The 122,551-nt window shown below is 39.2% G+C and overlaps 3 protein-coding genes and 2 long non-coding RNA genes across 8 annotated transcripts; 2 read left to right on the top strand and 3 right to left on the bottom strand.

Moving 5' to 3' along the window:
• Window positions 1-22,065: 22,065 nt before the first annotated feature.
• On the top strand, window positions 22,066-25,316 carry LOC114566163 (uncharacterized). Of its 3 annotated transcripts, XR_003694023.1 has the most exons (6): window positions 22,066-22,261; window positions 23,526-23,765; window positions 23,852-24,123; window positions 24,389-24,614; window positions 24,713-24,936; window positions 25,035-25,316. It is a non-coding gene; the product is annotated as an uncharacterized LOC114566163 (long non-coding RNA). The 3 variants fall into 3 exon arrangements; XR_003694022.1 differs by having other exon boundaries at window positions 23,526-23,738; window positions 23,852-24,614; XR_003694021.1 differs by having other exon boundaries at window positions 23,852-24,614.
• A 4,588-nt stretch (window positions 25,317-29,904) lies between these two features.
• LOC114566147 (complement C3) lies at window positions 29,905-76,495 on the bottom strand. The gene is made up of 43 exons (XM_028594458.1): window positions 76,419-76,495; window positions 74,060-74,255; window positions 73,735-73,897; window positions 73,455-73,549; window positions 72,963-73,051; window positions 70,233-70,315; window positions 70,030-70,117; window positions 69,743-69,845; window positions 69,420-69,540; window positions 68,779-68,894; window positions 68,236-68,376; window positions 64,033-64,132; window positions 63,841-63,935; window positions 63,536-63,727; window positions 63,297-63,452; window positions 62,860-62,989; window positions 58,558-58,626; window positions 58,023-58,220; window positions 57,798-57,915; window positions 57,606-57,694; window positions 57,313-57,452; window positions 45,582-45,794; window positions 45,382-45,445; window positions 45,187-45,276; window positions 44,778-44,984; window positions 44,374-44,449; window positions 44,097-44,256; window positions 43,863-43,958; window positions 42,426-42,576; window positions 41,816-41,901; window positions 41,443-41,520; window positions 41,182-41,337; window positions 41,002-41,064; window positions 40,119-40,200; window positions 39,986-40,034; window positions 39,786-39,876; window positions 39,597-39,686; window positions 39,408-39,510; window positions 39,181-39,270; window positions 38,474-38,566; window positions 38,237-38,320; window positions 32,116-32,260; window positions 29,905-30,278 (listed from the first exon to the last, which is right to left on the bottom strand). The coding sequence occupies exons 1-43, from the start codon at window positions 76,493-76,495 to the stop codon at window positions 30,137-30,139; spliced, it is 4,968 nt and encodes a 1,655-aa protein (XP_028450259.1). The 3' UTR covers window positions 29,905-30,136.
• A 4,948-nt stretch (window positions 76,496-81,443) lies between these two features.
• Window positions 81,444-83,886, top strand: LOC114572433 (uncharacterized). Its single transcript, XR_003694770.1, has 3 exons — window positions 81,444-81,596; window positions 83,458-83,546; window positions 83,877-83,886. It is a non-coding gene; the product is annotated as an uncharacterized LOC114572433 (long non-coding RNA).
• A 1,384-nt stretch (window positions 83,887-85,270) lies between these two features.
• dennd1c (DENN domain containing 1C) lies at window positions 85,271-97,423 on the bottom strand. Of its 2 annotated transcripts, XM_028566855.1 has the most exons (23): window positions 97,244-97,423; window positions 96,241-96,305; window positions 94,932-94,975; window positions 94,170-94,219; window positions 93,966-94,085; window positions 93,786-93,855; window positions 93,603-93,683; window positions 92,710-92,775; window positions 91,903-91,956; window positions 90,353-90,463; window positions 89,699-89,799; window positions 89,556-89,601; window positions 89,360-89,461; window positions 88,668-88,793; window positions 88,295-88,396; window positions 88,045-88,135; window positions 87,881-87,921; window positions 87,740-87,790; window positions 87,599-87,646; window positions 87,327-87,434; window positions 87,023-87,105; window positions 86,700-86,910; window positions 85,271-86,557 (listed from the first exon to the last, which is right to left on the bottom strand). In XM_028566855.1, exons 1-23 carry the CDS (start codon window positions 97,258-97,260, stop codon window positions 85,544-85,546), a joined length of 2,802 nt encoding a protein of 933 aa, XP_028422656.1. In that variant the 5' UTR covers window positions 97,261-97,423; the 3' UTR covers window positions 85,271-85,543. The 2 variants fall into 2 exon arrangements, with proteins under 2 accessions (XP_028422656.1, XP_028422657.1); XM_028566856.1 differs by lacking the exon at window positions 92,710-92,775.
• A 770-nt stretch (window positions 97,424-98,193) lies between these two features.
• Window positions 98,194-101,609, bottom strand: LOC114564553 (tubulin beta-4B chain). The gene is made up of 5 exons (XM_028591959.1): window positions 101,375-101,609; window positions 100,379-100,487; window positions 100,155-100,265; window positions 99,533-99,777; window positions 98,194-99,446 (listed from the first exon to the last, which is right to left on the bottom strand). The coding sequence occupies exons 1-5, from the start codon at window positions 101,429-101,431 to the stop codon at window positions 98,634-98,636; spliced, it is 1,335 nt and encodes a 444-aa protein (XP_028447760.1). The 5' UTR covers window positions 101,432-101,609; the 3' UTR covers window positions 98,194-98,633.
• Window positions 101,610-122,551: the final 20,942 nt, after the last annotated feature.

Below are 122,551 nucleotides of genomic sequence, written 5' to 3'. Positions count from 1 at the left end.
GTTCCCGGTTTGTTTACTGTTAGAAGATGGCTATGTCTCATGTTATGTTGCTTTTTTGTACACGCTGTGACTCTACAAATCACAACATGTAAATAGGAACATGTTGGCGTTATTTTTACACTTTTGTCACAATTCGGAGCAGTAGGCTAGTTGGAACCAGTTACCTGTAGGATCTGTGCTAGGCTAAGCTAATGCTGGAGCCGTCAGACAGCGTTACAGCACGCACGGAGATGAGAATGGTATGTATGGACTTGTCTTACTCTGGGGGATACGGTGAATAAGCTAAATTCCCAATAAGTCGGCGTGTTCCTTTAAATATAAAAGACATGGAGTAAGTAAAAAACACTGGATTTAAAAAATTTGACTAAAAAGAAGAGTTTCTACAAAATGTCATGCCATAAGCAGTAACACAGCAAAAATTATCACAAAATGAAAAAAAAAAACTTGAGAAAAATGTACAAAAATGGCCGAGGAGGGCATGAGGGTTAAGTACACATTAGTGAAATATGTTGTTTGTTTACTTAAAAACATGTAACTCAAAACTTAAACATTTTTAGGCAATTGATTGCCTCACTTACATTAAGTTTAACTAACTGAATATATCTAAAAGTCATGAACGTCTGCTTTTGAACAGTTAAATGTTAAAATGAAATAAAAAAATAAATAAACATTTATAAATTAAACTAAAATAATAAGTAAATAAGTAAATTGTATATTAAATAAATTTGAGAGATTTTTAAGAAGAAACACTCAAAATTCTCTGATTCTATATCCTTCTAAATGTGTTCCTGGTCACTTAAAAGGAACACACCGACTTTTTGGGACTTATTCCCTGTATTTTATCCCCCAGAGTTAGATAAATCCCTACATACCCTTCTCATCTCCGTGCGTGTCTGACGCACCCACCGCTAGCCTAGCTTAGCATATGTTGTGATTTGTATAGGCACAGCGTGTACAAATAACAAGGTCACATAAGACACAGCCATTTTCTAACCGTATACATACTGGGGACTATATTCTCAGAAAGGGCGAAGCACTGCTACTTCTGTCTTTTAAGCCTCATTGCAAACGTGGTCTAAGAGAGACTTACATCAAGTAAAGTTAGTTTGATTTGTATATTCCAATATCTGTGCCTCAAAGACCTTTACAATTTGTACAGCAATAGAACATCTTATATCCTTACATCCCTGATGGACAAACATGTTAGGAAGAGCAACATAGGAGGGATATCATCCAGGACGGACATTCAATAGGCTAGATATTATGAACGGAATAGACCAAGATGAGGTCATAGAGTTCAGTATAAAGTAGTGAATAGACAGAGGGAGGCTTTCGCTGGAAAGAGGCATTTTTTTCACTTGTTTTCTATAGACAGTAACCGTTTTTGGGGGCTGCTAATGCACCCTGCGTGCCTCGCGTTTTGGCACAAGCTCTTAACACCTGCCATCATCCAGGCAAGGCTGCTGGGCCAGCTGGTGGTAACTAACATTACTCCAGGTGATTTCTCCTTTTTCTGAAGGTCTAATGCATATCTCTGTTTTTCCTGTCAGAAGTCTATCAGAGATCAGCCTCTCACCCTCAATAACAGCCAGAGCAAGTGTCCCTTGTTTTAAAAGGTGTAAATACGTAAAATTACCTTATACCATATTGTGTCATCCTTCGACGAACTGTTCTCTCGCACACTCCGAACAACTGCGCAATTTCTCCAGCAGTGTGCCCCAAAAGGAGGTGAGCTTCAATTATATCAGGTGGTAAAAAACGATGGCCGTCCAGTTGTTGCTTCCTCTGTCTCAGAGAGAATGTGAAGTTGGCGGAGGATTTCTTGAAGACTCTCTAGTACTGCTACACTCTTAGAAATGAAGCATGGGTGTAGTTTAATTTAAATACTGGTTTTATGGTAAAATTACTAAAAGTATTATGTTTATACAGTAAAAATAAGCAAGTTTCATTGCATTAAATTAATAGTATAATATTTCAAGTCTACAAAATGTCACAGATTCAAACCAATGTAACCAGATCATTTTAAACCTACTAGCGGTTGAAGATTGTCCCAAAGCGCTTTCCGTACTTGCAATCTCACACATGCGCAGTAGACGAGACGACGCATGGACAGCATTTTCCACCTTCGTATACCACATGTCCTTGGGCAACTTTTGTAAATGTTTTGAATCCGTTATCATCCATAAATTATTTGGTAAGTAGAACGTTTTTTTTTAGTAATATATTTTACAATTGTATATTTGTGACAACAGATAATGTTTTTTTCGCGCTTAGCCGTATACTTTGTTGATAATTTAAAACGATTTCTTGCTAGCTTAATTCACCCAGAATTACTAGCCTCTATCCTTGTCATAGGAGCTAGCTAAGTGTTAGAAGTGGTAATTCAATTATCGAAATATTGAGCCTTCTGTCTAGTTAGTTTAGTTTTGTTTTAATTTAGCTTTAAACATTGTGCTTTATTTTTTTATTGAAATATTTAACATTAGCCTAACATAACACATGGCATAGCCATGTTCTTTTTTTAATGTTTTTTTTTAGCTCCAGTTAAACTAGTATTGTTTTTTTAAGCTCCATTATAGTATTAAATTAGTGCTGCTGTCTGTTACTGTAACCATGTTAAATACTGTGTGTGTGTGAATGCTACAATGCAGAACTTGTGCAGAACTCTGCCATGTTCTCTGTGGCTGCTTACAGTGCAGCCCATACAACTACATACAAATAATCAGATAGCATTTACTGAATATGTGAGGTTTTTAGGGTAGCAATTTAAAACCTAAAATACTGTATATTTTCTTATACTCATTTCTAGGGTTGGGTACCGAAACTCGGTGCCAATAGGGAACCAGGTACAGGTAAAATGCTGACAGCTAACGTTAAACAGTGTAAAGTGTGACTGTATTTCACTGTGGAGGACTTCAACAGCGGGATGTAACAGTCTGCACTGCAGCGCAGCAGCTGCCGTTGTCGCAATTCATAGATATACAGTATGTTTATATGGTCGGAATTAAACAACACAGACGGTGCGTTCACTCGCAGCTGCTGTTGTCGGAATTAAACAACACAGACGGTGCATTCACTTAAAACAGGTAGCCTTGTGGTGCATTCACAGTAATTGTAAAATACGCTTTTCCCCTCTGGGGTTCAACAGCAATTTACTGGTGAAATAAGTTATTGTTATAGTTATTACATTATTATTAAATCTCTAATTTTGACCATGGCCTTAGCAATAAACAAGTCACTGACTGTTGTTTACTACCCTTATTTTTTTCTTTTTTTTTTTTACTTTATTGAAAAGTACCGGTTTAGGCACCGGCACCGTTTTTTAAAAGTATCGATTTAGGCACCGGAATCAAAAAAAAAAAAAAAACGATACCCAACCCTACTCATTTCACTTTACATTAAATGTTTTTTGTCAAGGCAAGCTATACATTGTGTAGATTGCAGATGTATTCAGCAATTGTCCCATCATGAGATGAGCCAGTGGCTCAAACATAATTGCTATAGGTTTGGAAGGGACTCTGTATCATTAACACTTTCATGTCTCTTTTTTTTTTTTTTTTTTAGGCACTGAATGTGGAGGTGCAAACAGTGTTCTGAAAGTGAATCTACAAGATACCAATTACTAAAACACTATAAATTGAACCATGGCCATTATGGTCAGGGACACTCCAGATATCCATGCACATACTATGAATGCCCATGCTCATTCAAAACATGGAATGCACTTAAAACTCATTTGAGTCGATGTCATGTTGATGCTTTACATTTAAGGACTACAGAACAAGTAATATTGACATGCCTTTTGTGTCCAGGAAGTGAAATAGCATCTAGTAGAGAGTATTTTTCTCATGTAAACCACCATCTGAGGAGTTATGAAACAGTAACTTGTATGTTTGAAAATTGTTATTTTCAAACCAATATATATGCTACTTTCAAATCCCATAAGAATAGGAAGCATGCACATTGTACTATAAAAGACTTTAAAGTTGGACTATTGAAAGGATGTAATAAAGATGGTGAGCATCAACTATCTGAAAAGCATTCAACTGCTGAAATTGCTTCTGATTTAGATTGTGACAATTTGACTGAAGCTGAGGCAGAAAATGATAACTTGCAAGACACAATAATTAAAAATTGGCATCAGTCCTTCTGAAATTAGAGACTTTGTCACATGTACCAAGCTCTGCAATTGATGAGTTACTGGAAGAGTTGCATTTCATTTTTACCTCTGCTGCAGTGCCTGTATCACACAGTACAGCGTTTGACATTTTCAATAAGCATAACCTTCAGGTTAATCAGTTAATAATTAATGAAGTCATCTTAGCCATTTCTACCAATAATCCTTTGGTAATAGCTATAGCTAAGGGTGGTCCATTAGCCTCAGCCTTCAAACGTAAACAGTACTACAAGGAAAACTTTAAGGTTGTGGAACCTGTTGAGTATGTACTAGAGGCAAGGTCCAACAAAACCTTTCAGTACGTTCCCTTACTGAATTCTCTACAGCAGCTACTTGATCGTAAAGATATAGTTGATAAGCTTCTTGATAATCATGCAGTTTCTTCTGCAAATGCACACCAGTATGCGTCTTTTCGGGACGGTGAATACCACAATAACAACCCTTTCTTTTCAGGTGAGGATTTAAGGATTTGCTTATGTTTGTACATCGATGACTTTGAGGTCTGCAATCCGCTGGGAACTTCACAAAAAAACACAAACTGTGTGCAGTCTACTGGATTTTAGGTAACTTGCCTCCTGGTAGCAGCTCAGTGCTGTCCTCAATCTACTTAGCATTGTTGTGCAAAAGTGATCATGTTAAAGGTTATGGCTACAAAAAAGTATTTGAACCTCTATTGCATGATATAGAGACTTTGGAGCAGCAAGGGCTGTTTATTCCACAACTTGGGTCATTTATCAAGGGCACAGTACAATGCGTTGTTGCAGATAATCTGGGGGCTCATGGGCTAGCTGGATTTGTAGAGAGTTTTTCGGGAAAATATTTCTGTCGGTTTTGTACAGCTCAGAATTGTGACATTCAGGAGAAAGAAGTGAAATCAGGGGTATTTGAGCTTAGAACCAAGGAAGTTCATCAGCTTCACGTAAAGACGGCTCAAGAAAAAGGGGAAAACTGCTTTGGTGTAAAAACTTCTTGTGTTTTAACTGACAGTCTGTCTCACTTTAATGTGACAAGTGGTTACCCCCCAGATATTGTCCACGATCTGTTTGAGGGCATAGTTCCTGTAGAACTAGCACAGTGCATTAAAGTGCTTTTATCTAAGAAGTTGTTCACTCTTGAACACCTTAATAATCTTATCCATTCTTTTCCATACAAAGAGGGGGACAAAACAAACCGCCCTCATTTGCTACCTAAAACTTTACAAAAGAAACGCACAGTGGGTGGCAATGCCCACGAAAACTGGTGTCTTCTTCGATTACTTCCTTTTATCATTGGTAAACTTGTTCCCAGTGATGAACCTGCACTATCCAGAAATGATTAAATGTTTTGGTCCCCTCGTGTCATTATGGACTATGCGGTTCGAGGCCAAACACAGTTTTTTTAACCAAGTTGTTAGGCATACAAACAACTTCAGGAACATAACTTTGTCATTAGCTACAAAGCATCAGTTAATGGTCTCCTATAATATGCTTTGTCCTGACAATGAAAAGCCTTCCTTGGAGGTTGCGCAAGTTTCAAAAGTCCCCATTGATGTCCTTAATGAGGATGTATTGAACACAATTACCCAGATATACCCTGACATCACTGATGTAAACCTTGCCAAAAGTGTCACTGTTAATGGCATAAACTACAAAAAAGGTATGATACTTGTGCATGGATCATGTGGGGGTCTTCCAGAATTCTCTGAAATAATTCAGCTATGCATTATAAAAGATGATTTGATTTTCATTGTTAAAAAACTTAGCTCATGGTACAGAGAGCACTATCGAGCTTATGAGTTACATCCAACAAGAGAGCTTGCAGCTGTTGGTTTGAAGGAGCTTGCTGACCAGTATCCTTTGGCTGACTACAAAGTTGGATCCCTACGAATGGTGACTTTAAAAAGATTTGTACATGTGACAGGTAATGTTTTTTTAAATTTACGTGGAGGCTTTACTTTTCTAATTTATTTGTTAATCAGATAATGTTTTGTAGCAAAAGTGTGCTTAAATTCATAATACAAACTAACTACTAATTACATTTTATTATTACATAGGGCTATCATAAAAAATGTTAATCAGGGGGAAAAGGAGGCATGTAGGCCTTTTCAGACACAAAGTGAATTATTCTTAAAGAAACTTTCCTTTTTGTTTTGCAGAATGAATACAAGATGTCTGCAACTCTGAGAGTCATATTTGGCGTAGACAACGCATCGAAATTAATTCTGCCCAATGGAATACCCGATTCCATAGAGGACCTTAAAGGAGAGATTGGAAGACACTTCAGCCTGTCTGGAAATTTCAGGCTTCAGTATAGAGACATTGATTTCGACAATGAGTTTGTGAACTTAACGGAAACTTCAGAAATCAAAGACAAGAGCACAGTTAAAGTTATTTACTTGCCAGATGAGACAGTCACACTCACACTCACTACTGTTCCGCAAGGGGAAGATGATTTTTTGCTGTCCTCAGCATCAGACACAGACATACTTTCCTCCGCTGAATCTACTTCTTCAGGTACTTCCCTTAGATCACAGCCATGGCCCACAAACTTTGAAATACCTCAGTTCAGTTATGAGGTACAGATTCAGTTAGAAAAGGCAAAACAAGCCTTCTACAGCAGTGGTAACTAACAAACTTAGGTCCGATATACTAGATGGTTTGGCATCAGAAATCATCAAATACAAAGTTTATCCTTCTAGTACAGAGCTTGATGATGTGGCTCAGGCTCTGACAACAAAGTATCCCTTTTTAAAGGAGAAAGGATCTGTCACTGGCTTTTATGGATGGAAAATTAGTTTGAAGTACAAAATGGCAAACTACCGCACCAGACTAAGGAGCATTGGCTGCCCCGAGTTGAGCATCAACGCTGTAAAAGAAAAGCGAGGTGCCATGAGTCATGGACCTAACCAGGTAAAGAAGCCACGGAAAGCAGAAGTCAACTATTGTCCTGATTACCCTGCAGGCGAAACTAAAGAGAGCCTTGAGGAAGAAAGGAAAGCACTTCTATTGGAGGTGAAAAAGAAGAACAACCAACAGCTAATCAAAAGTAAAATGGAAAGAACCTTTGCCTATAGAAGACAGGAAGTCGTTAAAGATGTGCCCTTCATCGCAGAGTTCAAAAACAGATGGCCAGCCCTGTTTTCTGAGAGCCAGGTAAAGTATTATTCCTCTGTATTTAATTTAAATATGTGGAATTAATGTCTAAATACTGTATTTGGGTATAAAACAAATGAGCACATATTTAATTGACAAAGGTTTGGAGGCAGTGTGGTAAGAATCCATGCATGTAGTTGTTCTACTCTATATTACAATGCAAATTACACATAGATCCATATAAAATGGTTAGATACATTGAACCACCAACTAAAAACATTTACCAAAAGCAAACTCATGTTCCCTCTTACACCAGGGGTGTCAAACAGAAAGTTACAGAGAGGGCCAAAATTAAGAACTGGCACTGAGGGCCAAACAGTCTCATAGTGCTGTCTTAATATTATTATTATTATGGGCATGCCATCTCCACTATCGAGGCAAACTGGATATAATTGTACCACGGGCCGGATGTAGCCCACAAAGTTTGAGTTTGACATGCCTGCTCTACACCATATGTGATCATTTTAAATATATTTGTTTTAACTTAAGAGACTCATAGTGAATTTGTGTTTTAATATGTTTCAGGTGAATGCAGAATTCACCCTCATCACCACAGTCCCCCTGTTCTCAACCTTTATGTCCCAACTGGATCATTACTCCAGCCAGCTAATGAGGGTATTCAAAAAGAAGGGGGGAACAGCAAGACGTGATATCGACGTAATCATTGCAGAAATGGACAAGGTATGTGTTTTGGGTGTATTTTGCGCTCTGACCCCTGGGGGTTTAAACGTATTCTAAACATAATTATGCTTTTTTTGTATTATGGTCTTTAACCTCTCTATGGAAAGATAAATTATTGGCATATACCATGATCCACAAATACTACACTATTTACAAATATGATTTGCTATCCACAAATACAAAATTCTATAATTTGTACAAAGATGTATTTCTGTAAAAGGTCATAATAGATTTGTCAATGTTCAAAATCAGTTGTTGGCTTCCCACAGAATCCCAGTGTTGAAGTACGACGGACATGCATCCTAAAGGCGTTGTGCATCTACTTAAATGAAAAGCCTGACAGCCTTATTAAGGAGTACTGGGTAAGTTGCTTTCTTCGTCAATCATAGACAAATTGATACAGAAAATATGTATTTTTTTTTATATTTTAATTTCACAAACCTGTGAATTGAAATGTGTTGTGTAGGCTAAGAACATGCATGTTATGCTATATTGATTTTTGCCAATGTTGACAATATATCAAATTTGAATATCATCGTTAATAGGATTAATCAACCAAAAACATAATTGGCAACAATTTCTACATTAGTATATAACGTATATATAATGTAAAGTTAAGCCAAAGAAATAAAAATCTGCCTTATTTAAACAAACGGGCAAAATAATAAGCAAATACTTCTTGGGAATGAGTATTGTGTTCTGTAATTGTAAACTTAACATCTTTTGGGTTTGTTACTAGTGTCATAGATGCATAATTAATAATGGGTGTCTTTCTTTGTCATAGGCCAGTGAGGATATTGGTATTGATGCCATGACGGAAATGGAGAGACTGGTTTTGGGTATCTACGTTGTTCGACATGATGGAGCAGATGCTACAGATCCACCTGAGGATGTTGGCGTCGTCATTGAAGGCTGCACAGTGCTGCGAGATCTGAGAGAGGTTGCAAATGGATGTGCAGTCCTCCTTGGCTTGATCTACTGTTTAAACTTGAGCTATCCCAAGGAGGTGCGATACACTTTCGAATTTCTTCAGAAAGTGTTAATGGAATTGGATGGGAACAAGCTCTCCACTAAAGTGCAGGTCCTCAAAAACAAACTGCATGAGTAAAATCACGTGCACCAGACAAGACTGGACCTGGTGTTGGACTTTTGTTAACGGTTACTTGATTTTTGGACTGCTGCTAGACAAAATAAAGCTGCGATCAATGATGGTTTCAATGGATCGCTGTTTCATGTAGTAATATGACCTACAGCAGACAAGACTGTAGTTGGTCATCAGATTGCTTGGGGAAGCTCAGTTCTTTGGATTTTGGACTGCTGCTAGAAAAAAACATCTAGCAATCTAAAGACAGAATGTTGGTTGTGGTAATTGGCATTTAAACTGCACTTGTTTTCTGATTTCTAATTGGATCAAAACATATATTAAATAGGACGTACACTGGTTTGTTATTATAATGTCGCCATCTCAAACAATTTTAAGGTGAAGATTGTTTTTGGTTACATAAACAGGCATTTATTAGATTGCTGATTTTCTTTTTCTCCTGTTGATGCAAACTATAAACCTTTTTATTTTTCATGACAATGTTCTTGATAAATCAGCATGTATGTAAAGTCTGAACTTAGTATGTTCTAACGGTGAAGTGAGAATTTTCTGCAGCATAAATCCTCTTGCTTGTAATCTTCACTTAATTTAACCTCCCTCCATATAACATTAAGGATTTGACTCATTTTTTATTTCGGCAGGCAAGACCTACAAGTTGAGATTCATTTTTGGGACTATAAAGCTATAATGGGATTAAACATTATCGGATGGTGAAAGAGATTCACAGACAAGTTTTATATTTTAGAATTTGTTTTATATTGGTATATTCTTTGCATTGTTTTTTTTTTTTTTTTTTTTGGAATTCATCCATTTGGTGGGAATTTCAACATGTGAAGTGCTTAAGTTTACTGAGGCCTCAAGGTAAAAAATGTATTTGTTTGAAAACTAAAATGGAATGGTTAAATATATTAGGCTACTGCATATACATGATTATTTAGGCTCATTGTGTTTCTGACAGTTTAAAAAAGGGTAAATTACTGTATATCTCATTGTCCCAATGCCAATGATGTATTTTGTGATGAAAATTTGAGACAGAAAATCTGGCACAGTGGACATGCAGTGCGACAATCATTTTTCCATTTAGTTTGTCAGTCAGAGTTGTCAAATTGTTGTTTTTTTCTTGAAAAGTTTATAGTTAAAGCAGTTTATTAAGCTAAAACACAAGGATTTGCCTCTAATTTTATTTCGGCAGGCAACACCTGTTGGAAGTTCTTGACATTGTCAAAGTTCAGATTCCCTTTTGGGACTATAAAGCTATAATGGGATTGAACATTATCAGATGGTGAAAGAGATTCACAGACAAGTTTTATATTTTTGAATTTTTATTTATATACTATTATTTACTACTACGGTATTTGCATTTTATACTTGGATTTATGTTTGTCTTCAATTTTATTTGTACACTTTGTATTTGTATGTAAGTGTTGCTTACATATTTTCATGATAGTCCCAGATATAGTAATGTACCTTGAAGGTCAATATAACTTTTTGACAAATTATATTTCAAAACCAAAGTTGAATAAAGTCAATTAAAGTGACTTAAGTAGTTTTTATTTGACCTACAGACTTAAACAGAGCAACTAAGTTCTAGTCATTAAGTACAATCAACACACATGGATAACATTAGCAAAGCTTATTTCTGTTTAATAAATTGAACTTAATCAGGTCATGTTAATTCAAGCTATAGTCATTAAATTCAAGACAATACTTTACATTTATTCAAAATAAGTGTGTGATGTACCATTTAATTAACACAGTTATGAACGATTTACTTAAAACATTACGTTACAATTAATTGTATATTACCTTTTCCATTTAAGCAACTAAGTTTTGTGGGACCGGTTGACATAACTTTATTAATTAAATACAACATTTAATTTCTAAGAGTGTACCTCAACTTCATCTTATCAGCACCAGACATCCATATCAGCACTGATCTGAACTAAATCCTCCATTACTCTGCACAAACGAAACTGGAGATACGCATTGTTCTCACAATCCTGCGCTAATATCTTAAATCATTAGCAATTGCTTGAACAAAAGTCTCCATCCAGGCTACATAAAACTGAAAACAGCTTCTATTAACTCAAGCAGCATCACCGAGTAGGCTTCCTTGTACCAGTGAAATCAAAGCAGTAGTAGTAGATTTGATCACATCGCTCTAACCAATCCTTCTTCAGACTGATGTTGGCACCCCCCACACAATTAGCATACAGGCGCAGGGAAAAATAAATGTTGAAATGTGGAAATACAGAAATAAATCAATGTAGAAATGTGGAAATACAGAAATAAATCAATGTAGAAATGTGGAAATACAGAAATAAATAAATGTAGAAATGTGGAAATACATAAATAAATAAATGTAGAAATAAAAAAATATAAAAGAAGTAAAAGTGAATACTCAATTCTATTAAGTTGTACTTAAGTTATGTTTTTAAGTTAAGGAAGAACATGTTACACCAACTTGACAAAATTAAGTTAGTAGAAATGTTTCTAAAACTTTGAGTATACACTACTTAATCTATTTAATTACTTTGAACGTTCAAGAGTTTATTTGTCATGATACAAAGTTTATTATTTTAATTATATACACTCTGTATGAGTGTTATCAAAATGAAGCTGAATACTTAAATAGATTAGCATTTGTTGGCTCTTTTATTCAAGACAATGCCTCAACCTGTATTATTGTTGTAGGAGACATGAATGCTGACATTTCTGATGCAAACTGCTAATCACCTAATGCATTTTTGCACTGACACTGGTATAATACTATCAAGCAATGTGCTTTTGCCTAATAAAAGTTATACTTACATCAGTGAGGCATGGCATACTATCTTGTGGTTAGATCACTGCATGTACAACTGATGCACATGCTTCTTGATGGAGAAGCTTTTGAGATTCATTATGTTTTTGCCATTGCTGATCATAAACCGGTTTCTCTGTCTCTAAATGTTAAGAAGCAGCCAAATTTAACTACTGTGGCTAATAGCATTAACACATGAAGATTAAACTGAACTAAATTAACCATGGAAGATTTCCAGAAGTATCATACACTGAGAAAAATGTATAGTGAAATTTACTTAGAAAAAGCTAGGCAACAATTTCCACACAGAATTTCTTAGTAAATTTGACACAGTAAATTCTCAAGTAAACAATACTTACAATGTAAGAACGGTTTCTATCAAAGGCACTCAAGTAAACTTAACTAGCAAGTAGTAAAATGTACTAAGCAATCATGAATACAATTTAGTGAAAAACTAGTAAAACTTACTAAGAAATAGTGTGTAACATTTAGTGAAAAACTAGTAAAACTTACTAAGGAATAGTGTGTAACATTTAGTGAAAAACTAGTAAAACTTACTAAGGAATAGTGTGTAACATTTAGTGAAAAACTAGTAAAACTTACTAAGGAATAGTGTGTAACATTTAGTGAAAAACTAGTAAAACTTACTAAGGAATAGTGTGTAAAATTTAGTGAAAAACTAGTAAAACTTACTAAGGAATAGTGTGTAAAATTTAGTGAAAAACTAGTAAAACTTACTAAGGAATAGTGTGTAAAATTTAGTGAAAAACTAGTAAAACTTGCTAAGGAATAGTGTGTAAAATTTAGTGAAAAACTAGTAAAACTTACTAAGGAATAGTGTGTAAAATTTAGTGAAAAACTAGTAAAACTTACTAAGGAATAGTAATTAAAATGTCACATATACAGAAAATTGCAAGTAAATTTTGCTTAAGTGCTTTAGATAGAAACTATTCTTAAATTGTAAATACAATTTACTGACAATATACGTGTGGAAATTGTTGCCTAGCTTTTTCTAAGTAAATATTACTCCACATTTGACCCCCTTTGCATCTAATAGCAAAACTAATGTAACAATTATTAGGTTTTCAGTTTTTTATACTTTAGGGATATTTATATAAAATCAACTTAAAAGGTCCTAAGATAAGGCTACAAAACATGAAACAGATACTTTTAAATAACAGCACCTTTATTGTGTTTACTACACTGGTGCAAAGATTAAAGCAACAACTTACAATCACTCCAACACAGTACACTGAGATAAAACATCTAAAATTGGCAGTTAAAAAACATTAAACGCTTGATGAAAATGTGTACAGATCAACTGCAGAGCATCTTTTATAACATGTCCAATCAAATTAGCAAAGTATCACTTCAAAGTGCAATAGTTTAGCAAGAGACATAAGTGCACTTATAACTTCCTAATTGTATTGTATGCTTGCACACGCTAAATACAATTAATTATTTCAACATCAGTATGATAATATGGATATACATTTCCTCTCATGCAGGCGTAGAACGGAAGTGCTACTGAAGGGCTGCTGGGAAACATTGTACTGCCCGAAGATGCCATAATATGTTGTGATATTAATTGTAAGAATTCACAACATAGTAAAGATTGATGCGTTTTATATGAATCGATTGTGGAATCACTTAACATTGCCAATAGGCATTTCTATAAACCTCAGCATATGGCATACAGCCTCAAGCTTGGTTGGAATGAGCATATAGCAGAACTTCATGTCAAAGCCGGAACACAGCGGAACATGTTCCGGTGTTCTGTCGATCTATGCTACCTAGGTTTTAAAACTGCTTCTTACAGTGCAGACACTTTGCTGCTTGCTCCTGCCTCTGCTTTCATATTTCTGCTGATAATCTTGCTTTCCCTCTGAGAGAAACTATGAGCAACGGCTCTTGGATACTTATAAATCACTGGACTATACATTTTTTGTAGACATAGTAGGCTATTGCCATATTCCAACACTTCTCTTCTTGAGCGTGGCCTACAAATAGCTCAAGCCTATTCCTAAAGTGACTGTAGCTAAAGCTAATTAGCAGCAAGATGCCTCTCTTCTCCATGGAAGACTACTAAAAACTCCTTCAGAAGATTGCAGTTCTGGAAACCAAAATTTACCAGTTAGAAGTAAACGTGGAAGTGAACGGATCATGTGGAAATGACACCACTTTACCACTGACCCGAAAACAATGGACAAAAGCATGCTAATGTGGTGAGTGGGACTTTTTGGCGCTCAACGCCCAGACCCAAGGAAAACACCAGCAACACCACACGGGGAATTTCACCCCGAGAATAGGATTTGACTAGCTCAATAGTTAAACCACCAATACAGAAAGCACACAGGTTCGATTTATGCACGAAGCCAGAGACGTAGTTCCATTAAAAACAATGATTTTATTAATAAAATTACTAAAACATCAAATATAAAATACTATTTAAAATACCAGACACTAAATATGGGAAATAAGTGCTGAGGCCTTACCGGTGGAGGGACAGGGTCAAGGGGTGTGGGGTCTCAGGGAAGGATTACCCCAATCACATGTGAGCACACACACACACACACACTCATACACACAGTGGTGAAAAACTCAAAATAAACCAAGGGGGAAAACAGCACACAGGAGGGAGACACCACCACCGGGGACACCGACACCACCACTTTCGGCACTCAGCACCTATAGGAGAAGAACATTCAGTTATTGGGGGGGGGGGAAATGAATCAATAAATCAAAAATAAATGAAAAACAACTTCAATCTCAGGCGAATCTAGGCAGCAAAGGTGTCTTAATAGCTGTCTAGAGCCTAACAAATAACCAAAATTAACTAATAAACCATAAAGGTTTCAACAAAAATGAAAGTCTTTATCAAAACTTAAACAACAGAAATAGAAATTAACCGAAAATCACTTAATACTAGCTTCCGAGAGCCAAACAAAAGATTAACAGATAAATCATAAAGTTTCAACAGAAATGAAAATCTTTTATCAGAACTTAAACAAAGGAAATATAAATAAATTAACCAAAATTCACTTAATCATAATTAACAAATAAACCCATAAACATAAACCCCAATCTCCATACACATATTAGTAAGCACGGGCAAGCCAAAGAAAGGCAAAGCTATCATCCGTGTCACGATCACTCAAATACAGCCCTGTCGGACACTTTGGGCAACAGATCCTGGTGCTGAAAGGCTGGGCCCCAAACTCTGACTGTGGGTGACTCTGCTGTAAAAGATATAAAAAGCAGTAAAAACATCAAAATATTCTTTTTTCCCAAATACATGGTGTCTGACTTGGCCCAAAGAATCCCAGATATCGTAGCAACACACCCAACTGTGAAGAACATTATACTGCATATAGGGTAAAATGATGTTGTAAAGCAAGAGTCTGAAGTGCTAAATCGTGACTTTATGGATCTGCTGAACACAGTCAGCTCCATAAACGCAAAGGCGTTTATCAGTGGCCCTATACCGCCAGTCAGAAGAGGAGCTGACAGATTCGGCAGACTGTTGGCACTGAACAGATGGCTTTCAACTGCATGTACCGACCATTCTCTGCAGTTCATTGACAATTTTAACATTTTCTGGGACTGCAGACATCTTTTCAAAGTAGATGGACTTTTCCTTAACAAGTCAGGTGTTAGGGTGAGGTGTGGACCCAAGAGCGAACACAGACTAGATGGTTGGGGGTTAACAACAGTTCTTTAATGTAAGTTCAGCCGAACAGACATATTGTAAATCCACGTAGGAGGATGGTGACCCAAATGGAGTGGAGAAGTGGAGATAGGCACAGCAGGCTCGAAAACAAATAGGGCTGGTGGCGTGGCTGGAAGCAAAGAGTAGGTTGACCTTCAGCGTCGCTAGACGGACCGAAACGAACTGGCGCTGGCTGCCTGGATCACAGGAGTACTAGTGCTGGAGCTTGATTAGTGGATTGCCTGCAGCTGCGCTGGAGTGCCAGGTGCCCTGATGGATTGACCACGCCTACACACACTCACTCCACACACACAACCAAAAAAGGACAGCAGCCTGAGTCACGGCCGTGACTCAAGCTGCTGTCTTCCTTTTTTCACCCTAACACCTGACTTGTTAAGGAAAAGTCCATCTACTTTGAAAAGATGTCTGCAGTCCCAGAAAATGTTAAAATTGTCAATGAACTGCAGAGAATGGTCGGTACATGCAGTTGAAAGCCATCTGTTCAGTGCCAACAGTCTGCCAAATCTGTCAGCTCCTCTTCTGACTGGCGGTATAGGGCCACTGATAAACGCCTTTGCGTTTATGGAGCTGACTGTGTTCAGCAGATCCATAAAGTCACGATTTAGCACTTCAGACTCTTGCTTTACAACATCATTTTACCCTATATGCAGTATAATGTTCTTCACAGTTGGGTGTGTTGCTACGATATCTGGGATTCTTTGGGCCAAGTCAGACACCATATATTTGGGAAAACAGAATATTTTGATGTTTTTACTGCTTTTTATATCTTTTACAGCAGAGTCACCCACAGTCAGAGTTTGGGGCCCAGCCTTTCAGCACCAGGATCTGTTGCCCAAAGTGTCCGACAGGGCTGTATTTGAGTGATCGTGACACGGATGATAGCTTTGCCTTTCTTTGGCTTGCCCGTGCTTACTAATATGTGTATGGAGATTGGGGTTTATGTTTATGGGTTTATTTGTTAATTATGATTAAGTGAATTTTGGTTAATTTATTTATATTTCCTTTGTTTAAGTTCTGATAAAAGATTTTCATTTCTGTTGAAAATAGTTGGGCCAAGAAATGTTGACCTAATGATAGAGACTTAATTTTATTGGTTTGTTTTCATTTTACATTTTAGAGCTCTCACAAAATTGGTCAATGAGAGGCAGAACTATTGGGATGTCTTCTTGGATGCTACATTGTTTTCACTAAGATCAAAAGTCCAAACCACAACGAAACTCTCCCCTTTTCTTTTGATGTATGGGAGGGAGGCAGTTTTCCCCTCTGAGGTTCCTGTGGAAATGCCAGTTAGTTTGTTTCCAATATTTTCAGACTTTGTGACCCAGTTTTAAAATAAAGTGAGGCATGAATGCTAAAATAACAAATCAAGAATAGGCCAACTTTACATTTAATTCCGTTTCACTGCATCTTGTCACATCACTGCGTATGTGACGAATAACAATCTTAAATCTTGAAGCCTCCACAGGATCCCTTATTGAATAAGGAGAGTGTACTAGAAAGAGGTTGTAGTTACTGAGTTCTGACCTGCTGGTCATTTGTTTGGCCTACCCACGTTTGTTGTTTGCATGAAGTGGGTTTGGACTGTTCAAGATGTTCACGTTGACCTATTGGTCATTGGTTTTCAATTACACTACATTACCAAAAGGATGTGGATACCCCTTCTAAGTAATGGATTTGGCAGGGCATCTTCATTGCATTGAAGGGAAATCTTAATGCTACATCATGCAATGACATTCTAGAGAATTGTGTGCCTCCAGTTTTGTTGAAGGATATAGGTGTCCATGGTTTTAAAAGTAAATGTTAAAACAAGTATATATGATATGAGACAGGGGTTTTCAAAGTGTGAGGCGGGCCTCCCTTGGGGGGCTCCAAACCGTTTCAGGGGAGGCTCAGTGAATGGAACTGAAACAATATTACATTACTTATTGTATTAGTTATCAAAAGGAGATCACATAGAATAGCCTACATGTGTGAGAGTTCAGAGATACAGTAGTTTTTGGGAACTCTTTTTTCCCCCCATCAGAGTTAGGACAGACCTTTTTTAAAACTATTTGGTGTAGTCAGAAGTTATGTCAAACAGCAATATTAGGCTATTTTGGCTCAAATGTTGAGTGTCTATGGGGGGGGGGGTCTGAGGGGAGGCCACAGTCTCAGAATTTGAAAACCCCTGATATAAGGCCTTCGGGTGTCCATATACTTTTGACCATGTAGCAGTTATACTAATGAGATTATAATAAAAAAAAATGTCTGTTTTAACATTCATGTTTTGTTTTCAGTTAAAATGCTGTGGGCTGCAGAAGATCATGGCCAGGTGGAAGCAGTTGTCGGACCATATAAACTTTATGATTCGTCTATCCGTACTCTGCATGGGACTGAGTGGCTGGCTGATGAAGTAAGAGACTAAGCTACACTGTTGAAAATGTATTAAAAGAGAAAATGTATTATTGTTAAATTTACTATTGTTTAATAACTTTTTGCAATACAGGTTATTGATGCGTACTTGCACATCCTGATTGAAAAACAGCAGGCAAGTGGAAATCATATTTATATAGCTTTTCTTGGATGTTTCTTGCACTATAATTTGGCTTTATACTTTTTTTTTTTTTTTTTTTTTTTTTTTTTTACCAGAAACCTGTTCACCATCTTAGTGCTGTTGTTGCAACTGTGTTGTTTTTTTCGAGACAATTCCAGAGACTCAAAAAGGTAATTTATTTGTCACATATTATCTATCAGTATTGATTATCACAAAAAATAATAAACAATAACTTGGTATTAAACCCATTCCTCAGATGAAGTTTCCAGTGGAAGACATGTGAATGTGCCCTGTAAATGTTGGAGCTCACTGGATTTTGGTGGCTCGGTTACCTTTCTGTCTCTCATTTTACAGTGCAATATTATTTACAAGACATCTCTTTTGTATATTTCATGTATACAGATTTTTCAGTTGACCTCTGAAGCATCAGTGCTCATAGTAACTTTGGATAAAATGATCTGTTAAATATAAATGTTGTAATGTGATGAGAAAATAACATGAATGCATTTAAACATTTTTAGATTGTTCGCATCTCAGAAACGGTACTTGTAGTGATTGAGCCACTGGCAAACGAAGGTGCCTGTGAGCGTAAACTACTACGAAACTGGAGGTAAACGTGCTTGTGATACAGTTTCAACATCAAAATCATTCAGAGTGGTCAGGTTTTATGGAGACCGTTGCAATTTTACAGAACAAAGTTTGAAGCTTTTTTTATGTTAAGATAATTTGCATGACGCTTTGTCACTTTGTGTGTTCTTTTTGTTTTTTTTAACTACAATTAGGAATTTCTTGAGGATGACAGAGTGTGGCGACCAGGGAGCAAAATGGACAGTACAAACAATGAAGCACAACGAGCAGCAAGATCCCAGCAGCTGGGGCATTTTGGTGTTGATGGTAAACATTTTTGTACCAATGTTATAGGAATTTATAAGTAACTGAAATTACTATTGCCAGCTAAAATGCGATTTTTGTAGTTTGCAGAAGAGTATCTGAAGAGAGGAGACATCAGTACTGTCCAGTCATCTCCACAAGCTGTTCAGAAGGCACGATTTGAAGTGGCTTGTGCATTGCTTCAGTGTAAAGGTCAGTGGCATCAAAATATTTTCTTAGTCAAAATTCATTAATAATTTCAAATAAGGTTGTTTTTTGGGCTGGACCGCAAGTTTATCACTGTTTTAATCTGATTGCATAGGCACAATTTTTGTAACTATTGCCAATTTTTCATAAATTCTACACACTAATATTTGTCAGCAAGTTGGTGAGGGATGTCATCTCACCGCTGACTTTACGCAGTGATTTGTTTTCAGTTAAATTCAAGGTTGTGATGACACTTTGTTTATTTGCCACAGGACAAACGCAGCAATGCTGATGATTTTGGCCCGTTATAACCATCAATAAGGCGAATGGTCATGGAAACAATTATGGCACTTATGCTACAGCTCCACACATTGTCACACATTTCATCGACTTCCCAATAACATCCCCCGTAATCCAACAGAAGCAAACACAGTTCATGCAAATAGCCGGCTTCACAGGAGCAGTAGGTGCAATTGATGGTGCTCATAAAGATAAACTTTTTAATCTTTCATTTATTAATGTGTAGGCCTATATCATAATGTATTCTCTTGAAAATTATTTATTGTTAAATGTTTTGAATATAAACTCCTCTTTGGAGTTTCTCCATTCAATGTGAATTTATCTGAGAATAATCTATTATGAGGAAATCTATTCAGTGATTGGTCCTTGGCTACATCGTCATCCAAAATTCTGTTTGCGGCACAGCAAAGTGTCGTAAATCAGCACTAAGACTGACGCTTAAGATTTAGTCCTACACTTCACTCAAAGTAGGACTGAGATGTTTGATAACTAACTTTTAAGCTCAGTTTTGAGCCAAGAATTATTTTACTCTTAAGTCATTTGTAATGTAACCAGGATTTATTTTTTTTCATAGAATAAGTGGAGTTGCTTTAGTTTAAAACCATATGATACACCTTTGTTCCTAGGGAATGTAGAGGAATACTGTGTGGTGTGCTCCTTCATCCAAACTGATGCAGATGAAAGCATGATTGAAATGGTAAAGTATAAATAAAATGCGCTTTGTATTATTAATTGACTCACAAATGTGTGTGCATATTACCATTTATTATCCAATTGTAGCGATTTATGTTCCTAATGCTGTTTTAATTGTGTTATTTATTTATTTTTTTGTCGGTGCAGTGTGATTCATGCAACAGGTGGGCTCATTTTCAATGTTCCCAATATGACCCCAAAAGTTGCTCTGCATATTTGTGCAAAAAATGCAACAGAAATTAACTGGACTGTGCATTTCAGCATCCTGATCTATATAAATACTGATTTTAATATACATGAAATATTACAATAAAGAAATACACCAGCTGATAAGCAGTATGGTGGTGGCCATAATGTTTAAATTTATAGAAATAACACATTGTACTGTATTTGTGGTAATAATAAATGTTTTAATAGAATATCAAAATATACTCCTTATCTCCTGACAGTACACATGGAGTGAGTAGTGGTGCAATATATAATGATTCTGTTGGGGGAGCATTATTTGATAGGGTATATTTGTCTATCAGAATACGCTACCACTGAAATATTCAATAAAGATATAATGGAGTATCAAATATTCTCAAATAAACATAAGATGTCAATACTGTTAGCTATGCCATGGGGTTCAGCCTGCCTGCACAATTGAAAATGGGAACACATAAGGAAGCACATTTCGATAGGGCAGCGTGACTCAATAGACTCTACTATCGATTTGCGCTACAGTAGCATTTTTCGGCAAGGCAGCATAGATCGCCAGAACACCGGCACCTCTGACGTTGGATTCGGAACCTTTTTTATTGGATCCGGCACCTCCTGTGTCACTATGAAAAATGTATCGCCTAAAATGAAAAAAATAAATTACTGTTTGTGTAGTGTTCAATGTTGTTATCCGTTTTGTTATTCTTTATTCCCCATTGAAGTTCCACAAAAATCTTGTATTTGCATTTTCGATACGTTTTGAGGTGCATTTTCAGGGACAGAGGGGGGAGAGGATACGCTTGTGCTGGTTGAGATTGCTGTTAGCCTCGTTTCACTCAGGGGAAAAATGTCAAAAAGACAACAAAGTTTGCTTAACTTGTTCAAATACCCTGGCCAGTCAGATCCCAAACAAGCAAAAATTGTTTCCGCCGATCAAGAATGTTGAGACATTAGCATTTCGTACCCATGCAGTAACATGTTCTGAAATTAAAATAAACATTTCCCTGATGTACACACAGCATTGTTTAGGTTTTTTTAGTCAGAAAAGCTACGTAGGCAGTGGAATTTATTTTTTTGTTCCTTACCTCCAACCCCCGTTTTGAGTCGCCGGATCCACAAATTAAGCACTGGCTTGGTGCACATTTAAATCCTGGATAGAATCCGGTAGCGATAGACAGGGCCCTTTATTTGAAAAGAAGAAACGGGCAAATGATAATTTTAAAATTTTAAATATGCACTTAGATTTATAGAAACCCAGTAAACAATTACCGTCTTTCAACGTTGAAATATGGTTGAAAATAAGTCGGTCCGCCTTGGACTGTTTAACAACGTGATTTCAACTAAGTAGTTTCGGCCGGACTGTTTGACTACATGTTTTCAACTCATCATCTAAGACAGAATAAGCCATACATACATTATACTAAAATAACGGCGTGGTTGGTTTACTGCAGTGGTAAAAGTACTCTTAACTTAGTGAGTAATAAGAATAGAAATACTTGGTCAATTTTATAATAATAGCCTGATGATTTAGCTAGCTAGGTTCGTTTATAAAATATAAATCCAACACGATATGCGTTGCAAATAGATACCAGCAAAGGACTGTGGCGGGCGGAGACAGAAACTCATTGAAGAGTGCGCTCTATCTGGCACCCCGCCCGCTGGATCTTCACACAGAGAAAAAGGAGCGCACCTCATCAACTGGCGTAACCCAGTCACCCCAATGAGTCACCCCCACATCGTCTCCCGGTGAGTTGGCTATTGGCATCGGACCATCGGCTATATTATTATTTTCTCCTCTAAACAACACTTTGGTTCCTGGGGCAGAGAGGCGAGGTAAGCAGTTTCATTTTACCTGTAGTTTGTTGCTGAAATGTGCTTGTTTAAACAGTGCTTCTAGAATAAACTTTCTAACGTTACATTAGCTAACATTAGCTAGCTAGCTTAAAAAGGGTAACTAACTTAAGTTATTTCAAAGGAGTCGTTAATTGAGACATTTCAAGGCTGTATCGTTGTTATCTTCTATGTCTGTGTGCACATTCAAATTTACGTTATCTAATAAGTTAATCGGTTTTCTTTATATCTGAGTCATCGTATGCTACATTGGCTAGCTAGCTACGACAAATATTAGCATGCTAAAATGTAGCTAATGTTGATGTAGCTTCGTTTAAGGAGAGGTTTATGAATAAAATGTTACTAACGATAGCTAATCCACCAACCGTTAGTAATGGACATGCCAATGGTAAATTATTTTTGGATATTTTAATTTAGCTAGAAGTTTAAAAATGGGCGGCAAAAGCTTTTTTCACCGGCAACTCTGTCACCGTCCTCAGCGGTACGTTAACGTCTGTATTAAAAGACTAACACCGCCATCTTGCTTGCTGAAAAGTGAACATACAGGAAAAGGAGGAAAATTTGTATTCAGCTATCATGTAGCCTATTTTGAATGCTCACGTTTCCATATAGCATGTGTTTTTAATTGTTTGTGTAACGTTACTAAAAGTTATGTATTAAATACTTTATGTAGTTATTATGTCCTTTTAAATAAAAAATGCAAAATGTAAGGCTGACCTAGACAGGCGGACACATCGCTGGTTCCCGCCTGGGACTGTGGTGTACACTGATTTTATACACAACTCCCTCGACGTTATCTCTGTCATTTTATTTTAAACAATGAATATACAGAACAAATTTATAGAGTAGATTACACACATTTTTACAGATGGAATTTTGGACAGCCAAGAAGCGTGCCATTTTTAGGTATAACCTTTTACATAAATCAGGCTTTTGAATGATATATGAACTAATCCCTATGTTAAAACCTTCAGAATATAGAGAGGAAGGAAACTGGAAATTTTGGTGTAACTTAATGTAAGTTCCATACAGTACAGGTGAATAGGGTAATACATTTTAACATGACACTTCTTCCCTTTTACTGACATTAAGATAATCATTTTCTCCACTTCTTCCTGTATTATAATATTTCTGAAATTGTTCTGTTTAAATGCAAACAAGGCTTTTTCTAATGCTAACTTTTGGGCTAATAAACAAAGTAGGGTAAAATAAACATCTAAATGTGCATCTGTATTTTTTGTAATAGTCTGAAAGAAGACATGCTATGGAAGAAAAATAGCCCTCAGCTGCACACCCCTCAGCCTCAGCAGCATCAGCCTCATCCTCAACACACAGGAGCAGCTAGACCCTATTGGGGAGCAGCCTCCGTTCATGCTGCTGGACCAGCAGGAAATGGAGCAGGAGCCAGGAACAAGCCTGAAAAACCTCTTCCGGGGCAGTGGACGTAGCCCTGGAATAAGTAACCTAAAATTCCCTCTTTCAATTGGTAAGAAAGAAAAGTAGGACATATGAAGTGGTTATGACACACACCTGATGTGAACAGTGACTAACTCAAAGCCTATGTTTCTGCAGATACACAGCCCACCTCCAGTCTGTAGGCAAGACCATCACAACGGCAAATTTCTACCTGAGGAACATACAGCAGTTCTTCAAATATTTTTTCGGGAAACCCCGTCGGCCCAGTCTCGCCTGACTGCGATGGATGCGGTGAGCGTGCTGCGCACCGTCAAGTGCTTCACAGACATAACCTGGAACGTTGTCCTGCACCAGCTGGCAGTGAAAAGCCACAAGATGGCCATTATAATATCCTGCCGGGGCCAAACTGATGATCCCAGAGTTGCTGGGTAAGTGTGCATCCCTCTTTCCAAAATAGTCCATCTCCAACGGAAGCCTGCCGTGCAAAGTGATGTGTGTTTATCTTCCCCTCAGTGTTCCCCTCACCATTTTAACGGCTACTTTGCGGGCTTCACAGTCTCTATTTACAGTCATCGCCCGGGGGTACTCGGTAACCTCCGGGTTTGCGAGGTTGAGGAGGCCGCAGTGAGTCTTGTGAGTCTGTTGTTTTTGTAAATTTTTCCTCTGAATGAGTGTGTCCGTTTTCTGTGACAGGGAACACAAGTCATTTGGGGCGGCCCAAATGTTCTTGGAGATTGACGAGTTTCGCTGGCTGGAGAGGTGGCTGTAGCTGCGGGCGGCCAGTAAGCCACCAAACCAGCTGTATTTTGGGAAGGGCCCTTGTTAAAACTTCTTGCACAACCTGCAGGTAGCGTGTGCGGAAATGGGCCTTAAAAGGTGCCCCAACTTCACCGACCTGAGGACCACTGTGTCTGCTCATGTGAGTTCTCCTCAGTCACTTATCTGCTCAGGCTGGATTTCATTAAAATCTGCTGGCTTAACTAACGGTAGCAATCTTTTCTCTTCTACTTTTTTAAGGCCGTTTTAAGGCCAAGAACAACCGGCCTGCCGATTAGCGGAAGATGGTGGCCACCTTTATGTGCTACAACACGGCCACAGCTGACTGCTTCTACGCCCTCAGCCTGAACGTGGCCCAGTCAAAGATGATGAGGGAGCATTTTCACTAGACCCTCACCCCCTACCAGGAGTCAGGGACCTCGGGACTGGAGGGGGAGAGGGAGTTTATGGCGAGGCTGCAAAATGTAAGTAAAACTCTAAGATATGTACTTTGAAGACTCAGTCCATTTTATGTCTGTTACACCAGACCTCACTGTGTTTTGTGTTTGTGTTTTCTCAACAGACACCAGAGAAGGCCGATCGGGATGAGCCAGTACGGCAGGCTGATGGTGGCGTTGACTGTGCTCAAGGCTCAACTCCACCTGTCAAAAAAAGACTTCAGAGAGGGCGAGAAGGACAGCGCATTGGGTGGCACAAAAGAATTGCAGCCCTAGACAAAAACACAGTCACGCGTAAAAGTTTTTTTGAATTGTGTTTTATAAATTGGTTAAGATTAATTTTTGTATTATAAAATTTTTTTTAAGATTCCTTTTTTATTACATGTTCTATTTTAGTATGGAGCTAAATCAGGGCCAAATGTTTTGTTCATTTGAAAAAAATATATATAGTTGAAAAAATAAAGCTTGAAATTGAAAAATTAAGTTTTGGTCAAAACTTGGAAAAAATAAAACCATGTATTCAAACTAAAAATAAGTGTACCAATTTTTCTTTCAGTTTGAATAAAATTTAGATTAAATTCTGGAATTATTTTGAATAAATTATAAATTTTCATTTTTCACTTTTATATTTGTTTTCAGTTCCACATTTCAGGTTTTCAGATTCAAAACTTATTTTTTTTACGGCTTCAAATCTTTTTTTTTCGGTTTCAAATCTTTTTTTTTTTGGTTTCAGATCTGTTTTTCACTTTCAGATCATTTTTTTTCGGTTTCAGACTTTTGGCCCTGATTTTGCGTGGGGGGCGTGGCTTCAACTCAGAGGGGCGTGGTATTATGAGTGACAGCCTAACAAAGAAGGCAGAAGACTCCTCTGTCATGTTGCCTTCAGGAAATGGTGTTACTGTGAGAACTATGACTGAATGCTTTCTATCCAATATATACATGTGATTTTTACTTAACAAACTGATGCCAGTGACAAAATTCCATTTAAAAAATTGTATTGGACAACACATGGTACCAATTACACTATAAGAGCAATAAACTGTGCCAGATTGTGCAGTTCGGCAGGAACAATGACTTCTCCCACTTCCATGTATGACTTTGAATGTAGCACCACAGTATTCACTTGGCAGTCAGCATAGCGTCCGCTCCGCCAAAGCAACATGCTGGCACAGCCCACAGGTAAGACATGTGAAAGATATTAGCCTTTTGAATAGATACTTTGGGTTATTATCCCCGCAGTGGCATTTTTTTTGTCATTAACACATAAAGGGAAAATAGGTGGACCGCTGGAAATGAAGCATCGCTAGCACAAAAGTTAGCATTAACTAACGTCAGCTTCACACTAGCTGGTGTTTTTACACCAATTTTAGTGTCCAGCTCAAGTTTTTTGACTTTAACGTGTAGTGGTCTTTGTTAACCTCTGTTTGTCAGAATGACCATAACTCGACAGTGGCTGCCTGCCGTACAGCCTTATAAATGTAAAAACGTATAGATAACTAACATTGCTAGTGTTACCTTTTCATGGTTAGTTTAAACAACATATCTTGTCCTGGTCCGCTTTGTTAATCAATCAATCAAAGCTTTTATTACGGACACACACGGTCCAGAAAACAGACAGTAAGACATACAAATACAAAAAGACAAGTTAGTGTATTCTGATACTTAAGTTAGGCTGTGGTAGAAGCCTTCAAAGTTTGCCCACTTGGCATATTTTGTAAGGCATAACTGTCATGCTGTTACATGTAACGTTATAGTGTAAAACGTAATTTATCAGGCCAGAGCATTAATGTAAAGTTTTATTTGTCTACTTTATAAAAAGAGACCTTCTTCACTGCAGCCACTGTCAAGTTATGGTCATTCTGACAAACGGAGGTTAACAAAGACCAAGTTAAAGTAAAAAAAACTTGAGCTGGACACTGAAATTAGTTTAAAAACACCAGCTAGTGTGAAGCTAACGTTAGTTAATGCTAACTTTAGTGCTAGCGATGCTTGATTGCCAGCTTTTCCCAGCTGTCCACCTATTTTCCCTTTTGTGTTAATCACAAAAAAAATGCCACTGAGGGGATAACGTCGCAAAGTATCTATTCACAAAGGCAAATATCTTTCACATGTCTTACCTGTGGGCTGGTGCCAGTGAATACTGTGGTGCTATAAGTCATACATGGAAGGGGGAGAAGTCATTTTTCCTGCCGAACTGCACAATCTGGCACAGTTTATTGCTCTTATAGTGTAATTGGTACCATGTGTTGTCCAAAACAATTTTTTAAATGGAACTTTGTCACTGGCATCAGTTTTGTTAAGTAAAAATCACATGTATATAGTGGATAGAAAGCATTCAGTCATAGTTCTCACAGTAACACCATTTCCTGAAGGCAACATGACTGAGGAGTCTTCTGCCTTCTTTGATAGGCTGTCACTCATAATGCCACGCCCCTCTGAGTTGAAGCCACGCCCCCTACGCAAAATCAGGGCCAAAAGTCTCAAACCGAAAAAAAATTATCTGAAAGTGAAAAACAGATCTGAAAAAAAAAAAAGATTTGAAAAAAAAAAAAATTTGAAGCCGTAAAAAAAAGATTTGAAGCTGTAAAAAAAAATAAGTTTTGAATCTGAAAACATGAAATGTGGAACTGAAACAAATATAAAAGTGAAAAATGAAAATTTATAATTTATTCAAAATAATTCCAGAATTGAATCTATATTTTATTCAAACTGAAAGAAAAATTGGTACACTTATTTTTAGTTTGAATACATGGTTTTATTTTTTCCAAGTTTTGACCAAAACTTAAATTTTCAATTTCAAGCTTTAGTTTTTCAACTATATATATTTTTTTCAAATGAACAAAACATTTGGCCCCGATTTAGCTCCATATTTTAGTAGATGTTAAGATTAATTTTCTTTTAGTGTGTTTTCATGTTCTATTTTGGTATGTGTTCAATACAAGTTCCTTTTTACTTAAAATGACAACTATAATACTGAGCACGCTTAGCCTAAACATGAAGCCAGGAACACCAAATTGGTCAGGTATTCTCAACACAGGCCCACCTTTGAGTTTGAAAAGGTTCAAAGTATCTAGTTTTATTAAAATACATAGATATCCAGTGCAATACCTAACTGTCATAGAGTGAATGGGAACTTCCACATTTCCTGACTGCCATTTCTTTTAGTGACAGACTTTGGAGCTGGAATCAGCTTGGTTTAGTAGAGCACTCTCCACTGTACAACATATCTAAATGTCATAGTCATAACTCATTTCAAAGTGTTTTTATTATGACCAGAAATCCTCCTCACTCGTCAGTAACCTAATTTTTAAAAACTGTTTATTGCACTATATTTTATTTAAAATGTGCTGTTTTATAAAATAAAGCTATTCTAACTAAACTTTTTAAAGCTTTGTTTCATTCAAATGTTAATCTAAACTGTTATTTGGCATGTTAATGTGTTGTGACTTGAGAATTGACTATTGTAAATAGGCAATGAGTAAATGTTGAAGATTGACCAGTTTTCAATGTTGAAAAGTCGGACAAATTTGACGTCTTTTAAATTTTCATTTTCAACCTTCAGGAGACCATAATTAGACGTTGAAGATCGACCTGTTTTCAACGTTGAAAAGTCGGACAAATTTGACGTCTTTTCAATTTTCATTTTCAACCTTGAGGAGACCGTAATTAGACGTTGAAGATTTACGTCTATTCAACGTCTAATAGACGACTTTTTGCTAGCTGGGAAGGAATGAGAACTCAATGAGGTCTAACTCTTTGGCAAGTAAGATGCATAACATAAGTTATAATGACTTCTGGAAAGATGTCAGAGCCATGAACAGTAGTCTTTACCCTCAAATATTGAGGGAGTCAGTGGCTCAGATGTAATCTGCTAGATGTGACGGCAACATTATAATGAGTTGTTTAACTGTATTGGGAAGAATACTTTTGAGGTGGAAAATATTGATAATAATGAAAATGTGGTTATAAATTCAGAAGAGGTACAATCTGCAGTATTGGGATTAGATGACAATAATGTGTGTGGCGCTGATAAAATAACTGCTGAACATCTAAAATATGCAAGCAAGAAACTTCTTCTGTTTGCTATTTGAATGACAAGTTTCTTAGTTCATGGGACTCTGCCTGAAACTATCTTACCTGTATTATTAGTGCCCGTCATCAAAGACAAAGCTGGCAAAATAAACAGCATGGACAATTATAGACCTAAAGCCCTAGCTAGCATTGTATCTAAAGTGTTGGAGAGAATTCGAAATTTGCCATGTATTCTGCTAATGTTAAGGTAGCGTTATTCAAAGCATTCTGTACACCACTATACTGCCCACTTGTGGCGGTTTAACAGAAAAAAGAACATGCAGAGACTGAATGTAGCGTATAATGATGGCATGAGACTGCTTCTAAAACAAGCAAGATGGGGTAGTGCTAGTCAAATGTTTGTTAGTGTTGGTGTGGCTACCTGTTCTGCCTTAATAAGAAACCTCATTTATCGATTCATGTGTAGAATGTCTGTCTCAAAACACAGAATTATACAAGCTTTATCCCACACTGATTTTAGCTCTGTCAGGTATGCATCTAGACTGTGGAGACATTGGCGCTCCTGTTTGTAAATTACAGGTGAAGGTTGTTGACCTTTTATTAATTTATTGCTATATGTTTATTGCTATATGTTTGTAAATAGTCATTTTTAATGTACTATGGACCTTCCATTTGTGTCCTGAATAAAGTTATTATTATTATTTTTATTTATATACTAAACCTATGTCATGTCTGCCAAAGACCAAAAACAGGAAAAGCAATTTTTATATTTTGTTTGATTCAGAAAAACTGAGTTTTTATTTCATTTAAGCAATATTGTTGGAAAGGGATAAACTAAAGGAATTTGTGAATTTAAAATTTGTGAGAAGCTTCTGTACACATATTCTGAATCAAAACCAATTTGAAATTTGGTTCATTTTAAAGTGAACTGTCTATGCATATCACTCCAATGACCTCAACATTGTCAATATCAATCAATTATTTATTAAATTCAAAGCTTAGTATACATTAATCAACATAACAGCAATCAGTGTCTATTAGTCAAACACAAAATAAGATTAAAAACCAACACATCTTAATCAATAGAGTGCAACATTGTAAGCCCTCATGTCCCATAGCAGGGACATTTTGACATAACAAGAATTATGCAAAATAAAAACAATTTAAAATGAACATTTTCTTTTCTTGAGTTTCACTACTGTTGACACCCAAAGAGTTGGTACTGCTGAACCATCTCCTCCATGCCCAGACAGGTAATTCTGTGTTCCTCAGTTTGACACTCTGCTTCTGTTGGCCAGTACTCGATCCAGGTTCTCTCTCCGAATACATACTGATACCTGAGGAAAGCGCAGTGAAAAATACACATCTGTAACACTCTGTAACATAACATGAAAAGCCTCCTCACCCTTTCCCACAATCACTATTAATAGTGAGAGTAACACTTAAGCTAGAGTACAAGAAAGCCTAACTGGATTTACTAATTACGATGGAGCATTAGGGCCACATCAAGGGAAAAAAAATTAAGGAGGAAGATTTTTTTATTTATTTTGCATTTCGAGAATAAAGTCGGAATGTCGAGAATGAAGTCGAAATGGCGAGAATAAAGTCAACACGAAGAGTATAAAGTCGAAATACAATTTCGAAAATGAAGTCCAAATGTCGAGAATAAAGTCAACATGACGAGAATGAAGTTGAACTACCATTTTGAGAATAATGTCAAAATGTCGAGATTAAAGTTGAAATGACAAGAATAAATTCAACTCCTTTATCGCTTAATCACATTAGAGTGACTATCTGCCATGCCAGCTGCCTTGTAGGCAACATCATAGATATGGGTTACGTCCTTGGAGTGCCGCGCTCGCCTGAGCCCCACTCCTTTAGGATAAAAATTTGATCAATTCTCTTACTGTGTCTTGTGATACAACATATGCTTAGGTGTAACCATCGATACCCTTGCATCTATTACAAGCTATTTCAGTTTGCAGGAATACGGGCACCTCTTCCAAGTTTGTGTGGTTTCTCCTTCTGAAGAGACTCAATTTTTGGCACAATCTCTTCAAAGTCCTAATACTTATCACCATACTGTTTATGCGCGAAAAGACAAATAATTTCCTTGTTATTAAAACCGATTCTGAAGTATAATTTCACAAGTTAGGCCTTCACAATGCATTTTGTAGAAGACTATAGGTAAAGCTAGTAGTTTGGTTTATTCTCAAAAGTCTGACTTGATTCTTGAAAATAAATCTTTTTCTCAACATTTTGACTTAATTTTCTAAAAAGTATTTCAACTTTATTGTCATGTTGACTTTATTCTCGACATTTCAACTTCATTCTCGAAAAAGATACAGCATACAACTGTTTGTTTGTTAGTTAGTACCTATTTTTTGTATACAGTATGGTTACCTAGCAACCGAGGCTTGACGACACCAAGTGGTAAACAGTTGTCCAGCATTCCATAAAAACTGCTAGGTGAGTGGTTAGAACACAGAGTTTTGGTCTGGTAGTCTGGAGTTCAATTCTCTGGTGAGGTGATCTTATTTTTTTCATTTTGGATTGGATAATTTGCATGTAATTGTGCAAGTCTTTTTGCAGGGTGGTAGGGGAAGACTCATGAATATTCATTAGGGGACTCATCCCTGAATGGCTAGTACTCGCTGCCTGCTCTGGTTGGGTTGGTTAGGTTTAGGCAAGAGGAGTGGGATTGGTTATGGTTAAGGTAAGAATGTCTTGGAGAGCCAATCAGTGATGAGTTCCCTAATGAATATTCATGAATCTTCCCCTACCACCCTGTAAAAAAAAATATTGTGGCCCACGCAAGTGTATGTATTAGCGTCTCCCTGAAGTGTGCGAAATATTGGACACTGCAACAATAATATTCCAAAAAGGTGTAATACATGAGTAGTATGGATAACTGTGTGTAAATATATGCCAAGGTACTGTAAATGCACAGGGGTGCAAATAGTATACATTGATATTTGTACCAGACGGGGTATTAATAGAACACATTGCTGTGTGCACCGGCGGGGTACGAATAGCATTCATTTCTAATTGCACCAGGGTACAAATAGCATACGCTATTGATGTGGCTCCATCGTAACTAATAGAAAACAGTGAAACAGTAAAAATTTTTAAATGCAAAATCCACAAACATTTATGCAAAGAAAAAAAACATACGATTGATGGCGGTGATCTCTGTGAATATCTTTGGACGTGCCCATGATAAGGTAGGTTTTTCCCGTCCTCAGATCTAAAGACTCTCTGCAGTGGGGATAACTGAGGAATGTGCGCTCTTTATTCAGAGGACCCACATCAAGACTTCCTGTAATTCAAGTATAGGAGAACAAAGAAAAGGTACTTTAGGATTAAGTTAAATGCATAGCTAAAGATGTAGTACAAAACATTTATGCTGTATTCTCATACTGTATATACCCAGTGGAATCATGCTTAAAAAATAGACAATTAGAGAAATATGCTTTACGAGAAACAAATAAACTTTTTTCAAATGTCTGTAGCGGAGCGCTTCCCGGACTCAAAAAATTAGCTTGAGGTGCTCTTTGGAAGGGATAATCATAATGTAGAAACCAAAAAGGAAAATCCAAGGCACTCTCTTTTAGAAAAATACAAAGCCTTTATTTATGGCTTAGTCATCATTAATCTTAAAATACTCCGACGCGTTTCGGCATACAAGCCTTCGTCAGGGAGTCAATCAATTTCCAAACAGGAAGAGACCTTCTTATACGCTTTCAAACAGACCAATCAAGAAACACAGCCAATGAAAAGCCATAATTTTGATAGAGGAGGGTTCAAAATTGTAGGGTTATAGAATGACCAATAGATGTCCTCATTGGTCATAAATAGACCAGTGTATTTGACTACAAATCAAGGTAAAATTCCAAATACAAAACATGTACAACACAAATACAAATAGAAATGGACCCGATTGAAAAATAAACAATATGGTTTTAAAGAAAAACACTGAGATCAAGTTCTTCATTTAAGCCTGGATAACTAGTAGCCTGCAGTTTATCAATCCAGAAACTTTCTCTCTGGTTTAGTTGTTTTTGTCTGTCCCCTTTCCTCAGTGACAATGGAATATGATCAATTCCACAGATCTGTACGGTTGATGGATCACTATTATGGTGTTCCCTGTAGTGCCTCGCCATAGGATAGTTCATGTTGTCCGTGCGAATTGCATATTTATGTTCTGCCAAACGGTCCTGTAAACGCCTCTTAGTCCTTCCTATATAAAACACTTTGCACTCAGGGCATTCCAGTCTGTATATAACAAATACTGTTTTACAGCTTATGAAATGGTTGATAGTAAACTGTTTTAGGGATACAGCATCAACAAAGGTTTTAGACTGTAATACATTTGTACAATGATTACAGTGTTGACATTTATATGACCCTTTGGGTTTAGATTCCAACCAAGTTTGTTGGCCTTCTGGTTTCAAGTGGCTGCGGACCAGTTTGTCTCGAATTGTAGGACATCTCCTGAAAGTGACCAAAGGTGGCTCAGGAAACACCTGGCCAAGCACCTCATCACTTTCAATAATTCCCCAATTTTTTCTTATTATTCTCTTAATCTGGTCTGCCTCTGTGCTATATGTGGTAACAAAAATGGGTCTCTCTTTTGTTGGCTTAGGTGGATTTCTTTGTAGAAGTGATATCCTATTTGCAGACTTGGCCCGGCCGTATGCTTCCTGGATGGTTGTGTTTTTATAACCCCGTTCCTTGAAGCGTGACGTCATCTCTTTTGCTTTACACTCAAAAGAATTATCCAGGTCACAAATTCTCCTGGCTCGCTGGAATTGTCCGTATGGAACATTTTCCTTCAACCACTTAGGGTGGAAGCTTCTAGCATGGAGAATAGTGTTCCTGTCAGTAGGTTTTCTAAACACTGAAGTATGTAGTGCACCATGATCGTCTTTGAATATGGTAAGGTCAAGAAAATTAATATAATCTTTACTATATTCCAAAGATAGTTTAATGTTGGGGTTAATGTTATTCAAATAAACATGGAACTCTTTCAAATCTGACTCTGAACCAGACCAAAACAGACAAACATCATCAATGTAACGTCCCCACCAACTAATGTTTTTAAAGAAGGCATTCTTTTCCTGATTTAAGACAAAATCTTCCTCCCATTTTCCCAGAAATAGACCTGCATATGATGGGCTGTAACAGGCCCCCATAGCACAGCCTTTTATCTGTTTAAATGTCTTATCCTGGAAGATGAAGATATTATTATTCAATGTCCATTTAGTTAATGACAATACAAAATCAGTTGGTGGTATTTCCGATTCAGGTCTCCTACTTAAAAAATGTGTCAGAGCTGCAAGACCCTGTGTGTGTTCAATGTTTGTATACAATGCTTCTACATCCATAGTGACTAGATATGTATCAGAGCCTATGTTTTGTAGTTGTGTGATCTTATTCAGCACATCTGTGGTGTCTTGGACAAATGCTGGGAGTGAAGACAGACAGGGTTTAATAAAATAGTCAATAAACTTAGAGACTGGTTCAGTCAGACTATCATTACCAGAGATAACAGGTCTCCCTGGAGGGTTATCCACACACTTATGGATTTTGGGTAACATGTAGAATGATGCCACTCTGGGGTTTTCATTCCACAGAAACTCAAGTTCAGATTTAGAGATCCAGTCATTGTCTTTGGCCACATGTAGTAGTTGTTTTAATTCCTCTTTAAGAGACTCAATAGGGTTGAAAGTCAGTGGTTGGTAAAACTCTGTGTTGTTTAACTGACGAAAGGCCTCTTTTATGTACATATCCTTACCCCAAATCACTATGGCACCACCTTTATCCGCATTTTTAATTACTAGATCACTGTCTCTGGATAATGCTTCCAACGCCTTCTTTTCGGTGTGAGACAGATTACTCTGCTGCTTAGGTGATCTTTTCTGTTTAAACAAATTTTCAATATCAAAATTCACCTTTTTAGCAAATATATGTAATGCTGTATTCTGAACCAGTGGGCAAAAAGTTGATTTAGGCTTAAAGATTCGCTTCTGGGAACAAACAACTGTCTGACCTGTGTACATGGAACTTGCAGGTGTGGCCTGTGACTTGTATCAGGTCTTGAGGTGAAGATTCCTGTAGAATCGGAAGAGGTCGATCTTTGTATCAAATTCCTTTGCAGAGTAGGTTGGTGCAAAAGATAACCCTTTTGAAAGTACTTGGATGCTCTCTTCCGACATAACTTTGCCAGAGATGTTAATCACGACTCGTGTCTGGTTCTGCTCCGTGTCCATCTGGGTTCCCAGTTTCTTTCTGCCTCTCCGCGTTCTCCTCTTCCTTTGCTTTTGCTCCTGTTTCTGCCACGTCCTCGGCCGTATCCTCGTCCCCGACTCAATCCATTCCCTCTGTTGCTGGGGTGGGGTGGGTGCTCTAAAAAATCCTCCCGAGGTGCCTGGGCTGTATTAGGTATGGAGCTTTCATCATCTTCACTGCTGGAAAAGTTAAACGAGACTGTCCTAGGTCTTGCTAATGGGCCTTCAAAAGTAGGCCTACCCCTCTGGATTCGCTTTTTCCAGGTGTAGACTTTGCCCTCCTTGTAGTCTGTAGAATCCCTCTGAAACTTACGTATTTTATCTTCTTTTAGGCTGTGGGTAAATTTCTGACTTGAGTTTATCTTCATATTCTTGTATAGAGGTGTTGTCTGAATGTTGTGCTATAGATTTTTTCACCTCAGCGATTTCTTCCTTCATTTCTTCTCTGTCTTTATTTGACTCTTCTATGAGAAGTAACATCAAATCAGATGAACACTTGTTAAGAATGGCTTCCCACCTGTCTCTGAAATCCTTTTTGTCATCTCCTCCGTGGGCTGGGAATTTGTTAATCCTTAGGCCCCTGGGGATGTATCCTTTTCTCCAGTAATCTGACAAAGTAACTGAATTAAGATGGAGCCGTGTGTCTTTTTCCAATAGGTGCCTCAGTTCTTTGTAGGTTCTGTGGAGGTCAGCTTTAGGTAGCTCTCCGTCTGGAAAATCATCCAATAGTGAAGTAGTTGTGATGATCCGTTGTCCCTCTTCAAGGGAATAAGAAAATGTTTTATCCATATTGATGTATCAAGTCAAAAACGGTCCAAATCACAGAAAACTGTGGAGCAGCTCCTTAAAGCACGTCCCAAGTGCATATAAGATTTATCAAATGTCTGTAGCGGAGCGCTTCCCGGACTCAAAAAATTAGCTTGAGGTGCTCTTTGGAAGGGATAATCATAATGTAGAAACCAAAAAGGAAAATCCAAGGCACTCTCTTTTAGAAAAATACAAAGCCTTTATTTATGGCTTAGTCGTCATTAATCTTAAAATACTCCGACGCGTTTCGGCATACAAGCCTTCGTCAGGGAGTCAATCAATTTCCCAAACAGGAAGAGACCTTCTTATACGCTTTCAAACAGACCAATCAAGAAACACAGCCAATGAAAAGCCATAATTTCTTGAGACTTAGACTGATACCGATATTGATACCACTGTCATAGGAAGTATCTGCTGGTTTCCTGGCAATGCCAGATAAGTTAGCGTGCTGCTAGCGATAGCTTCATACTAAGCGTACCAACATGAGTGAACATTAAACAAGACCAATATTCTCATCTAACTTTCTGCAAGAAAGAGAATGAACGTGTTTCCTAAATACCAAGCCAAGACTTTTTTTCTGTTTGACTGGAAACACCATTAAGATTCAGGGCCCTATCTTGCACTCAGCGCCTTTTTACACCGACACATGTATCATTCCTATATTGCACCCGGCGCACAGCGGACTTGTCCCTCTACAGACGCACGTCGGTAAAATAGGGAATGTATTTGCGCTCCTGGGGTCGGTTCAGCGAAAAGAGGAGGCGTGTTCCGGCGCAAACGGTACTTGGTGCTATTTTGCAGTTTAATAATGCAGCCATAATGTAGCGTGTGCACAACGCGCATACACTTCTCTCATCTACACGGACGCAGAAGTTCCCATTTTTGCAAACCATACATAATTACAAAGGAAAATATTACTGAAAATGCGCTTCAGGTGTTTGGATAGGTCAGGAGGCACTTTACAGTACAGTCCTCAAAAAGTCGCAGCATTCTTTGGCTTGTTGTGATTTACACAACATTTCCATGAATCATGGATGCGTTGATGACATAAATGAGGAAATATTAGAGGACTTAAGGAGACGTGATGTTGAACTACGGCGGGATCTGGTCCGGCGGGATCTGGTCCGGGAGTAATGCGCGATGTGCTCCTGATGGAGCGGGTGGACGGAGATGGAGTCGGGGGAAGAGGAAGGGGCACAACAGGTGCAGGTGCGTTATACTATGGTACGGTATACCATAGTATAAAGTATGTTTAATGTTACAGTCATTACATTGCATGCAATTGCTACGCTGCACTGTACTGTTAATTGTGATTTTTGTTTTACCTTATTTGGTAATTTTTTCTAAGGTGAAGTAATCCTACATTTTTTTTTCATAGAATGGGTTAGGGTTCTATATATATATATATATATATATATATAGATTTAGCTTTTTCTAACTTTTCATTCATGAAACGGATGCAAAATCTTGTTTAATTTATTTTTTTTATTTAGTTATAGGACCATAAAAACATTTTGAAAATAATTCAATGTAAATATTTTCCTACTGTTTGTTTTGTTTATTATTGTAATATTATCTTCCCTCAGATGCTGTGAAGAGATGGAGCCCAAATTCAACTGAATCAGAAATTGATGCGGCTATGGCGGAACACTTGAAACATGCTCCAGGAAGAGCTGGGGGTGGGGTTATAACAAATAACTTTTCTGTTGTAAATGATGTTGCAAAAAGATGCTACACAAAGGGAGATATTTGTGACAGTGTTATTGAACTGAACTAAATTAACGGAATTGAGCTAAAACTGAATTTGTTTTGTAATGGACAGGAAAATCCACCGTTATAATAGCAATCCGCCATGGAACAAGCGCGCCTGCTCTTAAAGGGAATGTGAAATGACGCTCTGATTGGTTTATTGCACGTTACGCCCAAACCACACCTAGCTACTTCAGACCAACCCATTTTAGATTTGAGTCGGGCGCAAGAGTCATTTATTCCGCCGGTATAATAGCAACAGCGCCTGAGATCCGCCCACAAAGCTACTTGCGTTTTGCGTTTCATAATTGCGTTTCAGATCGTTAAAATAGGGCCCTCAATGTGTCCATAACACTTCAGAAAGAGGAAAACAAATTACGCCACTATCACCTATAACATAAAACATCAGTTTATAGTACATTTCAGGCAGTTCAAAGATAAATACCTACCTTCTTTGATGACTTCCAGTACCTTCACTGTGAAAATGTCAGTGGACAAATCTTCTGTAAAAGTTTCCAATCTCACTTTGTACACTGAGGACAGAAAAGTTGCAGATTGTAAGCTCACTTGCTCCCTCATTTAGTCCTACCTATTCTCTCAATCTCTGTCACACAAACACATCCATTTTTGTGTGATATAAATGCAATTCATTTACACTCATTTAGTTTACACTCATTTACACTTACCAAAATCTATTATGCTGGTCTGTGTAGTCTCACAGACCTTAGCTGTTCGCTGATCATTGGAGATTTTGTCCTTGTTCTGCATACTGCAGTTCTCTGGAAATACACAAGAGGCACAAGGAATGTGTATATATATATATATATATATATATATATATATATATATATATATATATATATATATATATATATATATATAGGCTTTGCACTATTCTTTTCTTTTGTCTTAGATTCCGATTTTATTTATAATATGTATAGTTGGAGGTGCCTGAGGCCTAAGATTTTCATCGCCAATGACTACTTTTGTCATTGTTGTGCAATAAAGAATCTCAAATCTTTTTGAAATCTTAATATGTGCTATATTGTTGTACACCTGCAAAACGAATGGCATTTCCTTTAGTGTGCTTATATGATAACTAAGATGGTGAAAATGATAATCATTATATGTGCTAAATAAGAGTATGTTAGCATTGTCATTTTGAGCATATTAGCATTAAGTCCCCCAACTTTATTAACTTTATTTGTACAATAATAAATTGCTGCAGTTTACAGACAATGCAGGATTATAAGCCCCACATAATGGATCAATGCTTTATCTATATGAAGCACAATGTTAGTGTTTGGTTTAGGTGTTCGTTCAAGAATTTAAGATATAACAAATTAATGTTTAAAGTAGAGAGATTAGGTCAGTTTGATATCATCCTGGTTACCTTCTGCACATGTGCATTCATCATTCGTACAGAGCCGCAGCAGCATTCCAGCTTTCCTCTCTGGATGGTAGAATTTAACACAATGTGTTTCTGCAATGGGAAAGAAATATTTCAGAAAATGTACATTAAATAATTTAAAAAGGTAATGTAGTGTTATCTACTCTGACATCTATTGGCAGCAATGTACATGGAGGCATCATATGTTTCAAAGTGTGTCTGAGACTCACGGTCATAGTATTCATAGACAGACACAGCAGCTGGTTGTAAGACTCCCACTTTCATCTTCTGATGGATCCTAAAAGTGATCTCCTCTGGTCGTGTGTGAGAAACCTGTGGACAAATGTGAGCTAGAGATAAAGAAAGGAAGAACAAGGCAGAGAGAAAAAGTACAGAGGTAGGACACAGTGATGTCTAACCTTATCCAGGTAGATGATGAGTGAGCCTCTTTCTGACAGGACTGTGTTCATCTCATATCTTGCAATAATGCGGGCTCGTCCTTTAGATAGCTACACACACACATTATCAGACAACTTTTTAACCTTAAAACACACACTTTTGAACTGTATGTGGGTATTATGCCTATGTGTATCTATACACGTTCTTACTAAGTCCAGGTCATCTGTGTTAACGGTGAAGCCAGTTAGTAAGCCAATATCCAGGATTGACATGGATGCATCACTGTCCTTGTCCTTATACCTGCACACAGAATGGACAGAATAATGAAATAACAGAAAAGGGAAATGCAGGGGCTAGCTGGTTATAAATGTCCATGTTACTATAACTATGATGTCTAGATTATACTTACAAAACCTCTATTCTGAGCTTGTATATGTTCTCATCCTCATCCATTTTCTCTGCAGGAGCAAAATAATGTCTTAAGTAGTTGAATATTTTGTTTTTTTAAACAATAAACAACAACAGAGAGGGTACCAAATTACCTGGGAGGAGTTGCATTGACAAGTTAAACTTCTGACAGTCACTCTCCTTTTCTTTAGGCAGAGCGTAATACAGCGACACCATCTGTCAGACAGATAAAAATGCATCTTAATATGTGATAAACTAATTGACATCTACCTTAAAAATATCTAAAATAAGTCTTTGGTCTCTTCTGAGATTCATAAAGGACACGATGGAGATGATGGAGAAATAATATGCTAATTTTCAGGTTCATACTTTTCTTTTAGGGAACATATAGAAATATTTTCCATGTCTCTGTCACATAATGTTAGCTTACAAACTCTGTAAACTTAAACTCTGTTTTACATTTGTCTTAAACAGCATTCCTGCCAAGATTTAGGTTGGGGGGGATAAAAATGGAAACTATTCACTTCTATTGTGCTTAAATTTGGTGGTGTATTTCAATTTTCTGTCCTGCCCTGCTGTTTTGACAATGCTAAGCTAACAGCTACTTTAGGTTAGCTGGCTGCACAGAGAGCAGCTGAGCTGGACACACGCCCCTTGAATTAAATTGTGGGTTGCCAGAATGATAGTCTATATCCTTGGCATTCAAATGATAGTCTATATCCTTGGCGTTCCACTTCCGGGATTGCTCTGGTGCTGCAGGAAATTCCGCCGGATGCATGTATATTACGATTCTGATTAGTTAAAAGAAATGCCATTAAACCAGAGCACGTTTTCCTCCCATCTCCGAATGCTATGTGGAGTAGCCAGACCCTGCTTCAGGGCGCTTTGGAGGAGGGTCTGGCAAAGCGAGACTACCAGAATGATGACTATTTCAAAACATTTGACAAAGTGATTGAGAAATACTGTTGGACACCTGTACACACAACAGATGATAAAACAATAACAAATTGTACTTACTGTGACTGTTGCTTCTCCTGTGCCTGTTGCAGTTACTTTTACATTCTGGTTTATATCTTTGATCTGGTGGATTTAAATATTTAAAACACTCACACACACAGGAATCAGCAGTAAATACATACAGAAAACATCAGGAAGGATCATATTAATGAGCCACTATGTGTTTGTGTGTTTTCTCACTTTAGATGTTCTGGTGGCATAGTGGTTGTCCCTGTTGAAGTTGTACTTGTCAGGCTTTGACCTGCCTGGCAACAAGATGTCCACATTCAGATCATACTCTGGTTCTTTAGCACTAGTCCAGTACTCTGCTATAGCCTGATACACTATTATAGTAGCCTAGAGAGAAAAAGAGTGATGGAGGGGAACAAGATTTAGAAGAAAAATAAGTTATGAGCTAACATAAACTGCAGGTATCAAGATGGAGAGAGGGGTCTGTGTTACCTGAGTTGATCCATAGCCTCCGCCCACCTTCTGCTGTGTGTTGAACCATCTGACAATAGGTCTGGCCTCTTCAAATTCCTTTATTAACAGAAAGCAAGTCAATGGTTGACATTCTCTGTGGTTGACTTAACTTTGAAGACTTTTGTAAAAATAGAGATAAGTCCTGATTCTGTTCTCGGAGTTATAGATTAGATTGAAATCTGCCAGTTTCCAAAGCCTACCATAGAGCTTCTACATGATTGAGAGACATTCAGTCATCAGTCATTTCACTCACTTTTTTTTCCAGATTTCTTTGAGTGAGGTAGCATTGATGAGGTTGTATGTTTTCTATAGTATGACATTGTGGTAAAAATCCCAAGTGGGACATGCTCACCTCGGCTTTGACCAGAGCAAGAAGAGCGTAAGCTGTGGCCTCCAGTGTGTAAACGTGTCCTGTTGGTACTGGCCAGTGGGACAAGTCTGAGGAAGACACACACACAAATGTATTTTTAGCACAATGCTGTACCTGAAACCAAATTAATTCCCCAATCCCTCATCTATATTTAATATTATTATATTATATATTAGTTATATTTAATATTATGTTTAATTTTAACTTAGCTTTTTATACTTGTAAGGTAATTTAGTCCTTAAAAGCAGAGATTTACATAGAGGCTTGTGCATATGACAGGCCGACTGAGAAAGGATTTTTAAGGTCAATACAGATATCGATATTTGACACCCCAATCGCTAAGGGCGCCTGTCCAGCAGTCGTAGCCAACTCACTTGACATCTCTCCATTTGTGCATGTATAGGACCTGAGCACGTGTGTGTGTGTATTTCAGGCCTGTTTGTAGTTTGTTCTAACAGCACACCTTGTGTGTCGGTCGGGTTCAAATAAAGGTGTTATAGTTGTTATTCATGGATATGTCATGAATCTATACACCATACCATATACTATCATTATGTACTATTAATTTAAGAATGTTGATGTGTGACAACACCTGGGGAAGCAAACTTGTAGAGGATCTCCTTGTTCAGTTTGTTTTCATTGGCCAGGGCATAAGACGTCACGGCAACAGCATATGAGTAGGTGAGGTGGGGCAAACGCCTTTCCAGATAGGCCACTGCTTTGTTTATACTGGCTGGCAGACTCTGAACAGAAGGAAAAGACAAAGGAAGGAGAATAATGGGAGAACAGTCGGATAACAGTAATCCATTTATTTCAATCCATATCTGTTCAGTAATGTTGTAACATTTGATCCTGGGAGAATAGCTGAGACTGGAATGTCCCTCTCTCTTCTCTGTCTTATGAGCTATACTGAGCCGCCATTAGTTACAATTACTATTGGGGTGTCAGGTAGTGATGTTGCTCTCAAAACAGACTACTCCACACAGTATCGACATTCCAAAGCAAGTGTTTCGCAGCAAGATGTTTTGGTGCCTCTCTTTAATACGCCAACAATTTAGTTGTTAATCTCACATATATCATACTTAGGGCAACGGGACGTGCAGGAGAGAAAGACTTTTCTGTTAGTGCTCTCATTAAGTTAGTAGCTTCTAACTGAATTCCTGCGGTTTGAAGTTTAGCATCTATATCTGCTTTATTTTATGTTACATGTCTGCTTATAGAAATCATGTTAAGTTATTACTGATGAAGACCCAACATTTCCTGATATATATAATATGATATAAAAGTAGGCCGCAGCAGAACAAAAACACAGACACATCACCGACGTATGATAATAACAACGAAAACACACAATTCACGATCAGTGGTTTCTGGCACATGAGAAAATACTTTGAATGAGTATGTAGTTCCGCTCACAATTGAGTCCGTAATGTGGCACAGGATATATACATGTACACAATGCTAAAATAATGTGATCTCACCTCCTTATGTGGTCTGAGTGATCCAACCTCAATGTGTTCTCAATGCGACCCTCATTCCCAACTGTACTTAGAGCCGTCCACTTGTGATTAGATGACTCAGCGCAGATTTAAATACAAGGTGGAAATGGGGTCTGTGATGAAAAGTGTGATGTCTTTGTCAGTCTGCTACAATATTTAAAAGTAAGGATGTAGAGTGTAGAAGAGATGTCCGTTTTTACTCGCAAAACAATGAGACCACTTGTATAAGGACTCACTGTGTCATTGGATTTATTGTTTCCATACAAATGCAAGACCAAGGTTTGCCATGCAAATGGATTTTGTCTTCCTTTGTCTGAAATAAAGAACCAATTTAAAAAATGTTCTTACTGGAAACTGAATTATGTCCCGTGCGAGAACCGAAAGCTGGGAGACTGGAGTAGCAGCAGTACCTAAGGGGGCTTGGGGCTTTGCAAATTATCAGTTGCTTTATAGTGGTTCAGTGCTTATCACTGGTGTGGAGTGAGTAAATGAAGAAATGAAAGAAGTGAGGGAGAAAGTGAGGTACTCACATTAACACTGGCAGCACATATTGTGCGAGACTCCTGCATGGCAATGAGGCAGAATGCCGTCATGGAGGCATCTGACTCTCTTTGTACCACCCCACTCTATACACACACACACACACACACACACACACACACACACACACACATACACATTTTTACTCATATCATGTTTTCATCTCAATTAGCTATTTTTGTACCAAGATGACGAATTGATGTAAATGACATCAGTATACGCACACGCATTGCATTACTTAACACAAATCCACTCTCTCGAAACAAGCCGTCAGGTTGCTGTGCTTTGAGAATCAGAAACTTGATGGCTTCACAGATGTGTTGGCTTTGCACTGCCACCAGATTGTTAGCCATGGCAAACACCTTGGCAACATAAGCTGTCAGCCTTAGATAGGAGAGGAATCTTAGTTTCATTTATTCACACATGACAAACACCATCCTCACATTTTAAGAATCTAAGTTAGAGGAGGACGTGCAGTTCATGGATGTTTGGATGCCTCACCAGGTGCTGCTCTCTTTTCCCGTCCACACAGCAAAAGACCCATCATTTTTACGGTAGGCAAGCTCATTCTGGTAGCCTGGACACAAACAACACACAACCAGTTTGAGAAGTCCTGTTACATTCTGTGATTATAGCATCTTTCAAATGATTCTGTTGGCATAGGTTTTTGTTTGAACTGACAACCCTGGTTAAAACATGGTCTATGTGTTCCTTTCAGACTATTAATTCTCAGTGTCCCTAGCTTGTATATGTAGGGCAAGGATATAGCATACATTACTGTCTACAACACTGCCTTTTTTATATCAATTCTGCCATTCAGAAACTTTAAAATCTCACATGGAGGGGAATCAATCAATCATTAAGATTGATGTTATCTGTGCTAAAATATTCATCTTTGAGCCCACCCGTCTTGATGTGTTGGAGGGCTTCGCTACGTTTCTGAAAGCCCACAGTTTCCCACTGGTTGGTTTTGTCCAAATATGTGGCTGCAATGACTGGTAGGGTCATGCTAGCAATGTTTTGCTCTCCGCAGCCGCTGGGCTGGACGATCAGAGTACCCATAGAGCTCCCACTAACGGCGTTCTCCACCAGCGCAGAAACTTGTTCTCTCCCTGCACACACACACACACACACACACACACACACACACACAAAACAAAATGTTATTAAAAATCAACAGGAAGAAACAATTAAACAAACATGAAAAGGTTCCTACAACTAGTGAGGTGGTCATTTACCAATTTACACCTATGCAGAGTTCGTTATACAGGCACCGTATGACATAACACGCTGAAATATAACATAATATCTGACCTGTCACTGAGATCTGTGTGCTAGTAGGTGTGTTTTGAACCAAATCTTTTATCGGAATTTCACTGTTGAGAGTTACTTCTTGTCTACCACCTAAAGGGGGAAACAGTGGGAAAGTTGGGTGATCAGGTAGAAAATGGTGAACATATAATATTACATAATTGCTACATAATGTGGCTATTTAATGGGTAAACTCACCTACACCTTTAGTAGTGGGGTCTAAAATTATAATCTGAGGAGATTTAACCAGTACGCCTTCAGGCTGGAATAACAACAGTGAGGACAAACATTAGAAATTACAACTATTTTGGCGCAATATTGTCTGTCTGATGACTGATTCCTTTAACTGACTTTACAGTAACACAGGAGTTTGCTGTGATGGAGTCTTTTTCTCTTACCACCACCAGCAGCTTCTTCATGATTCCATCATTAAGTGAAGAATCTTTAACAGCTGCTTTGACTTCAATGCTATATTTTCCTTCTTTCATGGGAATAATGATGAAGGGTACAGCTCGTGTAGTTTGGGCCCCCATTTTGACCTCCTGGCGATACCTTCCACGTTTAGAGGCTGAACTGCACACATGCTCCTCATCAGTCAGATCCACACGCACCTTGAAAACGAGACAAAGATGGAGAAAGAGACTGAGGTATGTGTAGTAGTTATTTTAGGTCACCTACAATGATGCATCCCTAATTTGAAGAAATGTAATGCTTTACGTTGTTTCCTTCAAAAGAATGGAAAGACAAATGTATACATTACAGTAAGGTTGCCACAGTTCTGGGACCGACCACCAGCTATTACAGTTATCAAAGACTAGAGAAAGGATTTCATTCATTCTCTTTTTTGTCACACGTTGCATGTCAGTCCAATATTTACTGTTAAGTGTACTGTTGTCTTTGCCCTTTTCTTTGCAAACTCCTGAGAAAAATAATGAATGAAAAATCTCCACAGCGCTGCGGAGCACGTCTTCTGGAACACATCCTCATACTTAACCAACAGAATAGGTTGATTGCCAATGACTCTCAAAAAAACGATATATATATATGAACATTTTATTGAAAGCTGTGATACAGCCACACAGAAGAAATGCCTGTAACACAGTAGTTGCAGTTTTAATGTCATGACTCTCTCGTTCTATTTAATGTAACAGTCGCAGTCTTAAACATGCAGTTCACTGATTCTTGAAACTTTGGCAAAAACATGCCCCACTAAGAAAAGTGCCAATTCTGTTGGAAATTAATAACATTTTCATGAATAAAAAGAATCAAGGTTATAATCAGGGGGTCCTTTGGACATATGTAAGGTTCTTTTATAGGTTTATTTTAAATTTTTATTAATTTAAAGGAATACGCCACCATTTGTTGAAATAGGGTTATTCACTGTCTCCTCTATATTTATATAGGGGGGCAAACGCATTTTTGTCTCAGTAGATGCATTGTCTTAGTCTGGTGGCGCTGCCGCTATCTTAGCGTAATGAATGGAATCCTTTGTTACCGTTAGCATGTCGTGAGTAAAAGTGACCCAACAACAACAAAAACAAAACCTAATTACTTCTTGTGGCCTGCATATTAACAACAAGTATAAAATATCAATGCAGATTAAGACTAGATGATTTCCTAGGCAGATATTGACTTGGGACTATATTGGGTGGAAGTAGGCTACAGCCGAAGCACTGCTACTCGGGCACAGAGATATCGGCAGCCCGCGGGGCTCTGCGGCCGGCGCAAAGTCACTGTTTCTGGGTTAGTGGACAACCAAATGCCGCTGCCCTGACTGAGATCTGCGGGGCTCCGCGGCAGGCAGCCCACGGGGCTCTGCAGCTGGCGCAAAATATCTTTACCACATGAAATAGTACAATATTTACTATTATTTTGTGGTTGCTCAAAAAGTGTCCCACATATTCGTCACCACCGTCAGATATTTATAAAAAGCAATAAAATCAGGCAACTACCGGTACAAGGTCAACTACATTCCTGAGTACCCCATTTTTAAACCTTCAGCTCTACTGCATGCTTCAAGATCACTCAAGCTCCCTTAAGTTTGCTATTTTCTCTAAAACTTGTTCATATTTTTGGACACTGCTACTGTCGCAACCATAACATATCTACACCGTCTCTTTTGTATAAAAAATATTAGATTAGATTATGACATAAATGTATACTTTTTAAGAAGAGGTCTGAAGTAGCTAGCAATAGAGGGGAAACAACAACTTATGCATATCATGTGAAAGAGTAGGTTTTTGTCACCACCGTCAGGTTTGCGTGGATATCCTCACGGCTGTGGTTCGGCCTTGACGCTGCGGCCGAACCACAGCCGTGAGCACGTATTTATTGTGATCAACAATTATATTCTAGCCTCCGTTAAGGACTATTTGGACCCAATAGCCATCTTGTGTGGTATACCAGGGCTCTAGAGTGCGATTTGTAAGGCTGCGACTAAGATTTTTCCTAGGTCACACCGGTGCACCTAATGTCCTCGCATCCGCTGCCTCTCCACTGAACGAAGCAATGTCGTTTATATCGATATGGTTTAGTGTTGCGTTACATGACCCTTCAGTAAATCCTTCTGTAAAGCCGTGCCTGTGTTTGCATCTCTCCTCCGTGCAGCCCCGCCCCCATTCACACACACACACAATAAGGCATGGATACCGATATATATATCGGACAGATATTTAGAAATTATGGTCGGGGTCGGGTCGGGCTCGGTCACATCAGCGCGATAGGGCAACAGCTTATTAAAGTGCGCTTGTTGCCCCGTGTGCGCTGATGCGCTCATCTGTTGACATTTCCGAATGCCTTCCTACAGTTGTTTAACAAAAGCGGGCTTTCCACACAAAAAAACGTAGCCTACATGTGTCATTAGTATGAGGAAAAAAAATGAGATTTTAACTGTGTCGGGCTCGGGCCGGGTTCGGTCACGGCTCTGTCGGACGCGGGCCGGCCTCGGACAGAAAAATTCAGCCCGATCCGGACTCTAACACACACCAACATGCAACATAGAGAGACACAGCACTGCCGTTCCAACCTGCTTACATTTGTCTACAGTTTTAATTGTGAGAGGGAAACCTGTATTGGTACCAGTGTTTCTGCTGGTAACTCAATGTTATTGCGGCCGCCACGGCAAAAAACACATTAGAAGTTATTAAATGCAACTAACTTCAGTTCGTTGAGTAATATAGCGTGTAAGATGGAGCCTGCTGGACCTGGGCGAGAGATGTGACCCATGACCAGAATATCATAGTTCATAAAAATTCTGCGCAGTGACGATACAGATATTTCATAGCCTAAACAAGATGGGTGTAACGCCGCTGACCCGCCAAAGCGCATTCAACCCGTGCTGGGCTCATTCATAATGAGTCATCCGTCACTCTGAGTAGGCTAGCATACATGTTAAATATCACGTTTCCACCTGACCTGTCTCATTCATGGACTGTCAAATACTACTAAAACCACGCCCCTTACCAAATTTATATAACTCCGCCCTTCAGGCCTGTGGCCCTCTTTTCCCTCCAAACAAACCAGGCAGAACAAAGAAAGGAGTGATGTGAGTTTGATGGACCTTTTCATTGTATAATACTTAATATTTGGTCACATTGAATGTTATGCTTTGAAGTTAAATGTATCTTGTTTGATTTATGCTAGATTTCAGGGTGACATCCTGCTTAACGTTAAGAGAAAACCATAGTACAGATTGTGGATGCAGTGCAGACTATGGATGCATTACTGATGTAAGTCAAGCTGAATCCAACCTAATTAGTGATGATTGATTGTTCAAGGCTGTTTAGATCTGTGACATTTCCTTTATGTGCTTATTTGTTTAGACAAAATCATCCATTCATCCATGCATCCATCCATCATTCACCTGCAACCAATGTAAACCTTTCCCTGCCTTGACAACAATAAAACCTTGGAACGGCACTGGATCCTGTGTTTGAATGTGCACACCACATCAGATGTTCAGTGAACCAACACCATCAGTGAATAAGAGTTTCTTCAATACGTTTCAGTCCATCGCACTCCCCCTTTCTCCCTCTGTCTCCCTATGTCTTTTGGTCGGTTTGTTTTTTTTAAGATTCCGGCCTTTATTTTGATAGGAAAGCTGAAGACATGAAAGGGGAGAGAGGGGTGAATGACATGTAGGAAAGGGCTGCAGGTTGGAGTGAGTATCTATCTATCTATCTATCTATCTATCTATCTATCTATCTATCTATCTATCATAACTTTCATTTACACGTGTTGCAGCTGTATATTTTCAAACTGGTAAAGGAAACCCTGTCTTTGCATTTTATTTTAATCACAATCTGTTTTAATAAAAGAGCTTGTGAAAAGTGGCTTTGACTTAAAACTGAACATTTAGCCCACTTTGCATACCCACTTAAATACAGAGCTTTATATCGTGTATCGCCATTCAGCGCTAATGGCGACACAAGGAAAAAATTGGGTGCACCTAAATTTTGTGCTGGTGCACCTATATAAAAACGTTAGTCTGGAGCCCTGTATATATTTTGGAATTGTATGTTATGAGGCCACTGTCACCAGATTAGTGTCACCACCCTCAGAGGGAGTTTCATTTGTTTTAAATGAATATGCTTACAATATGTTTTTTCAGTGCTGTTGAGTTATTAAGTTAATAGTCTCTTAATACAAATATGTTTGTTAAATAAAAAAACTAGGGCCGGGACAATTTGTCGACGATTACATAAATGCGTCGACACAAATAATTTGCGTCGACGCGTCACTAAATAAAATAAATAAATAAAACTTGCGTGCAAATTAATTAATGTAATGCAGAACTAATGTAATGCGGAACTATTGTTAGATACGCAGGTTCTAGGGACACCTGATCTGTAGCCCCACCTTAGCTCTGAAGCTAGCCGAGCTCTTCCGCCTCATGCTCCGCCTACATGCAGTTTTTTGTCAGGTCGATGGTCCAGTGAGTGAGTTAGAGATAGTAGCACGAAAGGATGTGTATGGCAAGTGGAGGCCATTAGATAATGAACCAATAGACCCCGTTGCTCTGGACGGAGACCAGTGACGGCTATTAGAAGCACTTTTCCGGTGATCTCTTGCTTTACTGCGAAGCCTCCAACTGACAGAGACAACGTAAATGTGACGTGAGCAACGTGTCTGAAAGTTGTAAGTCTTCTGGTAGCTGTGCCAAGAGAAATCTCAATCATTTCCAATCTTACGGAGAGTGTAGGTATATGTAAGGAGATAACATAAGCACAGGCTAATTATTGATCACTAACATGCTAGTTAACATCAGTTATTAAACCTAAACAGCTAATGTAAGTCGAAACTGCCTGCGAGCTTCTCCTGTACTATACGGTAATTCCTCAACTGTGCGACAGTAAGGCACTTGGTAATGACACAATCGTTAGCCTATTTTTACAAAAACGTCTGCTACAGAGCCATAACGTGAGGTACAAGGTAATGGAGCCTTTTATACATTGTCGTGTTTCTTTAGAAATAAACAATGGACAAATAGAGTCTTTAAACGCTTCAGATGTAAAGTTATAAGCAGTCAAGTGACGTAAAAAAAAATGGCGGTCAGTGGAATGCTAACAAGAGGTGATCGCTTTGTAGCAACAAAATGGCGCCATCGGAGGTTCGCGTTCTGAAGCGAAGCTTACCCCCTTGGTGGTGGCGACCCACAAGAGTTCCCCGCCGGCCTCTTTAAGATTGCAAGTTTGGCAAAACTTTGAGACTATATGGCCGCAGTCTGGAGCCTCCCGTGTCATGTCTTCTCGTCTCACACCGTCCCCCCCTCGAAAACTTTGGTCTTCGGGTCAGTTACAGTAGTAGGCTACAGGCCAGAGAGTGATGGATAAGACGAGGACTGTGTGTCGGTGTTGTTCAGCAGTTGTTGGGTATGTGAATGGAAATACATCTATCAATCACTGGAACAAGACAAAAAAACTGTCCAACTTCTCCCTACAGTGCTTAACCAGCCTTTAGATACAAATAGCGTATGCATTAATTTAATAACAATTTTAATAAATAGAGATTTGAACCTTATTGAAATTAGTTTTGTGTAAATTGTTAATAATTGAGCAATGGGAAAATAATTGCTCATTGAAAAATTAATCGTAGATTAATCAAAAAATTAATCGTTAGATTAGTCGACTAATCGAAACAATAATTGCTAGATTAATCGTTTTAATATATATGTCAATATAGCCAGCATCTAACGTTAGCTACTCCGCTGTGCTGTGAAGTAATGTCTGGCTATGTGAGACAATCGTCTAGCAACATTGTTGTGGATGCTGCGGTCTCCACCTGGCAACCTCCGTGAACTTCGAGTCTGGGGAGGAGGGGTTGGGGGAGACAACTCATTCCAGTATTTTGAATTTGTACTGCAGTAACTTTTTTAAACACTAGCTGTAAGTATTACATATTGCACCTTTAAGCCTGTGGCAGGAGTTACAAATAATGCTTTAAAAAAAAAAGAATGCTTTAATTCTAAAAAATAAAGTTGGTCCCGCACGAAACTTAATCAATGTCTTTTAATATTATTTCTTAGATATGTAACCTACATTCCAAGAACATAGCTGAGATACCCCATTATGTTGTGAGCAGTAGGCCAATTTTGCTTGTGTCTAATCTGTCTTTGTCTGTCTGACCTGGGCTGGCACATGTTCACGTTAAAAAGCATGTGCATGCACGAGCATTACGGTCACGCGCAAAGTGTCCCGGTTTTAGTTCCGGGAAATCTAGTCACCCTACTGGAGACGAGAGAGGTGTTGTAAGACTTGTGGAGTGTTGTGTTGTAGTGTTTGCGATGTGCATGGTAACGTTAGTATATCCATATTTTCAAAGGAATTAAAAAAACATATCTTGGCGGTAACATTAGTTAGCTGCTGCTTTTTCACATAAATTAGTTAATGTTAGCATAGCAATGAATATCTACTCTGCAAGCCAATAATATACAGCCTCGGGAAACAGAATTAAGGTTAATAAAACACGATAACTATGTAACAAGTATTAAAAACTTCTTAAATGTGGCTTTATTGTGACATCGTAGATGTGTTCGGATGATATGTTGGATGACTGATATGATAATAGACTGTATCCATGCTGGGCTAACGTTAGATTGCTTGTGAAGGATGACTTAGTCACACAAGGAGATATGTAATTGTAATTCAAACAACACAACGGTATTATGATTAACACAGCTATTGAGGCATTTTGTAATATACCCGTAGGACAATAACATAAAATACGTGTTAAAGAGTGACTATTTGCACCCCGGGTACGAATAGCCGCGGCCACACAGCTGAGCAATTCACACAGCTGAACTATTCACATCCTGTGACGTAACAACAAAAATATGTTGCTCGCGTGCATCGAAATCATGGTGGACGTTCATCTTCCATGACCGCAGAAACTGGCATGTTAAGAAAGTTTTGTCTCTAAAGTTTATAACAATTGAATTTCTAGCGGAAAATGGATACTACAGTTGCGCTTTCTGTCTTCAGTGAAAGCATACAACCGTTAGTTTGTTAGTTAGTACCATAGTAGCCCACCTATTTTTTGTATACAGTATGGTTACCTAGCAACCAAGGCTTGAAGACACCAAGTGGTAAAAGTTGTACAACATCCAGTAAGAACTGCTAGGTGAGTGGTTAGGACTCTGAGCTTTGGTCTGGGAGTCTGGAGTTTGATTACCTGGTGAGGTTATCTTGTTTTTTACATTTTGGATTGGATAATTTGCATACAATTGCGCAAGTCAGGGCCCGCGAAAGCAAAATGTTTTTTGCAGGGTGGTAGGGGAAGACTCATGAATATGCCTGCTCTGGTTGGGTTGGTTAGGTTTAGGGAAGAGGAGTGAGATTGGTTATGGTTAGGGTAAGAATGTCAGGGCAATAATATTCCAAAAAGGTGTAATACATTAGTAGTATGGATAACTGTGTGTAAATATATGCCAAGGTATTGTAAATGCACAGGGGTTCAAATAGCATACATTGATATTTGTACCAGATAGGGTATTAATAGAGCACATTGCTGTGTGCACCGGTGGGGTACGAATAGCATTAATTTCTAATTGCACCAGGGTACGAATAGCACTTCTAATTGCACCAGGGATGCAAATAGCCTCACCCTATAAAATACTGTAGGTCAGTGCTTTCCAACCTTTCTGATCTGAGGTTCCCCCACAGCCCTGTCATTTAAACTCACATACCCCGCCCTATCAATTATCAATGTGTTCCAAATATATAACACTATTTATTATATTAAAGTGGATATTATTATTTTTTCATGCAATTGAACTGTAAACATTTAGGTTGGTTTGGTCAGACATTCTACTACTAGCTAGGCCTACTACTTCAAGTGCAGCTTAATGTTTCAACAGTTATCCATTACTTTTAGCGAATCATTTGAACTGTTTAGTCAGTACGTTTAGCTATTTACTTTTACCATTCATCACTTAGCTATATGTTTAAACATCTGTGATTATTTTCCCGGCAAATGAATTGCCTTTTTGAGGGGCTTAACATATTCACAAACTCACCAAATTTGGTGGTTGCATCAAGTTTGGTGAAACTGTACGTATTTTAAGGGTATCGGGAATAGGCGTGCAAAAATGGCTCGCTAGCGCCCCCTACAAAGTTAAAAAAATGGAGCCCCTGCAGTACGTTTAACGTAGACTCATGAAACTTTGGTACACATATGTATCCTGTCAAGACGCACAGAAAATGTAATTGGAGCCATACCCTAAACCCAACAGGAAGTCCGCCATTTTGATTTCAAAGTTCAAAATTAGTGCAATTTTGGCCATTTCCACATGTCGTAACGAACTCCACCTAGAGATTTCATCAGATCAACTTCAAATTTGGTCTGTGCCATCTTAAGACGTTAAAGATGAAAAGTTGTTAAAAGAAAAACTTTTCATCATAGGGCGTGGCCGTGACGGGGCGGCCATTTTGTGCGTTTCGCCATCAAAACAGGAAGTGGGTGTAACTTGAGTGTATATTGTCCAATTGGCTCAAAACTTTTCAGGATTCATAAGAGTCCAACCCTGAGGAGAAATAAAGGCGGATATTTACTTAAAGTCATAGCGCCCCCTAGTGGCAACAGGAAGTAGGCCTAAAAGTCAAGGTGCTATACTTTAACGAACTCCTCCTGGAGATTTCATCCGGCGGACTTCAAACTTGGTCTGTACCATCTCAACACCTTAAAGATGAAAAGTTATTAAAAGATAAACTTTTCGTCAAACGGTGTGGGCGTGGTATGGCGGCCATTTTGAGTGTTTAGCGATGAACGAGAAAGTGGCTGTAACCACAGTGTACATTGTCATATCTGCTTGAAATTTCACAGAATCAAAAAGGGTCCAGGCCTGAGGACATCTACAGGCCAATATTGACTTTTGGTCAAAGCGCCCCCAATGAAACTTAGAATGTGTGGTCTACATGTGATACTGAACCGGCACCTATAATATAACCACGCCCACTTACTCAGGCCACGCCTCCTTTCATAACATTTGAACCGTTTAAGGTAGAGTCTTGTGTGAGGTGTCATTGTACAAAATGCTGCTGCTCGCTTTTTAACAAATACACCTAGACGTGCACATATTACTCCCGTTCTCCACACCCTACATTGGCTCCCTGTGCGTTTTAGAATAGATTTTAAGATTTTGTTGTTTGCTTTTAAGGCCTTAAATGGTCTGGCCCTGGAGTATTTGTCTGAAATTTTAACTTTGCGGGAGCACAACCGGTCATTGCGTTCTTCAAATCAGCGAGTTTTAGAAGTGCCTAGGTCAAGGTATAAACGTTGGGGTGATCAGGCTTTTACAGTTGCTGCCCCGAGACTCTGGAACAAATTACCCCCTGATATTCGCACTATCTAGGACTAACTATTTAGGTCCAAACTCAAAACGTATCTGTTCTGTCTGGCCTTTAATACATAGCAGTGGTGTGACAATTTCATTCTTTTGTTTCTGTGTAACCTTTTCTGATTTTACTGTTTTCTATGTTCATTCTTTCTATTGTATGACATGTGTTTCTGATGTTAAGCACTTTGGATACCTGCTGGTTTTGTAAAGTGCTATATAAATAAATGTTGATTGATTTATTGAAGAACTCAGCAGAGTTCCTTCTTCATTGGTGATTGCCCGTCTGTGCTTAGCCAGGCCCCCTTTCATAAATGGTGACCCGTTTATGGTAGAGTCTTATGTGAGGTATCAATGAACTTAGCAGGGACTTCCTTATTAATTGGTCATGGTTTGGCCCGCCCCCCTATGCTTAAGCCACACCCCCATTCATGAATGGTGATCCATTTAAGGTAGAGTCTTATGTGAGGTATCAACGAACTCTGCAGAGACTTCCTTTTTTATTGGTAAAGGTTTGGCCCACCCCCTATGCTTTGGCCACGCGCCATATGCTTTGGCCCCCTTTCACAGCTAATGAACTGTATGACGTAGTCGTAGTCAGAGTCTTGTGTAAGGTATCGTTGAACTCAGCGGGGAGTTCCCTTTTCATTGGTGACTATTTCCGGTGTCTGAGTGCCATGCAAATACACGGTCGCAAGGAGCTGCGTCTGCCAGTAACCCCAACGCGCACAGAGGCGCGAGGGCCTGTCCATCGCTGCTTGCAGCTTTAATTTCAATTAAAGCTGCGAGCAGCAATGGACGGGCCTTGCGCCGCGGGGCTTAAGCATAGGGGGCGGGTCAAACCATCAACAATTAAAAAGGAAGTCTGTGCTGGGTTCAATGACACCTCACACAAGGGAATACCTTAAACGGTTCAAATGTTATGAAAGGGGGCGTGGCTTGAGTAAGTGGGCGTGGTCATATTATAGGGGGCGGCTCAGTATCACATGTAGACCACACATTCTGAGTTTCATGTAAATCGGATGATGTTTGTCATATAAGGCGCATTTCATGTTGCCAGCAAGGGGTGCTATGACCAAAATTGAATTTTAGCCTTTAGGTGTCCTCAGGCATGGACCCTTGTCAATCGTGAGAAATTTCGGTGAGATACGACAACGTACACTCAAGTTACAACAACTTCTTTGTTCATTGCTAAACACTCAAATTGGCCACCACGCCACTCCCACACCGTCTGACGAAAAGTTTTTCTTTTAATAACTTTTCATCGTTAAGGTGTTGGGATGGTACAGACCAAGTTTGATGTCCATCGGATGAAATCTCTAGGAGGAGTTTGTTAAAGTATAGCACCTTGACTTTTAGGCCTACTTCCTGTTGCCACCAGGGGGCGCTATGACTTTAAGTAAATATCGGCCTTTATTTGTCCTCAGGGTTGGACTCTTATGAATCCTGAAAAGTTTCGAGGTAATCGGTCAACGTACACTCGAGTTACACTCACTTCCTGTTTCGGCGGCGAAACGCACAAAATGGCCGCCCTGCCACGGCCACGCCCTATGACGAAAAGTTTTTCTTTTAACAGCTTTTCATCTTTAACATCTTAAGATGGCACAGACAGAGTTTGAAGTTGATCGGATGAAATCTCTAGGAGGAGTTCGTTAAAGTACGACATGAGGAAATGGCCAAAATCGCACTAATTTTGAACATTTAATTCAAAATGGCGGACTTCCGGGTTTAGGGTATGGCTCTAATGAAGTTTTTTGTACATCTTGACATGTTACATATGTGTACCAAGTTTCGGCGCTAGCGAGCCATTTTTGTGCGCCTATTCCCGAAACCCTTAAAATACGTACATTTTCAGCAGACTTGATGCGACCACCAAATTTGGTGAGTTTTTGAATATATTAAGCACCTCAAAAAGCCAATTCATTTGACGGGAAAATAATAATAATTCCTTCAGTTTCAATAGGGCCTTCGCCGCTGTCGGCGCTCGGGCCTTAATTATTATTTTGATTAGTTAAAGGTGCAATATGTAATACTGATAGCTAGTGTTTAAAATAGTTACTGCAGTACAAATTTTAAATACTGGAGAGAGTAGTCTCCCCCACCCCCTCCTCCCCAGACTTGAAGTTCAGCGAGGTTGCCAGGCTGAGACCGCAGCATCCATAGTCTTGCTTTGCCAGACCCTCCTCTAAAGCGCGCTGAAGGAGCATCCACAACAATGTTGCTAGTCCCACAAAAACATGAACCTTGGTCCGACATTGGTTTGGACTTTTAGGTGTGAAAGCCCCCTAACACAGGCTTACGGTGGCAGGATCGGGGCTGTGGTTGTGGAGGATTGCCTTAATTTCCAGCTGCTCTCCACGGACAGCAGAGTACGGCAGCCTGAGATCAATGAAGAATTCCTTCCGGACAATGACCTCTAATGGCTCTCCAACACAGATTCCTTTAAGATGAGAGGATAAAAAAAAAAAAAATGATGAAACAAGTAATGAAACAGTGAGAGAGAGAGAGATGGGTGAACTGTAAGGGATGGAAGCGGTTTAAGGCTAGAGGCCCGACTAAAGCATAAGACAGCTATTACTCACTGACTCCTCACCGTGAGTTCTTGACAGACTAATGCCAGTGAACTGCCAGGTTGTGATTGAGTCTTTCAAAGGAACATTTTTCGTAAATGTTGTGGCGTCACTAAAACAAAGAAAAGTTTTGGGATAAGTTTTAACACACATCCTAGTGGTGTCATTATGAAGTAATCAGTGTATTGTTTGTGTCTATATTTTAGTTGACTCACCAGTTAGCGTTTTCCTGAGGGCAAGCAGGCAGTTTGATGTCTGTCCACAGCCAACTTTCAGGAAACTCGGTGCGAGAATTAATTTCATTGCTGTCCATGTAACTGTCATCCTCCTCACCTAAAGTGTCATCAAAAATGTTACTATTTTGACTGTTTTCTAACTACCAGTATGATCATGAATAACCACCCAGGGCTACCCCCCCATCCCTTGTCCCTGTGTCTTACTGCGAGCCAGTATGAGGCTATCCTCCTTCCTCTCAGCTCGCAGGGTTTCCATCTCCTTGCAGCAGTGCAGGAAGGCTGCGGCACAATCTGCACCATCACTGATGTATTCGCTGCGCCTCTCACAGGTGTATGAGAGGGGGGTGTTCCTCATGCCATCCAAACAACAGTCACGTTGGAGTTGGTCTTGATATTGACTCACTGGAAAGAAAGAGGGTTGTGGAGGAACAACAGAGGTAAGAAGATATGGAGGGAAAAATAATAGTGAACTGGAAAGCTGTTAGAAATGTTTCTATTTCTTATTTAATATGTAAAACATTTGTTCTAGTCAATCAGTACAACATGTGACACACTCTATCCTAGGACAAAAAAATGGAAAAGGGAGGGTAGAACCTACAAGAAATTAGTGCTCCCTCTCTAAGTATTGTAAAAGTCAACCACACAAGATGTCCAACTACAGAGATTGTGGAGAGCCTGAACTGTATGTCAGAAGATGACTGTATGTGGTTATTGGGTAGTTTAGAGCTGTGGGTCTTACCTAAGCTAGTTGTGACGTCCATTATAGTAGCAGCTCGTTTCCTCCTGCTGGGGACCGGACAATTCAATTCTGGAAATGCAACGCAGACAATATCTTTACAAGAACCCAACAAGGCAACTAGACTGGAGTTTTGCACTGTATAATTGTGATGCTTTAAAAATTATGTGTGTGTTATGTTGTGCAACCTCTGCTGGAATGTTCCCACAACCCAGTTCCAAGCTTAAGTCCTGAGCTGAAGTAGCATAGTCCATTGTGATAGCATTGACTGTCCAGTGAGATTGTCTTTGTTTGTTTAATGATGGGCTTCCATCTGTGGAGAATAGCGCAGGACACAAAAAACTGGTGCCCCTTTTCTTGCAGGCCCTTTTTCTTGCCACATTTTGGTAAAATGCAGGATTGGGCTTTAGGGTTACCCGAAGGTTACCAGGTGTGAATCGTATACAAGCAGGATGCACAGACAGAGTGTAGATATCGCTCACATGTTTCTCTGTTGCTAACACCATAACCCTGGGGGGTCCGTGGTACACAGGCTTCAGTCTGAGAAAAGCCACCCACTGCTGCAAATCTCTTATGTACAGCCTGCCACCAACAGTGCTGACACCATCAGTCCCAACAGCCTGAGACACAGACCGTACAGACCTGTTTCCTAACAAAATGTGCCAGAGTGGAACTTAAAGTGTCCACTCTCTTGGCTAACAGGCAGGATGTGTAGGTGAGCAAATTCAGCGTCAGACCCGGAAAAGCAACATCCTGTTTCTGTGTTAAACTCACTCTTTTCCTTGTTCACCACAAAACCCAGATCAGCCAGGTGTGCCAACACAATGTCCAAGCACGTCAGCAGTAGCCAGTTGTCCAGATAGGGGGCCAACTGGATGCCCCCACTTTATAGGTGTCTCGACACATGTTTATGATAACAATTTTGTTTTGTTTAAACAGCTAGCACCTTGTCATTTTTCAATATATTCACACTCTGGATTTTTAATGTGGTTCCGTAAATTTTTCTCTACCCTCACCTGATGGAACAACATTAGTAGACCGACTCTGCATGGCGGTGGATGTTGTTTTTTGAAGAAAATAATTTAGAATTTATGTTATATTGGGTGGCACAGGCATACCTCTGGTGAGTATGAATGCAGGGCCCTGAAGCGTTATGATATATCAGTGTGTCTGTGAATACTTGATGGGGCTTATCCCATAGTGAGACATTGAAATTAATTATTAATTTAAGAGAACCCCAAACTTTTACACCCACTTTCTCCTACTGTAATTAGGGATGTTTCAGTGGTACAATATCAAAGCCTAAAGAGGGGTACAGTGGTGTGCATACGTTTACACACCCATACTTAAGTTGACTAAAAAGAGGAATAAGGAAATCATCTTTTGGAAATTGATCTTAATGCCTTAATTTTCACCATACCTAGAGATTGGCATGGGGTACTTTCCATAAGATCATCTCTCAATGCAAATACAACACGTGCAAATAAGACAACACGTGCAAATAAGTCAACACGCACTAATAAGACAACACGCACTAATAAGACAACACGTGCAAATAAGACAACACGTGCAAATAAGACAACACGTGCAAATAAGACAACACGTTCAAATAAGACAACACGTTCAAATAAGACAACACGCACTAATAAGACAACACGTGCAAATAAGACAACACGTGCAAATAAGACAACACGCACTAATAACTAATATGGTTAGCTGCATTTTCGGAGTTAAACTCCACAAGCGCTTGCAGGCTTAACAACCTCGCTGGCCCGCCGTCACACACACACACACACACACACGCACAGACACACACACACTCGCCGATACATAATAATAAAATACAGAGCACCCTACATGTACCAGACTACCAGTAGGCCACATTAATTTAAAATTAAACATAGCAGTTGGTGCTGAGTGGAGCGTCTGTCATGGTGTGATTGGTTATGTTGGTGGAATTGATTCTTAATTTCCCACGAAGGTGATCGCGGTTACGTGCCAGTTTAACTACTCATCTCCAATCCTCTCTGTATTTGTGAGAAGTGGCGCTGTCCTGAGTTGAAAGCCTATTTTACGGCTTTATTATCGAGTTAATAGGTGTGTGTGTTCGCGTCGGCCGCTGTCCATTTCCTAACGTTCTGAAATGCAAACAATTTTTGACTTTTTTTTTTTTTTGACACACACACACACACACACACACACACACACACACACACACACACACACACGGCCAGAGCGCAGCAGGCAGATGCGGGAGACTTGTTTAAATTATGACATAGGCTATATACATTAGATTTGGTATTTAGCTCATACTTTTTTGTTGGTGTATTTGTTTTCTGATTTATTAGAAGTTGAGTTTCAGTCTGTATGATAAATGAACACTTGTACATAAAGTGGTAACATGCTATGACATGTTATGTAGACTAAAAGGGAGACACCAACCTTTATAATTTGAATTGCTAATTTCCATCTCTTGTCCCTAGGCATTTACAGTGCACTACAATAATATATAAATGATAATTCCACATAACACTTATAGGGACACCTAGGACACGCCAGTGCATAGGCCTACTTCTTTTTATAATTTAAACTGACTTAAACTAATACACTAATACTAGTAGGGATTGCGTTCCACTCTTTTGAATAAGTTAGGGGTGTTAGAGCTAAACCATAAACAATAAAATTAAAGCTAATAATAATTTAATTAATAATAAATAATTTAAATTAAAGAGAAACGGGTATGTCTCCCTGTGTGTGTGTGTGTGTGTGTGTGTGTGTGTGTGTGTGTGGGCGCCGATTTACGTTTTCCCCCGTGGGTGCTCACGTGCGCACGCCCTTCAAAAAAAAAAAAAAAAAAAAAGGTTTGCATTTCAGAATTTTAGGAAATGGACAGCGGCTTAACCCGATAACAAAGCCGTAAAATAGGCTTTCAACTCAGGACAGCGCCACTTCTCACAAATACAGATAGGATTGGAGATGAGAAGTTTAACTGACACGTAACCGATCAGCTTCGTGGGAAATTAAGAATCAATGCCATCAACGCTCCACTCAGCGCCAACTGCAATGTTTAATTTTAAATGAATGTAGCCTACTGGCAGTCTGGCACAAGTAGGGTGCTCAGTATTTTATTATTATGTATCTGTGTGTGTGTGTGTGTGTGTGTGTGTGTGTGTGTGACAGCCGGCCAGCGAGGTTGTTAAGCTTGCAAGCGCTTGTGGAGTTTAACTCCGAAAATGCAGCTAACCACAGGTTACTCTTAAAATGGAAATGTGTTGTGATACTTATTATACAAATAATCCATCAACGGCGAAATAAAAGCCTCTTATTTACAAGAGCGGTCCGAGAGACCTCCAGCTTAGAGCCCCCGGCAGGCGCTAGCTGGCTGTCGCGTCACTTTATGGAGCTACTCAATTCCGAAAACTTTGAAACAAATTGTCAATTCGGCAACGATTTTGGCAAGACTGCCTATATTCGAAATCTAAAGAGTTCATTTCTCGCCTAAAATGTATTCAGAAGTGAATTTAGTGATGAATAAAATGGCAAAAATTGTTAAAATTGTCCTGTTGTTGGTCTGTCTATGTACCGGAAAGCCAATGGTTGAGGCACATGTGCATCACTTAAAAGTGTCCCCTGGAAACACTTCCGTTGTGGTGTGGGCTATTTGCACGTGTTGTCTTATTTGCACGTGTTGTCTTATTTGCACGTGTTGTCTTATTAGTGCGTGTTGTCTTATTTGCACGTGTTGTCTTATTTGCACGTGTTGTCTTAGTTGCACGTGTTTTCTTCTTAGTGCGTGCTGTGGTTTATTTGCACGTGTTGTCTTATTGTTGCGTGCTGTGGCCTCTCAGGGCCACCGTACAAATCAAACTATTAGGCTAACTGAAATAAAACAATGCCAATCTCTAGGTATGGTGAAGGGTATGTGATGATGTGGGGCCATTTTAATTCCAAAGGCCAAGGGAACTTTATCAGGATGCATAGTATCCTGGATCCATGAAATAACTGGCCTTTAAAAATAAAAATCTGCCTGCCTCTATGGGAATTTAACATTGGGGTGTACTTATTTATGCCCCTTGTATTTTAAGAAAGAATATTTATTTATTTACGATACGTTATTCATTCACAAACAAAATGTCCTTAAAGTTTGGATTTTTCCTCATTTTTTTTAATTAGGCACTAAGATCAATTTCCATAAGATGATTTTTTTATTCCTCTTTTTAGTCAACTTAAGCATGGGTGTGTAAATGTATGCACACCACTGTATGTCCAGGGAAGGGAAGAGAAAGTAGTAGAAAGTAGTCCCACCTTGTCTGTAGGGAGTCCCCGAAGCTGTGTTGGACACAAACAACAGCCCAGCATCGTAGAACACACCCATACCATCCTTCCCTCCACCTGGTGTGCAGCCTGTGTCGTACTTCTCTACAATATCCCACACCTGGGCAGTGGGAAAGTCATTCACACACACAAATACAACCAGACAAGACATAGGGTTGCACTAACTACACAAGTTAAACAGACATATCTATAAACTCACATGACAGTTCTGATATTTTATTAAACACATTTACGAGACACATTTACACATGCAATATATTTACTGCAGGAAAAGAACTTATACTGGATATTATTTGAACCCAAACGCAAACAAACATGAAAGTTAATGTCTAATTGTTTTATACACAGCTTTTTTTAAATGAAAACCCTGTCAACTATTTTTGTTAAATATAAAATTAAGAAAATACCTTTTTCTGGTTGAGACGGTGGTTGTTGTTTAGAACGTAGACACCTTTGTCAACTGCCACCAGTCCCACTGTGGCCCCTGGGTCTCCAGTTACCTTAAGACCAAACATCTTGCGAGGCTCATAGGATGGATTGGGTTTGGATGATTCCAGCCTCAGCTAAATGTGAAGGGGAGGTCAATGAATGAGGCAACGTTAAAGCAGTTAGACTATATAAAAAAATCTTACTATCTGTGTCTCACCGAGCCCATGCAGGAGTCCTTTACATTCACCCAGACAGAGTCTGATACCACTTCATTGCTAGTTGTGTGGTAGTAGGCTATGATGCGGAACGATGGCAGCATTTCTTTGGTAACAGTGACTGTAAGGGAAATCAGTATTTGGCCTCTTGTCTTGAAACGGCCATTTTTCACCAGTTGTCCTCTGCTCAGGATCTATGGACACAGATAACATCAGTTCTTATCTGACACGTATAGACTACACAGGTTGTGGGATGCAACAAAAAAAAGTTATACATGCATACATGCAGGTGTAAAACATCTCTCACCAGGTATGTGATGTCAATGTCATGATTTTCCTTCCTCTTGAGGATGAGGTTGACTTTCAGGGTGTCTCCTAATTCCAGTTCAGCTGTATCCACACCTACAAATGTGACATGAAGAGTGTTGGACACTGAGAAGATGTATTACATGGTGCATACATCGCCGAAGCCACCACCTTTTTTCAGGACGTCTCTTACCTATGTGAATGTAGCTGTTGCTTTGAGTGGTATATGGGAGAGCTACCATGGTGGCTGATGCTTGCCTTTCATTTGAAATACGATCATCCTTGGTCCTTGCCTGCAATTAACGACATACACACATGTAAGCATACACAAACCGCTGAATAAATAATAAATTAAAAACCTCTCAAGTCTATCCTATTCTATGGAGACCTTGCCTGGCATTAACCTAACAACAACAACAAAATCACTTAATAAAGGGCAACTATTATATAGCGTTATCAAGAATATACTTATTTTGAGTTTGTACTAGAACATGTTTACATGCTAATGTTAAAAAAACCATTTTATTATTCTCATACTGCCCATGGCAGCTGCACCTGTATTCACCCTCTGTATTGGAGCGCCTGTTTCTTTAAGCCCCCCCTCCTGACAAAGCCCAGTCTCCTCTGATTGGCCAGAGTGTTTCCTGGAATCTGCGCTCCGCAGCCTCCACTGTTGTTTTACTAATGAAAGTGGAGCTACTGCAACAGTGTATAAAACTTTGGACTGAAAAAAATCATCAATAAATTAGCTGCGGTTACCAAATATTTAGCACTACGCTAACGTTAGATTGTAATGGAACAAAGCAGCACTTTCAACTGTCAAAAATCACAGGTAAAAGCTTCTGAACCAAACACTACCCAATTGGACATATTTCAGCAGTTATGCGACCCGAAATCGGGGAGAATTTGACAAATTGGCAGCCAAGATGACATATTTTACTGCCGTTAGCATGTAGCTCCTATAGTTAGCAGTGGACACTAATAGAATATAGCAGCACTTTGTACAGTCAAAAATCAAAATTCGCAGCTAAAGACTTTTAAACCAAATACTAAATAACCGGAAATGTTTCAGGAGAATATGTGACCCACAATTGGGGAGAATTTAACAACACTGGCAGCCAAGATGACATATTTGACTGCCTTTAGCATGTAGCAGCATGTGACACCGCAGTATTTTAAATTAAAAAAACCACTCAAGTCCTGCCTACCAGGACCAATCATAGAAGGCTGGCTTAGAGTTGTGTAATACTTATCCGAGATAAAATAAAATAACTAAAATACGTTTACCTCATTATTTGAACAACATGAACATTAACATGAAAATCCGACATTATAACATTGTAGATATGAAATAAAATACGGAAAAGCATATGTCCACTTTAATGGATTAACAAAAAGACATACTGACAAGAATTGACAAAGATTTTCATACAATAGCTTGACAGTACAACAAGAAGCAGGCCATTGGGATGCTACATTGTTTCATTTCATTGCTGTTTTAAATGTTGTCATTTAATTGAGCAAGGTAAAAAGTGAATGTTTTTCTAGGTAAGACACTTCCAATTAACATCTAATAAGCTTTGGATCAAACTACAACTCAACTTAATTTTAGAATGGCACTGACTGTTTTCATCTGCCTTACCCTATTCTGTGTTGCCTTGAGCTGCATTTTTCAAGTTTTGGCCACCATAGGGCAGAAAAACATTAACAAGCGTGACCTCTATTTATTACATCACTGGCTTGCAAAGTTATTATAGCTAACATGTACTTTCAACATCTTCAGACATAGAACATTAGCATTAATTCATTGCTGATATTCACTTTCCTTTAAAGGTCCCATTGCATGAAAATTTCACTTTATGAGGTTTTTTAACATTAATATGAGTTCCCCCAGCCTGTCTATGGTCCCCCAGTGGCTAGAAATGGTGATATGTGTAAACCGAGCCCTGGGTATCCTGCTCTGCCTTTGAGAAAATGAAAGCTCAGATGAGCCGTTTTGGAATCTGCTTGTTATGAGGTCATAACAAGCAAGGTTACCTCCCCTTTCTCTGCTTTGCCCGCCCAGAGAATTTGGCCAACCCATGAGAGAGAGACATCATGGCTTTCAAACGAGAAAAGTGGGAGTTGGTCAAGGCCACACCTCCACCCTCTACCTTGCCCCTCCCACTCTCCTCCTCAATAGCTTCAGACACAGAAATGGCACATACTAAGGAAAGCTCATTGTGGGACTGGCTCTAGAGGCTGTAATTCTGCACCAAAGCTGAATTTTGGGAAAGAGACTTCAGATACAGTATTAGGGGACCACTAAGGTCTATATAAAAGCATCCAAAGAGCACCATGTCATGGGACCTTTAAGCTTTATTCTGTGGAGAACGTATAGCAGCTGCTGGAGGTTGTGTGAGAAGCTGGGGAAGCTGAAATTGTGGTTTGACTCAAACAAATTATCACTAAATCTAAATAGAACTAAATTGATGGTGTTTGGGAAGAGGAAAATGCAGTTGAATACAAAGGTTGTTTTGATGATTAACAATAATATGGTAGAAAGAGTTAATGAAAATATGTTTTTGGGATTGATACTAGACAACAACTTATGCTGGAAACCCCATATAAATCATGTACGTTCCAAGTTAGCAAAGAGTATTGGTGTTTTAGGTAAAACTAGGTATATTCTGAACCACAAAATATTGTACGTATTGTACTGCTCTCCTATATAACCATACCTGAATAATTGTGTGGAGGTGTGGGGAAACACCTACAGAAGCACCCAGCAAACAATATGCACACTTCAAAAAAAGCAGTAAGTATAGTGTTGGTCATTGCGAGCACACTAATGCTTTATTCTTAAAGTCATATGCTCTGACATTTATGGATCTAGTTGATTTTAAAATGGCACAATTAACGTACGAAGCGAGAAACAATTTACTTCCTGGCAACATTCAAAAATATTCCTGAACAGAGAGGGGGGCTATGATTATAGAGGGAAACTTAATTTAAAATTATAGCTGCTCTGCAGCAATGGTTTTGGCCAAGTATTTTAAGACGAAAAAGTGGTGAATGGAGAAGGAGGAGAAAAATAGCAAATACATGAGTGCAGGGCTGGACTAGGAAAATCGGCCCTGGCATTTTTGGCCCAGGCGGCCCACACCCACCATGATTGGTCAGACACATTCCCTGCAGACAGTCCTCTATTATATGAGTTGCCTAGTGTTCTGCGTTCATGTGATATTTTTGTATCCTTCAAGAGGGGTCTCAAGACATATCTGTTGATCTTACACTTAAATAATAAATTAATTCTTAGAGTTCTGATTTGTATATTTATGGTATTTTTTTATTATTATTGATATTTGATATTATATTGCTATTATTATTGTTATTATTACTATTTTGCTTCATATTGGCTTTTAAACACTGTTTACTGTTAATTTTAACTATTGTAAGATTCATATTTTGTCGCTTTGGCCAAAAGTGTATGCTAAATACAATACCAATAACCATAACCCTTCCCAAAACCTACAATAAAGCTGAGAGTAGTATATGCCCTGGAAAAGAGCTAATTAAGCAATTCAAGGAACACTGATGCTTGTATCAACACTGATTTTATAGATCACACAGACTTTTCAGCTACCCAACAGGCCAACCGCTAGCATTTTCAATGTAAGCTTAAACAGTTAGGTTACCTGACAGCCACTAACTTTAATGTTACAGCCAAACTGCTTGTTGTCGTTATGACGTGAGGCACACATAACGCGAGGGCGCGCGCGCATACACACACACACACACACGCCCTCACACACGCCCTCCATTCCTGAGAGTCCCTGTTAATTTGCCTACTCCTTACCACGTCGTCAACTACTCTCTCTTCCATCTTTTCCTCTCTCGCTCCCATGGCCCTGTCATGGTCACTCTACTCCTCCTTGGCCTCTTCCCTGTCATGATGTTGTTTCTGCTTCTCTGTATAGCCAGCCACCTCTCCTCCTTCCTCTACTTCAGGTATGCTGATGTTGAAGCAGCTACTACAGCCCCAAACATGTCAGAAATGTTGGCACATTTTGAGGCATCCGCCTGTAGATTCTTAATCTTTTTCTCCCGTAATTTCTCTGCACCTCCCTTGTGCTTTGGTGGTCATTTGTCCATGTGGATGCTAAACTTCCAGCATAAGCATACAGCTCGTGTCTGGTGTCTGTCTCAGGGCCGGGAGGCGTGGTCATAGTGGGATTCGTAAATTTGCGGCCGGGAGTGGGCCGGCGTGCTCATCTCCAATTTTTAAGAGTTTTGTTAACATTAGTCACTTAGATATCAATGCATGGGAAAATATGGTCCAGGTTGAATAATAACAAAATTACTCTTTAAACTTGCGTTTGCTAAAAAAATAAATATAAAAAATAGAGAGACTTACGGTGATCGTCTGACTTTGGGCCACTGTATTTATGGTAAGCTTTGACATGCCATTGGCTCGGGTTAAAGCCTGCACTTGGCCTGGGTCGACCACCACTGCAACACCGTTTGCCGGAGTGCCGTCAGGATTCACAACTTCAACCTGCCATCAAAGACACAAACAGCTGAACAATCAGAAAGAAGATTCTAAAAAAACATATTAAGTTCATTCATGTTATAAGATTAGTTTTAATGCAAACTTCCCTAGCTGTGCACTAATGACTTAAATTAGATTAGATTAGATATAGTGACCCAAATGGGTAAACATTTCTCTTTTTCTCTGGAATCTCACCTGTTAGAGAAAACCAGCCTTTGCTTCATAATGAAATCCATGACGGATGAAACTTTCATATTTAGAAAATATTGCCATCTGTGTTTGTATCTGTATTTTTAGAGTAACTGTATTCATTAATGAAATGTTTTCTGTAAAAGATTTTTCTAATTTAAGTAAAAATGTAAAAATTATTTTGCTCTCAATTTATATAAATCTAAATAAGTACTTTACCGTAACATCAAAGGACATTCCTGGTTTGAAATATTTGGGCGTTTTCTTAAAGGTGATAGTGTAAGGTGATGTAACAATCTGGATACTTCTCAACTCCGCCTCCACCATTTCACCACCTGTGAATGAATGCAGAAACACAAAACTAATTTTAGTTTACTTTCTTTTGGATTAACTGATACAGAACAACATATCCAGATATCTGTATTTTATTTTTCGTTCTTCTTCTTCTTCTTATTATATTTTATTATTATTATTATTATTATTATTATTATTATTATTATTATTATTATTATTATTATTATTGTCTACATTGCTGATATGAGTTATTTTGTGGGGGAGGACAACACTCTGGTTGCCATTGCTAGCCAAAGAGCAACTAGTGTGTGTACATGGTTCAAAAGGTGATCCCCATGTTGCCCAGGCTGCTATAATAATAATAATAATAATAATAATAATAATTATTATTATTATTATTATTATTATTATTATTATTATTATTATTATTATTATTATTAATAATAATAATAATATTATTATTATTATTATAAACTGATAATAAACTGATAATACTGATAGTTAATTTGACCAACATATGATCAAACATAGTGAAGAAGTACAAACACACAGTCTCTCTTTCTTACCACTCCCCGTCAGCACACTGGCAGCTACATATATGGAACTCCCCACCAGTTCAAGGATGTTTGGGTAGGTCTGTGTGATGTGCTCTCTCTTCAGTTTGACCACTCCAACACCTTCCTCTATCTAATGTGACATAAAAGAAAAATGCATCTTGAAATACAACCCGTGAAATACAGTACAGTAAACAATTGGAGGTATACTATAGGTGTCCTTTTTTCATGTTTTAGAATCTTGCAGATTTTGTATTATTGGTAAAGGCCAAGATGTATACATATACTGCATACGGCAGAATCACCAATCAACAGACGTCTAAGTATGAGCTCACCTGCACTCTCTGAAGAGAACTTGGAAAGCTCTTCTTACGACCCTCTTGCATAAATCCAAACACCACGTAGGCCATCCCATCCACCTCTTGACCAAACAGATACCTAAATCCACAATGTTTAAGCCCACAATGAAGTAAACAAGGAAAGTAAATAGAACAAACACTAAATAACTAACAGACTAAAAGAGTATGAGGCACAAAAGCTTCTGAACATCACCCTTTATTTTCTCCTTCCATCAATCTCCCAATCAGGTCTCTAAAGCCACAAAACCAAAACCTTCACATACGTAGCTTTGATGTTGACGGTGAGCTCTTGACTGTCCACGTAGAAGAAGGAGCTTACAGGCATCAGTTTAACTTCAAAACTGGGCAGCACTGAAAAATCAAAGGAGTTTTATTGTGGGTCCAATCAAATAAAAAAATAATGAATGTTATAGCTTTTTAAATATTAAATATAAATACAAATAAAAGTGCAGGTCATGGGGCTCACCATATTCTTTGACCTCGAAATCTGCAGAATAGCTCTGCTGTGGGTTGCTCTGGAACTTCGCCACCACTTTCCACAGTCCGAGACTATACACACACATACACACACACACACATGATAAACATTATTTCATCATTATTTATAAGCACAAAGTATAAATATCAAGTTAGAAGTGAATTTGAAGCTATTTATATCTTGCACAAATTGAGATATACTTTATATATTTTTTTGATTATTCTTTGTTGAGGGGAGGGTCACCCAAAATGTTTTAGTCTAGGGTGTGTATGGGGGGGGGGGAGGGGGGGGGGTGTTCACCCAACTTTTGTATTCATGAAAACAGCAAAATTTCAAAGTGGCTTGTTTGGTGCATATTTTTCCATGTAGCTCTCTGTCTCGGCCCTCCTTCAACTGCCAGATGGGTCTGACCCATGAGTTTGCTGGGGGGCAGGGGGAGCACTGACCCCCCCTGGTAGCTGAAACAGGTAATTGCATTGTTTAAAAAATGAGTGGAATAATTACGTCTGGCATGACCAGATATTTTATAAATATCTTAAATAACACAAAACAACTAAATGGTGGTAGGTAATACAGCTGATTTCATATACTGCTTTAGTAAAAAAAATATTTCCTGGCTGACGATGGGAGCAGCAGGACGCAAAAAACGAAAATCACTGTTGCACTAGTCTGCACATCTTGCCGTGCCAGTGTTGCAATAAAGGTTGTCTAAATGCCATGTATATACATTTGATGTCAGCTTACTAATTGATTGTGGGTTTTGTGTAGATTTGGACTTTTATACATTTATTCCACTTTCTTTATACGGCGAAATGGAGAGTCATCGTTCACCTGTTTGGAGCTGGCTGGTGAATGTGACGCACGTATAGGCCTTGTTGGATACATCGTGACCCTTTTTGTGGATCTACTGATCGCTGTGGATTACTTTTTTTTCGTGTCATTGGATTACGGCAAAATACAGATCTTTTTCCTTAACGTGTCTTAACGTTTTATGGTGTGATTGCGCTTAGTTTCTGTGTTTGGAGAGGCATCTCCACACACTGTAGGTCGAACACTGATTGTTCTCTGTTACATTTTAGTTGAATTTAAGTGTCGGGGCATTCCGCCACCATCTGTCTATTGCGTTCCAAGACAGCCGTGCCGCGATTGGATTTCATAAGGGCAAATTGTTAAATTGTTACAATGTAATTTAAAATTTGCTTTAAAAATAAACATATATGTTTTGGAATATAATGTTCAGCTTCGGCAGCTTGACCTATATGCTAAAATATACAATGACCGAGGAAGCCTAGTGACGGGTCCATAGCAACCAATTTGTGTGTTGAATTTGTTACCCAGTGTGCTTTGCTTAATGATGTCAATGTTTTATTGTTTTATTTCATGTGAATACTAGTTTACTAGATGAGTAACTTAGTATTTGAAGTAATGCAGTAATGCAGGAAGTGTGCATTTAGTTTCCATGCTTATTGTGTTTCCACAACAATGTTAGTGAGTAAATCTACTGAAATGGCCACCACACCATGACAGAGGAGTGTGATGTATGATGTATTCCTTATGACTTGTCTCTCTTAGTTACACTGTTATAGTTCTAGACTGCTGGGGGACTTCCTTTGACACACTGAACTGCTCTCTCCTCTCCCTTTCTAATACCATTTGTGTGTATCCCGTCCCAGAAATACTTGTTATTAATCCTAGCTTCTGGGGAGTTTACTCCCCGGAGTCCTTATGTTTTTTTTCATCCAGCATATTTCGTTGGAGAAAGTTGGCACCAAGATCTTGGTTGCAGCTGTCGCCGTGGTCCTGCTGCACTCCCTGCTAAGCTCTGCGGTGCCCTGCAATGTCATGCTGCGTCCTGCTGAACCCTGCTGCTTCCTGCTACGTCCATCCATGCTCTGCTATGCCACGCTACATCTTGTAACGCCCTGCAGCGCCCTGATATGACATGAACTACTACGACTACCATTTGAAGTCACTGTTCCATTATTAATGTGACTATTACTGCCACTGTTCATCACATCCCCAACCGGCACCGTCAGACACCGCCTACCAAGAGCCCGGGTCTATCCGAGGTTTCTTCCCAAGACTTACTCTATCTATAAAGTGTCTCGAGATAACTCGTGTTATGATTTGATACTGTAAATAAAATTGAATTGAATTGAAATTGAATTGATGTGTAAGATGAGAAAGCAGAGGTTAACTCATATATGTCATGGCTGTAAAAAATCAAAGGGCATATGTACATCTGAGCCAAGCACAAACCAGTACATCAGGCATCAATTCATCGCTGGGGAGGGTCATGCCTCTTTTCCAAATAATTTTGGGGGGTCATAGAAAGGGAGTTTTCAGGTTGGCCAACAAACTGCACAATAAATACTGTAGAACGGTGTTTTGCGTTATTAGGATGATTATTTTAGTCCATTGGTCTCCAAGATATTTATCTTGACACCCAGAACCTCCTCAGGCCATGTGTGAAGGACTCTGACTTCATGTTTAATATATCTCTACCACAGAAATAAATCATTTTGGAACACTATATTGGTAACATGGACAATAATTGTAGAAAGATAACATAAACATATTGAAATTTGCTTTGCTTAATCTTCAATGATTTAAGACATTAATCTTTTGAAATTTAGGTCACCTGTTTTCCATGTTAACATCTAAATGCACCACTAAAGAGCAGAATGTATAGAAATGAAATGAAAATAAAATACTAACCTGACAATTTCAGCAAGTTGGAAATCTCCAGAGTGGATCCCTGATTTCAAAGAGACTGGATCAAGTGGTAAGATGATGCCTTCAGGGGTCTAAAAATAAACAATATTGAACAACCATAAACAGAGAGCTGTGCAAGTTTACAAATTGATTTAGTAAGTCCATGGTATATTTGATGAAGGTCATCCACTTTTTCAGGTATTTCTAAAACATCTCCACTGAAAGAAGAGTTCAATGTGCAACTTGACCATTTATTTTTTCTTGCAGTTATTTTTACAGTAAGTAGCAAGACATGTTTTACTAGAGTCATGAAACCTAACAAAGACAAGGTTAACTGTGGATCTGTTTTTTTTTTTATTTCGGTCATTTGTAGGAAAATTATCTACTTTTAAGCATTTGTGATATCACCTCATCAAGAGGCTTCATGCTCTTAGTTTCAGCTGACTATATAACATTACATTACAATCTGTGCTTATCAAAGATAAAATACAATACCACAATCTCGATGGAAATGGAAGCATCAGTTTGAGTTTCGGCATCCCTCTCTACGGGCTCCATACGGGGCGTCACTGCAAACATCCTGTAATGAACTGACAGAGCAAGAAAGATGTTGATTTTGCTGCTCAAGGTTGGAGGAAGGTGTATTTTGATTTTACTATTCCACTTATGTCAAGAGGGGTTCAATTTACTTTAATTTACAGTACAATTCAATTCTGGAAAAAAAGAGTCTCACAGTGTGTTTCTTAACAGTTATGCAGCTCAGTATTGAACTCACCTTTGCTGTTGGGGGTGTAGAGGGTCTTGTCAGTCTGGATGAAGATGTACCCAGACTGGAAGGACACTAAGACGACTTTCTCCAGCAGTCGGTCAGGGAACTGAGCTTGCAGGTACACATACTGCTTTATGGTAGGATCCTTACTGAAGCTTCCAGGAGGGATCTGAAACCAGTATGATGAGACATAAGCAGTACATGCATCAGGAGCAGGCTGGGGTACATCATGTACATTTCTGGATTCATATCTACATTCTTTGTGGTCGTGTTAGAAAATGAAGCCAAGTAACAGTAACATGCATATACAGCGTGACGGTATTTCATTTACAGTTATTTGTCCGAGCTCCTGGAAGTTTCTTGCACTGGTAAGGGTCACAGATGTGGATGTCAGCTTTGTAGTTTTGGTTGGATGGCTCATCACGTTGATGTTGACCAGGATGTTTTCCCCGGTGCAGTCTTGACATTCCACAAAGACGTTTTCTGCTGTTCCTACCCGCAACAAGTTAGGGGCAGACATCACCTTCCTGCAGAGCAGCGGTGAGATAGAGAAAGATATTATTGTGAATTTACTGTAGTCCCTGGGCAGAAGTGACACCAATAGCATTCATGATGTACTGACAAACATGTTCTTTTTTTAAGCACTATAAAACACAAACATTATAATGGAGAGTCGCCAGTGTTCATACACATGGTTTACAGATGTATTTGTTTGTACAAAGTTTTTCCCCTACTTATTCCTTTTTTTATCTTCTGACCCCTCAGTTTTATGTTGGAGAACCACTGTCTCTGAGTCTGCGAGTTAAAGTTTCAATTCAACCAAATTACCAAATGTAACAGAGTTGGAAATAGCCTTCATGAATTTCTACAAAATAGATGTGTTGGTTACATATGTTTTGGAGCCACCTGGTGGGTTAATAATGCAACTGCAGGCAAAGTGTTTCTTATTGCGCACTGTACATGCCTTCAGCAAAGAGAAAAACATTGAAGCTGGAGTTGGGAGCATGCAAACAGTGTTGCTACTGATATGTCTGTTTAATATTTTAAAATTGTGTTTTGCCAGTATCAGTAACATATATTTTGATTATAAGCGCTACTAGCATGTCACCCAAAAGTTACAGACACGTATGTGCAGTAATAGTAACTTTAGCCACGGGTACCACTTTTAGTAGCGTGCCAAGCTAATGCTTAGTTAGCTAGCCACACACAATGTTTTTGCACTACAGCAATATGTCGTAAATAGAAAAATAATTGGCGTTCCATTTACAATTTATTTTCTGTGGACAAAATGTGCATTCAGAATGTTTTAATATTGCTCTTGAAATATGTTACATAGATATGAAATAATGCTTTTGCTGCACTATTTAAAATCTTACAAAATAAAACCACTATATGATCACACTCCAATGTAAAGAAAAGACTAAAATAGCATTGTAATGTGAAAATGCATTTGAGTCTTTTGTGAAAGTCAGAGAAAGAAAAGAGAAAAACATTGAAGCTGGAGATATGAATGCTTGCAGTTGCATAACACACTGTTGATGAAGATTATGTGCTGTTGTGATTTTTTTTTTACACCAGATTAAAGAGAGCAAGAGAGCTATGTGGCCATTCCATCCTTCCTGCACCATAATCTTTAGGGGACACATCCACCATCAGTCCACATGGACACATAGTTACACAAAGAAAACAAACCTAAGGGAAATACGGCTCTTGTTATCAGACAGAGAGAAAAAGCCCAACAGACAATAGCGGACCAACTGAATGCGTAAGGATTTAAAAAGATCTACTTAGGGCCTACTAGTCACTCCACATTTTTACAAAGTTGTACACTCTATTTTAATATGCTTGTTTTATGTGTTGGTTTTATTTATGTATCTGTTTTAATCCGCTAAATGTGCTGGTTTTACTGTAAAGTGTCTTTGAATAGCCTGTAAAGCACAATATAAATAAAATGTTGTATTATTTAGTCTACTTTGAAAGAAGGAAGTTACTTCAATACACACTGTAAGCATATCCGTAAAACAATATGGCCTATTAGTCATGTTTTTTTTTCACTCCCAAGCCCCAAGATGTGTGACAGCACCAAAATAAAAAGATTAAGAAGCTTTGTGGCATTCCAACACATTCTCACTCCCATCTCGTAAAATACGGACGTTTGGTCAGGTGCCATTGTCGTTGTTATTGACGCTAAAAGTCTCCTTTAGAGTCCGCTGCATGGTGTGGGAAAATCCCCGTGCCCCCCCCCCTGCCTCCCACCGCCTCTCCACGTTGCACGGGGCAAATTCACGGGGAGAGCAGTTGTCCCACTTTATCTCCGGTGCCATTTCTTACCATCAATATAATTGCAATAGTAGGATTTAAATCAAACTTGTGACAGCAATAGTGACAAGTAATGCATGCTAATAAAAATGAAGCAGATTTAACACATAAAACTCAAGGATTAATCTTAGCCTGGCTGTTAGCCTGCTCTGGATCAGGCTAGCTGCAAATAATAAATCTCCATCGTTACTTGGCTGGGTTTAATTCAACCTGCTTTTGTGCAACCAAATCAAAGCTAAATTCATCCAGGATAACTTGAATATTCCTTATCCTGGCTTTGTGCAACAGGCCCCAGGAAGATGAACATTGTTTTCTGTGTAAATTAACTAAAGCACATGTGGGGGGTGTAAAGGTAAGGCAGGTCTACTTACAATGGAGCTCCATCAGCCAGAGAAGTCAGAGAGACAAAGGCCAGAGAGGCCAGCAGCCACAACAGAGTCCTACTCATCCTTCAGCCTGATCCTGATCCGCTCTAGACTGTCGTTCTGCAGCACCCTCCTTTTATTCCCCCACAACCCCCTATCCCCCCCCCCGCACCCACCACCACCACCACCTCCACTTCACCTCAATGATGTCTCACCAGTCCTCCTTTAAAGTGGCTACCTTCATACCCTGTCCCATCGTTTTACAAGTGCACATTTCTGACTAAAACTGACTTTATTGTTAAATGCAGGCATTTTGAATAATATTTATTGTGCATATATGTATTATGTAAGTGCAATATGGTGTGGCTAGACTTGGATAACTGCATTTGGAAATGTCTCATGGACTTAGACTTTGTTTGTATGTGAACTCATTACTGCTTTTTAAATTTTCTTTGTGGTTATTCCTTTTAGACATGCAGTGTTCCTCTTGGTTCTAACTGTTGTCTAACTGTGTTTCTATTAAGGGCTCTTACAAAGAGAGACAAAAACAGCATTTAGCAGTCCAGTGACATGACAAAATGATTTGAAGTAAGTCCAAACGTAACATTTTTAAATATTAGTATTTGTCATAAGGAATATGTTTTAGGTACGTAAGTGTGTTTTATTAGATTCTGGTATATATGCAGTATATACAATGTAAACGTGTTTGAATTGCACTGTATAATGTTTTCCATTCAAGCTATTGGTAAAGATATACAGTATTCTTTGACCAAATACAATTTATGTTGTGCAAAACTGTGTTTTATGCGTTTTGACAGTTTTGCTTTCAAAAATGTACAGTAGTAAATGTACTTTAAATATTTAGCAGGAGCAGGAATAATGATGTACAAAATACTTTTAGCAGAAATCAGATTTTAGACATTATCATGTAGAATTGATAAACCAAACATAGGCGTGATTCCTAACAGATTGGGTTGATTCAACATGAAAACATTCTGTATACAAGTTAGTTAAGTAATTGAATATATTGAACATAATAAAGAACTTTTAAATACAAGACCTTTGAATTGAACATGAATTTAATGAATGAGATGTTAATATGTGCAACAGATTTCTACAGTTGTGTAAATACAAACACAATTCCACATGATTTCCCAGCAGCAGTTGAGAAACTTTGTTATCTCCGCTCTGAGGAAAAGGATAAACAGTAGAAAATCAATGAGGGTTTAGCATACAGTCTAATGAACAGTTCACTGCAAAATTACAGAAAAAAGTATTCTAAACTTATGTTTTTTTCTTTAAAGGACTACTTTTTACTACTCTCGTAATTACTATTTTGAGCCTGGTAAATGAGCATACTTACACATAATCAAACATATTGCATGTGCACACAGACAATGTGGGTCAAAGTACAATTAGGGCTATTCAGCAGCAAGGAATTTTCTCCAATAACAACAATAATTGTATTATGTGATTTTAATGTTTTAATGCATTTCTTGAAATTATTATTAATTATTATAAAACTAAGTATATATTTTGGAAAGTATTCAGATCATTCGTTGGATATTTGATTAAATTCATTCAATGTGATTGATTCAAAGATTAAAGTGAATTTTGATACAATGTTGTGGAGGTTATTTACTGCACACAGGCTTGGGAGTTATGGGGCCCTATTATAACGATCTAAGCGCACGGTGTGAAGCGCCTGGCGCAGGTGCTTTTAGGGCGTGTACGAATCCACTTCTGCTAGTTAAACGGCGGAAAAAAGGGTCCGTGCGCCAGGCGCATTGTTTAAAAAGGTTGTACTTACATGTCTTAATTAATCATATCTGTGTTTTGGGGGGTGTAATAAACCAATCAGAATGTCATCTCCCATTACCTTTAAAAGCCAGGCGTGTTTGTACCTTGGCACATTGCTATTATGATGGCGGATTTGCTGAGCAGAAAAGGAGGCATTTTCAGGAGAAGAAACTGATCTGCTCGTGCGTGAAGTGAATGCTGCATTATTGACTTTAGACCAGGTTTTTGTTGGTCAATGGCGCGATCACTTTCCGCTGCCTCAAAATAGCAATAACGCCAAGAATGCACCTGAACACACCTCCCTGTAAGACCAGCACGCCCATAGGTGCACAGATGGGCGCAGGTGCATTTGCTATTTAAACAACGTGGACGCTGGACGGGAAATTGCCAACTGCGTCGGTCTTAACCTAGCAAAGACACCTGCATCGGGCTTTGCACTGCGCTGGGTGCAAGATAGGGTCCATAATGATAAATACAAGGAGATAATAGTCGACAAATTTGTCAAATGTCAAAGATTTTGCCATACAATTTACACCAATGAATCTACTCCTTTAATATCTCTTTGTAGTAGGCCATTGCAGTCAACGTGGTAAATCAATTAGCTACGGAAAGACAAATAGCTTAGCTTAGTACAATGACTGTAAGCAGATCGAAACAGCTAGCCTGCCTCTGTCTGTCAACCCCATGGTGACGACAAGACTCCAGTAAGTGACTGTGCAGAGCACATAACCCCCCCTAATATTATATTGTAGTTTTTGTACAGATTAAACAAACTATAACATGTTAATTAATTAGCTTCAGAGGTGCTGAAAGATGAATATTACATTTGGACTGTGCCAGGCAAGTTGTTTCCCCCATTTCCAGTCGTTGTGCTAAGCTGTAGCTTCATAGTTAATGGAAAAACATGAGAATGGAATTAATCTTCTTATCTAACTCTCAAAAATAAAGCCAATAATATGTCCCAAAATGCCAAACTATTTTGTTATAGCCATACTCTTTTTGCAAATATTTTTGAGTTAGTATCTTACTTTTACACCGGTTAACTGTTAAGTGCACATACTATGGACTGTCAAACACAGTTATCAGTTGGCCACATTTATATTGGCTACAGTGAACATTCAGGCAAAGTTCAATCTGGCTTTACATTTTGTTGTTGCATTTCAAAGAGTTTTTACATTTAGGATGAGGTTGATTTGTCATCCTTTTAGAACTCACACTGAACAGTACAGTAGATCTGCTTGAGAACTAAATTCTAACACTTTCCACCTATGCCACAAAGCATCTGGCTACTGGAAGGAAGCTTCTTTGTGTGACTTGAGTATAAAAATGTCATTAGGCTTATGTCTTTGTGCTTAACTTTTATTCTGGTTGACTCATTTTTATTTAATGTTTAACTTCTGATAAGCCCCAATTTCCGCCTTGAGAAGTCACAGTGTGTCTTTGTTCTGCATGTTGACAGGAGTTCTACTATTTGGACATGAACAGTTTGTTTGATTAGTAATAATGAAACTAGGCCACGCCAGACTGTGCTCAGCTGACAAACCAAACAGCCTTCTAAACTTGCACAAGGCTTTTTCTCTCTAATTATTAAACCTTCATGATATCAGAGTGATTGATGATTTTTGGCAAACAGAACCAATACACTTTGCTCCCTCTACTGAGCTATGTGGTTTGTGTTTACAGTTTTTCACAATCGCTATGACACTTTTTTCAATACTTTTAACAACTTTCCTAAACTCTTAACACAGTTAGCACAACATCCGTCTGTGTAGGCTATACAATTAACCCATTTCTTGTTGCTTTGACACAAAATGCATTCAGTTAACACAAATTTAAAATGCTTGAACTTCTTTTACACACAAGCTCCACCAAGACCAAAACAATGGATCTTCACTGCCAAATTTACAAATGCTTTCACACTGTATGTCAGAACAGATAGCATCATGTTCTAAACCTAACTTATAGGCTAAAGTCAAAGTGAACAGCTGATCATATTGTAAATTGAAACACAAATATGTTCCCTGCATTTTATATATGCATTTATTGAGAAACAGCTGATTGAAGCTATGCAAATAGATCGATCACAGCTGATTCCCTTCTAGGAAACACACTCAGGTGTTGAGGTTCTTTCAATCGCATGATCATATGGTAGTACAGTAAAAGAGGACCTATTTGAACAATATACTGTAGATGAACACAGAAAATAAGAAAAATGCCTTCACGAGGGAGAGGAAGAGGAGTACCAGGACAATTCTGTCTCTGTCTCCTTTTTTTCACAAACCGTACTTTCTATAAAGCCACTCTGAGATGGGTCAATCATTTTTTGTATTGAATCTCTGCAGCAAACGAAAGAAAATGGTGGCCGGGTTGGCTCAGTGGGTAGAGCATGCACACATATACTTGGAGGTTTATGCCTTGACGCAGATATCCAGGGTTCAAATCCGACTTGTGGCTATTTCCTGCTTGTCTTCCCCCTTTCTCTCTCTGCCCTTTCTCAACTAGCTGTCCTGTTGAATAAAGGCAGAAAACCCCAAAAAATAATCTTTAAAAAAATTTGCTAAACCCAACAAAACAAAAATGTAGAGGCTTCAACTGAAACTGCAGTGCAAAACACAATCTATGATCAATACAGTCACTTTTGTCTGTTGTATAAGGGCAGACCTGATACATAAAATTATGTAGTTTCTGTTATTCCATGGGATGTTAGTGTTTTTTATGACATTGTGCTATGATTGACTAAATGTTCCTGTTGGGAGAGAACATCTGTTAGTGTTTTGGAAGAATTATTTGATTTTGAGACATGATTACATTGTTTTGGTAAACACAGTGTATTGTGTTAGTGAATTATTGTATTTTGAAAATTGGTGTTGGAGTTTAGTTTACAATGTGTGATTTTGAGCATGAAATTAACCGTTTTGCCAATCGTGTGTTGTAGGTGTGTTGGTGCGTTAAGAGTTTAGGAAAGTTGTTAAAAGTATTGAAAAAAGTGTCATAGCGATCGTGAAAAACTGTAAAAAGTAACCTACAAAATAAAATAAAAATATGAGAAAGTAAAACAATTGAGACAATTTGATGGCACAATAAGAAGAAAGACAGAGAGGGAGCGAGAGAGAGAGAAAAAGAGAGAGGGGGAGAGAGGAAGAGAGGGAGAGATAAAAAAAAAAGCTGTTTCTGATTGGCGCAGACGGGACACGTGGACACCTGCATTTGCATATGGACAGACAGGTGATCGTGGGAGAAAATAGTTTTAGCTATACCGCGAACATACGTACCACTGACTGGATTAAGAGTTTTGTCGGTTTTCCAGAGCATCTTGCTTTGAACTAACAGTCATCACAGGGCACGTCGTCGGCCATTGCACCTGGACGCTCAAAAACCAGGCAGGTAGGCCTACATTTACATTTGAGCTGAATTGCTCAAATATCTAGGTTATCCCCTCAAAAGAAGACAACACGTAGGTCCTACCGGTCGAACAACAACCGAACATTTTCTGAGCGTCTTCGTGAGTCAGAGAGCCTGAGGAAGCTCCTTCACCCCTACAGTAGGCCTATCAGCGGTTTCACCTGTCATTTCGCAGCAGCAACAGGCTCACCTGAGCTGAGGGGCCAAGACACCGGTTAAACAGGTGTAGCAGGACCTGCTGCATTCCGCCGTGCGCAGACATGCAGCAGTCTGTGGCAACATAACGTTAAACTTTCGGTGGATGTGTCAGTGTCGGTGTGATTGTGTATGGGTTAGTGAGGAAATAGGTCTTTTCAGAGTCTGAATTAGTCAAACACCTTTTTCTTTCCAGGAGAAAAATTACCCGTGGCTGTCACGTTAAAGGACGTTAATGGTAGGCCCATGTATTATGGCACCATTATATTCATGAGTTTGATTAACTTGGTGGTTCCTATACTGTAGTTTTGGTGTTCTGTCCATGTCAACATATTATATGTTCATTTATGGACTCATTTACACTCATCCCAGTCACAAAGGTTGTCGTGTGTGAAGGATAGCAATGCAGGTATAGTATTGATTGATTTAATAAAGATGGAATTTCTTAGTAAAGATGTAACTTCTTTTGTTTTAAATATTCTGTACATTTAACTGCATTTCAGCATTTCAGAACAACAGTCAACACTTATTTTTATTCATCTGCTGATTATTTTCTCTATGTATTTTTTTGTCTATAACATATCAGAACATAAAGAGGAATTACATGCAGTGTGTGTGTGCGTGTGTGTGTGTGTGTGTGTGTGTGTGTGTGTGTGTGTGTGTGTGTGTGTGTGTGTGTGTGTGTGTGTGTGTGTGTGTGTGTTAGCTTTAATACTTTTCTGGTATTTCTTCAACTAGTCTACAGTTCTTGTCTTGACTAAGTCATGGCCGTGATATTTTTTTTAAAATTATTTCTCCATTATGGGGGTGGCTGTAGCTCAGTCTGTAGAGAGTTGGGTCGCTGGTTCCGGTCCCTGTACGGACCAAAGTAAGGCGTGGACTGGTAGCTGGAGAGATGCCATTTCACCTCCTGGGCACTGCCAAGGTGCCCTTGAGCAAGGCACAGAACCCCCCAACTGCTCAGGGTGCCTGTCCAGCAGTCGCAGCCCACTCACTCTGACATCTCTCCATTTGTGCTTGTAGAAGGACCTGAGCATGTGTGTGTATTTCAGGCCTGTGTGTAATAACAGAGTGAAAATTGTAATTTTAATAAAAAGAATAAAATAAAAAATATTAACTTGTGCTTTAACTCTGCACCAGATCGACCCATACTGTATGCATCTAACTTTCTCATGCATGTTGACCTGCCTTCCCCCTCCCCCCCACAATTTGTGATTTATGACTAAAAGGTGATTTAACACAGACGATAGGGCTGGGTGGTATGGAGAAAATCAAATATCACAATATTTTTGACCAAATACCTCTATCGATACCGCAATGATATTGTAGTGTTGACTATTTGTGCTTTCACAAAATATTTACACAATGAGATTTTTGATTAAATAATCCTCAATAATGTGGATATAATGACTAAGTGGGTAAAGGCAAATAATAGAACAGTTACAACAGTCTGGAAAATTCAGAAAATTACATAACTTTACTGTAATGCAGCCTTTAAAACCAGGAAAAAACAACTTATGCCATGTTACGATATTCAAAATCTAAAACGATATCTAGTACGATATATTGCCCAGCTCTAATAGACTACCTCTTTTCTTAATTAATGCTGACTAATCTAAATGATCTTTGTTTTTCCTCTCACACATAGAATCTTGGACAGTGACGAGACCCATTTGATCAATCCCAGATTTCGTCATTTTCACCGACGTGATCGAGACTTTTCTATTCCTCAGGGAGGTGAGTTCAGAGAAAACACTGTTGTTTGATCTATATATGTGTTTGCTTTTGGGGAGTCTTTGGGAACTTAATTCATATTATTAGGAAAGTTATTCTCCATACATATTTAATTTAAACTACCCTGTAGACAAATTACACTTGGAAATTCAGCATAGTTGATCTGCTATGCATTGACTGGAGGTTATACCACAAAATTACACAGTTCTCCCCAGGAAACTTCTTGGAAATGATTTGGATATTGCATACCAAAACATCACATGCTGCATGTAATCAATCAATAGTTTTATCTGGAGTTATACATTCACTGACCCCTCGGCCTGGCTTGCGTAGGATTCTCCCCTCCTTCCCAGCTGTCTGTCACCATGGCGATGCAGGTGTTAATCCCACCTGCATTGTCAGTGCTGTCCTTGCTCAGCTTGGCGCTGCTGCTGCTGCTGTGTGTCATCAGGAAGAAAAGAAGGATGGAGGGAACATACATGCCCAGTGCAGAGGAGAGGAAACAGACGGGATCAGCGGGATCTGAAAAACCTGGCCTGCCTCTCCCATTGCCCAAAGAAGAACGCCTCATATGATGAGCGTTTAGAAATAGACTCAACCCCCCCACCCCCCCACCCATGTCACTGTGTAAACCTGTGGATCAATACCTCCCATTTTCTGCTGTTGTTCCTTCCATTTCCCTGCATGAATGAAGAAATATGTCATTTGAGTTTCTGTCGTATTCCTTTGATCAAAATAACTCACTCCCTTTACTCTGCCACATGAGGAACATGAGCTGAAGTATATTTTGTATTTGTACGGAGGTTAGTATTTTTATTTTATTTTTTTTACTGTTCTGTGTATTTATATACAACACTCTGTTTTACACTACTTCCAGTTATGAAGTATATTGATTAAAACACTGAAAATGACTGTCATGCACTTTTATGTCAAGCTCTGAGAAGCTCAATTTATTAGAAAAAAAAAAGTATGTATGGTACACAAGGTGTTCTGTTAATAAACCAGATATGTGCACACCCAGTACTACGACTCTCTGTCCCTTTTTTCTTGGCACATTAAAGGAAAGGGGATGTTAGATGTTCAAAATGTTTAGTTTATTACCATTTAAGTTATTCAGATTCTGTGTAAAGACTCACCAAAATTCAATAATTATACTCCTTTGTCAGTTTAAGCAGATGAAGTGCTTACATGTCTCACACACATACACTTCCATCATACAGTGGCTGATATGCAAAACATAAATTTTCCTCAGTGTGTGAGAACTTCTTTATTGATACCATGCTTCCTTGATGCCTTAATTCTAAGTGCATTCAACATCATTTCATCAAGTATACAACATTCAGACAAATAAACAAATGTTTAAATATTTGCTAATTCATGGCAAGGTGTCGTATGTTTTTCTTATTATTATTGTCAATATGAACAAACCCAAAACATTAAAAACATGTCAGTGAGCCTCACTGGGTGACATGTCCCTTCATTATGATTAACATACATACTTTAGTTCATTTTAACTCAATCCCACGTACACTGTCCTGCTGAACCATATCTGTGGCTGATAATAGTTCCCAACAAATGCACTATTTACTCCAGTTTGTGTAACATTTGCTTTAAAGCGTAACTCTAGCCAAAATGCAACCTAGGGTCTTTTTGTGAATGTACCTAAGTACTAACTTTCGTTTAAAAGCATATTTAGGATGGAAGCGCCACTTTTAAGATTTACCGTATTCTCGTTTTTCAGTCAAATGGCCTTTTGAATGGGAGTGGTAGGGGCACTAGGTTGCATTTTGGTGAGAGTTACACTTTAAGCTACTGTGTTAGGAAATTACTGAGCCAATTTAAAATTAAAATAAAACTTTATATTTGTGACCCATTTCTATAGCAACAATTGGTTCTGGGGCTGAGATTCACAGACAAAAAAAAAAAAAAAAAAATTCAGAAAAAGACTTTTGTTGAAAGTAAGAAACTACAATATTTGTTTCTTAATATTAAATTATCATTTAAGCTTCAAATTTCTTCTTCAGGTCAGACACTTTAATTAGAGGCAGGCCTTCCTCGTCATTCCCCTCTGAGCGTTTTTTCTCTTCTGATATATTTGAGTCACATGGCGGGTGTGTTTGTACCTTCTCCCTGCTCCAAAGCACGTTGCCAGGTCTCCCAGGTTCAGCCAGTTCCTTGGTCTTGTACTTCACTTGAAAGCCCTGCCTTTGCGCTTGAGACTGGAAGCGCGCTACAGCAGATAGCACTTTAGGAGGAGAGGGAGTCTGTCTCATCTCCCGCTCCTCGTTCTTTACTGCTTCTTCATTCCTATTTTCCTGACCTGCTGCAAGTTTAGGATCAACAATGAGACCCTGAGGCCCAGGAGAAGCTGTGTGTCTCTTCATGTCCTCCTGTCTTTGCTGCTCCTCCTCGGCATTGGGATGAAGGGTATTCAGTTGTAAAAGTTTGTTTAAAGATTCTGCCACCTCTTCACCTTTCTCCTCCTGCTTCTCCTTTCCCTCTTCTTCTCTTGCTTTGCCCTCCTGCATTTCATTTGTTCCTGTTTCTATGTCTTGTCCCTCAGCTAGCTCCTCACTTTGATTTTGCTCGTCTTCCCTCTTTTCTTTCAACCCTTCATCCTTTTGCTTCTCAGCCAGTTCTTTCACAGGGTCCTCTCCTAAATTCCATCTCTTTTCTTGACCTTCTTTCTTTGTCTCTTCCTCTAACTTCACTTCCTTAAAGTTATTTCCGTTCACTATTTCTTTTTCTTGGTTCCCATTCATTGCTGCCTTCACTTCTTCCTGTTTCTCTCTGACCTCCCTCTGTTTGCTTTCTTGCTCCCCCACTTCACACGCTGCCAGCAGACTCTCTGTCACCTCCTCCTCTGGTACGCTGGTGTCCAGGCACAGCCAATCAGAGTCTTCCGTCAGGTCTGAAAGCTCCTCTGTCGTTTCCAGATTCCAGCTGTGCAGGCTGCCACTGCCGCTGATGGACAGAGACAGGCTCTCCTGGCTGGGGTTGGCTGGAAAACCGCGCTGGGCAAGACAACAGCCAATGTTAGACCAAACATTACATTTATGTGTGACCAGACAGAATGTCTGTGTGTCTGTGTGTGTGTGTGTGTGTGTGTGTGTGTCTGTGTGTGTGTTTGTGTGTGTCAGTTCTTCATCTTCTTACCTTTGTGATATAGTCATGGCTGTCCGGTCCAAACAGATCCAGGCTGCGTGTGCCATACAGAAGGCCGCGTTCGTGGGAGCTCCGGGAGCTGAGGGTGTCAAAGATCTCCCCCAGCAGATCCATCTCCTCCGAGTCACACAGTAAGGAATCTTCCCCCTCATCTTTATCCTTCTCTAGCTCAGAGTCCTCGACCACAGGCCCAGACACAGCTCTGATGCACAGAGATAAGAAACAGGAATGGTACAAGCAAGAAAATACATGCTGTGTATTCTTATCTTTTTCCTGGGCTTTTCTACATTTCTCCATCTCTCAGTTTCTCTCACCCATCCCATGTGTCTCCAGAGTCCTGCATGTCCTCCTCATTTCCGGTAACCCTATGTTTGTGAGCAGGCCGACGGGGACGTGACTGACATGAGGCAAAATAGAATAACAAAGCAAAGGGATAGCAACGCAACATTCACCCAACAAGAAATGGAGCAATAAAAGTAGCAACAATTGCACAAAGAAGCAGTGCAGGACAGTAGCATATGAATATTAGGTCATGAGAAGGATTTATGTGGATGGTACTGTTCCAATTTCATAAAACATTTAAAATAGACATGGGATTGTTTTTGAAACAGATCTCACCCTCCCGAAGTGTTGTGTGATTGGCAGGCGGTTCTGCAAGCAGTCAGATTTAGCACGGCGGTGCGACACAGATCCCCCTCTCTGTAGGGTGTGTTGTTCATTGTGGGCCTGCCACACACACACACACACACACACACACACACACACACACACACACACACACACACACACACACACACACACACACACACACACAAGGAAGAAGAATTACAATAAAACCACAGCAAAATTTGATTAAATCGAAGTACATACTCACATAAACGCTGACCCACCTTGTGCATCAGCAGGTTTTTCAAACCTGACTTGGTGAGACCTTTGGCCTGGGAGAGATCCAAACATTATAAATAGAGTTGTTTTGGTAATGCAGATTGAATTCACAGCTGAAAACACCTTGGTTTATACCTTATACTCACCCCCATGTTTGCTTTGGACTTCATGTTAAGGATGAGCGCTCCTCCCCCTTTCTGTCAAAAGTACAAGTGCATCTGTGTTGTACTTTGCGATAAGACTGGAACAAACTTCAAACAATTTTACTGAAGATTAAAATAACTTACCTTTAAATGACCAACCAACTGTTGATACGATTTGCTTCTCCCTATATAAACAGACAGAAACAAAATAGTGGTGGGTAATAGGAAATGTGCACACACACACACACACACACACACACACACACACACACACACACACACACACACACACACACACACACACACACCTGCAGCTGTTTCACACTTTAAGATTTCCTCCTCAAAGAGATCATCTGGTTCCTTCTCTTTGTTCAGAATATCCAAGCGACCATCAATGAACTAAAAACAAAAACAAATATTTGTTTTTATTATTATTATTTAATGAAAATATATAAGAATGCTCACTCATTTGCAACGTTTTTCTTTAATTCTCTTTCACCCAGCCCTTCACCAGTGTTATAATTGCAGTATCTGTCCAGCAGAGGGCACAGTGTGTACCTGTTTGAAGGACTGTAAATGAATGGCACTCTTTAGGAACTGCCTCATACTGGCAGACTTGTGATCTACAAACAGTTCCTCACTGAACCATATCTCACCCTCCTGTAAAGAAAGAGAGAGAGAGGCAAACAAAAGAGAAGAATTAATCCCAATAATACACATAGACAAAGAGCTGCCTTTAGAAATGACCAAATAGAAATGCAGAAAACACTTTAAATAGTTAAATATTTTTTTATAAATGCATACAAAAGTGAAAGAAATACATTTTAACAAACTAGTAATTGTTTACTCCCCTGTTGTCATTGTTATGATAAAAACCTTAAGTGTTAAATTCTGCAATGTGTACTTGCAATGTAACTTTTGAGTGATTGACCTTGTCATCCTGCAGCGCGTCCCTGTAACCTCCAAACAGCAGAGCCTGAGCTTTCAGGAAGGCCCTTGATACACCACAGCCAGGAGACACTGCCTGACGCTTCAAACACACCTTCAGCCCGGACATCTGGAGACATATTTACATTTATATGAGGGCTGAAACTGAAACTGCAGTTAAAAGCCTGTTTCCATTGCAGGAACTTTTCAGGAACCATTCCAGGAACTCAAGAATCTTTCTGTGTTTCCATCAGAGGAACCAGGGTTCCTGGCCCCAAAATGTCCCTGCTCTAGGTGTAGCACTTTCGGATTGCTAAGGAATTATTGGGGCAGAGTTTTAAATACTGATCATCACAGATTCATCCCACCTGTCGAGCTGCTACAACATGTAGGCTAGTGTTTACAGAAGCACCGGGTGAGTGCTTTGTTTCCTCAAGTGTAAAAGTTGCTGATATATAATTTATTAATCTTAATGGTTCTAGTGATGTGATTTAAACGCAAACAGGAGTGTGCAAAGGGGACCTTTACTTCTTAGTTTATTTCCTGAGTTTATTTCCTGTGGCTCCATATGTGCAAGGACACCTGTAACTTCTCCTTACTATAAAAATAGTTAAGTGTTAAGTGGGAGACAACTAAAAGACATACAATCGCACAAACCTACACACAGAGTATTTATTACAGTAGACAATTTATTACCACATCTGAAGGTATTCTTTTAAGGTCATCAAAGGGGGTTTCCAGAGTGTTTGTGTCCACATTCAGAATTACAACTTCCTCCAACCCGCGGCCCCTCACCCGCTGTAATACAGACACAGAGACACAGTATGAGGTGTTGGGACAAACCTGGTAGATATACTGTAGGTTTGGTAATATTTGAGTGATTTTAGTTTACCTCAGATAGACTGGTATGGACCCCTATTAGGTAAGGCATTGGTGCACTGTAACCAAATAAAAGAAGTGTGAATCCATTGTAGACAGACAGACAGACAGACAGACAGACAGACAGACAGACAGACAGACAGACAGACTTCTTACCAGCAGTAGTCCAGTAGATGTGGTGGTAGGACAGGGATGAAGATGTGTTGCCAGTACATGGGGTATAACACAGCACTGAGTGCATGCACGCAAGACGTCAGCTACACAATACAAAATGGACAACTGTTTCAGACAACAATAACACAAAGGACACACAAGCCTTTCTGTGTGGTCTGCCATATTACCAGGTATTAGGGAAAGTTCACTGAGAGGAAGCCTCTCTTTTGCAGGAACAGCCTGATAACATTCATGTGGGGGTTAAGGACCTTGCTCAACGGTGGTAATGAGGGAGGGACAAGCACTGCATGCTCTTTTCACTTTCCCCGGGATTAAACCGCAACCTCCCGGACAAGACACAAGCTCGCTTCTCTAATCTTTAGGCCACCACTGTCCTAATACAGAGCAGTGAAATAATCAAGTTAAATGGAGATTATTCTAGCTGCGCTGAGTTTGGTTTCCAAGTAGTCGCAGTCAGCAGACGCTAAAGTGGTTTCTGTCTCAACTAAGGTTAGGTGAATGTGTAGGGTTAAAAGTTTGAAATGTGTCAGTTATCACTATTAGTTAGGGTGAGTTTCCAGTGAGGTTCCAGAGATTGAACATGCATCTGTAGATAGACTTAAATAAATTCATATAAACAGAAGAGCACTGTCTTACAGTGCTGAGTTTGCTGGCAAAGATGAGGATGCGTCTCTCAAACAGCATGCTGGCATAGAGCTGGAGCAGGTTCCCCACATCTACTGCTACAATTAGCTCTGTCAAGTTCCTCTGGTAAACACACACACACACACACACACACACACACACAAGTTTATTTTTATATAGACCATTTCACAGTTATCATACATTCGAAATGCATCTAGTGTGTTTCCTGTTGCGGTCAAGGAAAGAAGAGTCAATACTCATCACATACGTCATTGGTGTCAAGCCAGTAGTATTTTACATGTATTTGACTGTAATAGAGCATCTTTGATATCAATAACTAACCAAGAGTGGTTGGGGGTGGCAGTAGCTCAGTCCGCAGGGAGTTGGGTTGGGAACCAGAGTGTCTCTGGTTCAAGTACCAGTACAGATCAAAGTACAGAGTGTACTTTATAAATTAAAAAAAAAGTATAAATTAACCATCAAACTGTTAGAGATATTTAATAACAGGATGGCTAATGAGCCTGCTTTATCAATAATGTTTCCTAATATTGTCGCCAAATTCAATATTCCACTATAAATTTGGACTTCTATCAATGAAAGCTAGTCTCCCCCAGGAGGAATTCTAAGTAATGACAACAATTCTGTTGGTGCATCCACATGATACAAGCCTTCCGTGATCGCACCCACCCCTCCTCCACACAGTTGCTACGTAGCCAAGGAGGACACGGAGGTTTAAAAAAACATGTGGAATTCTTCAGAAGAGGTAATTATGGAATACGTATTATGAATGTCGCCGGGCGACACCAATTTCTAAACACTGCTATACTGAGAAATCCAGAGAGAGTTTTGTGGAGCCAAGCTTTGTATCAACTCATTTGGCAATGGCTTGAATGTAACGGACGTTCATTATTTAAAAAAGGTTACGCACTAAAGCTTTAAGCTACCAGTAGCCTACTTTGTTGGTCAATGAATGTTAGCATTAGCACTTTGTTTAGCTAACGTCAGCCAGTAATATCCCTGTTGAAACGTCCTATATTAACTTGGAGATAAAGCTCCATAGTAAGAAATAATCCTCGCGAAGGTGTAAAAGACAGACAGGGAGCTGTCATGTTGGTAAGTGATAGCAAATGTTACACTACAGCCTCTCTATCTTAATTGTTGTCATGATTTATGTGGCGGACCTGTCCTGTTTGGAGACCAATAACAAGGAAAACAAACATGCACATTTTGTTAACAAAAATCAGTCAACATCACGTAATATGTTTATATTCTATTTTGTTGAAGCATTTTTTACTCAAAGGTGAAACAACACAGGTATGATAGGTTATAGTGGGACTTGCCATACCCGCCTTTAACTTCAATAGAACGAACCAAATTCTGGCACCAATACAATATTTTAATGACGTATGACTCTTCCTTCTTTTATACTTTCCCTTGGACACAGTGTGTGTGAATGGCATCAGCTGACAGGAAGTTAACAGGGACCCAGGCTGTTGCCTTGCAATAAAATTCCATTGAAATGGTATATTAACCCTGAGTTTAGTTTAATCTTCTGTACTCACATTTTCAGGGATGGAAGGGAGACTTCTGGGGTCTGGAGCGATGAAGTATGGAACCTGGTCAAATCCAATGAAACAAAACGTTAACAAGAAAACTGGGTAAATAAAATGGAAGTTTTTCTCGCTTTTAGCTGGCTTCAACCGGGATCAGATACAGGATTCCATTCCAAAATTCTGTAATAAAGCTGTTGTTAGATGCAATCTATCATCTAAACTAATTCCTTACTGTAACACAACCTCAAATTCATAATCCTTAAGTAACTTGATAGTATATATAGTGGGCATTTTTCTGCAATAGCCATTGAAAGTATTTATTCAGTATTTAACTCTCAAAATAGAAGCTCTCATTGTTAGTGGCAGAGTCCGCCATTTCTGCACTGGATTCAAATGGCCTTCACTATATTTACGCCATATCAGAGCTGTATAAATCATATTTTCTCAATTTTGACACTGTAATGTTTTAGATGAATACATGTTTCTTTTGAGTGGAGGATTTCTTATTTTGGAATGAAACTTCAAACAAAATGCCACAAGGCCTTTCTCCTAAGACAAAACATTTGTTGTGGGGTCAGTACAATAATGGGTTATTCATGGGTTATGGATACATAAAGTTAACAGCTCCAAAGGTCACAATGAATGGCAGACGTTAGTGCAAATCGTGTTAAGTTTGGCTTAAACATTTGATTAGACAGGTGAGTGACACACATCACATTTAGCCATCAAGCGCAGACAGCTAATGTTTTCCAGCAGGAGTTAGTCTGTATCAGCTCGGCCGTTATTCCAGACCACATGAACCCCTGTGGGACTCACCCCCTCTTGTCCCTCTGGGTGACCAACAGGATGGGACACCTCTGTGTTGACCAATAGCTGCTCTCCCTCAGAAAAAAACACAACACGCTAACCACTGACAGAAAACAGCCATAAAGTAAAGTGTGACTCCTGGTTCTCAATGGATAATTAGATATTTCAGCAGTTCGTGTAAATGTGACGTTATTGTAATCTATTGATACGTGTTCACGCAGACGTTTTTTTCGGTTTTTACGTGGCGGACAACACGAAAATGTGAAGTAACGTATTTCAATGGGAAGCATATTTTGCGGCCACAGCACGAAAATGGTAGGGAGTAATATAAAAAGCCGAAAATCCGCGGAGTTGGTCGGAGTGGTGGATGGGTCAAAACAACATAGGACTTTCACCCGGGCGAGCGGGGATCGCGTCCCGCGTGTGGTGCTTTGTTTGGCGTTTTGTCCCGCGTGTTACTGTGGCGCGTCTCCCGGCATTTAAGGCGCCCTTTCCCCGTAAGGTTTTTCCTAAACCCAACCTCTGCCATCCCGTTTTTGTGGCGCCTCCCTAGCGGGCCGCCTAGCAGGTGCCTCCCGGCTTATGGAGGATCCTTTTCGCCGCCTCATCCAGCGCGTCCCCAGCAGGCCGCTTTGCGGGCGCTCCCGGCTTATGGAGCGACCTTTTCGGCCGCCTCTCGGTGTCCTTTCCCCGAGAAAATAACGTGACATTTACACGTAAAAAACGAGAAAAATAACGTGACATTTAGACGTAAAAAACGAGAAAAACGTCTCTGTGAACACGAGAAAAATAACGTGAGATTTACACGTAAAAAACGAGAAAAACGTCTCCGTGAACACGTACAGATTAAGAATAACGTTGACATTTACACAAACTGCCTTGAGACTGGGTTGGCTATTTACCATTTGCAGAGTGACAGATCCAGCTGCCAGTGGTAAGGGCTGCTTGTAGAGTGCAGCCAGCAACGCTTTCGTCTCATTGGTCTGTTGAGAAGATGATAGTTGTTATGGTTAATGGTGGTCAAGCTTGAGTGGACTAATAGAAGAGCATAAAGAACACACACAAGCAATGGAAAGGAAACTCACCTGCCCTTTCGTGAGGTAATCAGCCAAGTTGTTAAGAAGTTTGTAAAAGACTTCAAACCATGGAAGATAACTGTAATCATATTTAATAAAATGGTATTAATCATGATGTTAAAGGCATGATTCAACTTGGCATGAGAATAACCCTCTCACACACATTCACATACTCTCACACAGATGTACCTGAGTATGCAAAGGCAGGTATTTGTGCTGTTGGTGAGACGGCAAAAGCCAAACCGCTGGCATCCCTCGAGGTCAGTCAAAACAAAAGTAAAGTGCTGCACGGCCACTCCCTCCCTCGCTCTGTACAGATGAATGTAGGGGGAGGTGGATATATAGAAAAACAGACTAGAAATATAACCTAGAGTAAAGTCAGTTTATACTCACCTTTGTATGTCATATGGGAAGCAGAACCTGGGCAATGTTTGACAAGACTCCTGGAGTGGGATAGAATTGTGTATGTAAAATGAAAAGTGAAAAATCACCTAAACAGTCTACAGCCATGATAGAGACTCTGTGAGTCTGTACACAGCACTGCTAACATATCCACACTGACAATGTAAATGTTAGGCAGGTATGATAGTATCTAATTAACATTACCACAAAGTACAGCTGTGGCTGATGGTAAGATTAGTAGTTTTGCAGGTATTGTGGTCATAACTAAAATATGATCAGATGATGGCACTAAATGAAACATCAGGGGATCACCAAAGTTTATATAATTAATCATGAGGGGGATATGCATGTCTGTACCAAATTTCATGGCAATCCATCTAATAGTTGTTGAGACATTTCACTCAAAACCTCATGGTGGCACTAGATGAAAGCTCAGGGGACCACCAAAGTCAGTAGGATTAATCCTCTGAGGACCATGAATGTTTGTAAAAATTTTTTTATTGCCAGACATCCAATTCTACTACAATAGTGGATTACAACTTTCTGACATATGGGGCATAATGTGCAATAGTAAAATGTATTGAGATATTTCAATCTGAAATAAAGTGGTGGGCCGACCAACCCACAGACCAACCAACATTGCAATACCTGGAGCCACACTGCTAGCATGGCTAAAAACAGATGCTTCAATACAAATAATACATCCACAAATCCATTAAATACTTTCCAAGAGAATGAGACATGAGTTACTACCTCATCGCTGAAGTCCTCTGGAAACTGAAACAGTACACCAGGATCTATAACATTAAAAAGAATGAATGAATGAATGAATGAATGAATGAAGGAAGGAAGAAACATCATGGCTAACACCCCCAAAACTTAATTTACAAAGTCGAGAAGCAAAGTATTCTAAGTGTTTTAAAGCTATTAGTGCATAGTTTCTGTCTCCCCCATGAGGAATTCTAAGTAATGAGAACAAAACTGTGGGCGCGTCCACATGATGCAAGCCTTACGTGACCGCGCACAGCCCCCACGCCCCCCTTTACACTGTTGCTAGTAGCCAAGGAGGACACGGAGGATTAAAAAAACATGACAGGCTCTTCAGAAGAGGTAATTAATTATCTTTACTCGAGTTTCTGCGCTGGAAAGACACCGGACGTCACAATCTTCTGACCAAAGCCAGACTGAGAAATACAGAGAGAGTTGTGTGGAGCTGATAGTCTTTTTTAAAAAGAGTATTCTATGGGTACTTAGGCCTTTATTTGACAAGACAGCTGAAGACATGAAAGGTGAGAGAGATGGGAAATGACATGCATCAAAGGGCCGCAGGTCAAAGTTGAACCCCGGCCCACTGCATCGAGGAGTGAACCTCTATATATGGGCGCCTGTTCTACCAACTGAGCTATCCCGGGAGCCGATAGTCTTAATTAGCTTTGAAGCAACTAATTTGGCAATGGCTTGAATGTAACAGATGTTCATAAATATCAAAAAGTTACACACTAAAGCTTTAAGGCAATAATGAGTGAAAAAGAATGTTGCGACAAATTATTGAAAATGGGCAAAGTAAATAAATGTTTTAAGTCAATATCAAAAGTATTTGATATGTTTTGCCCCTTCAGCCCACAACCAGCTGCTCAGTCAAATACCACAACATGCTCCCATCTGATTTGAGTGTGACTAGACAGGCTGTGTGGTTTTTCTGATCACATGACAGGAAGTATGAGCAGCTCTCAGTTTAGCAGAAACATATTCAAGTCTTGATGTTATAGATAAATGAATTACTGTTGCTTTTTTGAGTTTAAAGCGAATTTCACATGGCCAATAAAAGTCAGATTGGTGCAGTGAAAATGACAAGAAGAAGGTGAATAGAGTCACAGGATAAATTTGAGGAACAATTTTAATCAACTTCTCTGTTACTGACAAATCACTCTGCACATCAAAACGGTTCTATAACAGACAGCACGCTTCAAGTACTCTTGGCTGAAACACAAGCTGGGAATCATAGTAATTTCAAATACTACATTGGCAGGTGTGCTAGTGAAAATGAAGGCAGGGGACTCACCTTTGTCTCTGGCTACGGGGCAAGTTGCTTCAAAGAACCAGTAGAAGGTTCGCTCAGGGTTTTCTCTGACAGGAAAGAGATTCACAGCACTGATGTGAGATTCCGCATCCAGTGTTTTATCCACCAAAACATGTCCTCATTAATGCTGAGACATGCAGTAATTTTGCCCAACCTTTATCATATTACTCAAATTATAATTTCCCAAAACCTACAAGATCTCAGGATGTTATGAAACAAGTGTGCTGATAAGGACAAAGGTAAACTGTGATAGAGTTAAGTGCAGTGGTGGAATGTTAATAAGTACATTTACTCAAGCACTGTACGTGTACAATTTTGAAGTACTTGTACTCTACTTGAGTATTTTTATTATTTTTTTTATGCTACTTTCTACTTCTACTTCACTACATCTCAGAGGTAAATTATTGTACTTTGTATTCCACCACATTTATTTGTTAACTTTAGTTTATAGTTACTTTGCAAATTGAGATTATGAATACAAAATATCAATCAACTAATAGATGATGATGTGTTATTATACATTAAACTACCCAGCAATATATAAAGTAGTTTTAAAAAGTGCTGATTATGCAGAATGGCCCATTTTAGAATAATATATATTCTAAATGATAATTATGATAATTATTGATGGATTAATGTGTTCATAAGTTTGAGTTAACTTTAAATGCAGTGCTTTTACTTGTAAAAGAGTATTTCTAAACTGTATTATTGATACTTTTAAGTAAAATATATGTTTCTCCACCTCTGGTTAAGTGTGATTAACGTTTTCAAAAGTTGTTCATACACAGTAAACACAGATGAACATCCTGCTCTGTTCTGAAGAAGTACAGATCGACCATGAAGTGTATGGCAACACATAAAAGGCAACAGACTTGCTGCAGGAAACTTCCTGTGCAGTTGTGAGAGGAAGTAATAAAAACCACAAGAACAGACTGACAGGCAGAGTGATGATGGAAGGTGAGCAAAAATGACATGATTAACTCACTTCAGTCTGGAGCCCATACTGTCTGGATGTGTCTGTGTCCATGTGTTTGTCCAGGAGGGCAGAGATCTTCAGCAGGTGTATCAGATGATAGTCATTACTCTGATGTAGCACTGGTGCAAACGGAGGCGGACAACAGCGGTAGCAGCAGTCTGTACAATCAGCGCAATCGGAGTGACAGAACACTTCCTGATCTATGTCAGTATGTGTATACGTACGTACAGTATGACGTCTGCTATAAGACCACCTCTCTTAGATCTCAGCATCATATTCACTTCTCTTAGATTTCCATTATATGTCCTTTGTTTTTTTCCCCGTTTCCTTTAACACTAAGACTAGGTCTTCTCATTTATTAAAAAAAAAAAATAAATAGCAGCCATCATGTCAAAAGGTATAGCTTTCAATTACAAAACACAAATCGTATGTATCTGCATGAGCAGCTAAAGCACTTATTTGTAGAAATAGCATTTCTGTTTTGTGACCTCAATGAGATTTGCATTAAAAAAAAATCCCCTTCATCGATCCACTTTTTTATTCATCTATGCACTTAACCATGATAACTACTAATGCCTGATACATAATTATATAAAGATAAACTGCAGTTGCTCGAATAAACAGGCTTCAAAATCCTCTGCCTTTTCTATAAAGGAGTACATTATGACAGCACATTTGGTGTGCTGTCATAGAGGCAACAAGGCATCCACATCCTGCTCAGAGAGGCACTAAACGCATGTATCTCATTACTGTCTCCTAGTGGTGTTAAAGCATAACTGCCTAATCTGTAGACAGACTATTCAAGTCTCCATTTTGGTTTGCCTTCAAACTGTGACATCTCAAGTAAACCTGGAAGCCAAATTGTGCATCATCAAAAGGTTTTTGATACTCTGTTTGGTCTTTAATGCATGCAAGTAATTTAATGTATCACACAGAAGAACATCAAACACACAAAGGCATATTTTCCAACAAATTTATTTCAGTCAATTCCAAATTAGACAAGTGTTAAAATGCGCATGAGTTCAACAGTTTCAGTTCAATACTTGGCCCAGGTACTGAAATGATAGTGATAAATGAGCATAAACAAGAAAGCTGCTGACAAAAGACCACAAGCACACCTGTGTTAGCTACCTCTATATGAGCACTGAGACGGGAGAGTCAATTTAATTTTGTGAATCAAACTCTGGCTGGAGGAAAGGGGGCTGTCAAAGGAAGAAAGAGGAGAGGCAGAGAGAAGGATTACAAGAATAAGAGAACAGGGAAATGAGAGTACTGTGAAACAAAAGTCGGAGAAAAAGAGCAGAGTGGTAGTGTAATAAGTGGATGGATGGTTGGATAGAGTTATAACCAGTGCAGTTGGGAGATGATGAGTGATTTTAGCCAGACCTTAGCCCAGAGATTAGGCCACCTCCTCTTCTCCCTCCTCCTCAAACTCTCCCTCCTCAGCCGTGGCATCTTGGTACTGCTGGTACTCGGACACCAAGTCGTTCATGTTGCTCTCCGCCTCTGTGAATTCCATCTCGTCCATGCCCTCGCCGGTGTACCAGTGGAGGAAGGCCTTGCGGCGGAACATGGCAGTAAACTGCTCAGAGATGCGCTTGAACAGCTCCTGGATGGCCGTGCTGTTGCCGATGAAGGTGGCGGCCATCTTGAGCCCACGGGGTGGGATGTCGCACACAGCCGTCTTGACGTTGTTGGGGATCCACTCCACAAAGTAGCTGCTGTTCTTGTTCTGCACGTTCAGCATCTGCTCGTCCACCTCCTTCATGGACATGCGGCCGCGGAACACGGCGGCCACGGTCAGGTAGCGGCCGTGGCGCGGGTCGCAGGCGGCCATCATGTTCTTGGCGTCAAACATCTGCTGCGTGAGTTCGGGCACAGAGAGGGCTCTGTACTGCTGGCTGCCTCTGCTGGTGAGAGGAGCGAAGCCAGGCATGAAGAAGTGCAGACGAGGGAAGGGCACCATGTTGACGGCCAGTTTGCGCAGGTCAGCGTTGAGCTGGCCTGGGAAACGCAAGCAAGTTGTCACCCCGCTCATGGTGGCAGAGACCAGGTGGTTGAGGTCTCCGTATGTGGGTGTGGTGAGCTTGAGGGTGCGGAAGCAGATGTCATACAGGGCCTCATTGTCGATGCAGTACGTCTCGTCTGTGTTCTCAACCAGCTGGTGGACAGACAGGGTGGCATTGTAGGGCTCCACCACTGTGTCCGACACCTGGGGGCACACAGTGCAAAGGTCAGAGGGGGATAAAAAGACATAAATAAAAGACACTATTAAGCAGTGTGGCGTGATCAATGTACCTTAGGAGAGGGCACCACACTGAAAGTGTTCATGATACGATCGGGGTACTCCTCACGGATCTTGCTGATGAGCAGAGTTCCCATACCAGAGCCAGTACCACCACCCAGGGAGTGTGTAAGCTGGAAACCCTGCAGGCAGTCACAGCTCTCAGCCTCCTTCCTCACCACGTCCATGACCGAGTCCACCAGCTCAGCTCCCTCTGTGTAATGGCCCTTTGCCCAGTTGTTACCAGCTCCACTTTGGCCTGGAAGGAAAGGGTTCATTACAATCCGCCCTTTAAATATCCTGCCTTATTTATCCTGCCAAAAGGTCTTCGTTCATAATTTAAACTGATCTATATGGAACACAACAACTCTATCTAATATGCTGATAATTAAAATGACCTTTCCTTTTCCTATGTAATAACTAACTTATAAATGTGTGTAAACTGACAAACTGTTGGTCAAGTGTTCACCTCAGTGTAACATTAAAATAACCATGAAATTTATGAGCAGTGAGAAAGCTTAAGGAAGTCTGTGTGTGTGTGTGTGTGTGTGTGTGTGTGTGTGTGTGTGTGTGTGTGTGTGTGTGTGTGTGTGTGTGTGTGTGTGTGTGTGTGTGTGTGTGTGGCGGATCATATACCAAAGACAAAGTTGTCGGGTCTAAAGATCTGTCCGAAGGGGCCAGAGCGGACAGAATCCATAGTGCCGGGCTCCAGATCCACTAAGATGGCCCTAGGTACGTACTTTCCACCTGGAAGACAAATGCATGTGTCAAAACTGATTTTATTAGAAAAGAAAAGACAGAGTATTCAAACACCAAGCAGCTCGCAAGACATGTTTGTGGTTGCTTCTAACAGTCCTGACCTGAAGCCTCATTATAGTAGACGTTGATTCTGTCCAGCTGCAGGTCACTGTCTCCATGGTAGGTTCCTGTTGGGTCGATGCCGTGCTCATCACTGATCACCTCCCAGAACTACAGACAGTCGATGGGTAAAACCAGTCAATAAAAACGTGCATAACACATTTAGCTTGGTATAGCCGGACTAATTTGCAAATGCGTATTAGTCTGAAACCAGCCAATTATGTCCAGTATTCTACATTCAAGCAAGATGCTCCTCTGTCATTCATTGTTAAACCCACCCTATGTGAGATTAAATGTTGTGATTGGCCACAGTTTCTAGACGGCTGGAATTCTGAAACATGAGCTTGCCCCAAAATAATATTTTAATACATTTGAAATTCATCAACCTCAAATCACTCTTTGGTTCACACAGATACCTTCAGAAGATGGGATGATCTATATTTGAAATGAGGCTAATGCAGGCTGATGCAGGCATATTAATAAAATACCAGCTTATCAGGCCTAATTATCCTTGCAATGAAATATGGCCTGTCTTATATTTGTGTGTCTTAAAAATATGCATTCATGCATGCATTCGGTGTCCGAGCCACACCCTCTCTCTCTCTCTCTCTCTTTCTCTGACCACCACACACACACACACACACACACACACACACACACACACACACACACACACACACACACACACACACACACACACACACACACACACACACACACACACACACACACGTCTATTTAAAGGGCATCAGCGAGAGCAGCGGGGATGTCTCGGCTTGCCACCGCCCATCCTAAAGGATGCTATTGTACGCTGCATTCAGTCTTATGCAACCCTCTCCAATCCACACTGTGTTGACCTATTTAGTATTTCCTGTGGACATCATGGCCTCTTAACAGCCGAGACTTAGGCATAGAGACTGCTAAACTTGAATCCAATCACATAAAACCGAGTGCAGTTAACAGGTAGATCAAAACGGGTCTGTACGTGTTTTCCTTACCTTTGCTCCAATCTGGTTACCGCACTGCCCGGCCTGCAGGTGCACGATCTCACGCATGTTGTCGCTGCGGTGTGGGGAGTCTCACAGAGAAACAGGGGGACGCTGACGAGTGGCTCCGGTTCTTCGGCTGTTCGTTCCTGCCACTCCCGGTTCTGTCGACAGTCTGGCTGAATGGCGGAGGAGTTGTGGCTGCGTTGTAAACTCGCCCTCCCTCCTTCCGCGGCTGCGCCGTTCATCCCGGTGCTGCAGCATGACGTCATCTCCATGACAACGGGAACCGGGCACTGCCGGAAAACTGGCCTGTCTGGGCCTGGGCTCATGGATGTATGAACATCTGGACTGGTTTGTTGTTGTGGGATTGACATTTATGTGAGATAACACTGTAAGGATAACTTCATTCTTTAAACTTGATTCAGCTTGTGAAGAAGTTGAATAAAGATTGACCCTGAGTGTGATGGTGAAATCCAGGGCTATTCAATTGGAAAAATCCTAAATAAACTGTAGAAAGGCAATGTTTCTAACATAACAGCTGTGACATTGTATTTAAACACTTTTGCATGGGCTTTCTTTAGTAATTTCCTGCATAATAAGAAATAATGTTAATGTTATGGATTCACTTGTGACATGCAGAGACTTGCAGTAATGTGAACTTGCTTTTGGATGACATTTCCTTTATTTCTTATTTTGCTGTATTTATTAATTTGAAATAGTTTTTTTAAATGTATTTATCTGTTTCCTACCTCATTAGACGGTTTCCTCCTAAAGTCTCATATTATCTAATGAGCCGCCTATGTTTACCTGCAAATATTGTAGTATCCTGGTTACGAGTACAATCCTGGTTTTGATTATATTCAGGATGTGATGTGCATGGAACATAGACAAACCTCTTATGTAATTTTGGCCGTGGGGCAAAAATGTGCTGTTGGGCCCTTTTCCAACCCCTCCCACTGCCCTCTGTGAATTGCACATGTACAGGCTCAGTATTTGTCAAACAAACTTGGTCCTATGGCTCAACATCTATCCGTATCTGAAGGCAAACGTGTTTATGCCTGGTTTGAAATGTGCAACTCCTGGGCTGCTAAAACCAAATTTCCAGAGAAAAATACAAAGGAAATGACCTCAACAGTGAATATCTTGCATGAACAAACCAATTCAATGTGGTCCATCATTAGGAAGCAGCTCTTTGTTTTGTTTGTGCTGTTGCCCATAGAGACAGGAAGTTTGAAAACAGACTGGAAGGGATTCGGGAAGGAAGAAGAATGTGATAGTCAGCAAACAAGATGGCATTCCCCAACCTTGTCTTGCATGCGTCTAAAGAGAACATCAAAGGTGAGTAAGGAGGTGAAATCCAATCGCAAGTGATCTGACTACTCACCGAAGAGCAGTCATATATCATAAGGATACTGACACAATCTGGATAGTATATTCATGATTGTAGGTCATGCTCACACATAAACTGGGACACAACATGGTCACATTTGTTTCTATCAAACTGCCTTTTCTTACCTTATATGACCTTACACCAGGGGTCTTTGATGTTTTTTAAGCCAAGGACCCCTTAACTGAAAGAGACACGGAGCAGGGACCCCCTACTACATATATTGTATAAAATGAAGTTGCATATTAAACTGGGCTTACTGTACAATAACATGTAGGGCAGACTAAAGCCTTTCTACATACCTTTTTAGTGCATATTAAGCTATTAAAATAATAATTATTGGCATGATTTTATAAATCATGTTTTAAAGGTGCAGTAGGTAAGCCTTATAAAACTAACTTTCTGTCATATTTGCTGAAACTGACCCTATGTTCCAGTAGAACTACATGAAGCAGGTAATTATAATTCTCCCTTGTAGGGTGAGGGGCTTAGGAGACCTTTTTGGGCTTTAGCGGAAAGGGGGTGATTTTTAAGCTCCACAAAAGTAATATAGTGCATTATATAGCCACTTTGCACATGTTGATTATCAAATGAGGTTTTTAAGTGCCTTCTAAAAACATAACCTTTTAGCCTTGAGCTGCATATCTTGTTTGGTCTGCATGTTGTTAATATAAAATCTTTTGAGTGCGCCTTTATTATTTATTTTCAAACAATACATTATCTGTATTTCAGAATTACATTACTTTAAGCAAACCTGACAGTAATCTTCTACTTATGCTAACCCTTTTTCCTTTTCTGATTTCCTGTATTCAGCACTGCTTAAAAGTGAGGAAAGTTATAGTTCTGAATGTTCTGGTTTATATTTGGGTTTACAACAACATTCAGTAAGTACTATATGTCACTGTCAAAGATATCTTACCAACCTGGCTAAGCAGGTAACTGCCCCAAAGCTCCAGACACAGGAACCTCAAAGACCTATATTATTATAAGCAACCAGCTGCATAGGGCAGCCTATATGGCACAATTTGTGCCACCCTAAAGATCACTTTTCTCTACTGGAAGGGCAGCCTACAGGGTATTTTAATATGTTGTCCTAATTAATTGCACTCTAGAGGGCATTTCATCGTGTTCTTCATTTAAGGGCACCCTAGACGGCATCATATAATTATGGGTGAGGCTATTTGCACCCCTGGTACAATTAGCAGAGTATGCTATTTGTACCCTGGTGCAATTAGAAGTGCTATTTGTACCCTGGTGCAATTAGAAATGAATGCTATTCGTACCCTGGTGAAATTAGAAATGAATGCTTTTTGTACCCTGGTGAAATTAGAAATGAATGCTATTCGTACCCCGCCGGTGCACACAGCAATGTGTTCTATTAATACCCTATCTGGTACAAATGTCAATGTATGCTATTTGCACCCCTGTGCATTTACAGTACCTTGGCATATATTTAAACACAGTTATCCATACTACTCATGTATTACACCTTTTTGGAATATTATCGCCCTGACATTCTTACCCTAACCATAACCAATCCCACTCCTCTTGCCTAAACCTAACCAACCCAACCAGAGCAGGCATATTCATGAGTCTTCCCCTACCACCCTGCAAAACAAATGTCGCGTTCGGGGGCCCTGGCTTGCGCAATTGCATGCAAAATATCCGATCCAAAATGAATTGGATCAGATAATTTGAACTCCGGCAAATCGAACTCCAGACTCCGAGACCAAAGCTCAGTGTTCTAACCACTCACCTATAATTTCTTACTGGATATCATGCAACTGTTTACCACTTGGTGTCTTCAAGCCTCGGTTGCTAGGTAACCATACTGTATACAAAAATATAGGAAGAAGTTCCACTCCCTCGTTACTTCTGGCTTCTGAACTGGTTGCAGTTCCACCAGAAATCCATATTGGGGGCGCTCACAGGCCAGTGCAGAATGAATGGGTCTCTATGGAGCTATACCCCTCAAAACCCACTTTTCTCAGGATATAATTTTTTGTCTAGTAATTTGAATGTTGCATTCGAAAGGGGAGGCTAAGAAAATACACACTGCTGGGTGTTAAAATTTCAATGACGTCATACACATATACGGCCGGAGATACTGCTTCTGATTCGCTTCCTTTGTTCTCTTGAGGCATCGACAACACAGCTGACAGGTTAGGCTCTCCCTGTCAATACACATGCTAGAAAGAGGTTTGCTAATGTTTTAAAGACCACGCCGAAATATTCACTCTGACATTCAGGCTCTGCTTTGGATGCCGTCAAGCGGGATCTCCGATCATAATCAGTCCTTCCTGACCAATCAGCATTCATTAGCAGAATGCTAGCGTGTTATGGGCAACAACGACTCACCCTGTAAGAAATCAAAAGGACATAAGTACTCGTTCGTTCAACTTTCAACCTATAATCCATGTTGAACTTGCAAAAAATACAATCAAATCAGAGATTTCTGAGACACATTTAGCCGTCTAGCTCCATAGAGTCCCATTCATTTTGCACTGGACTGCGATCACCCCCAGTGGAACTCTGGTGGAACTACAACCAAATTCGGTACAATGGGGCTGAATAGGGAGTGGAACGGCGCAGGCAGGCACATCTAGTACTCTGCGCATTGTGTATCATGTTGTGCCTTCAAGTATCCACAAAGTGCAGTGCACACAGCAAATGTTCACCCCCTTGGTGCCACAAGAAATGCTACAAAAATGCAAACATTGGATGGCTCTATGGTAGATGAATAATTATACGGAGTGTCCCCGCAGAGGTGGTCCATAGGGTCCCTTAGCAGCTGATGATCCCTGTAGTAACACCTGATGTCCACATAGGGGCGTTAGAGATCTTCTACTGTGCTACTGTCCTCTTATTATCCCTCACTCCTTTAAAAAATGAAGTTTGTTGGTTATGTGGCTGGGTTTGCTCAGTTGGTAGAGCAGGCGCACGTATACATAGAGGTTTATTCCTTGAAGCAGAGGTCCAGGGTTCAAGTCTGACCAGTGACAATTTTGTGCATGTCTTCCCCCTCTCTCTCCCCTTTCTCACCTAGCTGTCCTGTCCATTAAAGGCGGAAATGCCCCCAAAAAAAAAAAAAAGTAGTACCAATAGTCACATTCCTGAGTTAAGGGAAACCCTCAGCCTTTATAAATTGTGAATGCATGAAATAAATAACTAAATCAAACAGATAAAAATGAGCATTTAATAAGTCAGACAATTTTTGCATGTTCTTAATATACTGTATATATCGCAGTGCCATTCCTTCAACTTGCCCTGTGGGTTATTTCCAATTCTGAGAAATAATTAGGATCACATATAGAAAACTCTCTTACCTCTTTTATCTCATTTTCAATATCCTCAGGAACACAATTCTTTACAGAGTTCTGAATGCCTCAGGAGGACAGTGGAGCAATTAAAGATTAATCCACAACACACATACACAGATACACACAGGCTTCTTGCTTCCTCCACCTTGTCATTGGGATGTTCTAAAATGTGCAGAGTATATTATCCTTCTTTTAGAACATATCAGTCGCATATGAAACGCTCCAACAAACCCACAACGCCTCAGGCCACATCCTCCCATAATGTCACAACTGGCTTATTCTCTCAGCCTCCCACATCCTCACCGTTGTGACCATCATCTGTGCATTTCCGGCTCTATGCATGTCCAACCCACCATTTCTTTCCAGTGTGCTTTGTCAAATGTCACACTTAAAAACCACACACACACACACACACACACACACACACACACACACACACACACACACACACACACACACACACACACACACACACACACACACACACATACACACACAGAGACTTCCTCACTGCTCATACATTTCACGGTTATTTAAATTTGTTACACTGAGGTGAACACTTGACCAGCAGTTTGTCATTTTATGGAAGAGCTGGCAGATACATTCGCCCTCATTATAAGAGAGTCATAAAACCACCCGGCCTGTCAGAAACACCTAGATCACTGAGGAGGATGCTCAGCACTTTGAAAGGAGACACACACAAGTGGGACACACAAAACTGAGGAAAAAGTAAAAATGGGATCAAAGAAGGACAAAACTAAAGACTGTCGGAGGGCAGGAAGGACAACTTGATTCTCAACATAATAAAACATAATTTATTGCGTTATTCGCACAGCAACAATCAAAACTTTATGCAACTATATTTGTGTGCGAGTCGAGAGAATGTGTTGTATGGATGTCTTAGGAAGATTTATTTAGATAATCAGCATTCATGTTTGTCAGCCAATAAAAACAAAAAGAAGGAATAAAGCCTGTTGCCTCTCACCACTTCACCTCAATTTTAAAGATGTTTGTATCAGTAGGTGATGTAGCATAATTTTAAGTCACTGATATAGCCAGAAACAGACACATTTTTTTTACCCAGTACAAACTTCTACTGCAATTTAAAATCACATATACTGAAGTCATGCTTTTTCATGAAGTTGATTGACTTTCTACCACATTCATCTTTTGTTACAAGTCCTATTATGTCAATATCCTAGCAACTAAGGATGGGAAAGGTTGTAATTGAAACAGTTTGCCAGATGCTTTTTTTATCTAACAAGGACTACTACTTTCTTCTGTAGAAACCATCGGTGGGCTTTTCTCTAAAAGATTATGCAGATAATGAATGATTGCCTTCAATATACGCCCATTTCAGCTATAACATACTGTGTTTGATGAGCAAGAGATTAAAAGCATTTACTGTGTTGGAAACAGTGCCAATCAAAAACTTCACTTCTGTTCTCGCAGCTATGATTCCTTCATCCTTTTTCTTTCTTCTGAAAAATCTCTGTCATTGGATTGTAAGAGGAAAGTGGAGCACCTGAGAGAAACACAATGAAAACATGCAACAACTTCAGAGAATCAATCCCACAGCTGACACGCCCATAAAACAAACCACTCAGCCACAGTGTTGCCATTAGTACCTTAATTGGTTTTCTTTATCTATTGACCACCTGCTTTATATTCTGGAAGTTATTTGAGCCATGGGAAGCCACTCACGGCTTACCACTATTACATTATCAAAGATAAGTACCAAAAGAATTTGCAGTTTTGTAATTTGCATGGTTTATTGCCATTGTATGTTGTTAACTGATATCATGTAACTAATTATCTTTCTTCTTCGCTGACTGCTTCTCTGAGTCAACTCACAATGCCCACATCTCTGAGCAAGAGTGTGTATCTTTCTACAGCATTGCACAGACAAATGACACAAGCTTGAAGCAATCTGCACTTTGAGATACAATACTTTCATGTTGCTACAGAGAGTTAGAGAAGAGCTTAAAAAATAGACTACTGAGTCATAAGTGAAATTCACACTTGTATGCATATTTATAAGACACTGCCAATTTCACTTACAGTATATTAGCCCATTATCATAATTACCGCCATTAGGAATTCAAAAACAATTAAATTAGCATCCAAATTAACAAGCCAGAAGCAACTATATAGAAATTATTCTATCATGAAATATGTCTTAAGGGAGCAGTTTATGTCAGCGCTGCCTCTCTTGCATTCACCTCCCACCTCTCTTTTTCCATCTTTCTATTTCTCAAAGACTACAAATAGACTTTCAAATCATTTCAGAGCTAATCACTGAGAAAAACATGTGATTTCAGTCATTGCGAGATGTGTGTGTGTGTGTGTGTGTGTGTGTGTGTGTGTGTGTGTGTGTGTGTGTGTGTGTGTGCATGGTCATTTAAATGGCAGGAAAACCAGTGAACCACACATGCACATGCACACAAACACACAGTGTGCACAGATCAGAAACACATTCACATTTAAAATTTCCAAAGACTTGAAAAATGTCTCCATTATTTATTCACATTTATTATTCAGTGGGTGATCAATAGCCTGCAGCATTAAACTTGGTGACTCACTCAAACACCAGAGTCAGACCAAAAGCCTTCAAATCAAAATTCAAAATAAGCAGGTTTTTAAAACGGTTTTATTTAATATGTTAAATATGTTTTGTAAATGATTTGTAGTTGATTATTGATTAATATTTGAGCTTTGATGATGACCCTTAAGGAAAAATAACAACATGTAAGTTGATGAATCCTCTCTCAGTGTAAACCAAATGATAAATTGCCAGCAGGCAGTTAGCTTAGCTTAGCATAAAAACTGGAAGCAGGGGGAAACAGCAAGCCTGGCTCTTTCCACAGGTACCCAAAATCTGCCTACCCGCGCTACTAAAGTTTGCTAATTAATACACTTTGTGACGTTCTGGACTCTTGTAGTCAGTGTTACGTTGCAAGGCAACCAATGGAAGTTACTGCACCTGGTCAACAAATACATAACCCTCTTAAAACCACAAATTCTTTTAAAAAAAATCTTATTTATAGATTTAACAAATTAGATAACATGTTAATCAATCAGTGAGCTCCATCGGTGCTGGTAAGGGGATTATTTTACCTATGAGCAAGGCTATTTCTAGGCTTTGTCCTAATTGTAATATAGCTATATCGTAATCAGATTCTGGTGGTAGCTTGGTATTTACCATATGAACATGACAGTGGTATTGTTCTTCTCAGCTGACTCTCAGCAAAATGTCAGACTTTTCCTTTAGGAAATATTGAGCTCATGTGTCTTACTGAACATGCTGCTTTTTAGGATATGAATTGTTTTTTTCATGATTTGGTTAAAAGAAGCTAACCAGTAGATGTACTTTAAATCTTTTTTACAAATGCATCTATCTATAAATTGCAGGAGCGTCTGTCTGTCTGTCTGTATTATGCGCATATCTCTCAAACCGTTAGTCCAATGGATTTCAAACTTGACACGGGCACGAGTAAGTGCAGTGCCAAGTTTGACGTTGTTTGGATTAGAAATGCAAAAGATGTCGTTAAATATACATTGGTAAAAGAAGCACAAATTGGCTTTTGCCACTCTAGCTGCTGGCCACTCCCCCTCTCACACTGCAACACTGAGTGAGCACAGTGCAAGACCAGACAGACACAGAGAGGGTCGAAGAAATCAGTGGAGATTTGGCAGCTAAAATGTGAAATACACCTCAGACCCACAAAAATGTGCAAAGTAGCACTACTTTGGACTGTCTTTGACTTTGAAGAAACAAAAGACAATTGCGGAATTTAAGATGATGAGGCTAATGTCTGATTACTCCACATTGTCATTGTGATATTTTGTGATTACATTCTGAATCTGCAACGTCCTCTGTCAGGTAAATCAGTAAGTTTGATGAATTCTACATGCAGCAATACCACAGGCCAAGCAATCGGCCTGTTCCAAACAGGCACATTTTGAATGGGCACTGCACTAGTACATGGAAAGACAACATGCCCCATAACATAAAACAAAGTTGACAATGTCAAGTGTATTAATTTGTTTATATTGTATTTCTTCACAAGTATGGCATTGATAAACTTTTTTTGAGCACACATACATGTTGTTTTCCAAAGTGAGAATCTTCAAGCATGTATCATCTCACGCACTGATTACTGTAGGTGTTTTTTGCTTCACGTCATAGATTTTTTTTAAATGAATTACATTCAGCTCACAAAAAAAACAGAAGGATAGACAGCAAAGAAAGGAGCCTTGAGGAGGAGCACTTCAGATAAATCAGCGCTGCCTCACAAACATGACTTGAATCTGCAGTTGTGTTATAGCCCAAGTAAGCGAAACACAGCTTTCCAAGCATGCAGTCCAACATGCTGTGGTCTACAGCGACCTCTAATGTCTAGAGTAACTGAATATGTAGTCTTGCAAAGCCAGAGCTATTTGCACACAATGTGGAGCAAGGTCTTCTGGGATAGGAAAAAAAAACGCTCTGGGTTGTTTTTATTTCTTTACATCAATACACTATCATACACCAATCACTATCGTTTTGGGCGGTAGAAAGCTCCGGACGCAGCAACGTAGGCCATGCAAAACAGTCTTGAAAAGGAACTTTAGGTGCAACATTTGCACCCCACAAAAGAAAATGGCACATACAACATTAAATGAAGTTCACTGTTCACACAATACAGTAACATGAGCTATTTAAATTAGCTGGATACATGGTTAAACATAATTTGCTTTTACTGTACCAGTGTATCACCATGTGTATTTTGTCCACAGCAATCCCCACCAATCAATTCAATTCAATTCAATTTTATTTATAGTATCAAATCATAACAAGAGTTATCTCGAGACACTTTACAGATAGAGTCAGTCTAGACCACACTCTATAATTTATAAAGCCCCAACAATTCCAGTAATTCCCCCAAGAGCAAGCATTACCAGTGGCTGTTGCGACAGTGGTGAGGAAAAAATCCCTTTTAGGAAGATCCAGACTCTTGGGCCGGTTGGGGGTGTGATGAACAGTGGCAATAATAGTCATAATAAAGATAATGAAACAGTGACTCCAATGGTAGTTGTAGTAGTTCATGTCATATCAGGGCACGGCAGGGCGTTACAGGATGTAGCGTGGCACAGCAGAGCGTGGGTGGACGCAGTGGACGCGGCACGAAGCGGCACAACGCAGCCGGCTGCACCCAGGACCCAGATCTTGGTGCCACTGAAATACTCTGGCCGAAAAAGAAACAAATGGACTCCAGGGAGTACACTCCCCAGAGCTAGGTTAGTATCGGTCTCAATACGTTTCAGTTAGAGAGTAAATGCGGTAAACATATTCTTTGTAAGTTTTTACAATTTTTTCCCAAAAGAACCAAGCGTGTAGCTTGATAGCTATAAGTTTGTTGTTGTTTCCCAAAGTGAAGGGATTTTGAGAATGGCAACACATAGAGAGCGGAAGGTGAGGGACAGCAGGCACGTGAGCCATGTTCCGTATGTTAGGCAATTATCCAGAAAATGTACTTTCATTGATCCAGACTACTAAATACGCAACAAATTGCTATCTGGGCACAACAATCACTGTTGGAGAAAATGTTAAAAAATCTATTTTGCTTTAACGCTGTTTTTGGTTGGAGTGACGATCCAAACTCTATAATGCAAAGAATAATAAGAAGCTGCCAGAATGAAAGCTGAAAGTGTTTTTGTCAGTGCTGCTGTTGCTCAGAAATATAAAATAGCATGTTTTCAGTTTAATAATGGAGCTTGTATCAACATTAACAGAAGTGGAGAGGTGAGAAGATGATAGAACAGAAAAAAAAAAAAAATGGAAAGAATGACAAGTATAACTGAGCCCTGGGACACTTTTCTGATAACGAGTCATGTTCATGCCAAAATGTTGCCAGTCACTCCTGAGAGAAAAGCAGAGGAAATTACAAAACAATGATAATTAGCAAACTTAAACTGAGCTGCTTAAGGCAACACATTTTAGAGAACAAAAAATGTAAATGCTAGATATGTTCACTGCATTTTGTGTTTTCAGTCATCAAATCATTCAAATTCACATATAATTGAGTTTACTGCTGACCACCAAGCTTTGAGTTCACCTTTTGCATTGTCATCTGGTCTTCAATACTCCACATTTTACAGTCTACTAACCCAAGCATTAACTGCTCATTGCAGCCTTTTATGGGTCATTGACAGAAAAACATAGGGGAATGATGAGAGGGAAAGAAAGTATGGGAGGAAAATGGGTAGGTGAAGAAAAAGATGATATGTGAAAGTCAATGAATGTCATGTAAAAGTAGTGGTGGGCCACAGAGTGAGAATGACAAAGGCACCATTCTTCCTATTTCAAGTCAGTGTAGTATTACAATTGTTTTGAAGCTGTTACTTTAAGATGAAATAGTTATATATAATAATATCATGCTATTAATGAATTGTTTGGCATATTTCCCAACGGACATCTTGGCAGTTGATAATTCCATGTGCCGGACAATCTTGATACCGGCAAACCTAACCTAAACCCTGATGCACACGCCACTAACAAGATCTCCAATACACAGGACGTTAAAATTAAACCTGCCCTTTTTATATAATAAACATGCTTTCACCTCTGAAAGATGCTGAGAGGAGGTGGAGCGAGAGCAGAGGAATGGATAAACAGAGAGCGCAAGAGGATAAATGAAACAATCATTAAAACAGGTAGAAGAGAAAAACAAAATAAAACATGAGCTGGTATCCAGGCTCACTGATGGAAACAGAGCCATGCGGCAACAGAGAGAGATGATGAAAGGTAGGATACAGATGGCAGAAGAAACACATATTCCAGCCTACTGATGAGGAGGTGCGAACAGAAACAGCTTCAGGCTCCCTCCTCAACAGTTCCCCTTGGATGCTGAGAAAGTTAAGGAGTTAATAGAGACGCAAATTCTTGGTACTGAGAAACTGAGGAGAGAGAAAGTAGAAAATGGGGATAGGAGAAAAGCAACAGAAGTAAGAGAGGGGATGAAGGGACGAGGAGGAGGGATGTGGTCTACGCTGCAGCAGCTGTGGGTTATAAAACAAATATATCCACACTGTTTATCTCCTTAATTAATACATGTTGATTCAGCTCATTGGCGGTCTCAATTCTCCACAGACTCCTGTTCATTTTGTGTGAATCTTGTAACATGGTAACTGACCTTGGAGCCTCACTAACATACTCATACTGAATGAAAAAGTAGAAAATAATAATGCACATCAAAATTCTGTATGGTTTTACCGAGGGCTTAACTATACATATACATGCAAAAGGTCGATGGTTTGAGTTAATTGGACATGATAATGACAAGCTGAACGTTTAGCTGAAAGCATGGCCCACAGCACTTTATGGGACTGCTGCACTGACAGGTGAAGAAATTTGGAGACACAGAAGAGTAACGATGATTATTTTAGAGGTGTGCACACTGAAGTCAGATGCACAGTTTACTCGTTTAATTAGAGTGACACTTACTAATTAATGTTTACACATGATGGTGAGCCTCATAATTCCTCCTCCTACATACACTAACATACAGCTCATCTCCCACTCCTACTCATGCAGTACAGCATACACACTGAAGACACTGTGTTCTTTTTTTAAAGATAATTGTTTGGGCATTTTAGGCCTTTATTTTTATAGGACAGCTGAAGACATGAAAGGGGAGAGAGAGGGGGAATGACATGCAGTAAGGGCCTCAGGTCGGAGTCAAACCCACGACCTCTGCATCAAGGAGTAAACCATTATATATGGGCACGTGCTCTACCAGCTGAACGACCCAGGCGCCCGGACTCTACATTTTTATTCATACTTTCTATCTCTGATTCACCACACTTGTACATGACACAACACAATTATTGTACTTGAGTGCAGGTGTATTCATTTATTATTCATTTATTATTCATGCTTTTTATCTACCTCAGATAGACTGAAACAGCATTAGCACTTTAGTATATTGTGCAGGTGTGCAAGTGCATTCAGGTGCATGTAATCATGCACATATACAGCAATGTCCTCATTTAAAGGAATAGTTTGATATTTTGTGAAATCTGCTCATTCGCTTTCTTGCAAAAGTTAGCTGATGCCGTCATATAGTGTTTTCATATCTGTAAATATTTACAACTTTTTAGCTGTAATCACTGCAATATGTCTACACGGTTAAGTCCTAATTATGATCATTATGATTATTGTGATTATTTATTTATATATTTTATTATATTATGATTATTATTGTTGTTGTTGTTATTGTTATTGTTATTATTATATCTGAACTAGCTGTGGACCCTTGACCCAATGGACTTGACGTTTAACCGGTGATGGTCTTGGACTTGTGGGAAATGGTGTTTGTTGGTAGCTAAAAACAGAAATATGCAACAAACAACAATGATAGTTTATTGTGTTTTTGTAAATGGCGTGCATATCTGGGGTCCGTTCCAGGTAGGAGGTTTAACAAACTCTGAGTTTTACCCTTTCTCAAACATGTCATGTCCTTTTGTCGACAATCCCGTTAATGAAAAAGCTGTATTAATTCACAGAGAGTTTACTTCAGAAGATGCTATTGAGTCCCGACTATAGATTTAATTTCATTTGCACATAACCGATTTGAGAGGTATTTTTTATCACAGTCCATTAGATATGTAGATTCCTTATCCATCCTCATATCACTAACATCAGCCATCGTGGACATGCTTTATCCAAGCAGATTCTTTGTGTCGCAATACGTTTTTTGCAAACGGCAGTTTTCTTCATAACAGTGTAGCGGATCACACTGTAATAGTAAAGCCACTGTATGCAGAGCCATCAGAAAAGTGTGACTTGCGCTGAAACATTTTTTAAATGTTTTTGTAGTGTTCCCAGGACACAAACCAGTGAGAGCCATTAAAAAGAAATAAATGATTATACATTATAGTTCTGTTAATGATCATGGTGCTGCAGCTTCAGAATGGGATTAGTAGCCTATAGTTTACTTTTTCGCCCGCAGGACTGCACCTAAATGAAATTATAGGTGTAATATAATTCCAGTTTGCACCAGTAATATTATAAGTTAACTGTGATTAAATATGAAATTAATACACTGTTAATGCGTACGCATTGACTCGAGCAGCAATTTTCTCCCACACCAATTCTCTCTCTTTTGCAGCAGCAGCCGCTGTCTTGTTTTTTTTAACAAAATGCATGTTCAAAGCATAGGCAGTAGGTTCAAACCATAGACAGTATATAATGGACCAACAGACCCCGTTGCTCTGGACGGAGACCAGTGAAGGATATTAGAAGCACTTTTCCGTTAATCACTTGCTTTACTGCGCAGCCTCCAACTGACAGAGACAGCGTAAATGTGGCGTGAGCAACGTGTCTGAATGTTGTTAGTCTTCTGGTAGCTGTGCCAAGAGAAATCTCAATCATTCCCAATCTTACAGAGACGGAGAACGTAGGTATATGTAAGGAGATAACATGGGCACAGGCTAATTTATTGCTAACTAAAATGCTAGTTAACATTAGTAATTAAACCTAACCAGTTCATGTGAGTCGAAACTGCCTGGGAGCTTCTCCTGTACTATACGGTAATTCCTCTACTGTACGACAGTAAGTCTCGTGGTTATGACACAATCGTTAACCTATTTTTACAAAAACGTCTGCTACGGAGCCATAACGTAAGGTACAAGGTAATGGAGCCTTTTATACATTGTCGTGTTTCTTTAGAACTAAACAACGGACAAATAGAGTCTTCAAATGCTTCAGATGTAAAGTTATTCGCAGTCAAGTGACGTCAAAAAAAGATGGCGGTCAGTGGAATGCTAACGGGAGGTGATCCTTTTGTAGCAACAAAATGGCGCCATAGGAGGTTTGCGTTCTGAAGCGAAGCTTACCCCCTTGGTTAAAACTCGCTGTTTGTGCGCATGAGTATTTCCGCCGACCCGTTTGTTTTGGTTGTTGCCATGGTGAATCGTAGAATCATTCATACTGCCTTTTTATAGTGGTTGTGCACGCGCGTAACCCTGAGTGAACCTACTCTGAGTTGATTGAACCAACTCATATCAGCTGTTCTGGAACCGAAAACTCTGAGTTTCCCATCTCAGGGTAAATCAACTCAGATGTCAGGGTTAAACTCAGAGTTTGTTAAACCTCCTACCTGGAACGGACCTCAGGTTAGGTTCACAGGCTCAGTTACCAAAGTAACTGACTCTGAGGTTAAGTTACCTCTCTTTCTGAAACGGAAAACCCAGAGTTTCCCTCATCTCAGGGTTAACAAACTCAGAGTTTTCACTAAACCTGCTTTCTGGAACGGGCCTCTGGAAGTGAGCCATGCAACAGCAGTTGCCAGGAACGAAGCAGGGACTCCAGGAAAAATTTAATTGAAGATTGTTGAAAATTGAAACAATTGGAAAGACCCAGGCTAGTGGTTTCCAGTCTTTATGCTAATTAGGGCTTACCGCCTTACTTTAGCTTCATGTTTACTGTACTTCACAAAATGTCAAACTTAAGATTGAATATCCAGAGACTTAGAAGTAAAATAAAGACATTACATGCAGATGCAGTACATCTTTTATTTTACCCTTCTCCTCCAACAGAATTCTGATATTTTTGACACTGTTGGTCTCTGCTCTGTTTCTATGCAGTCCTTTAATAAAAATGGATAAGGTCAGAAGGCCTGGCAGCTTTTGATGCTTTCGAATGGTCCCTGTGGGAATCTAAGCATAGTCTGCTGCTCTTTGAAATTCAGATCCAGAAAATTTGGCTTTGCATTTCAAAGTATGGTATTTCCTCTATCCCCACATAGAGAAACATGTTGCGATGATAAGCTCTGGAACATGACCCAAACACAGACACATATTAAGTTCACTACTTGTGCAGAGTTTCCAGTGTTTACATTCACTCCCCCACAACAATACACATACTATACAGCCTAATGATTTGATTAAAGAGGTGGATGAACTGTAAACTGACCAAACTGTTTGTCATTAATGAAACTTTGCACAAACACTGCAGAGTCTCTGTGGACACATTTCTTCCAAAATGTGCTACTGCTTATACAGACCAGTATGAAAGAGGAGATAGCCTAAGTGTAGTTATTTAACATAGCACAGGCCCTTAAGGGACCCAGATATTGCCAATAACACATCTAGTTTAATTTATATATATATATCAGATAAGGTCTGTTCTCAGCTCAGAGGTTTCTGTTTTGACTTTGATTCAGCAGTTTTAATTCCAGTCAACTGGCAAGTTTTTAGATTGATCTATGTGTTTGTCCTATATTCATTATTCCTGAACAAACTTGAAGAGTATACACTATTCAAAGAGAACTACAAAATTGAGCATCTAGTTTAATTTATGATCCTGACTATTAATCCCTTGATTGGGTCAGAAAACACAAGCTGTTGGCTAAAATGAGGCTTTTTGTACTGTGTTTATAGTCTCTAACTGAAACAAGAGATGACCTTGATTGTATTTTTCTTAGACTTGACAAAGCTTCTCCAGAGGATATTATAAAACAGTTTTCACAGTTCTCCCCATGTCTACAGAACTGGTTTTAACGTGTTAGTGGAGTTCTACTCAATAAAAACACAACTTTGACAAGTGTCAAGACTCTCCAAGATGATTATAATGCTGTTCTGAAACGAGCAGAAAGCAGTGTAAAATGGATGGTATTACATTTCATCCAAACATCATGCAAGTTTGAGATATTTTGTGTTTTAGGCCAGAATAGACATTCTGTGGCAAGATTGAATTTTCAAGCCCATGAAAGCTGCCCACCTCAGCAGTGCCCAGTAGTTGAACTGGCACCTCTCCATCTACCAGTGCACAGTCCCTACTTGGTCCATATGGAAACTTGTAAACTTTAGAGAGGTGTGGAATCAAGTGTATGGCCAATTTTTAGACTGCAGTTTGCAGAGCTGTTGAATTGTGTTGCATTATACTAAGAGATGTTACTAATATTCAGTCTGAGCATGCTCCTACCTTCTCCACACGCTGTCATTTGGGTAATCAGTGGTCACATGAATCAATGTTTGATATGATATGTGGTTCTGATTGCCATTCTCTACTCTTACTCTCTTACTAATTGCAATTCAGACACTGTTGCCGTGTACATATGTGGAGAAAAAATAAAGAGGGGCAGCTCATCTAGTGTCACAAGGGTGTTCAAGACATGGAGACTGTATAGTTTGGAAGAAGGATGCAATGCAGGTTGAGGAGAAATCATTTTACTGGCCAAAGGTACAGCAGCGGCACTTTTCTGGCAGATGAGCTGACAAGTCATTAGTGGTTATGGAAGTCTAAGCCAAGCGTGGAAGAAATCAGCATCTATCTCTGTCTGCTTCTATTGCTGTTACATATATTAGGACTTAATGAGCCATCAGTCATCTGCATTCTGTATCAGTCGCTCTGCCTGCAGGACCAGCGCTGTCCAGGTATGCTGAAGTTGTGTGTGATGGCTCTTCAGGGATCTCTAGACTCACAATAACACAGATGATGGGAAAGGTTCAGCCAGAGCAGCCAAAACACAGTCAAAGTGTTTCAAATGATAACACACAACTGCTATTTTACGTCCACAGTTTACATGACTTCACACAGCACTTAGACGGCTGATAAAAGCTGATTTATCCCTCTACATCTAGGCTTGTTCAACGCTTACTGGGCCACAGAAAAAAACTGTAAAAATGCCATGTACTTTGTTTGTTCTGGCATGAATAAGGATTTCAAGTTGTAAGGATTTAGATGGCATTTAAAAAAAAAAAAAAAGCGCAAATTTGCAATATCTGCTACCGCATACGTGCATTCATCCATACATTCATGCATTCACACACCCTGACAAACAAATGTAACTTGATTGGTAAGATTTGTCAATTCCCAGTCGTTTCAACTCATTTTTAGTCACGCTAGAGACATGGTGTTTGGGGTTTTTCAGATTTTTCCTCTTGTGCTACCGCTGGTAGACCTTTGTGGTTTTGAGTAAAATCTCTCAGCAACTGTTGAATTGCCGTAGAGTTTAATACAGTCCCCCTCAGGATAAACAAAATAACCTGACTTTTCCTCTATAGTGCCATCATCATGTCAACATTTGTATTTGTCCAATACTTTGGTTTATCACCAATCCTTGCAAAACTAATTTCTGGAGTCAAGTTGTGTTAAATAGGCATGCTAAGTTAAACATGCAAAGAAACATAACAAATAGAAAGCATTAGGCTACTTATCACTACTAAATAATTAATTTGTTCATATAAATATTGTTTCTTTGCCTTTGTTATATTATTACTTTAAGATTAATATATTCAATACATCTGTTTTATCAAAACCAAAGGAAAACAATTAACAGAACATTGAAATTTACAATCTTTTGATCTGCGTGGGAAGTTTCACTCAAAAGACAGTTCCCGATTTCCAAGCTATGTACATGACATTGAACACACTCGCACTTCCCAGAGGCCATCAGTCCCCACCCGGGCCATGGTGCAACATTAAATGTAGATAAACAGAAACACTAAAACAACCATATAAAACTAAAACCCACATAACAAAAAATGCACACCCAAAACATTAACAGGGCATTATTAAAACACACTTTAAATATGATAGAAATCCTTCAGAACATATATTTTTATTCCCATGAGCCTTTGCACCGCTTCATCGTAGAACAGTTCAAATGACCCTGCCCTTCCCATACAGAAAATTAAGATCCTTAGTTATCTCTGCTTAACATGATCTGTGCCTTGCATACTTACGCTGATTATTACAGACAACTAGTTTTTATTTAGTACTGAATATGTTTTTTTTTAAACATAAACAAAAATGAGTAGTGGCCACTTAAAAGTTTAATTACAAATAAATCTGGGTTTACAGTGCCTTAGCCTGAGCTGTACGTTATGTTTTGTGCTAAAACGCAAGCATGCTAAACTAAGATGGTGAACATCATCATCCTAGCATTGTCAATAAAGGCAAGCTAACATGCTGATGTTAGCATTTAGCATCACTGTGCTTTAGTGTTGTTAGATGTTTAATTTTGTTACTTGACTGATGAGTTGACTAAGTGTCAACTAACTTAGCTTGTAAAATTTAGTTATAAAAAACATTGTATGCTTATTAATATATACTTCCCAGCATGCATTGTAGTTGGGTTGACATTCAACAGGATGGAGGCAGAAATCTGTCAGTACAGTTACAGTATCCTGATGTTGATGCTTTATAGAAATACAAGTAGTGTGTACCTCTCCGAAGTATTGCAGTGGAAAAAGTATTCGATTCGTATTGCAGACCAAATTGCATTGTGCCCCTGAGGTGATTTTTATGCAATATCAACACTGCACCCACACCAACACCCACCATTCACACAGATGTCACACAGTGTTTTTTCCTCTTACTTCACTTTTGTTGGACTTTTAAGCCTCACCCAGTCTTTGCCTGTTCTTGGACTCAAGTGCTGTCCACAATAGACCTGTCACAGCTGATTGATTTCTACAACATGCTGCTCCTTTGTCATTACTATGTCATTGTTCTGAGGTGTTTTTGTCCTGATTCAAAAATAACTTCTTCTGGCTTTGTACGGCGTGTGTTTACGACTTTCTTGCCTTTTATACCTCACAGGAAGTCGGGATTTCCAGCGACAGACTGCGTGCGATTGCAACACACACACACACACACACACACACACACACACACACACACACTCACACACACACACAAGCACAGGTGATGATGAAGCTGGTGATTTCAAACCAAATCCCAGTCCCTAAAGGTCAGGGAACCATTGTGGGTAATTGGATTCAGCTATTCATTCAATATTAAAAAAGTTATTCAATCATTCATCCAGTAATTATAGTGGCCAATGGATTGAAGATCCCAGTAATGATGATCTGCTCCATCTCTTAGAAGTGAAACCGAGAGAGAGAATCGGGACTGGATGGACTGTCAGGAACTCAAATCGACCAGAATTGAGAAAAAGCAGACACAACTCATTCTGTATATTTTACATTGTGGTAGAGATTTAATACATACCTGGATTTTATATATTTTCACACTTCTACAATCCAGTTGGCTGTGGGTCTGGGCTGAAATTTACAATATTACTGTAAACTGTTTCCCCAATTAACTGAATCTACTACTCACAGATGGCTTTACAGTTTTTTTCGATTGCTAAACGACAGTGGGCACAACTGGAGTCTCATGTGGAAAACGCTAACTACAGTCTGCACAGCAGCAGTTCATGTGGACCAAACTCTAGTTCGTTTTTCATTGCTTGAACACAGTTTTCAAAACAAACACTTGACGTTAACCACAACGTGCACAACACTGTAGATTTACAGCACTTTGTTCAAATGCTAACACACTGCTGTCAAAACTGTTAACCACACATTCAAACAGAATGGATTTCAGTCTGGTGCCTATGAAACACTGCTGATTGCAATTTTAGCTGAAAGCCTAAGCAGGTGTCTTGTTTTAGACTAGTTAGTGAACATATATGGTATTTATACAGAGAAAGCACAGAAAGCCTTTTTTTGTATACAAACACCAAATAAGAATGAAACAATTATAGACTGTACCGTTTGAGAGAAACAGGTAAAAGGGCAAAAATACCAACATGTCCAGGTAAGATGTCTGAGGTTATATACACAGCTATAAAAAAAAGTGAAAAACACTATCTTTACAATAGTAAAACTGTGTTCTTACTGTTTGTCAGAAAGTAATGGCGGTGAAAGCAATAGAAACAGCACATTCATTTGTATATAGAGATGATGCAGACATCCAATGTGATGAAGAAAACTTGCCACATGATGCTGGAGAGAGGCAGGATTAGTCACACTATTCTTTGGTACTGTTTCGTACCTTTTAGTTTTTTTTCCCCAGTAATTCCATAAATTACTAGAGACAAAATACTTTATTGAAGAAAACTGCTGATTTTCATTCCTTCTTTTTTACCTTATGTAAAAATGTGTATGCTATACAATCTATATTTTTTAAACTATTGAGTAGTGTCAAGTCACTCAAATTGTTCAAACTGTAAAGATGAAAAAGTTTGTAATTTCTGTATTGGTGTTTGACACTAGTGTTTTTACCCTCAGTGTGTTCTGAGTGACAGTGTGTGTTATCTCAGTGAGGCTTGTGCATAGTGTTTGGCTGCACTGAGCCTGTTTTGCAGGTGATGTGAACTGTTTAGCTCAGGTGACTGTTGGTAGTGCAGACTGTAGTTTGAGTTTTGCACATGTGACTCCACTTGTGCCCACTGTCGTTTAGCAATCGGAAAAAACTGTAACAGAGTGATCCTGAGGGGCAGTTTTACAGCGGATGTATGGAAGATTTTGACCACTGTAATATGTTTTGAGCGGCCCTCTATTTACATAATGTATTTCCCACAATCCTCCCTGTAGACCTGCAACATCCCAACTGCTCATCAGGAGCATTATCTGGTCCCAGTAGTTAAAATAATAGGACAGTCCTTAAAATAGATGCTCCCTGCAAGAGCAGAGTCAACACTA

The sequence above is a fragment of the Perca flavescens genome, chromosome 2 (assembly GCF_004354835.1).
Source record: "Perca flavescens isolate YP-PL-M2 chromosome 2, PFLA_1.0, whole genome shotgun sequence".
NCBI lineage: Eukaryota > Metazoa > Chordata > Actinopteri > Perciformes > Percidae > Perca > Perca flavescens.
The sequence above is the reverse complement of the archived record's forward strand: the minus strand, read 5'-3'. Positions and strand labels throughout refer to the sequence as shown.

What these genes read in the sequence shown, in the direction of transcription:
- dennd1c (XM_028566855.1), bottom strand. An exon ending in AAAGAATACCTTCAGATGTG is followed by an intron (nt 88,794 to 89,359) that starts GTAATAAATTGT and finishes ATATGTCTCCAG; the next exon opens with ATGTCCGGGCTGAAGGTGTG. An exon ending in GCCATGACTATATCACAAAG is followed by an intron (nt 86,558 to 86,699) that starts GTAAGAAGATGA and finishes TGTCTTGCCCAG; the next exon opens with CGCGGTTTTCCAGCCAACCC.
- LOC114564553 (XM_028591959.1), bottom strand. Translation starts at nt 101,431, where the DNA reads ATGCGTGAGATCGTGCACCTGCAGGCCGGGCAGTGCGGTAACCAGATT. An exon ending in GTAACCAGATTGGAGCAAAG is followed by an intron (nt 100,488 to 101,374) that starts GTAAGGAAAACA and finishes GACTGTCTGTAG; the next exon opens with TTCTGGGAGGTGATCAGTGA. An exon ending in CTACTATAATGAGGCTTCAG is followed by an intron (nt 100,266 to 100,378) that starts GTCAGGACTGTT and finishes TTTGTCTTCCAG; the next exon opens with GTGGAAAGTACGTACCTAGG.
- LOC114566147 (XM_028594458.1), bottom strand. Translation starts at nt 76,495, where the DNA reads ATGAGTAGGACTCTGTTGTGGCTGCTGGCCTCTCTGGCCTTTGTCTCT. An exon ending in AGGAGCTCGGACAAATAACT is followed by an intron (nt 73,898 to 74,059) that starts GTAAATGAAATA and finishes TACTGGTTTCAG; the next exon opens with ATCCCTCCTGGAAGCTTCAG. An exon ending in AAGCTCAGAATAGAGGTTTT is followed by an intron (nt 39,877 to 39,985) that starts GTAAGTATAATC and finishes TTCTGTGTGCAG; the next exon opens with GTATAAGGACAAGGACAGTG.